Genomic DNA, 144,179 nt, shown 5'->3' with positions numbered 1-144,179 from the left:
TGCCGCGCCCCGCCCCGCCATTACTGCCAAAGAATCAGTTCAGTGGTGCCATTGTCCAGCTACCCTGGGTGCAGATGCTTGCCTGAGGAAGGGAAGAGGCTAAAAGAGGCAAGTCCTGGAAGGTGGGAAAATCCCTTTTATCATGCCAGTGTCTTCCCTTTACATGAACTCTGCGCATCTAGCCTGGGCTATACACGCCAAAGGTTGGACCTTGATGGACCATGATTGATGCTGGTACAATGGGCAGCATCAGAGATGTGGAGGCTTGTGGAGGCTCTTGACATGGCCTGTGACATTCCACTATAAAAATCCCCACCCCGGAGAGGTACAAGGGGTTCCCACCTGAGCTGGAAGTGTATAATAACTCATAATTTCTGTGAGTTGCCTGAGGGCTGCCCCCAATCCCAGCGGACCAAGACCATCACTTCAACAAAGAGACATGGAAGCTGCTGACTTCCAAATTTTTTCACTGGATCCAGTGGACGGTGACCATGTACATCTTTCCACCCTTATCCTTTCTTCCCCTTTCTCCCTTAAGCATTTCCTTAGGTGTTTATGCTCTAACAATGCTTTGATACTGCTGTATAGATGAATATGGCAAATGCTTTAATAGTACTACATTGCTATGCTTTAATATTGCCATATTGCTACACATGCTTTGATATCACTGTATAGATGATAACATATATGTAGATGTTGTATTGCTACAGTGATATCACCCAAAATGGCAACATACCTGTTTACCTTTGAAACGAAATTGTTCTAAAATAAACCTTACATACATGTTTACTAATAAATATACATGTTTACTAACACCGATTATTCAGTGTCCTTTCACTCCAATCCACCCCAAGGGATTTATTAAGAGCCTGGGGCGGGTCGCAACATTTGGGATATAGGTTACACTTCTTGCTTCTGTTTGTCACAGAATAAAAAATGTGTCTGAGTTAAATGACATGGGCCTGACTGGACTTGTGGTAGTGGGGTGGGGAAAACATGACATTCAAGCAATTTATTTATGGAGAAATTATGTTTCTCAGGTTCAGCTAAAGCTTATTGTTTCAACCTTGGAGAACAGACAAGATACAGACCCCTAATAACTTGGCCATTCAAAGTAAATCAAACTGTGAGGACAGTAAAAACAGGAAGGAAAATATCCCTGCTTTAAAATAATTTAAACTTTATTTAAATATAATTAAAATGAATCATATATAGAACTGGTTGAATTACTAATTAGAAATAAAGTGCTAGATAGTATTATTGCATGAGTAATTAGTCAGAGGTCAGTGACATGTTTTTCTAGTTTGCATTCTGATGGTACGCAAAAAAGCCATTAAGATAAGGACAGATTATCATATTTTTTTTTTTAATGTGTATTGTACTAGACACAATGAAAACACACAGGAGCAGTCCCTGCCCCAAAGACTTTACAGTCAAAAACACTGTTAGTGGGAAAATAAATGGGTGAAGTGGTACTTCATTGCTTTCATTTCCTTCATTTTTAAAATTTATTTATTGTAATTTTTATTACAGCAGCAAGGAATGAGGAAAATGGCTGAGGGAGGTGAAGAAGCAGCAGAAAATTAATTAGAAGGGAAAGAAGACACCGAAGTGGCAGTGTGGCAAGAGGACTGAAAGGCAAAAGCATAACAGGAGTGAAAGGATCTTAGCTAGCAGGCAGGGAGCCAGCAGGAGCTAAGGAAGTGTTTTAGAGCAGGTGTGAGGATAGGGTTTCTCTATGAAATTTAGAAGGGCAGAAACTCTTAGAGAGTTTTATTCGTCTTTCTTCTGAGCTACTTTGTCCTAGAGATGAACATCATTAAATTTGTAACACTAATTAGCAATCCATGAAAGAACAGCAGAAGATCCGGATAGTTTTGTTTTATTGGTTAAAAACTAGTTTGACCCTTCCAGCATATACACTTGCCCCCTAATTGCCACCTTCTACTATTTTTAATGATTGCAGAGATACTCTATTGTGGAGGTGATTCTATTTCATTAAGTGGATTTGGTCAAAAATGATGGGGGAAGAATGGAGGATGCTGGTGGGAAGGAGGTGTGCATTTAATATATTGATGTGAGGCCTGTAAGATCTGAGATAAAGCACAACCATTACCTTCTCATACCTTTGCATTACTAGCCATTACTGAATGACATGGTGCAGAAAGGCTGTTAGCGAAGGCTAATGCCTATAGAGCTGGTGTAATGAAGAAATGGGAGGTTTAGGCACAGGAAACCACAGCTCCAACAGAAGGAGCTGAAAAGATATAGATAAGATTAGTGACATATGTAAAGGCACAGATAATGTGTGACAGAGTCTGCCCAGCTGAATAGGTTGAAGCCAGCAGTAATAGGAAGCCCATGTTCTCCCTAATCCTCCCAGATAAGCTGTTCCATCCAGAATTATCAGCCAACAATCTTCAGGGTATCAAGCTGAAAATGAAGTTTCAGACTGCTTTGATTCCTCATCCATAAATGAGAAACTGCCTGAAGGATCTTTATTTATTCTCGCTCCCTCCGAAACACTCTTCAAAAAGTGCCAATATACTAGCAACAGATGCATAAAGCCTTGCTTACTTTGATTGACAGAACATGATATAAAGCAGCTCTCACTTGACATTTCAGTTTCATAAGGCTTCAAGCAAGTGTATGTGTGTGTGGAACTTAAAAACTTCACAAGGAAAAAAAAAAGGGATATATGCAAACTTCAAGAAAATGTTTTCTGAATAGAGTACAACATTTCCCTTGTTTCAAGATCTTGTATGACAAGTAATTTCAGTGTATTGTTTCAGTTCTGTGTTTATTAAATGTCTGCTATATTTGCACTGTTGGCTTTTGTAGACTTTCAAAATAATTGATATATATGTCCCCAGGAAATACATTTAATTTGAAGAGAAAAAGGATTTTAGAACAAACTTTCAAAATATGAATGAGAATGAAAAGGAATAGGGATTTATATCTTCCTTCAAATAATTAAAATTATCGAAACGATACAAGAAAAATTTTTGTTGGGTTTTGTGTTTTTATTTTATACAGGGTTGAAGGGAGAATTTTGGCACCCACCTGTGGCGTGCCTGTTTTCCTGATGTAACTATTTTAGCCTAACTCCCCTGAGGAAGTCATCTGGGCAACATTTATGAGAAGTATTTGCACTATGTTCTCATTAGCTTTTATGCTTTAATACATTTTTCTATTCTTACACATGGTTTGCCTGGAGCTTCCAATGACACTATATTCTAAATATGTGAACACTCCTGAACACTGACAGTGCTTAGAATTAAACAATCTGTACCTGGAGAGAAAGAAAAATGCTTGAAAGAATCTATAACCCTCAACCCTTTATGATAGGATGCAACTGCTCTTCCTAATGAGGAATACTTCTCGCTTCTGAAGGAGAAGAAAAAACTCTGTGTATAAGTTTTTTTTTTTTTTTTTGAAAGAACAGAACTATGATCAAAGGGAACTAGCAGATTTCTTACTTTTTATTTACAATGGACAAAGATCATTAATTAAAATGGAACAACATTAGAAAATGGAAATTGTTCCTGAATATTAACAGGAAGCTTCAAAGAAAGGGTGAAGGAATGTAGATGAAGCATTCCAACTTTTCTTTCCTCTGGTTCCATTCCCTCTACAATAAGCTGTAAATTACCTGCCTCCAAACCTGAAAAAGTGTTGTTTGCACCTAATAATCAAATGTCAAAAAGGCTACCAAATTTTGCAAAGCTACTAATATTTCAGAATACTAGTTAGAAGACAAAATAATAAATAGCTAGTGTTATCAGAAATGCTTATGGTTTTCATATTGTGTAAGATTTATAAGACACTAGCTTTTCCAATGCTACAAGCAGATTTTTCTACTTCCTCTTACTATTGCCTGACTCTACTTAATGAAACAAAGATAAACTGACTGAAATGTCCTATGCTGTTTATTCTTACAGGGGAAAGAGTAAAACTGAAGGAGATTTCTTTTTAACTAACTGTCAAAACAGCTACATTTTCACAAAGTATACGTGAATTTTGAGAACACTAAATACATTCCTGATTGGTTCTCCACAGTGTTTTGCATTTTCCACTTGTCTTTGTTCTATGGGCTCAACTGCAAAGAGTTTTTGTTTACCACTTCTGTTAGTGAACATGTGCAGAAGAGCGGTAGCAGGTCATTACCAAATGAGTTACAGAAATACATATTAAAATCAACATCCCCATCATGGAATGCAGGGAGAGTACTAATAGCAATCTCCAAACCAAGGGATCCTGAGGGAGAATCTGAGCATTGGGGAGTGAATCTCAGACAAAACAGAGTTAGAAAGGGAAAGAGGTAAAAGTTGAAAGACATATAGGCTTAGGAATGGATCATTCATCTTCAGAGGCAGATGTAATGTGCCTTTCTTGTCTTTTCTTCTTTCTTGTTCTTCACTAGTGGATCATGCACAACTTTTCTGAATTCCTAAAACTGACAAGGTAGAGAACAGGAGACCTGTGCCCAGCTTTTTATCCCAGTATATTGTAGGAAACCAGAAATGCTTTTTTTTTCCTGCACTCGTAACTATAAGAGAGTAGCAAAACTATTGTGTTACTGGATTCATGTTTGTTGAAAAACAGTAAGAAGCAAAATAAACTAATATTTACAATGTTGAATGTCCTGCTGAACACTTTAGAACAGCATCTGGTAAGTAATGTCCACATTCATGTTTGGAGTCATGAAACAAAATGGGTCCTCAACTGCAAGTCCCATCAAGGTCACTGAGATTGTCCTTACTCAGATGACATTAGAATTGAATTCTTCCTTTGTATCTTTAGCCATGTTATCAACATAATTAGTGGACTTGAACTGATGTTGACCTTTTTAATTCACAGGAGGCAGCACTTGTGAGTGGGATAAAGACAAGTCTGTAGGCATTGCTTGATAGTTTTCCTTGGCTGCAAATGATCATTGCAACTACATGTTTGTCTGTGGATATGGAAAAAGCCTTCAAGTACCATATTTATTTTTAAGTGAATAATATTCCTCAGACATGCTTTAGAATGGGTTTTGACTGCAAGGCAGAGTTGGAAGCTGGGTCTTTGGGTACAGTGAATCCCTGCTTTGTCCATACATCACTGTTGTCAAGCATGTGAGAGGGTGAAAGACAGAAAAAAAAAGAGATTGAGTGGAAAACACGCTGAAAAGGAAAAATCCTGTTGACTTTAAACAGCGGTATCACTGACAACACTTTGAGGACAAACAGGATATGTAGAGGATTAAGGAAACTATTTGATTTCTCAAAACCTTAAGGTAAGGCTGCTTCTTACACTCATATGGGTAGGTTAGACAACGAGGTGAAAGTAGTAAACCTTCACCTGTTTGAACTGCCAAAATTAAGTTAATGTAGCTGATGCCTCCAGTGCATTCTGCACAACACAAAATACTTTCTGGAAGTGCTGACATGCTGGTATAACCTGCATTCCAAACAGAAAAAAAAAAAAAAAAAAAAAAAAAAAAAAAAAAAAAGAAGAAGAAAGAAAAAGAGGAAGAAAAAACATCAAATAGGAGCTCCAGCAAAGAGCTAAAGGGTTAAAATAATTTGAAATGCCACACAAAGTGCTCCCACAGTTTTAAAATGTTAATCAGTTTTGAAAGTGTAAGTCAACCCCTGCTGATAAAGAAAATGAACACAGGAACAGAGGAAAAATTGGAGTTTCTGAATTAAGAATCTCTGTGGCTTTTCATCAACACTTAGTGGTAGGCAATCCAAAGACTCAAGCTTGTCATGCAGCAGACTGGTGTACAACTCTGCATTTTATATAATGCATGCATTTAGAGCCACAATGCCTACCGTCGAGGTTTTTTTGGTAGCCATTTTTATTATGCAGGTACTGAGGATCACAAAGGAAAGCATTGAGGCATTTAGAGGTTTCTGAAACTGTCTGAACTCACTGATTGCTTTCATTGCCAATTACCATGATTCTAACGTAGATATTCCCAAAGGAACTATCACCTGCTCTACATCCTTTGCTCTGGCTGATTTAACTAAAATGGAATAAGAGACAAGGAAAACGGGAATTTGTTTCTGCTTTGTGGGTATTTTCAGAGAGAGATCCTGCCTTCCCGTCCTGCCACAGATGCTTCAGTGCAGAAGGCAGGAGAGAGGTTGCATGATCTCTAAATTACATCGGCTTTGCTTGCAATACAGATACTTTGTCACTATTTTGTTAAGGATAGGTTTAATTTGGTTGGGGTTTTTTTGTTTGGTTGCTTTTTTGTTTGTTTGTTTGGGTTTTTTCAGGCTTACTTTGTCTTGTTATTGTTAGTTTCTAGGGTTTAATTTGATAAGGTACATCATGAGGACTGAGGATGATTAATGCTGCAGTAACCAAGATGATGAGACCCCTATTCAGGGGGAAAAGCACGACATGGTTTTTTCTGTTGATTATCTACTATAACAAATGTGGGGGGAGGGATAAGAACCAGCAAATATTCAGCATATTTTTCTTCTTTTACTGCGATCAAGAGACCTTAAAGAAGATGCCTTAAACTCCTCGCACAGAGACTAAAATACAGATTTTCTCATTTTAAAATGGCATTTACTTTCTGTATGTTTATCTTAAATATGTCGCATTTTATAAATTCAGAACTCGTAACCTCAGAGTGGGATGTTTCTCATGGCCCCAAGCATACATCTCTGATTTTAACATCCTATTATGCATGGATAAAAAGCTAAGCTAATAACTAATTTTCACCCTCCCAACATAGGCATCTTTGACAAGATTAAGAGCGATTGTTTTTAAGGGATGTTTACTAACATTAGCCAAAAGTGGACAAGTGGGCAAGTAGGGAAGCAAGGTATGATCCTGCATTAGAACATTAGAACTAGGCAATTTTGGCAATGCACATAAGAAAGTACAAAACATTCAAAAGAGAGGGAAAGACACAGGTAGAAAACATATCATATTAATTAACATAAGAGCAACAGTGGAAAAGATTATGAAGGATATGCCTTAAATGATTTAAAAATGCTGTCTGTGAATATTGCACAATCTTACTTCGTCTTTTATGTCCAAACCGGATGCGTTGTGCATTGTTATAGTATATGTGAGAGTCTGTGTAACAACAACAGTTACACAGTAGAAAATAAGTGGTACCTCTTTCTCTTCTTCCAGGGACATGTTAAGGAGCTCACATATGGAAGTTTATCTTCTTATAGTGAAATGATGTAACTAATATTTTCATCTTGATAAACACAACCATTTAAGGAGCTATCAATAGAAAATGAAATGCTGCAGGAAATGGTATATCTGGTGTTGTAAACAGTTCCTTTGTGTGGGTGCACAGCCTTTTAGCTTAAAGAACATATGTATGTGTTTGTGGTCACTAAAGACACTACAGTATTTTCCACGGAGATGGTTGGGAACATCAGTGTCAAAGTTTAATTGTAGCTTTGGTATCAAGGTCTACCTAAAACTTCCCCATGTGGTTTGTCTAATGCTATTCTCCGCTTCCTTTTCTCTCCAGAATGGCCATGCAGTGCAGTTCTGAATGGTGTAATAATTATTGCATTTTATCTTGTGCTATATGCAGCACCATTTCAGTGGAAAAATAGAAAAAAAGATTTAGAACACCCATGTTTTTCTGGTTTTGGTTTGGTTTGGTTTGGGTTTTTTTGTTTACTTGGTTTAGTGCTTGTTTGGTTTTTGTTTGTTTTTTTTTCCCCTGAAGTGCTATGCACCTTCAGAAGTCCACCAAGATTACAGGGCTGTAAAAATTCTCTTACTCGCTACCATTACTGGCAACACGAAGGTGCTGTTTACAAAGAAAGCAAGGCTAAAAAATCTGAATAAGAGAAAGGGCACCAAGAAACCCCCCTGATAATTAGTGATGACTGCAGTTGAAATTTAACTGTAAGGTTGCCACACAAATTGATATGGGCATTACCAGACACTGTGTGAGTCATGATGTATCTCTTAGTGGTAGAATAAATAACAAGATCAATTGCTCATTTCAGCTGAAGAGATAAAGAGTGGCCTAGCAAAAAAAACAAAAAACAACCAACCAATCAACCAAACAAAAATTAAAGAAAAAACCCGAAATATAGTGAATATTGCAGGACCAGTGAGTGCTGAATTTACTTCACAATACAGGAAGTAATTAGTATCACTGCTGTTAAGCTAGATTTAAACTAGCTTAGATCTCAATGGCAGTGTAACTGTCCAAATGCAAAATTCAGACGGTTAAAGGCATGAACAATAACCATTTGCCCACAGTTTGCAGCTTGCACTGAACTCCAGAGAGTCACTGAAAGCCTATGTTTCTCAAATAAGTTTATGCACAGCAGAACTGTGCATTTCTTCAAATCTTGCTGTCACACCTGAAATGAGACATTTTTTGCCTCTGTTCAAGTGGTACCAACCATCTGGAAAGCTAATCTGACTGACTTGCTGAGGATTCCCCATTTATTGAAGTACTTTCATAGAATATGGCAAATTTTACCTGACCTTCAGTTATGAATGATCCCACATAGTCTCAGGCAGTCAGCAATGACAGAACCATTTAAGGTGTCTCTAATTTATGCCAAAATCAATCCGGCCTCTGCCAAACCCAAAAATCACAGGAGTGCAAACATAGATTCAAGCCATCCTTTTCCCACCTTTCCTTGTAATTCAGGAGGACAAAGGGCTTACCCAGCAACAGGATACCTACTCGTTAACTTGGAAAAGTCTCTTAAACCATTTAGAAATTGGATTTAAAATGAAAAATGTTTTATAGTTAGGACATGGTAGTTGAAAACAGAAATCTGAAAGCCTAGGAATAGCAAAGACTTGACAGCAACCTTAAAATTTTCCCTCTGTTTATTTTTCCTGTTACTGAAGGAAGAATAATTTCTCAGAGAACAAAATACACTTATTTATAACACAGTATATAATCAGTTCAATCTATCCTCTACCAATAGCAACAACAAAACTTCTACTCAGAACACTGAACAGGAATACATTAAAAATATGACATGAGCCCTTCAGAGGTTTTCAATTATTAGTTTTCTTGCACTGCACAAAGGTACAAGCTGTCATTGTATAGTGGCTTTTTAAAATTCAGAGTATGAAATAGATGAGTTTCCTTCACATACAGCCTTTAAGCCCAACCATTGCAAAATTTAAACTCCCCCTCTTTTTAATCTCCTTGCTTCTTTAATGACTTCTGACTACTACTTAACCTAACAATCAGACAGGGGAAAAAAACCCAAAACACACAACAAAAAATAACCTACAACAACAACAACAAAACAACCCAAAACATAATTTGCTTAGATGGAAAAAATATAGCAGTGAAAGGCATCATAGTCCACAGGGCAGGATATGGATCTTCGGATGCTCTATTTCTCTTCCAGGATGTAATTAGCTACTCATGTTGCCACAGGCAGGTCATTCCATTTGGCTACTTCTAGCTCCCTACTATTCAAAGAACAACCACTTGTCCATGTTTTAAAATCTTCTGAGGAAACAAAATTGGATTTACTTATTAAAAAATTAGACTGATTTTGAAACTCAAGACTGAAATCTGTAAGAGTATTCCTATCAAAATGTAATTCATTATAATGAATATTACTTCTAGTAAGAATTTGTCATGGTTTTGCTCTGGGTCAATTTGCTTTCACACCTCCCACACAATTACTATTGGTTGAGAGAAGGTTTATGCAGACAAAAGAGACTGGATTGGGGAAAAATGTATTAGTATTTATTTTTAATAAGATAAAACTAAATAACTATATCTATAATAATTCTACTTAAGTAAAAGTGCTATGTATTTACAGAAAATACTCCTCCCTCCCCCCTTCCTTTCATATATTAGTCCAAGGAGGAGAAATAGTTTCCGTCTCCATTCTCAGAGTTCCAGCTTTCTCTCTCCAGTAACTCTGCAGCATCCTCGTCACAGCTGGAACTCTTTCTCCTTCTCTTGTGTTGGCCTCCAGGGCTGGGTCCACCCCCCTCCTGGGCTAAGACTGGAGGCTGAGGGGTTACCCAGGCTCTGAAAGTCTTCTCTTTCATGGGCTACAAAGGGACACTTGCTTACCATGAATCTTCTTCCACAGGGTTACAGGGGATAATGGTTTTTGAGTCCACCCCTGTTTCCCTGTGGAGGTCCCTGCCAAATGCCCAAAAGTCACGACAGCAGCCTCCTTTCCCCCTCCCTTCTTCCCTTAGGGCAAAGGAAAAAAAACTATATAAAAAAATTAAAGAACCCAAAGTCAAGCTGCTTATATAAAAATATATATATTTACGTAAATTACAGTTATATACAGTTAAGATGCTATATACACAGTAAAAGGGGATCCACCCCCTGAAGGGATAGGGAAAGGGGAAAAAAGGGGGCAAAAGGGAACAAAAGGGACAACAAACAGGTATACCTGATCAAACTCAAGAACTATACTAATAACTAACAAAACAGATCTCACCACTTCCCTTAGAAAAGCTGGATTGGCAGACACAGCCAGCACTCTCTGAACCCCCCAAGTGGCAGGCCAGCGGTCGCTGCAGGCCCCAGCTTTAGATAAGCGAGACCAACGCAAGGACTCACTGCTCCTGAACCTCGCCGGAAGAGAAGAGAGAGAGGTCTCTAATCTCCAACTTATTTATACTCTGGTTTGCGTAAAAATCGTATGGAATACTGGGTACTTGGTCACTTCCTTGGTTACAAACTGGTCACCAGGAAGGCCTAGATCAAAACCATCACACTCTCCACAGGAGAACAGTCTTTGATAGACTTCTCCGGCATGAGTCTAGTATGGATCCCACACGTGGATCCCAACATCCTTACCCAAGCCGTTTCTGCTCCAGCATAAGGCTTTCTCTCTCTCTCAAAGTCACAAATCTTCAGTAGTAGCATGGATCTTTCACACAGATTCCAACATCCCTACCCGAGCCGTTTTTACTCCAGCGTAGGTTCCCTCAGAGTTACAAATCCTCAGCAGGACTCTACCTCATTTCAGTCCTTCTCATGAAGTCTCGGCTTCCTTGTACATCCATAAGCTCCTTTGTGAGTCGCATGGGGGTCTCCTCGCCCCAACAATCTTTCACAAGTAACAGGGATTTTATTTTTCAGTCTTTTCCCTGCTGAAGGGAGGGAGAGCGAAAGGGGGAAGAAGCAGCCCCCTTCCTTCGAATTTTCTTCTCTCTTCTCTGTCTGCCAGTGTCGACCTTGGACACTTTGCCGGAATTCTTCTGCCGCAGTTTCTGTTCAAGTAGTTCATTTTTTAAACTTTTTTTTCTTCACTCTTTCACAAGAGAGAAGGGGGAGCTTCAGTGCCACACCTGCCCCTAGCCCAGGGTTGGGGGAGGAGGGGGCCTTGGCCCACCTCGGGGCCCGCCGCCGCTTCTCCTACATGGCTGCCACTCCTAATTTCAACTGTGCAATAAACCTTCTCTTCCGTTTTCTTAAAGATGTAATTAGCAAAGGCATCACTGAATTTTTTGATTGGCTTTTTGTCCAGAACTTCACCTGGACAAAACCATTCTCAGCCCTAGGGGCTGGTCATCTGGGCAAAACCACAACAGAATTTAAATGCAGATAATTATGTATAATTTATTTAGGCCAGCATTTCCCATTAGGTGTACTAAAGTCTTATACTACATAACTTTAAATAAAGTTTACTGTAAAGCCTAATGAACTTGTCATCTACATTTGTTCCTGTTGTTGGAAGCCACCATGTTTCTAGTGCGGTGACGCATTCTAAAAAGTGCCTGTTAACACAGTTTGTTTTTGATCTTCATCCAGCACATATTTACTAAGTTCTTTAGGCTAGGGAGAACAATATAAAAATGATAAAACCTATAGTCTTTCGAAGAGTCACAGACCAGACTACAGTTATATGCAAAGTTTGGAGATTCCTGATATGTCTTTCAACTTCAACAGGTAAAGACGTCCTTAACCACAGTGACAGGGAACAGTTCCTTTCTTCACACTTCTGTAGGAATTAGTACCTCCATCACTACATTGTGAAAAAAACCCAGTTCATCATATGGTGTTTATCACATAAACTTTCTAAGATTGCAGGAATATCACTGTGTCTGAATTTATCTTATACTTTTGTAGTCAGCCACTCCTGGAAATATGGTATAGGATATATACTTGTTTAAAACTCATATCTGATATTTTACAAATGTTGGTTTTAATTAGTACTTTCTGTAATTAGTACTTACACTGCCAAAGAAGTGTAAAAATTTTATGAAAAAGGTAGACACTTAAAAGAATTAATTCTTTCCAAAGTTACCACAATAGCAAATAGCAAAAACTTGAACAATTTAATATATTTTCTAAAATATTAGTAAATGTGCTTTAGGAAGGTTCTGTAGAGACTGGTGTAAAAAACAGAAGTACCACGCTGATATGCTTTCAACCATATGTTATGTTGTTTTATTTTTCAGCACATGTCATCAACAGTTTTCTTTTGATATGATCAAAGACCCACACACATTCATTCAAATAAGGTATAAAGAAATCTGTGCTTCTGTTTGTCTTTAGTTTTCAATCCTTCATTTTGTCTGTTCTTTAAACAAGAATCCTTGAGTGTTCTCAGCTAAAATGCATATCAATTAAAAGTGAACTATTTGTTAGAGGAACACTAAAAACTTCAGGACCTTTCAGATATGCATATCAATGGTAGGAATCTGATTGCACTCCAGGGAGATACTCTCACTTATCACAGAAATACTCAGACTTGGTGTTCTAGTGATTAGTGCAGGAAAAATACATATACGATAACTGGATTAAATAGAAGCAGCTAACTTTGGCCTAGTGAATTCTAATGGTACTCCTGTATGTACTCTGAGCTTTCATTAGTAGTACACATTATTATATAGACTTATGTTCTTCTGCTATAGGGCTGGCCTACACAATAGCACAAAAGATGAAAGGAACTTTCATTTTTTAAAGGACTTGTAGTAATGATTCAAAATATCCTGGTACCCACAAGTACCAAAAGTAGAGTTTGATGCAATAACATCCAGTCACCAGAAAAAGTCACCGACTTTTTCCTAATCCCATCAAATCTCTTAAGATAGTTTGTACTAAGATGGAAAACTTATGGATTCTTACTGGTGATGATATTCATTACAGCCAGTTTGCACTGGAATAGCTAGCTATACCTTCAGCTCAGAGAGAAGGAATAGCCTCATGAGGAATAACTATCTTCCATATTTTGCTTGTTAAGCACTAAAATACCATTATTTTGTCCAAAAAGTTATCTACTTGTGTTAAAATAATGAGGATTTTTGTGGCCTTTGTTTAAATGCACAATTCAGGTTCTTTTCAGATGCTCTGTGAGTTTCTTCCTTCAGAGAAGAAAGGTTGTGGGGAAACTTTTTTTCTGCAACTAAAGAATCAAAGTTTAATCTATAAAAAAACTGTAGACACTTTAGCAGATCCACAGCTCTGGATATGTTCCCTAGTCTCCAGCGTGTGGAGGAGGTGAAAGGAATGGAGCATGAGTCTTGAGATCCTGAGTTCACTCCAACCCTCATTTGTAACTGTACTCATCACAGTTCAACACTCTCCCAAAGCACTGCCAGAGATGAATTTGTACTATGTCCTGTCGTATCTCTTGCTCTGGCTTGGCAAGGTGGCTGCTCCTGTGCCTGTAGTGGAGATATGTCTTGGCCATGACGATGTTCACTACAGCCAGCATGATAAAGATTTAAAAAAACCCCTAGTGGCGAATGCCCAAACTGTCCTAATTATTGCTTCTCTTAGCAATTTACAGCTCCAGTTACTTTAGGAACTTTCAATTCTAGAGAGTTCTGAGTCTCTAGATCTGACACTAAAGAGGTACTGCTTATTGTATCTGGGACAAAACTATGAGCAGAGTGTGTCCACCATGGCCACAGCAAGATGGGATCAGAAGCACCTCCTGCTTTAGCTGTGCAAGCACTCAGCTAATAGATCATGGACTTGGAGAGTAACAAGGGAGCAAGATACAAGATGTGGCTGTCTGAAAACATAATGCACAAATGCATCATCATAGGGCATGAAACCTTTTCGTGGAATCTGGGCCCAACACTATTTTGCAGATTTGGTGCTAGCATGTAGTTGAGAGTTTCATGACAAACAGGACTTGGAGCTGAGCATATAATAAAAATAACAACTGCTGCAAAATTGGTGCTAAAATTACAAGCACCAGCAGCGTCATGCTGAAATCCCTTCACCAGTGTCAGCAAGAGTTTTAGTGAGGACCTGACAGGCTAAAGACTTCATGCTATGTTTTCACAGGTGATATGAAACTATGTTAGTCTTGACCATATCTGCTCATTTCAGCTGGCCTGAGAGCCCTGGAAACTTCTCAATGATAATATTTTTAAACTGGCATTATTATTTAAGTACAAGTTTCTTAACTACTGAGGACCAACCATACCTACATATTTTAAACATTTATGTCCAGCCACAAACCTGGCATTCTTTTCAAATATAAAAAGAAAAAAGAATCAGAATTTTTTAAAAAAATACAGCAAATGTACAGCAAGGGCAGTCAAGAAATGGGATCTAATATATAGCTTTTAAGACCAGAAAAGTTAGCTTAAAGATCTTTGTACTATTCCAGTTTTAATAATTTGATTTTAGCTCTCTGAATTTATTCTGTAATTTCATACAGATATAGAATTTTTCAATTCTTGTCTTAAGCTATTGTGTAGATTTGCTGTTCATTAATGAACAATGCCATTTTCCAGTCAGGCAAAATTTAAGTCATACATAAGCTATCCGTATTTTATCAAATTAGCTATTAAGAAAATGCCATAATTCCAGCTTAATCACACGTAACTTCTCAGATACTTTCAATGGTGAGAAGAATTATGGTTCTCTGTAGTTCCATTTCTTCTCTTCAGCTTAAATATCTAAGACTTTAAAATTAAAATACTCACCAGTGGTGTCTTTGAATGCTAGACTTCAAATTAAAGGTATATTATTCAGATGACCACAAAAGGAAATATGTTAACACAGTCAAAAATTTTATATCACCAACATTCAACAACATGTGTATCTACCAAAACAAAACCAGAATAGTTTTTCCTGAATTTTACTCTGTCATTAAATACATTTTTTTCTGATGCTTAGTCTTTACTGAATGCATTATGGACTTCTCCAGGGAGCAGAAAATGTGCTTTTTAAGTAAACATGAAATACTTTGGTAAATGAAAACACTCAAATGAGACTGCTATTGGGAAAAAAAAAATGTATTCTGTTTTTTAACTGTCATTCTATTGTTTAGGATAATAATAAAACCCTTTATCCCAAAAGAACGACATGAATTTTGATTAATTGTGGCCACACTGGACATTTCTAAAAAACTGTCATATGAAATGTAAATCACTTATTCCCCTAGCCTAATAAAAAAAAAGTAGAAATTATGTACGGCATACCAAATGATCACTATTTTAATGTGCTAATAAAAAAAATCCTCACATTTTCAGTAAAAATATTACTGTATCACAGATATTCAGTGGTCTACACCTTTACCCATTCAGTAGGAAACAAAGTAACCTCTAGTCAAAGCAACCATCATCTTTTTAATATTGACCTGTGACAGTGAATTTCCAGACCACTGCTTGGAATGGTGCTAAGTAAAACACCAGAGGATTGTTTTACTCAAAAAAGCCACTTCTTGCTACTTATTCTTATATAATTTTAAGTTACACCTTGAAATCTTATGGCTATGCAGAGATTTGTTTTTATGGACATAAGCCCCAAATACCTACTTTAAAGTGAAAGCCTTATTTTTCAGCTTTAAAATACCAACTACAAGCCCAACACTGCAAGGTAATATGCACTATTCAGTAGTGCTTATTATCTGCAATAGGCTCCTTGCAATTAATTTGAGGTTGCTCCATAAGTGGAAGATGCAGCATATATTTTTACATGCTTTTCTTATGTACTGTACTACAAGTGATAAAGCTGACATTGAAAGTAGTATTGAGCAGGAGCTCGATCTTCAAACAAGTAAGCTGTAGTAGCCTCATTGCAGTTGCCTGAGGTATGGTGGTTTATAGCACTATAGATTTTATCCTTGAGAAAAATAAAATGAATAAATATGAGCTACAAGAGCATGCGTCATTCAAAGTAGCACTTGGGAATTTAGATAACTGAACAGAAATTAGTCAGTGTTTAGATTTGTAAAGGTACCTCTCAATATTGAGAGATCTCTTGCCCCAAAATGACTTTCACAGAAATGTAAGTTCACCACATTCAGCTGGACTGTAAATTCTTAAATCAGGAGATCTGAATTCAGCAAATTAAAAAAAAGATACCTAAATCATAAACCTAATAATCCAGTAAAAGTCCAGCAAAGCATTTTGGCATAAATTTAATTTTAATTTAGTGGTTAGCTCCACTGAATTAATAGCACAACTCATCGGCTCAAAGTTAAGCAAATGCTTAAAGCATTTTATTGACTCAGTTTCAATTATTGAATTATAATTTCCCAGCACTGCTTCTCAAACACTCTCAGACTTGTACTTATTGTGAGACTAGAACAAGTGTTGATGTCAAGGAAATCCCTGAAATTCTGTTAAAACCAAGGGACACGCAAATTGTATGCCTTTGCAGGGGTTCCTGAATTTACATATACTAACCTTGGAGCCTCTTTCTGAAATATAATAAATAATTTATGGATACCGCAGCCCTTTACCAATACTAATTACACTGTCTTTTTACACTTCCATAGCAAAACTGAAAATAAATTGTCCAAAGCCAGACAGTGAGTAGTGAAGTTGGTATCATGCTTTTAATACCCATTTACTTTATCTTCCCTTTGATTTGATATCTGATTCAAAGACCTAAACATTCTTGTTTGACAAATCAGACTTTGGACTGAGCTTATTGCATTTAAGCTAATCAGCCCTATGTGGAGGAGCACCAAAATTCTTTTTTATTCTTTTTGGGCATTTAGTTTCCAGGAAAGGAAGTAGGTGATGAACTTTTACACTGAGAAACACAGTGTAAATTTATAGGATTCCCTAAGTGAATGAATGTGCTAGAGACAGTATGTGAGTACAAACTTCTCCCTCAAGGGCCCAAAGACAATGCATATCTCATTTGAGGGGCACTGGGAGGGTCTGTCCTTGTTCAAGTGTGCCTTTAGTTCTTCTCTGTTATCCGAATTGCATCTTCATCCTCAGCTCTTCCTGCTTAAGATGCTACTACTCCTGCATCATCACGAGTACCTACATTCTTCTCATTACACAAGTTGTGAGCTCTAATACTTTTATAATATGAAAAAGCAATCTAAACACTAAAATCCAAAGCACTTTTGTATGAATTAATTAGCACTCCAGTATTTGACCTCTTAACTAGACTGCAGTCTGTAATTTGAGGGTTATCATTAGCAGTCCCTATAAAACTGGTACAATAGATATGTGCATGTTGCCATCTAATTCACAGTAATAATCTTCCAACAATTGTGTTCCCTGTTGTCCTTTTAACTGTAGCAAAAAAGGAAATAAAACTGCATCATTTAATGCAACTGAATGATTCTAGTATTTATCTCTTTCTTGCTATCTCATATTAAGAAATTACAGAGCATTATTCATAATACCTGTTTGGTAAAGGCAATAGTAAAAGGCTATTGTAGAAAATAGGTACAGAACATTTAAAGAAAAATAACCATGAAATTTAGTAGGTATAAAGCTTTTATAAACTCTGTTTTCTGCTAGGTTGCTATATTAGGAGTCTCAAAGCTTCCTCCAGTTAAGGTTAATTTATTGTTTATATTAGCACATATGCCTTAACAACGTAAAGAGCATTTCCCACAGATCAGTTAATAAGATGCAGCACAGAGAAAGGGCCAATGAATCTGTTTGTTACAGTCTACTTAGTGAAGCTATGACTACAATACTCCACTGCTGAAGTCAGTGAAAAGACACCAGAACAACACAATCCAAGGAAAAATGCAGGCTGATACAGCACAAAATATTCTTTGTTTAATAGCAGCAGAAATTTCCAGCAAGTATCTGTCCAAAAATGCACAACAGAAGAGAATGTAATTAAATAACTAAAGAAACTCAATCTAAAAGAGAATCATTATAAACCAGGACAAGGACACTTTGTTTTTAAGTGCACGCAGCGAATTTTAAAGCTCTTTCTTTAGAAGGGGTGTGGGATGATGACCAAAGAGCCAGACAAGGGCTAGGGCTTACGATCTATGGCCTACACTGTATACTCCCTACATTATCTTTGCAGATGGTGAGCTGCATAGCTGACATCAAGAAAAGATGAATTGGCCAAAGGAGGAAGTCCTGAGGAGATAGGAGGACGGTCCTGTTTGTCTCTGAAAAATGACACAGAAGGGCACACAGTCCTATGACCAGAACTTTGAAGGACACTAAGGCCACAATAAAGGAACTTTTACCTGATTAAGGGTCATTTCAATATTAAAATGCATACCCTGCGTAAGCTTTATTAATAAATGCTACTGCATATGACTATATTGCACAACTTGCTACCTAGATCTACTATATATAACATAGGAGGAGGGGGATAAGATTTGGCTCTATGTAAGGAGGGTAGAAATTTCATTTAGTTACGAGAAAGAAACAAAAAGACCTGAGACAGTCGACTGGTTACTCTACTTTCATTTCTTCTGAGTGGGGATGCTCTAGTCCAATAATTTTTATTTGAACAGGCCACATGTTGGTATAGTTTTGATTGCAAGAAGTAACCAACTGTTGTTAAAGGGGGAACTATTAATTTGCTATCTTCAGTTTTATCCCTCCTTTGTCTGATAGGGACTCTGTTATGTCAGGTACTGTTCTAAAACTTACAGGGAAAAAAAAGTGGCAAAAAAAGTTTGTTTAGTAAACTACTCCCTGTTTTGTTTTCAGCCAGCTCATATCAAGTTCAGCTCAATGCATCTTGTAGCTAATTCTGAAAACAAGCAATTTGATTGCCCCTCAAGTTTGACCTGAATCAATTTGACGCTTCTGTCTTTTATACCTGTGTTCATTCAAAGCCATGCCATTAAACTCGATGGAGTCATTTGATCTACAGGCAAGTAGGGAGTAAATTCCCATTCACTGTTTCGTTAAGTAAGCGTCAGAGAGGTTCATGAGGCAGCCTCATCGAAAGGATTTGTTGTCAGGAACAAAATTTCACTGTTTACCTTTGAGACAGGTGTGAGTTAAAGGGCTGGCTGGTACCTGGAATACCTTGAGTGAGGATCATCTGCATGTATATCCAGTTATACAAATAGAAACAGTCCTTAAAATAATAACCACTTCCTCACTACTTTCTTTAATTGTGGTTTGTGAAGGTCCATTTGTCAGTAGCCAGTGAAGAGAATTGTTTGTGTTCAGTTTTCATGGAGACCTGACACTGACCCCAACTACAAAGAATACCTAGATGACAGGACAGAGTCTTCCACTTACAGAATCCACTCTTCTCCACTCTAAGAAACTGATGGAAGCTCTCCATCCCACAGAAGATGCTCTGGAGTCCCTACTGGTCTCCTGTTTCTTATTGAGGTCAGGAAAGAATTACGTGCCAAGGACAGGAAAGACAAGGCTGTAAGATGCTGATGCAATTTATACTGGGAAAGAATGAACTCGCAGCTCTTCAGAACTGTGTAAATGGGAATAATGGAAAGGTCACCTCATATGCTGCTTTGACATAATCTGATTTTATGGCAATATTTCTCACATCACCTCAAAATATGCAAATAATCCACAAAAGCCTAATGCTGATCATTTTCTGAAGAAAAGATTGTTGACTCCATTGACATGTCCATGTCCATGTCTAGGGTCACTGTACATTAATCCGTTAAACACAGAAATAGAAATAGAATGCATTCAGTGATTCTCAAAATCCATATACTGTTCAAAACTTCCAGTGCTAAAGAACACTAAAAGTTCTAAATTACCTGGACTTTAGACAGCAGGAAACTTGCATTGCAACTAATAAATTTACTTGAAGTACATCATCTTGACTATTTCCATTCTGAACAATAACTGGAGCGGAATTCTTCTTCCTATTCTTTAGGAAGGAAAAGCCTGTTTAGAAAATAATTCTGGTTGTTCATCAGATGAAAACACACTGCCACTGAATTAGAGTTTTCCATATAAATACAGCAGCTATTTGCTGAACTCAGTTTCCACTAAACACATTAATCTTTATCATGTAGTAATTCCATTGCTATTATAAGAGGTGTGTGCATCTTACTCATGAATGATGCTCCTAAGGAAGGTCTAATGGAAATAGAGTTGTTTCACAATGTGTATCTAAACTCCCAATACCCTGTGCTTGCAGTCTGAAGTACAATGACAACATGCAATTCAATTTCAATATATAATTAAAAATTAAAAGAGAAATGGTGTCTTCACCTTTTCAGAGCAACAAGAAAAATTGCACTATGAGAGAAAGAGAAGTTCAAAATCTTATTTACACCCTAAAAATAAGTTCAAAATATTTGTTGAGTTTTTGCCTTTTGATAATATTTTTGTGCTGCTCTGTTTACTCACTTTTGCCAAAGTACAGAAATGTTGATATGGTCAATATAAAGAACAATCAAGTTAAAGACATACTACATCCATTTTAAATTATTTTTATTTCTTTTGGCCTCTTACCCTTCAGTAAGACTTTCCTCATTCTGCTTAAAGCACTCTGAACTTGTAGAATTAAATTGGTATGCGTAATTCTCTTGCACGTCAAAATATAAATCATCCAACAGTGTTAATTTCCAAACAGCGGTACTTTCTCTTTTATCAAAATTATATGACAAAAATCTTTTCAACTTAATATGTACTTTTGAAAAGCTAAAGTTTTGAAAAATGTGGAATAGTATTTATTGCACCTAAGAAAATGTGAGTTAAAGAATTCAGGGATTGGCTTTATTTAGTAATTAGTACGTGCCAGAGACTAAATAGTGACATTTGTTAATGGTATTGCAAGGGCTGGGAGAACTTTACCTTCAGGGCCTTGAAGTAGCAAGAAGGAATGCTAAGTCCATTCTCCTTCTAATATGGTTAGGAAACTCCTAACATTGCAGTAAGCACTGAAACCTGGGTAGAGAAATTGAAAGGCAAGGTAAAATGGTAAGATATGTGTTTTTCTACAGTCATCACTCCTGTGAAGGAAATCCTTGTTTTTCTTGTACTGGGGATGAAAGCAAGGGCAGCTGTGTAGTGTGAGTGGTCAACTTCACCTTTGGACCAGCCCATACATTTTTTTGTGAAACCATCTGTTTACTGGAAGCTAAGAAAATTTTGGATCCAGTGTTGTAAAGGAAGTGGTGGATTTTAAATTACTGAGATTAAGGGGGTTCATATGAGTAACTGCACTAAAAAATATTGTAGCCTTATCGGGGGTGTAATTTGTAATCTAGCTGCAATGTGATTATAAGGTGTAAAGGTAAGAAAATGCTTTTTCCCGTCCAGTTTTGTCAGTTTGAGCCACATTGCATTTTCATGTTTATTGCAGCTAAAAGAGTGTAGCTACAGCCATTTAGCAAATTTTGCAGGTGGGCCTCAGGACTTAAGTCACTTTCTTGCAGAAAGTAAGGAGTGACTATGTAGCACTCACAGACCTAACGTGATAAAAAGGCTTAAACATAACTTAATGATGGCAGAGGACTTTATGAGACTCTCTGAGAGAGTTAAAGTTTTTGTTGCAAAGAATTTGTCATGGGTTTGCCATGGATAATAACATTCCTTACTACTAGTTCACAGATTTTGAAGCGAAAAGGACCACTGACTAGGAAAAAATAGTTTAATTTCAAATATCTGCCTAAGCCATTTTGCACCACATAAGTTTGCAAATCCAGCTTCTAGTACATGATAGGTTGTAAACTATTCTTCTTCCTGCAGAAAAAACTTCTGTAGACTTTAACAGAAGTTTTTCTGTCACATCCCAAGTGAAGTTCTTGTAAGCAGAATTCTGTCCTTGCAACAATTCTGCATGTAATGAATCAAGCAGAAATAAACAAAGACCATAAATCCCAAACACCAATGCCTATGAAATAACTAAATAAAGTGAGACTTTGGCAATGTAAAAGGAAAAAATAAAGACATCAATGAAAAATAGTTTGAAACATGCAAAACTCTAGTTTTGCATGGGAGATACATATAAATTGCCATATCAATCATTGCATTATACATAGTCATTGCACATACATAATCATTGCATATACATAAAGTAATGTGCTTACCAGCTACAACATATCCTTAAGGTCACTAATGACTAAGTGTAGTAGGGAGCATTTTAAAAACTTGCCGAGGCAGAGTCACTTGATAGCACTTGTAAAACATCAGATCATAAATTGTGTGTCATGTTGTCTACATTCTTCTACCCGTAGAACCTGGTCTAATACCATAATTATAATTTTTAAGCAGAGGGAACTTGGTTTCAATTCAACTGAAAAACCTGAGTTTATCTTTTTGAAAGCTAAGAAAAGCATTTATTATGCAGTGAACTTAAATATGTATACTGATAAAAGAGTTACTCTGAGGCATTCTGAACCAACTGAATTTTCAGTTTAACACTTTATCTTTTTGAGAGTGTGTGTGTGTGTATACAGTCGACAAAGTATGGTGAATCAACAACTTGGTGCCAAAATAAACTGTAATAAGTTGCAGTGTTAGGCAAAACTCTCTTGGTCTTCAGCTACAGTCATTCCAAACATGATATATGTCGACTTAAGTACAAACTAGCCTCAGGATTGGACCCTTTATTAAAGGTCCTCTAGCACTGGTAAATCTCTCTATTAAGGTTATGATGCGACTGTAAAAAAAAAAAATCACTAGACTATAAAAGTGGGTTAGAAAATCTTAGGTGAAAAAGAGAGCTTCTTTTTCACTTATCCTGTAACATACATATATAAGCATGCATTGCTCCATTCACTGCAGACCCTAAATTCCAAATGTAAACAAAAGCAGACTAGTTCCAAATTATTAGAACTGAAATAAGCAGTTGCCTTTCCTGACAAAAGAAGCAAAAGAATGGATGTGATATTTTGCAACCTCTGGCTCCTTAAGATATTTCGTAAGGGTTTTTCTACACCTGTCAAAACTTAGCACACTAACTGTGCATATAAAACTGCCTAAATATTTCTTGCAGTCAATTCACTTATGAGAAATCTTAAGCAAGATGTGTAAAACATTTAAAATCTAGCTTCTCCACTTACTAGATAATGGTAACAAGTTATACAACCTACCATAAAAGATTTTTCATAAAAGAAGGAAAAACCAAGGAGTTTTAAATACAAACCAGCCTATATTTAAAGATCCATCAAAGCTGTGTCAGAAGTGACAAAAGATAGGAAAATAGAATGACAATGACATTCTGATCTTAATTCACATAATTTAAAAGTGAAAAGTTATAGTGCACTTTCTCTTTTAAACTTCTGGGTTTCATGGATCTTGGCAGAATGCTGCAAAATTACAAATTTAGCTACTGATTATTACAGAAAGAGTTAAGTATATAAATATATTCGTCTTGCCAAAGTTTTGCAAGCCAACCTCTGCCCTACTTCTAGCTACACAAATTCACTGAAAACTAATGGGCAAGCAAGAACGAACAGTGGTGAAGCTTCAACAAACACTCTTGGTAAGCTGCCCTCCAAAAGACGAGGGACTGCTTTGACCAAAAAGCTGTACACTTTTGCCTTCTAAGGTGTTGAATACCTTTATGTTTGGAGCTCTTTACCTAATGCCAAACTCATGCAGGGTGACAGGGAAGAATGAATCCTGCTGTTGTTTTCAGAATTCAATTTCTTCAGATATACTGTTTATTTTATAATTAGACTCATCCTTCTCCACGTTGTGGATTTGATGGTAATGTACACTGCATGCACCCATCAGGTTTCCAGAGATGCTTGCAACTTTGCAGAATGAATTGTTCTGTTCTGTTCCTGCACATCTTTCACAGTTTTGGGTGACAGGCACTTAAGCATTTGTAGATTTGGCAGCCATACTTCTGAATGTCAAGACTTGGTCCTGGCATATGGTAAATGTCCTCTATTTCAGAGGAACTGGAAGTGCTCCTCTGTCTAGAGAAGCATGCTCATGACTGATTTTTTAAAAGTGTTTTTTAGTGTTGGAAGATTTAGACAAGTGAGAAGCAGAGTTTTCATAATTAGGCAGGTGTTTTATCACCAAATCTTTAAACAATATTTAGAGGTCTAAATCCCACTGGAACTCTTATTATGACTGGTAAATATGAAAACTCCAGTGCAAACTAAATATGCAAGTAGGCTGAAGGCTGAGTATTGTGATACATAACAGGTAGATATTTTCAGTTGTATAAAAACAGAAGATGAGAAGGATGGACATGTTTTGGCCCATTTTGCACTTGCTACCTTAGTCAAAAACTTTGTTCAAAACTATTCAGAATCTATTGTCACATATTGCTCCAGATTCTAGTGGTTATAGCACTCACCACGGGGGAAGTAGATTTTGGTTACAAACTCTACTTGAGAAAGAGGTGGAATTTCCACCCTGTGCCTTTTTCAGCTTTGAGTCCTATGCGGTGGCAGAAGATTGACATCATTACCACCTTTATCATCACCACCATGACTCTGAAACAGAGTCCAGAGCTCCTGACTATTGGACCAATCTTCGGAGGTCATTTAAGCAAGGCAAAACCTCAGTGCTAAAACCAGGAGGAACATCCCATTATTTGGGACTAAGGTTGCAGGCCTTAGCCGGAGATCTTTAAGCAATAAAGCCAATTTACAACCAAAAGCCTCAGTATATATAATTTAGCTACCATCATTAGGGTGAGTGTAGGTTTTGAGACTATAGATTTGGAATACAGGCATCAAAAATGGCATGACTAAACCACATCTATTTTGCATGTAGGTTTAAACGGCAGCTCATTAGGAATACAAACTGCTTGAAGGCAAATCTAAGCATGACAGATACAGACATAGGGAAAAAAACCACCCAGCCTGAGCCTATCCCTCATGTGTGCGTCACTGCACAGTATTGTCTGCAGTGGGGCTGGGCAGAAAAATTGCTCTGGGGTCTTTTTAGGACACAGCACCACTACGTGCAGAATGCGGCTTTCCCCGGTTATTTTTCGGGCGGTGTGTGCGTCGAATCAGGTTGTCCACGCTCCAGCTTGCCAACGACAGCCCTGCAGAAGGCACTCTCCAAAGCTGCTCCCCAGCCTGCAGAACAGCAGCCGCGGCTGTGCAGCCCTGGCTGATGGAGAGACGACGCTGTAGCCCCCTGTCCCTTCTCCTCCACAGGTCATTTCCACGTGTGAATACTGCACGTTCCCCGGCATTCAAAGGGCCCAGCCGCCCTCCGAAACTGAGACACATCGCCCCGTCGACCACGAAAGCGGCGCTACAATGGAGCATTTTAAGGCCAAGCCTTCAAGCCTTACTCCTGCAAGTGGCGAAGGTCCTGTCCCTGCAACCACTTCCTCGAGCAAAGCCTGCAGGGGAAAAAAAACCAAAACAACAAACCAAACCAAAACCCAAACCACAAAACTTAAATCACGTCGCGTTCGCCGACCGTAGCACGGCACCGGGCGCGGTGAGACCCGTGGAACTGCCGGGGCTGCCCGGCCAGCACCTTCCTCGGTTCCCCGGGCAGGGAGCCAGCGCCGCTCCGCGCAGCCCGCGGGGGCGAGGGCAGCACAGCAGGGGCCGCTGCGCCTCCCGAGCCCGCCGTGAGCCCCGCCAAGGAACGGGGAGCCCGCGGGGGCAGCGGCAGCGCCACGCCCGCCCCTTTCCCGAGGCGCTGCCCCTCACCAGCGCCCGTCGCCGGTGCCCGCGGGAGGAGCGCCAGGCGGAGCTCGCACCGCCCGCCGCTCCCGCCGCGCCACCGCCCCGCGCGGAGGAGGAGGCGGCGGGAGCGGCGGCGGCGGCGACAGCCGACACCGGCCCCACGTTACTTTGATTGACGGCTGAACAAATGTTTCCCCTGTTCGAGCGCCGGCGCCGCGGAACGGCGGCGGGCTGCGGGCCCCGCCTCGGGCGGCGGGCCAGCGGGGGCGGGGAGGCCGCGGGTGGCCACCCGATTGGCTGCGAGCCCGCTCGGCGTCACGGCCCCACGTGGGGCTGAGCCCGGCACCGCCCCGCTCCGCGGGCCCGTGCGCCCATTTGTCAGCGACGAAATGATGGGCATTAGTGCGGAGCGGCGATTAGCGCGAGCACAGCGCCCATTGGCCGCCGCCACCGCCCTTCAGGGGCGGGGCGCGGTGGGGCGGTGGGCGGAGCCGCGGTGCCTGTCGGGAGAAGTAGTACCCGGCGCGGTGGCGCCCGGGCAGAGGCACTGTCGGGAGGACTGCTACTCCCAGGGTGCCTCGCGGCGGCGGCCTTCCGGCTGCTGTGAATATGTATAAGAATGTTAATGACGAGCCGCTGCTAAATTTGGTCAAAGGAGTCACCTCGGCAGAGCGTGCGGTAGGAGCGTCGCGGAGCGGCGGCCCGGGCTGGGTCAGGCTAGGCAGGACGCGGCTGGGCAGGGCCGGACTGCGCCGACGAGCCGAGCACGGGGCTTCGCTCCGCGCGTCGCTGCCGCCTCTGCCACTTCACGGAGTTTCGAAAGCCGAGGAGCGAAAAAAGAGAGAAAAAAAAAAAAGACATAAATAAAGCTGCCCGGACCGTACCGTATTTTTCATTCTTCTCGCTCTTTTTATAATTCTATTTTATTTTTTTTTAATTTAAAAAAAAGAAAGGAAAAGAGCGGCCCAGCAGCGCTGGCGGGGGAGATGCGGTCCGGGCGGTAGCAGCGAGGACCGGCCCGCCGCACAAAAGGGCACCGCACCGCACGCACTCGAGCAGCCCCGGCGGAGCAGCCGCCCTCCCGCCTGCCCGCCGCAACCGCGGGCCCCGCCGGGGCGCCGCACCCCACTCCGCCCGGCGCCGGGAAAGCCGCCGGCAGCAGCAGTAAAAGTTTTGAGAAGGGGAGGAAAACTGCCGGCGGGGGGGATCTCCGGCGGAGCGCGCGCCGGCGCCGGCGGAGGGGCTTTCCCCGCCCTCCTCCACTTCGTCCTTCGCCGCACGGGGCTTGGAGCCCGCGGAGCGGCGGCGGCGCTCGGGAGAACCGGCCGGCGCCGCCCGCTGACCGCCCCCGGGGGATGTGGCAGCACCCCCCGAGCGTCACGGACGCTGTCGCCGCCGCGCCTCGCTGCTGCCGGCGGTGCCCCGTCAGCCCCGGGGCGGCGGGGCCGGGGCGTCCCTGCCCGCCGTCTCCGCCGCCGCGCCTGCAGCCCTGATCTCCGCCGCTCCGGCCGCCAGCGCCCCCCGAAGCGGCGTGGATGATCCGCGACCTGAGCAAGATGTACCCGCAGACCCGGCACCCGGTGAGTGGCGGCGGTGGCGGCGGGCTCGCGGGCACCGCGGAGTTGTAGCCATTTTCTTATTGTTGTCCGCCGCGCCGCCGCCCCGGGTCGGGGTTGGCTCGTTCGAATTGCCCTCGTCCGGTGCGCGGCGGTCCCGGCGCCAGCCCCGCGTCCCGCGGCAGCGGCCGGTGCGGGGATCCAAACGGGCGACGCCTCCTCCCGCGGCGGCCCCGCACCGCCGGCGGCCCCGTCGGGGCAGCATCGCGGGGCGCTCGGGGCATCGCGCCGCCACCCGCGGGGCTGCGCCTCGGCACAGCCAGGCTGCGGGGCCCTCGGTGGGGGGCGGCGGCGGTCGGGAGGTGGCGGTCGGACGAGAGCGGGCGATTAAAAGACCTGCTGTTGCTTGCTTGCAGGCTCCTCACCAGCCAGCGCAGCCCTTTAAATTCACCATTTCAGAGTCCTGCGATCGGATAAAGGAGGAGTTTCAGTTTTTGCAGGCTCAGTACCACAGGTAATGCTGCCGACTTTCTTCGAGCTCTGCGCGATCTGCCCTGTCGCCGCTCTTCCCGCCGCTGCCCAGAGGGGCGGCGGAGCGGAGGTGCGGGACACCCTGGCGGAGCCCGGGAGCGGGGCGGACCCACCCTAGCCGGGCGCTCCTCCACCGGCCCCGCCGCATCCCGCCGTCGCTCCCGGCCCTCGGGGCGAGAGGCACCCACGGGCCCCGAGCCGAGCGGTGCGAGCAGATTTTCTTGTTTTCCCCGCTTTCCGTTTTGTGGTTGTTCTCCCCCTCCCCCACTTCCCCTCCCCCTTTTTTTTTTTTTTTTTTTTAATTCACTTTTGCGTGCGGGGAGTGGGTGGGTGTTGACAGAAAAATATGTGGCTGGCTGGGCTCGTCCTCTGCTTTTCTTCGACATGCTGTTCAGGACACGCATTTTGTCTTGGCTCGGCCCCCTCGCGCCTTTCATTGACATGTCAAGTGCTGATAACCTGGAAGTGGGGCGGCGAGCTGTTTCATTATCCTTAGGTGGAACAGCGCCGTGTCCTCAAAGTGACAAGTGACTTTTGGCAGAATTGCTTAACGGTCTTCTGAAAACAAAATAAACAGTGGAGGTGTTAGTGTTTACCACGGCGTTCTTAAATTACCTCCAGTATTTTATTTGCAGTTCTATCACCAGTAATAACAAAAAGCAAAATTAAAATCCACAACTTTATGCTTCTTGAATTGGTGATACGCATTTGATTCCTCTGTGGGTCGAGTGAAAGAAAGAGGTATTTCTAAAACTCTTTCAAATAAAAACTCTGAAACCCAAACTATGTTTTCGTTAGTAGCTTCTCAAGCTTGCCTGTTACAGATGTGAACCCTTGTATGCTTCTTTTGTGAACCTGTGTCGGTGGTCAGTTTTTTAATGTCAGAAAAATACTCTCCTGTGTACGCACACATATGTATGCATTTCTTTTAGGAGATGAGGATGTTGCACAGTATCTCTTGAAAGTGGAAAAGTGCAAACCCCTACCCTGATATCCCAAGCAAGAGCAGGAATACACATTTATATTTCTGTATTGGAGAAATGTGTGAAAAGGGGAGTAGCCTGTGCTCAGGGAAGTATCATTTTAGTGTTATGAAGTATCTGTGATTTTTCCTTTTTGTGTCTTTAACAGTTTAAAGCTAGAATGTGAAAAACTGGCCAGTGAGAAGACAGAGATGCAGCGACATTATGTCATGGTAAGCAAGCTGCATAACAAATTCTAAATGTCTATTAGTTTGATATGCTGAGACTGACATACATTCGGATTGCTGGAGGCGAACAGGAAGATTGTTGTAGCACTGCTGTTGTTGTGGTTGCATCAGTGCTTGCATTATAAATCCTTAGTTTCTGGGGTCTTTTAACTTGTTTGCAGTGGTTAGTATCAGTGTGAAACCAGATTTTAAGCAATTGATGACATTCTTCCAAATGCTAGCAAATTACTTGTCAGCCCTTTTAAAGCCATGTGCAACTTCCGTAGTGTACCTGGGGATGATGTTTTCACTTTTGCTTACTTCTCCCAATGGTCATATCTCCGTAAAACAGATTGGGATAATATTTTTTTCTATGATGGGAATAAATCAAAATTGTACATGAATGTTTGCAAATCCAAAGCCTGCTTCCTAGAAGAACTGTTGCGCTTAGGCAGCTGAATCATTGTTTCACTACACTGAGAATGTCTGGGATCTCAGCTGTGAAAGGGATTTCCTCAGTGGTTGTGGTTTGCTTGGTTAAATAACGTGCATAGGAAGACATGTCTAAATACATAATTGCGTGATGGATTATGATAACTACAGAGGAGCTCTTGATATCTCTTCTCTTATACATCTATGAAAGAGTAGGCATTTTCCATGTGCACATAACAAGTAATATTCTTGTATTCAGAAAAAGAGTAAATAAGCTTCAAAAAATCTTAACCAGGAGCACAAACAAATGTTAAAGCTCGCAATTATCTTTTTAATGCCTGATATGTCTTAGTCTTGGAGATTGTTTGATATTAACATAACACACTGAACAGTTCCCCGCAGTACTCAGGCACAACAGGACGTACTTGCATTGTTTTTTTTATCCCTGCAATTTAATTGCAGGGGTTTTTTTGTGTTTCTTTTTAATTTAAAATATTGAATAATTGGTCTGTTAGACACTGCTGATTTAGATGTTTATACACTTGAAGCACTTTGTTTTTTCCTGGCATCTTTTATGCATGCTAGGGAATAAAATCTTGAGCATTTTCTGCTTCTAATGTTTGACTCTGGTTGTGATTACTTTTTGTGATATTTTTGTTGTCTGTTTTTACCTTGTTCTGTGGCTGTTCTTTGTAAATCTGACATGAAGCACTGTAGATGAAGCAAAAAAAAAAAATTTACTCTGAAATGTGCTCTTTCCAATTCCAGGAACTCTTCAAGGCAAATAAATGTTTTTTAGGTCTGTATGTCTTTGTACAGATGATGTTTCAGTCAAAGTGAATGTCAGAATAGTTTTCAGAATTGCAAAGTCTAATAGAGTAATTTTCTTTTTTCTTAGTATTACGAAATGTCCTATGGGCTGAATATAGAGATGCATAAACAGGTAGGTAGATAATTTATTCTGTTGTAAGAATACTCTGTGCAATTTCTCCTATCAGTCTTAACAGAGATGTGTATTCTGTGTGACTTGCTTCAATTGCATGCTTGAGTGCATCAGAAATTTTTTTGTTCTTTGCCCGGCCCTGAATCTTCCATCTCACGTATAGTATACAGACTCTGCATAGGTTGTGGTCTGGGCTGCCAGTTGTGCACTGTTCATTTTTTTTTCCACATGCAAGTCTTACACATGCAGGTGGTCCGGTGCTGCACAGGGAGAGTGTCTGTGAGTAGGGTTGGGTTTTTGCTTGTATTTTTGTTTTTGTCTAGCCTCAGATCTTTGGGGGCTTACGTTTTGAGAGATAGCTACATCATGAGTGTGTATTAGGAAAAGGATTGCATGTGGAAAAGCCTGTTCTTTTTGGTTAACCTAGGCTGACTTAAGCTGGAGCTTAAGTGATGCATAGGTGATGCACAGCCATGTTTACGTTTCCCTCATGCTGCTTTCTTGGACTTTTGTCCAAAACCAGTGTCTTGGCGCCTCAGACACAACAGATTAAGTGAGCTGTCCGTAAGGGTGTTAGCACAGAACTATAGATTGGTTTGTCTTGGAGGGGACCTTAAATGTATTCTGGTTCCACCCTGCCTTGGCCATGGGTAGCGACATCTTCCACTAGAGTGGGTTACTCAAAGCCCCATCCAGCCTGGCCTTGAACATTGCCAAGGGTGGAGCATCCTCAACCTTCCAGTGCCTCACAACCCTCACAGTAAAGAATTTCTTCCTAACATTTAAACTAAACCTACCCTCTTTCAGTTTGAAGCCATTCCCTTTTGGCCTATCACGACATGTGAAAGGCCCTCTACAGCTCTCTTGTAGGCTACCTTGAGGTACCGGAAGGGTGCAGTGGGCTTTGTGCCTTGAACTGTAGCACTTAGGCCAAGATTAACAAGAGATTAGTCAGCTGGAGCATGGTAGTGTAAATTGAGTGTTTCTTATTCAGAAGTGTGTTTTTTTTTAACCTTCTCTAGAGGAGAATAAATTAAACATCTGACCTCTTTCCCAGTAAGGGAACTTTTTATATTGTGGAGTTTAATACTGACAACTCATTTTAGCAAACGATTGAGCATTTTATTGGGGTTGCTGGGGAGTGTAAACTGCAGAAATAAAAGAAACGGTTGGATGGGAGAAGAAAGACTACCTTAAAATTGTTTTTGATGCATTTCTTTTCAGAGTTAGGGATTGGGAACTTCTCTGGTTTGTGAAAATAGGATTTCTTTGTCTTATTGAAAGGAGACATGGAAGTCAAAAGTTTTTTCATTTTATTTATTATATTTTGTATTCTGTTTTGATGGCATCCCAGTGTCTCAGAAATGATTAGGGTCGTTTATGCTAGTTGGCATACAAATACGAAGACTGTGGGATTTCCTTCCTTAAAGCAGTTTGCAATTTATGGGACCTTGTAGATACAACTTACTTTACAGACATTGTATTTTTTGAATTTTTTGAATTCCCCTGTGGGTCCTTCTCACAGGTAGTGTGAAAACTCAACAAATGCGTTGAACAAATGGTTGACAGGAAAAGGCTGTGATTGCGGCTGATCAGATTTTATGTATCTGGTGAGTCTCTGGACCTGATTCATGTAATGAATGCAGGTGGAAAGGCTGATTGACTCCCAGAGGTGTTGTGTCTGTTCTTAAAAGAATATCCAGATTGTTTCAAATCCCATTATAAAAAAAAAGGAACGAAAACCAAACAAACCCCCATTCAATAAAGTTGTAGATATGGAAACAATTCACAAAGACCAGAGTCTTTACAGGCCACCTAAGTAGCAAATTCTTACCGGCATTGGAAAGCAAGAATTGCAGTCAAACTTGTTTATATTTCTAGATACTCTGTTTTTACAGCAGTTAGTTGTGTGTAGACTTACACTGACGGCATAAAATTCTGTGCAACAAAATCGGCTTGCAAGGGCAATGTGTGATGAAATTATATTAAGTGAGGGAAAAAACCCACAGCAAAAGCCCTTTTAATTTCTAAATACTTTACTTCAGAAATTTTATATAGCTATGGTGATGGACTCGTCAGTGGTACTATGCTGAAATTAAATACTTAGTGAAAACTAACTGTGGGGATTACAAAGGACTGGGTTTTAATTAAACACCTTTTTCCATCACCATTCAGTCTATTCAAATTAGTAGTTTTAACTATTGTACTCTAATGCAAAACACTGAAATATTTTGTCAGATGTTGATTCAAATTAGTTTCGGCTAAGAAAATTGCTCTCATTCTTAAATCTGATACCAGTTTCCTGTCTTTCATGTCTCCCCGTCTATTGCCACAGTGTTATGTTTTTCTTTTCTCCTCTTGCCTCAGCAACTGCAAAATATTTTCCATCTTGCTTTATGATCACAGCATTAGGGTACAATTTAGTATTTGTATAGATAGCATTGATCGCTTCATTTAATGTGTGCGAAGCTTTTTTAGTCTACCACCTTAAATTCCCTTTTCCTCCTCTCCCATCTTTTGAATTTTACTCAGCTGAAATTGAGTGGTTCACCCTTTTTTTTTCCTTCTCCCCTTCCCTCCCTCCCCGCTTTCTAAATTCAATCACATAAAAAATCCTGAGGGCAGTTTATCACATTATGAAATACAGACAGCCCTGCAAACCACCTACTTATTATATTTTCTTTCTTCTTTTTTCAGTTTAGCACAGAGGCATATCTGTCTTTATTTGTTTTTCTGGGCAGACAGCCTTGGTTCCTCTCAGGTTCTTTTCCAGATGTACTTGCTTGATGCCCTTGTAATGGAAAGCAGGCAATAATGCAGTGAAGTTGCCCTTCGGCGTAATTGGGCCTAGTTCTCAAGATCAGGTTAGGCTTATTCACTTATTAGATTTGCGTCTCAAAGGGTTCAAGAGCAGGACTCCCTGGAGTCCTTGGAAGTACCGTAGTAATTGGTGGCCCTGATATTTGAAACCTTTGTGTATTTTTCTGTTAAAGCTTCTGTTCTTCTTGGCTGCTCCCAGCCACAGAGTATTTATTTTTAGAGAAATTTTTCACTGGAACAGAAAATGATGTGTGATGGAGTCATGACTCTGTGACTTAGCAAATTGATAAAAGGATAAACGTGCAGAAAGCAGTGGTAGTGAGTGTGCCTGTGTGTCTGGGGGCAGGGTGGGGGGGGGAGAAGAGCATCTCTTTTCCCACCCCTTGTATGATGCTCATCATCAGTCATCCTGTGTTGATTTTGATAGAAGACTATTAAAGTGAAACCTATGGGGAATTTGTCATTCTGAAAGGAAAGCTAATGTAATTAGTACCAATTAAAGTACATTTAGTAAATTGGATTTAATCTTAATTAAGCCTGCATAATGTTGCCAATTTTTAACAATTATGTTTGAGAACATAATTAATTTAAATTTTGGTAACTGAGTAAATAGCATTAGACTGGTAGAATTAGTATTTTTTTTTTTTTTTTAAGAAGAGTGTAGGGTAAGTTGTCACATACGGTGTTATAGCCTAAAATACCAAGCTGATTTTTGATATTCTGTATTAGGATCAATAGAGCTTCAAAATGGACACATTCCAGAAAAAAAAAGTCATTGAGTTAGGGATTTTGGGTTGCAGTATGATCAGATACATCCCTGCAATTTTAAATTTCAATCTTAGAATAATGTTTGAGTGTTGTCTAAAGATGCCCATTTCTTACTAGGTTCCTTTTTCAACATCTGTTTTTAAGAGGCTCAACCAGTAGTTTATGAATGAGTAGTTGACATATTGCTCTGTGTTTCTAATATACTGTTGGTACTTGGTGGTGGTCATTTAGTTTAATTTCTGAAATTAGACTTTTAATGTTACAGTAAACAGTTTATTTAAATTGCTGTAATCAAATATGCTTGCTGAATGTTTTAATTCAGAATTGTAATCATCGCTTAAAGGAAGTGTCCATATTTGGCTACAGACAACAGGTATTTGTGAATGGGACTGATGGAAAGCAAAAATAAGATACAGAATTCATCTTTGACTATGTTTTTTGAAGGTGTCAGTACATAAATTCTGATTCATGCTTTTTGGCTAGACCGTCATCTTTGAACTAATTCACATGCTAGAATGTTGGATTTCAGCATTTTTTTAAAGAAAATTCAAGTCTTTCAAGAAGCTGGGTATTAAAAAATAAATGAAATGACTTTTTAAGATCACAGGAAAAAAAATCAGTCCAATCCATGTAAATTTTATTACAAGACTTGGGCAGCAACCATTTGAGTGCTGCTGAAATATTAATTGGATAGAAATGAAAGGGCTCTGCTAGCTGATAGGATATCATAATCATAGCTGCAGCAGTCGATAGTAAATGATGATAAATGGCATTAGGAACCTTTTAGCAAACTGTAATAACTACGAGGAGGGAAGCAGTATGGATTTGCATTATATCTGATACCCTCTAGTACCAAGTGGATTGCCAATACTGCTTGTTTAGCATTTTCTAAGGGCAATAGGATATTGATTTCTGTCTTACAAGGAATAGCTCTATTTTCACCATTGAAAAGTATTGCAGGTTGTTAAGAAGAAATTGACTTGAAGAGGCTTGACTGCTGCCCATCATGGAGCAAATAAAGCAAAACTGCCGAAGCATGGTGGAGCAGCGAGATGGGGCCCTCAGCAATTTGTTGCTATTAATTTACCATGCTCGACAGCAAATCAATCGGCATCTACTTCATCTGCTGGAGAAAATGCTGTCCAGGGCAGATAAAAAGCCCTGCGTGGTACAGGGAATAGACTGGATTGGCCAAATGGAGGCTGCAGTTAATGTGTAAATAAGTGAAATCAAGGCCACTGTTGCCGAGAAAGCTGTTTTTAATTAGGTTGGGGCTTTATAGTGAGCTATTTAAGAAAGTAGTATGGAGAGTAAGGGGAGATTTATTGCTAACTAAGTTAATATATGGGCTGTAATGACATCCCAGCCTTTAGCCTGCTTGCTTCTTAAGCATTAGTAAATTATTTTGGTAAAGGGGTGAAGATGGGAATCAATTTGTTTAATTTAGGGCAGAGTTTTGACCGTTTCTTGTCTTCATGGTGATAAAACGCATATATCACAGCAAAATGGTTTTCTGTGTGCTACCTATGCAACACAAAAATGCACTCTTCTTTTTCCTCTTTATTTTTTGTCAATGGTCTGGGTTCAGCATGAATCTGTACACATGCACGTGTGGATATTTTCTTTAACACACTCATGTTAAGTTAAGTTAAGTAGTTGAGTATATATAGTCTTGTGTTTGAAAAATAGCTGGATAGCCAACTAAAATTATACTAGTTGAATTTGTTCTCTGTTGTAAACAGTTGGAAAGATTTAATAGAGATACAGGCAGTGGGTAGTCAGAACTGAACTGGAAAACTTCAAATGAGAGAGATTAGAAGTGAAATTTTGAAGACTGCAGCTCACACAGGACTATTACAGAGGAAGAGAAAAACAAGTGGCGTTTCGATTAAAGTTGCAAAATGTAAAAAATAGGCTGTCAAATCAGTTTGACAGCTGAGGCTTGTTTGTCCCAGTTTTAGGTTATTTAGCCTCTGAAGCCAACAGAAAAGCTCAGAAGCTTACGAAAGGTTAGAAAATGTATTACTCTGGAGTTAAACCAGAAATCTTTTACTTGGTAATAACTACGAAGTTCTGAAACAAGATGCTGTGCTTTCTTTTCCTCAGACCTGTTGAGCAACCGTTCTATGGAAAGGTCCTGGTGATTACTGAGAAGTTTGTTGTTGCCACTACTCCATGAGTTACTGTTGGAATAACCTTTACTCTTGCAACTGCAGAATAGCATACAAGATGAACTTCCATATCACCAGGTTTTGCTGTTCATCAGCAAAGGAAAGTGTCATTTTCTCACGCTTGTTTAGGCAATTCAGACAGATGCTTAAGACACAGGAAGTAGCACAAAACATGCTGAGCAAATGTTTAAATTAAGACATATGCTCTGTTTTTACTGGCAAAAGGCTGTGCTCTACAGTGCTTAAACATAAAAGCATTTTTCTGCCTTTGAAAGGTGCTAATTGCCATGATGCTGCCTGTGTTGTTTATACTGACTGTTAATACTGACTGTATTAGTTTATAGGCCGACTATAATGTGGTTTATAGTGGCAACCCTGTGGTTATGGTCACCTTATAAAAAACTCTTGCAATTTTTTTTCTTCTTTTTTTTTTAATGAAAGAAACTTTCAATAAGGAACAGTGTTCTGGTGAGAACTCTGAGCCCCTTTTGGGCAGTGGTGGGAGAGAGGGAAGGGAGAGGGAAAGGTGATGTGTACTTTTGCAGTGGGAAGCTTCCCTCCTGCCTGACACTAATAATAATGGCCAGTCTTCGCGAGCGAAGATCCGGGGAGGGTCTTTCCACCTTCCAGCCTGCGCATTGGATTTTTTTTTTTAGGTGAGACACAGTGTGCGCGGAACTGAGCCCACCCTTTAATCCTAAGGTTCATCTGCCTGACACTACTGCTACCTTTTTGGGTTGTCCAACATGGCTGAAAATAAGACTTGGGCATAAGGCTCCTGCTGAACAGTTAGAGCTTACTACCCACCAAGAGAGAGAAGCTGTGTCACCCTTTTGTATATAGCTTTTACACCATTTTATGTGGTGAGATTTGCCCTTCCTTTTAGGGGCAAAAAGAAGTGCTGATGTCATTCAACATAGGAAAAAAACATTAGCAGATAGGTTTCCAAGGAAAGTATTGCTATGCTGGGATGCCCAAGCTTTACAGCATTTGTGTAAATTTGATCCTTCCCCATTGTGTATGTGCATCATGGTGCAGGTTTTAGTTATACACTTGCTGATCTCATTACCAGTTTTCCTAGAGGACCTCTTTCACTGCACAAAATAGACATTAGAAAAGTAGAATTAAGACTACAGAGGTTTTGATTGTAAACGTGGCTTGGTTTGGGTGCTTGTCTCAGTAACAGAAATAACTTTAAACAGAAAGATTCAGTCATGTGAAATAATTGCCACTGTAATCTCCTTAAGATTCTGATTTTGACCTGTGTTACAAAAAGCAAAAGGGTGCTCACACTGGTCAATCACAGTGACTACCATAGGCTTGGTCCATTAAAGCTGGCAAACAAATTTTAACATCAGGACTGTCAAAAGAGGAGAATTCACAGTTATCAATTTTGTCTGTCTTTTTTTTCTTTCCTTTAATGAAAAATTGCAATGCACTATTTGTGGAATGAGAATTTATCACAAACATGGCCCAGTTTGTGAACAGTGCAATTATAATTGTTACAAAAGTCACTTCTGTGGTCTGCAGATTGAGTACATCTTGCCACTGACTTTCAGAAAGCCTGTTTAGCTACAAGGCGCAGTGGGAGATGATAATGTGAAACACAGGATGTATAAAATGATACTTACATTAACTAATAGTTGACAAAAGTATAGCTTGAAGCTGAACCTATCTACACTCAAGAAATGCTATTATATGCAAGAAATCAAATGTTCACATTAAGAATTAATCTTTTATTTTAAAATAGAAAAATATAAAGTGGTTTTAAGAATACCTATTTGTCTTTCTGTTTATCTGTATATTTACAGGTTTTGTCATGGTTCAAGATGATATTTTTATAGTTTTACTCGTACCTAGTGGAAGATGTTCCTGCCTGTGGCAGGGGGAATGGAATTAGATGAACTTTAAGGTCTCTTCCAATCCAAATTACTCTATGATTCTACCTTGAAATACTACTTCTCTAATTTTTTTCCCTTGATACTGTATCTTAGTGGTGGCACAAACTCGGTAGTTCAGTGTAACAGAAAGTGTACTGGCACAATGTCAAAAGCAGGTGTTCATAATTAAAAAAAAAAATAGTTTTAAATATAACTGAAATATATCACAAATAATAAACAGAACTCTAAAGAGTGGTTTCTTGCCCATATGGATAGGATTTAGACATAAGAAATCATCTTTCTTAGTCCAGGACAGGTACATAATGCTCTGGTATTGAACACTGTGATGTTATGGCTGAGACGCTTAAATGTGCAAATGTCAGGCAAGTCAAACTTATAGTCCCCACAGTAAACTTGAATTGGTCTCTTTATGGTTATGTAGTTGTATGGTATGCTGTATTGCCAACTCCAAATGTTAAATCATGCCAGTCACTGACTATCGTGAGACTGGCTGAAAATTAATCGTGAGATAAACATAATAAATTTGGGGCTCTTTTTACTTCCCTTCTAATTTTAAACTGTCAGACTGTGCTTGGCTCATGCTTCTTAGTTTTTTCTCCAGTGTTCTTCCATAATTGTTTTTTTGCAAATAAGGAGTAAAACATTCAGAATAAAGTCAATGGAGGTGAGTATGAGATACAGCTGACAGCTTTTGTCATGATTTCCTGCTCTCAGAAAATGTGTGATGTGTACTCCGCTAAGAGAAAATAATACCAAACTATAAAACTACATGTGCAGTTTTTGTGTATTATATATTCATGAGATGCCACAGATATGATAGTGGCAATTCTTCCTTTGTGTTAGAAGGAAAGGTAACACAGGGCATAGTTTTGAGTGGATATCTTCTAGCTTGGCCTCCCTCTTTTGGTCTGCTTAAATGTTTTTTGTGCAGAATCTTTTACTCCCAGAGGTTTTGGACATTTGCCGGATGAAATTCAGATTTTTCAAAGGAAAAAATCTTTTCATTATTATGTTTGGGATGTGAAACACTGGCAATGAGAATGTGTGCTTTTCTTTTTTTCTGGCTTAAAAAACCTCAGCAGAACATCTCACGGTTGAGCAGAAGTAAAAATTTGTCCCCTTCATGCTATAAGGAATCTGCATAACAATAGGTCATGGGACTAGATTTTGTTTGGCATATGTTGTGTGTTGTGTTCATGTTGTGTATGATTACTGAGAACATCTAATTTTTAAAAATTATGCTCTTTCTTCCATCTTAAAGACAGTGAACTTCTCTTGTAATACTCTGTCTGCTTGTGTGCATGGCTTCATTTAGTGTCTTGACTGTTTAAGAATTTGCAAAAGCAAAAAAACCCCTTCAACCATGTTCTGGCTTACCCCAGAGAGAAGTGATTGCCCTAGGACTGAGTTGTTGGTGCTGGAGTAGCAGGGGCATGATAGTAGTAGAGGGCATGATGAAGCTGCTAAGGCATCACCTGGTTTTCAGTTACAGGTGTAGCCAGTGATGCAGACGTACTATGGCAGAGAGCAAACTAGGTCCTATAACCTTGTCTTTTCTGAATGAATCCTAAATCAAACAAATCGAAACACAGCAAGGCCAATACATGCTTCTCTGCAAATATTTAATAAAATGTCATGGTACTTGCAGACACAGAAAATTCTCAAATTTGCAAATTCTCAATTTTTCCTGTTTATCATTTGATTCAAATTTTACTTTTTAAGACCAGGGGGAAATGGAGCAATCATTGAGCAAAGCTTTTATCTTGATCAGCTACTTTTCCCCATTTCTACATTTTTGTAGGGATGAATAAGAAGTTTTCAACCATGCCTCGTGTCTGAAACAATTCTTGACTTCTTTTGAAAACACAGTGCTGTTTGCATATTAAGCTTTCCTATTCATAAATGCAAGAGAGATGAAATAACTATGGTGCAGCCTAGCTTAGGCTTGGGGAAGGGGGCAGTCTTGTAAGTGCCAGTGCTTCTCCATGTGTTTTCATCACAGCTGCTTCAATGAGGGCTATGAAGGGCTAGGTTTCTGCCACTAGCTCTGGCAGTGTCTCTGGCCAGCTACCTATCCACTTTGGAAGATCGTGTGTTGGGTCTGAGGTGGACAAGCCACTGTTTAGCTGCTTGAAAGTAGCCAGTGGCAGCATGAACTCCATGGGCGTTTGAGAACCAGCAGCTGAGCCGAGCTGTGTCGTGGTTTTGTCTTTGAGACGGATGTGGATCTCTGATGCGTTGTTATGGTAGCTGCGGGAGGAAGCCACCTTTCTATGGTTGCTGCAGGAGACAAGAGTTCAGTACTCATACTTCATGAAGCATTGTGAATCTTTAGAGAAAAGTCAGTGTTGCTATCTATTTCCTGCTCTGGCTACCTGCAAATGGTTACCAGGAGATAGAACACCATAGATACTTGAGTTATTCTCCTGTCTGCAACTCTGTTCATTGTACTGGAGATAAAAGTTGAAAATGGGAGATTCTGGTCTTCTGGTAACATTTGGAGAAGAAAAGCAAAGAGGACAAGGCCAAAGCTGGCCAAAACATCCTGGAGTTTTGGTTTGAGGGAGAAGGCAAAGATCAAGAAATCTTTGGAGGAAGCTCTTTAATTGGTTTTCTTCTCACATCTCCTATTTCTCTGCACTACCATTCACTCTATGTGACAACCATCCACTTTCTCAGTGATGCCTTTGAAAGATGGTACTGTGCTGACAGGTAAAAGAGAGTCAGCTACAACACCACTACTGTCTGCTTGCTGTAATTTTGTAAAGCGTTTGACTAGATACAAAGTAGGTGCCCTTTTCTTAAAATATGCAGTAGGTACCTTTTCTTAAAATTGTAACACAAGAAGATTGGGAAGACTTTGGGCATAAAACATACCCTGTATGTTTGTCTCAGTGTGTTAACAAAGGATAGGTTGTCTATTCTTATACACAGTTTAATCAGTAGACATTCTGTCCTAATTGCAGAAGGCCATTGCAGTCTGAACATGTCACTTATTTACAATTTTTATTAGTACTTCCTAATTTCTGGCAGCAAACTGTATGTTTTCTTTCCGTCTTGTCCTAGAAAATAACTACAGCAACACCAAAATCAAGCATTGATCAGAGTTTCCTTCTTATTTGTTGCTCTAAAGCAATATCAGTGCTGACTTCATCCAAACATCAAAGAACTTTTTATATATCAGAGTTACTTGTTATGCATTTGCTCTTGAAAAGTGACTTGTATATAAGTTCTTGGTTCATTCAAGAGTGGTATCCTGCTTCCTAGTTCTTCTGGAGATGTCTGTTAAGGAGAATGAAGCAATAATGTGTCTTTAATGGGAAGGCCATGAGAAGAACATCTTCTATATATATCTACAAGGCATTTAGTTTTCTCCCGCCCACAATATTCCCTGGTTTATTTCTACACACCAGCGACACCAAAACATGTTTCAGTTGTTGCTGACCTACAAAAAATTCTTACAGTTATGTGCCTGTGGGGTCCTGGAAATTTCTGGGGAATAGTTTGTTTCTGACATTTTTTCTAAAACCACAATCTACTTAGGTTTGATCATGTAGATAGAGATGTAAAAGGAAACAGCACCACAAGGCTGTGCAAGAGGAAAACCCCCATGAGCATACATATAGCTGCTTTTTTTTTTTTCTGAGGTTGCAGGTTTCTATTTGAACTTGAGTTTTCAAACATGTAGACAAGGTGCTTTTAAAACTAGTATTAGCAGCCTTGCTATAACACACTCAAAACATATCCCTGTGGAAACATGAAAGACTTTTCTTTGCAGATACATCCAGCTTCTTTGAATATAGAACCTTTTTTTTACAAATATACCTTCAGTCAAATGGACATACAGGCCTTGTGAATGTAGGAAATCATGATATTTTGTCCTTTGTTTAGTTGCTGTTAGCTCTCTTTTCTGTTTGGAACTCGTGTGTATTTCTTCTAAAACATTGATTTTTAACATATCTTTATGTAGATGTGAAGTATCCTGGGATAATCTTAATTTACAGATTTTCAAAAAAAAATACAACTGTAAGTATTAAGGGTCAAGACGGTTTTTTTTAAAGCCTGTGATAGAAGATAGAGAGCCTGAAAATCTGTAGACACGGGAAATACCTCTCTGTATTACTGTGAAGCAGAAAGCTCTTAGGTGGATGAGAAGCGGCTGCCGGGATCTGGGGCTTTGGGGGGGATCCAGGTGCAAGTTTCTGGACTATACTCTCAAGGGCTTCCTGTGAGATCTTGGACAAGCCACTTTGACTGATCTCTGGAGTGAGATGGGAGCAAAGGTGTGGGCACTTTTCTATCACTGGGCAGCAGTGTTCACTGAATAAGGGCAGAGAAATGCTGGGGGTGTGGGAGGTGAGTTGAGATTCAGTACAGTGCCAGAGAAATTCAGCATGTATGAAGGGGTAGCTCGGAGAGGAATGTTGAGGTCACAGGAGTGCTCAAATATCTCACTGCTTGAAGGCTGAGCCACCAAAGTTGCTGCTGCCAGAGTGTGCTGTCTTGGTTTGGTAGTTCTCAGAATCACTTTATGAATAGGGGCACCTAAAATTTATTTAAAAGTATAAACATAGTACTGATTCTTCTTAAAAAAAAAAAACAAAACTGTTGAAGGCAGCACTCTTGGTTTATCACGGTTCAGCTATTTTTTTGTTCTGTTAGCGAGATCCACATTTCTTCTCAAGCTGCCTGGTTTGCCTGAGATCCTTAATGGTTCAGTCCAATTGAAAGAGGAGAGATACATGCTGTGCTGTCCACCTAGAAAGACTCTGGCCAGCTGGACAAGTTATACTGGGTTTCAGTGTCTGCCCCAAACTCATGGTTTAGCCTTTGGTGTTTCTTCAAGTATGATGATTCTGAGCAGGAACTGGAAAATAGACATTTCCTTCTCCAGGGGAAGAATTGGGAGTCTTTCCAGTGCTCACAGAAACATATTAGGCAGGGAAGGAGAAGTAAAGAAAGAACTGAAGTAGTGCATATAATGCTCTGATTGAACTCTTTAACCACTAAGGTGTTACATAGAAATCTATCTGTTCTCCAGTCCTTTTTTTTTTTAGTGTGCTGCTGCTGTATTTTATGTGGGAATAATTCTGGCAGAGATTCTCAGCTCTCTGGGGAACATGGCAGTAGAGGCATTGAGTTATGGAAGTTGCAGGGGCAAGGTTTTTGCAGGGCTTAGTTGTGAGCTGGATGCCAAAGAACTTTGTATTGTTGAGCCAAAGACTCAACAGGGTTAGTGGGGAGGAACTTCCATCCTGAATATGGAGACATCTGTGTATTTTTGGTGACTTCAGCATTGTGTTGTTCCTGAGTGGGGAGTCAAGGGGATGAAGATCGAAGTTTGGGATTTTAATACCTGAATTTTTGCAGTGATATGCCTTGTTTTTTTAAGATGTGAAGGTACCATTTATTTATTTGTAGATAAGGGTAGAAACCCCCACGTGCTTAGGAATTCTAGAAAATCTTCTTGAGCATTTGTCTGTTGCTAACTTTCTGCTGAATTACATGTCTAGTGTGCTTAGGTATTTTTAAAAATCCCATTATATACCTTCTGGAGACTTCACCTCTGGCTTTCACTGCTTCAGATCTTTGTCTGGGAAGTGGAAGTAATACTATTTCCTGAAGCATAGCCCTTACCACAGAGAATTGTTTGGAGAGTAGTATGTTAAGAAATGAGAAGTGCGATGCTATTACATGGGAGTCACTTAGAAGTGACTGTGTTTATCTCATACGGCTTTATGCTTGGGGCACAGTGCTCTTTCCCAAGACAGTTTTGTCCTTCTTTTGCTTGCCGTATGAATTCTACTGTCTTTCATCCAGCTGCAATTAACAGCTCCAGGGATGTACCTTTCAGTGGTAATGCAGTCAATGCTTTGTTTTGTAATAAGAACGTTTGCCTGTGGTAGTCTGTCCTGTCAGCCTCTGTTCTCCATGTGGAGAATGGGATAATACTTTTTTTACCCGTTTTTTTTGGAAAACTGTAACAGGCTTTCTTGCCTTGTGGTAGTGTGTGTCCGTGCCTACCACCTGCATGTGCAAATCTTTGCAATGCACGTATAGCTATACATGCAGGGGCTGCACTACAGTGGGATTTTGATTCTCTGGTACATACAATTATATTGTAAAGTTAGAGAAAATTCAGATAAACTTTTCTGTGCTTGATGGTTCTATGTGAAGCTGTGCAGAATTAGTCTGAGGCAGGCTCTTGATGTAGCTCTCATGTAGCTAGTTTCCCAGTCACTTCTTAGTCTCAACCCACTAGACAATGAATCTATACAAGGCTCTTTCTTGATTTATTTGTTGAAGAGGTTGAAGGAAGGAAGGTAATGACAATGTGAAATATCAAAAGATTAGGCAAACCAGCTTAGTATTCAGCAATGAGGATCGCAGCTTTGGTTGAATCTTTACTTCTCAGTATGTGGAATACCCCCCACATGTGAGAGGCTGTAAATGTAATTTTGAGCATAAATGGCAGTTGGACTTTGGAAAAGAAGTACTAGTCTGAGAGCTATCTTTAGCATAATATAGGAGAATGGTTTAACACGTGGTTCTCTCCACTGAAATACTGCTGTGCTCTTCCACTTTGGTGGAGCAGTGGAATTTAGATGGTAAAGTGGGTCACTTTCTCTTATTTGAGCATCACTTTGCTCCTACCTATTGTGGTTACCCTTCCTCAGAGGGGTGCCAGTTTTGGAGGCAGAGCAACTGTGAATTTAACAAGACTCTTAATATATCTCAGTGTACAGTCTAGCTTAGTCAGTAGAGCTGCAAAAAGCCTAATTTACAACCGTATCAAATGAGCTCTACACAGGTTCTGCAGTGGATATTGAGAGTGGTTTTGTATTGCTTTAGGCTGCGTTGGCAGAAAATGGCATCTCTTTTCAAGACTTTGTTTACGGGTACAGAGTTAAGATAAAGTGCTGTTTGGTGCATGTGGATGGTATTCAAGAGTATCACTGAAGTACTCACAGGTGTGCTTTAACCACTATTGAACAGACTTGCTCAGGTCCTGATAACTGAGGAGTTGGCAAGGTTTTACTGTGCTGATAATTTCTCCAGCTTCTTGGGCTATTCTGTAGCTAGTTGAAGGCAATTCCGGTTTTGTGTCCATGAGTGAAATTATACTTGTGATGGTGAAAGTAATTGCATCCCTTCTTAATGACTTAAAAAATAAATGTTTTCTCACTTCTCTTCCCCTTGCTTTCATCCACATATCATGGTGTGTTACATAGTAAAAACTGACTTATTTCAATAAATAAATTAGTAATTTTAAACTGCTTTCTCTTTATATTGAAAGTTAATATTTTCCAGCTTATTCTCTCGTCTTCACTGAAGCTGACACAAAGGAAACACAGTCTGAGCTATCCATTTGTCATCAAACCTATTTCCCTTTCTACTCCTCCCTGCTTTTTCTGTTGCCTTTTTGAAAAACAGATAATAATTTTACACAAACAGGTTTGCAAACAGTCAGTAGGTAATTCAGTGATTTTAAGGTTTCCTTTCTTGTATTCTGGCAAATTTCTAATGCAAACAGAATAGCACAACTAAGTCCCTAATTGTCATGGGAAGCTGCTATTACAAAAAGGAGTAATTATCATAGTTTGTGCAAAACAGATTTTCATAAACCAGAATAGATCGAACCTCTGTGTATTTTTGTGGGTAAAAATGTTAGGATTTTTCATCTAAATGCTTGCCTGAAACCTTTTTGATTAAAAAAGTAGCAATAATACAGACCTAGCAAACGAAATATGAAATTAACAAGCCCAGAGACTCCATTTGGGTAAACCATGGAATTAGTCTATGGCAAAAAGCCAGAAATGCATTTAAAAAATCCATAAAAAACTGGGCATGGAAATGTGATTTTGCTGTCTCTCACGCTATCTGCTTTAACTGATAAATATGCATTCTTTTGTTAGTGTGTTTTTTTCCTCATGGTTTTGACCATAGCATTAATTTCTTCATTTCTTCTTAATTTCTTCATTTAATTTCTTCATTCTTCATTTGACTGGTACCAAGTTGGTACTACCACCACTAGTTTACACTAGTTTTTATTTAGTTATTGTTTTGAATTCACTGTGCAGTTGGTTATTGGTGATTTGATTTACCAGATATCTAACAGGTGGCTCTGAAACTTTCAGTTAAACCAAGCATGATACTAACCTGAGAGGTGACAGGTTTAGGATATGGTTGATAACAATACAATGTGGTTGCCGGGAGGAAGTGAAACAGAGTGCCTTACAATGCTCAGAGAACTATGTCTTAACAAGATGAGCAGCTTGTTGCTGTGTAGTCTGCTCACTTAACTGTGCTCTTGTTTTCTGACTTCAAACGTTCACAAAAAATCTCACCTTGAAGATTTTGTGTGTCTAGAAACAAAGTTTTGTGTGCACTTCAAGTGCCTATTTTTATGCCAATTTAAAGGGCATATGAAGCAGCAATTAAAACCTTCTCTCTATCTCAAGAACAGACGCAGCATAACTGGTGAGAGTATAATTCATATTTCTGGCCCAGACATTTTTATAGTAGAGGAATCACGGGCGTAAAATTGGGACAACTTCATGAAGGAATGTTGTTTGACTGATACCTTTTCTGATAAGAGCATGTTTGAGGGAAAATGTGTTGATCACATATTTAATCTGCTTAGAGGTTGATTATTTGCCCCCTACATTTGCTTACATTTGATGTAATTTCCATGTTGTAGATGTTTTTATTGAAGTTTGTAGGTGTAGTATGATGAAAAACACATTTAACATATGGTGTGTCTTGAGCATTTTTCTGAAATGAGCACAGTTCATAGTAGCTTTCTGCATCAAGTATGTTCTCACAGGAGTAAAATGTTCCATAAAATTTACATTTCCTAACCAGAGAGTTCTTGCTCCATTCTTCATGTTCTGCTTTTCATGGCATTTTCTTCAAATCGTCATTTCTTTGAAATTATTTTACATTGAATCCCTCTTGGATAAAGAGTATTTGAAAATTTCAGTAATGCTGATATACTTTAAAGATAAATGCCATTTAGTTTTGCTTGATTCAGAGTCTTGTCTGTTCTGGTAGGAGTTTTACTGGGGGAATGCCATTCAAATGAATTGAACATGAAGATTTACTTAGTGTATCCAGCTGTCTTGGACAGGTGAATTTTCTGAACATATTAAGAGTGCATGTCTTACAAATGTCGTAGCATTTGCTTTGCAAATTTGTCTTCTTAGGAAGGCTAAAAAGAGAATCGTAAACTGCCTAATTATTTTAGATGTATTTCCCTAGTGAAACTACCACTTGCTAGGAATTCACATGTTGAAGGATTAAATTATCTGTTCTTTCCTTGTCCTCCATCACTTAGGAGGAAAAATAGCAAGAAACCCTACTTGCGGAAATGCTGGAATTTGAATGAGTTATTTTCAGCAAATATAGTTAAGATCCCCACTTACTTAAATTAGGAGCAATGACAATTCATATCAATATTTTCTCCTCAACAGAAGTTGGAATTACAGTCTTTTTTTGTTGTTCCTCTTTGGAAATCAGCATTCTGCTGCATCAGGAATCCCTTCCTGCTGAGCTAGCTGTTGAAACAAGTCTTCTACTTCAAAAATGTGAATCAGTATCAGCTGAGTGGGGACAGAGATGTGTGGGGTGCTGGAACTTCCAGTCTTGTTGGGTGAATGCACTTGGTTCACTAGCTGCTTTGTACTGTCCCCCTTACTCTCAGGGCCACCTGCTCCAGAAAAAGGGAATTGGAATCCTCACTGGCTGTGTCATCATATGCAGTATGGTGTAAACTGCTAGTAATATGATGGGTGGATAGTTCGTTCACCCTACCTTGCCCTTCCATAAAGGGTGCTGCAATATGGAAGTTTTCAGTTGGTGCTTCAGTAGGACTGTGGCATTGCCTTCTCAAGCACAAGCAGATCATGAATTTGAAACTTGCATTCAAATTCAAAGAAAATGTGTCCTACTTATACACCCTTAGTGTTTTAGTAAACTTCCACTTGTGGAGTGAAAGTTTGTTTAACAAACAAAAAAACTCTAGATAAGAAAGGAAAATGTACTCTGCTTCTCAGATGATCACTTTATTCCAGGAACTGGAACTCGATAAAGACCAGCAAGGAATATGAAACATTTACTTATGCTCAGAAAGAATTAATAGGTATCATACCTATGGTATCAAACCTTGGTTTAAAATGTGAGGATAGTAACATGCCTTTTTTGAATTTCTGTCTTTACAAGGATTCAAAATCGAAGCTTCATTATATAATTGCTGCAAAATTCACTGTTCTGTTGTTTCGTCTCTTTCAGGTATGTTGAAATTGTGCTCTTCTGTATTGGCTTAAACGGGGGAGTATTTTTGTCTATTATTTAAAATACTAAAATCTGTTATGTTAATCTGCAGAAATTGCATCTGAGTATTGCTCATGTTCATGGTACAACATGAGCATGGTACAGCACATCATAGTTGCAACAGAAAATGAGTTAAAATGTTGTTTCCTTTAAATAAATACCTTGATTGCTGTTCGCGATGTATTGTGAAATTGCTGGGTAGGAAGAAGAGATGAAGGATTGAAGGCGAAACATGACAAAGTTTTCAAACACTGTAAGAATTCTTGTAACCAACTTAACAAATCCATCAAATAGATCATTGTGATTATTCCTTGTATTACCTTTCTGGAAGCAAACATGATCAAGTGTGATTATCAATGAATCAGACAGGCTAAGGTCTCTTCCTTCCATAACCTTCAGGGCTGAGCCAGGTTGAGCAAAGGAAACCAGAGGTGAAGAGAAGGAGTAATCTTGTGACTATTGGAGAATGACTGGATGAATTTGGAAAAAAATAAACTTGAGTTCAGCAGTCTGTATTTCAGCAGCACTGTATTTTTGTTTTTATGGGTGACTTCTGATTGCTGCTTTTTTAAGTTTACTGATCAGCTTTATGTAGTTCATTAAAACCCATGACACCACAACACTTGCTGGAGAAACTTAATTTTCTTGTCAGAACGTTGTGTTTTGCCATTGATTGTAGTGTTTTCTGCAAGCTTCAAGACTGAAGAGTACAACTTTTTAGATGTAACTGGAAGTCTGTCGCAATCTTCACAGTTCTCAACTCTGATAGCATATCAGCTTCTTGGTGATTAACATTTGAAGCATACTGCTCCAGAGTAAACACTGTAGCCATAATGCAGGGACTGGATAGGACAGGGCATGTGGGCTGCTAGGTGCCTATAGCTCTTTCTGGGTCTTCCTATGTGTGTATTTGCAGATGAAAGTGAAGTGCAGAGAGGGGTCAGAAATGAACACTGGCATTCTATTTTGTAGTGGGAAAATGATTTCAGTGTTTATTTTGTGATAACATTTCTAAAAAGAGCATCAGGACCCCCTTCTGAAAGCACAATGTATGTAAATTTTAAAAGCATAGTTTCTTTTAGATTCAACTGCTAGATATTTTCAGCTTGTTCATGAAATATTACCTCCTAATATTTTTTCAGGGCAGTTAAGGCCACCTCAAGATAATCATAAGCATACTGAGTACAAGTTCTTACTCTCAACTTCTCTTTCTTTGGTTAATTTTTTATGATGTACATGTTGAAACTACTGATCTGTGGTATGTCTTTTTGACTAGTTCTCCTACCACCCCTGAGAAACAGAGTATGAATGAACTTGTGATGTAAATAAACAGAGAATTTTCTTCATCCAGTTAAATTAAGACTGCATACTAGAACCACTATATGGATATAGTTGCAAGGGCAGGCTTAGACTGGGTTCAGCCATTTTCAGCAGATGCAGAACTCTGGTTAGACTCTCAGGTGGGGTGTGTAAGGGTAGAAATTGAGTAGTAAGAGATTGGTGATTGTGCTGTTGTGTTTCAGCAGTTATGGGAAAGATTAAAATGGGAAATTCTGACCTAATTGAAGCTAGGAGATAGATGCATAATACTGAACTCTGGGCCACAGTGTGGTGCCACAGGTTTATAAACTTAAAACATTTTTTTTCCTGTATTTCTGACTATAAAGTCAGATCCTTCAGCTGGTCGAGAGTGGTGGAAACTTAGCTCTACGTAATGAGGACATATTTCACAGGAAAAGTGTTGCAGTGAAATGCTGAGGATTGCTTGTAAGTGAAGGCATAGTACCTTATAGAGGACTTCAAAGCTCTCTTGATGGAAACAGCATTTCCCGTGGCAGTATCCTTTTACTTGTTTCTGCCTGATTTTTCAGCATATGTTTCCTGCTGCCTTTGAGGAAGGGAAATTGAAGCCAGTCTTTGCCATTTCAAGATCCACTTGCAGCCTTTTTTTCTGGATGCTCTGCAGTTTCTGGTGTCAGAGTGGGGCAGGATGCAGCTTGGTAGCAGCCTGAGAAACTGAAGAACTATGGTAATCTCCAGGCTGTTCATTTCTGTTAACCTACTTGCTGATAGAACTTGATATTTGCAAAAAACATTGACTTCATCAGGACAGGCTTGATGCATGTTTATATGTCACCTTATTTGACTTGCTTTTTATTGTCTTAAACATGAATGATTCAATATGTATGTTTTCTTTCTGAGCTGAGCTCCATGTGATTCTTGAGACATTAAATAAAAGCCTTGTCTTATCAGTTCACTTCAGCAGCCCACCGAGTGGTATATACATTAGAAAATTGATTTTGAAAAGTCTGCCACTCCAGTTTATTGCTTATGTTGCTGTTTGCAGTATTTTTGCAAAACAGGCATGTAAATTAATTTACAAAGGCTGAGTATCATGTTTTCAGTACTTTAAGAGCTTAGCTGGGATATTTGAAATTTGGTAAGGAAGTGAGGTAGACAATGTACCCGCAATTATTTGGCACTCTGATGATCCTGCTTACATCCAGCTTGTTCGTGCGTTGCTCAGGTTGTATCTTCTGAATATCAGCAGTTGGCTTAGCAAAGAATAATTTTTTTGTTCTGTATACTTTGTATTGTAGAACTTTTCCCTTGACTTCCTTTGACTACAAAACTAGGCTCTTTGAGTCTTGGTTTCCAAACATCACTTCTTTAGGGCTGAAAAGAAGTCTGATATTCAGGGCTTACAGTATTTCCTCCAGTTCTGTAGAACTGGAGTAAGCACTTCCAGACAACAGCCTGTGATTAAAACAAAACACATTCTTCTTTATGAATGAAGAGTTAATTTTCTGTGAAATACTAAGATTAGCTTTTTTTCTTGCTTTATTCAGAATCATGATATGTTTCATACAGTGTAATAATGTTTTTTGTTCTCACTAATTTGCGAAATGCTTGTTTAGGGTGTGTGCATGTGTTCTTGGTAAGCACTTAATAAACTAGATTGATCTTTTTGGCAAAGGCTGCATTGTGTAGAACAAATTAAACCTGAAATAACAGTTGTTTCAGATTATTTTTCTGAAAGCGTAATTGCATATATTCTTCTTCCTACTGGCTGCTGAAATGGGTTTCCCAATAATGTTTTATTATTCTGTTTTATTTCAACAATACGTATATAGTAGTTTTGTTTCCATTCCACTGACAAACCTAGAGCCTCCAGTGGTAATTCTTTACCAGCAATTTTTTTATAATTGTGATAACTATGGAACTTTGTGAAATATAGTGGAAATATTTTCCTGAAGTTTATATACTATAAATAAAATCCCAATTCTCTTTTTTTTTTTACAGAATCATTTAGGTTTTTTCCAGAAAAAGGGGAATACAAATAGATATTTTTTAAGCAACAAATTTACTCTGAATGAACTCCCTTTCTGAGTATGTCAGTATCTGGAGTTAATATAACTCTTGCTTCTCTTTTTATCTCTGTCAGTGCTAAGTATTTGGACGTATGCTAAAATGCTAATTAAGGCACTTAAACACACTTCCATATTTTACCATGTACTTAGGTCCTGTTTTAACTGTTTGTGACAAGGGTAAATGGAATTAAACCACTATGTTGAAATTCTGAAAGGGATTTAGAAGTCAAATGGTCCATCACATGCTTCCCTTCAGCTACAGCTAATAGCTCTGGAGCTGTGGTTGTATCCCAAAGTCCAGTTTTGCTGAGCCCCCTTAGTGGAGCGGGTTATCTTACCTTGTGGAACCTGAGGTATAGTCTTGTCCATAGACATCTTTGAACATTTTTCAGAATCCTTTATAGGCACTTATGCACTTACGGGGTCAGATTTTTAGGACTATTTAGGAAATTAAGCACCATTTAACTTTTCAGCTTTGATCAAAAAGATTTTTGCTGTCTGAACTGGGGACCTTAGCTGTTATTCTTGTGTTGTATCTCTGAGATAATGCCGAGGCACTGTTGACTGATACGAGTCCTCATTCCTTTACTAGGATCAGATTCTGGCACAATGATTTAAGTGTCATCTCTTATTAAAAATGGTGCCACATAAGTGACTATAAAAAGAGATCAAAAGTTTTAAAATACTATCTTGTAGGTCTCTCCCAAAGGATGCAAACAATACAACCTTTCATTGCATCAGTAAAAAGACAGTTCCAGCCCAAGCCTTCCCTTTCTGTTTCCTTCATCTTTTCTGGTTCCGTGCTGGTGTGCTTTTATGCAAAACCAAACATCTTTTAGTTTAGGGAAAGTAGTAATAGAAGTGTCTTTATGTGTTAGTAGTTTTGACAAAGTGTGGCAGCAAAAGCTATCTTTTTTATATTTTGGCATGAAGAGTCACCCTTTTATTGTACCATTATTGCTATTTCAGAGCATTGTGCTGTATCCACAGGCAATAATTTAGCAGTTGTTTATCAGAAGCTTTCATAAAGCTTTGAATAGTATTATAACATTCAGTAACACTAGCAACAGCATTTCAGAATCTGTACCAGTTTACATGGGATATCCGTGAATGTAGTTGTTCAGGGATGTGTGACCCACATAACCTATAAATGTGATTGGAAGTTACACTGCTGGCATAGGCTGATGGATAGCAGAAAAGAGCCCTGATTAACCATGTAATTCAGAGGCTGGGAATATATTGTCCTAAGAAATATTCGTTAGATGCAATCAGAGTTTCAAGCAGTCGGATGAAATTAAAATGCGCTGTTTGCTTTCCTCCATCCCCATTCCCTCCTCCCCTTGTGTTTCTTCTTAGGTTGCCCTCTTATTTATTTATTTATTTATTTACTTATTTATTTTATTTCCAGAGCTGGAAAATACTACTTTGATGAATCTGTTCCTCACCCTAAAGCTGTCTGTCTGTTCTTCATCAGAAAGCAGGTCGCAGTTCAGTGAGCAGAAGAAAAGATTTTAATAGAAGCTGTGCCAAGGGCTGTAATGCATCATTTTAGGGCCCTAATTACATTACAATGACAAATATCAATGGTGACAACAGCAATAACCTACATCCTTTAATGGCTATTCTGGAAAAGGAGTTTGGGCGCTGCGCCATCAGATTAGACTTGGTTTCAAAACATAGGCCATTAGAAGTGTGTGTGTCCACAGTATTATTGGCTGATAACTGAAGCCCAGTGGAAGGGCCTGTAAATAAATGAAGCCTCTCTAAAGCCTAGTCCCATGGGAAAAAAGAGGTAAAATTAGATGATTGTGGAAGCAGCCGTGTTTCCGAGGCAACTTTGGCTTTTCATGTGAGGAACTGAATGGCTGATTTTATGAAATCATGCTTTTTCCTTCTCCTGCCAGTTAAACTGATCATGAAAAGCCCACTGACCTCATGTCTAAGAGAAAACAAGAGACCCTAAATTGGTTATGAAATGTAAGGTTTTAAATATCTGTATGAGTGTAGAAATGGGGAGTTGTTATTTACTTTGTGTCGAAGTTTGTACTTTATGCAAAGAAGAATGAGTTTCCAGGCCCCCACCAGGGGCAGTAGGAATAGACTCTACTGAGATGCTAACCTGTATGATGAGTATAAACCTTCAGGTTTTAGGGCAGCATTGCAAGAAACCCACTCAACTAGCTTCTGGAGGCTAACTGCTTTCTCTTTTACATTTTGTGGAAGACAATCAAGCCTGTTGCTGTGGCATTATCTCCCACAGTTAATTGCAGAAACAGTTGCAGTGTCAAGACAGACTGTACTTCGTATTAACTGTGTGAAAATGTCTGGTGTAAGACTTTTCTTGGTACAGAATGTGTAATGCCCTTCCTATCATTTGTGCACGTACACAGTGTTTTCCTTCATGCCTTTAGGCTGCCTATGGTCTCCAAGGGCAGGCAATCTCTGTCTTGGTCATGCTGTGCCTCTGCAGTCTGCTGCTGCTCAGTTGGGCTGTTTCCTTGCTGCCTGAGTGTTGAGGGTGATAAAATGTATGCACAACCATCCAAGTGGGGACACTCACTGGTAGGGGAAATGAAGACTGTTTTAATAAGGAAAAATTACAAACACTTTGGTATAGCAAAGGCTTCTTGGTTTTGTTATGACTGGCCTAGTAGGCCCCTTGTCTAGCTCAGAAATACTGCTGGGGAATGTTTCCACATCACTTGAAGCTGTTTTAGCAAGTTCTTTTTCTTTTCCATAGGCTGAGCTGGATGCTGTCTCCATCAGCTCACTTCCCTGCATACAGCATGAAAAGACTCCCTGTTCTGCACTCCAGTGGGATTGATATCAAGAGATTTATTGCAGTTGTGTAACTGTTCATATTCAGTCACCTGTTTTCAGTTACTTACAGATTTTTGGAAAACTCTTTTTAGTTTAACATTTCCCAGATTCAGAATCTGCCAGAGGTGAATTTTTGTATAAATACTGAGCAAATATGTTTCATCCACTTTTTGGCCAGAAGAGCAGTAGTAGAAGAGAGACGTACTTCTGTTGGGGAGGGGGAGAGAAATGATCAAAAGGAAAACATCATAGCTGAAATAACTTGAAATAGCTATGGTTGAGTACCTTAACTGAGAAGAAATGCCTCAGAGTGAATTGAATAAAATTATTTTTGTTGACTAAGCTATATTCTAGCTGAACTGTAATTTATGGGTTTGGTGGAGAAGCTAGTGAAGTTTTACAGCCTGTGTTACCCAGGAGGTCAGATAAGACAATTGTAACAGTCCCTTCTGGCCTTAAAATCTATGAATCTTCAAGCCTTTTAAAATTAGATGCTGAGCTCGTACATGGCACTTCGAGCCAGTTTTGTTCTCATTTTCTTAGCAGTGCAGTAAGGTATCCAGCTAATGTGGCTGAGGTGGAAGAGTGGTTTTCCAAAGGCTCCCCCCAGGAGCTGTGCAGAAGGTGGGTAAGGTTGTGATGGGCATTTTAAAGGTAGGTAGGAGGAGTTGTTTTTCAGCAGGAAAAAACCTGATGTACCTTTTTTTACTCTGGCAGATATGTGAGTTAAATGGTAGGTCAGAGAGGCTTCAGCTTACATCAAGACAGGGGCACTTTGGAATTTTCTGCTCATATGGAAAAGCCTTGAAGAACAGAATGTATGGATTTCTGTTTGACTTTAAAACACTTGGGAGACTCCTTTAAAAAATAGGAGTGTAACTGGAACCCAAAATTTGGAAATTACTAAATTAATGATGCTTGAACCACTACAGCTCAGTTAGTCTACAGCTGTGCCTTATATTACAGTCTAAATTCCGTAATGAAATGTTTTTTTTTCTCAAGTACTGCAGTATTGGATTGTGCAGCCTCTCTGGCTTAGGCTTAGATGCACATAACTTGTCACTTCCAGTGCTTCTCTATGTAACAAGCAGTTCATAAATTTCAGTGTCAACCAGTATAGTGAACACTGTTTATTTAAAGGAATATTTAAGTTTTACATTGTGGTGTGTCTGATATTACAGGTATATAGAGAACTTTGAAATTTGCAGGTAATTTAGATGTGTGGTGAACAGAACATATTCTGAAGTGTACCTATGCTGCTGAATAAATAGAAAAGGTGTAGTAGAAGAATGTAAAACATATATTAAAATGCATACATTTTTTAACAAGATGAGGACTTGCATAAACAGTACAGGCCAGTGAGAAGATACAAGGATAGTGTACATAAAAATTGCTGTATAAATAACCTATGGGAGTCTGGATGGATTTCAGAGAAATTAAGTAGTTGTATTTGCAAAATAACATCGATAATTTGTATGTATCACACAGTATGCACAAGGGGGCAGAGTTAGTTTCATATGTACTCTTACCTCTTGCAAACCATGTCTGTTGGTTAGGTAGCTGTGTAACTATTATATTCCTTGAACTCAGATTTATTTTATGTGACCTTCTGGCTTTTTTTACTGCTACTTCTGAGCCTTTCTGTTCTATAGATTCTTTCCTAAGTGTTTGCTGTTTAAAAGACAGCATAGCAAAAAGGCTGGAAGGTTTGCTGTTAAAAGAAGGAAGGCTAAACTGCACAGGTTTGTATGTCTTCATCATACGGTTAGTGACTTTGCAAGACGAAGAGCATTCTGTCCTACTGTATAATGAGGAACTGATCCTGGTTAGAATTTATTATTAGAAAGTTATATTGTAGGGAAGTGTGTGTTGCTTAAAATATTCTGGGTTTGGAGCTGTAATTCTTGAGTTATCTCACCAAATCTTCTCTGTGTCTATTGACATTTGCAGATTAAATACACAGAATAAGAATTGATCTCCAGTATGGAAATATAGCATTATATATTATTAATTTCTGATCACAATTGCAACATGAAAGTATCTGCTTTTAACCTCAGGTTTGATAACAACATAAGTGTGATACAAGACTGCAGTTTCTCTTTCTGAAAAACGTGGTAGAATGATTATTAGTGAAGCTGTATGTTACAATGCTAACATTCTTATGATATGCACTGTTAGCAGTAAATGGTTTATTTGTTCCCTTTGCTTACAGCAGCATTGCTGTAATTGCAAATGATCCTTCCTTTTGCATTATAGGAGAGAGTTCAGTTTGATACACAGAATTTTGTTTCTCTTTTTTTGTTGCATCTCGTAAAGGTTTTGTTCTTTAAATGCCTGTGATTGTGTAATCAAAATTAACTAGTCTTTGTGTCTGTTCTAAACAGTGTTTTTTAAGAGGAACTTTTTAGCCAGAAATTACTAGCTTCCTAAGTATTTTTTAATTAGTGTCCAAATACTTTTATTATTTTGATAACATGTCCTGGCCAGAGGATTGCCAGAGATGAAAAAAACCAAAATGTCTCTTTAGTGTTCATGGGTGACAATTGCATTTGAGAATTTATATAATAGAATTTCTTTTTTCTTGTCACTTGCAGGCAGAAATTGTCAAGAGGCTGAATGCTATATGTGCACAAGTCATTCCCTTCCTGTCCCAGGAGGTAGGTAATCATTTGTACTGCTTCTGATGTAAATTATTGCCTCATCGTATCTCTTATGAAAGTGGAACTTTGTGTTGAGATGGTTTCCTTATGAATCTCTTGGCACTTGCAGATGACTTTCCACTGTGTTGTTATCACTGTAACTTCATTATCTTCACCAAACCTATTATAGTGTCATTCAAATATATTTATGAAATTGAATGTGTTATAATGTGATAAGCAAAATTTTACTTATTTAAATATTTTTCTTTAATGTACAGTACAATTTTTCTTGTAATTATGATTTTATGGGTCTGAAATCAGAGGACATCTTGCAAAAATGCTAGAAAGGCATAATTTGTGCTATATCCTTGGCAATGAGCATTAAAGTTTGGCAGAAACTTCTATTTTGGTACATGAGTTGTGATGTTCAAAACAGTAGGCATAGAAATGCAGCTTTTTATCTGTCTTTTTTCTCTCTCCATCCCTCAGATTACTTACTAGTTTTTATAGGGTTTTTGTGTATTTGGGGAATATAAATGGAAGATTGAAACTTGCTGTGAGCTAATTCCTCTAAGCACTAATTTTTCCCAAATTATGATTTGGTGGTATTATTGTGAGTGCACTGTAGATATTGAGGGGCACCGGGCTTTTGGGGAGTTGGTGGGAACTAGTGAGGGAGCTTTGGAGCAACTGGCGTGGCTGAAGGTCTCCTCTTTAAAGGAGACCTTAGGTGGGTAATGGCTTCCCCTGTCCACTATGCTGGAGGAAAGGGACTGGAAACTGGGGTCTGCTGGTGCAGGTTGGCATGCATCTATTTAGCACATGGTTTTATTTCAGTGCAATCTGTAACTGGGAAGTCAAAGCTGGAAGATGTATTTTTGTGCATTGCATCTGTAAAACATCATGTCTGAGAACATGATGCAACTATTTCTCCTACCTTATCAGCTCTTCCATAAAATGCCATTGCTTTTGAAGAGAGCTGCTCAACCTGCTGCAAATGGGGCTGTGTGCTCGATATTGTCATTCAGCTAACACGCTGCATGTGTGCACGAGTGTGTGTATCTGTGTGTATTTCAAATGAGAATAATGCTATCAAAACTAGAACCTGACAGTGTTCAGGAGTGCCACTGTACTCTCTGCTTATTAAGATGGATTTGTGGAAATTAAATTACGTGTAATGTTCCAGCTATATTGCTGGGGGATCGGAATTCAAGTCCTACATGGATCTGAAACAAATACCTGTTTTGCTCTTTGACTGCTTCAGAATCTATGTGCATGTAATTAAACAGTTTTATTTGCTATGCAGAGGTAACACATCATACATAGATAGTAGGGAGGGATTGAAAGAGGAAGCATAAAGAAACTTTTCATGTGTCTTGACAGTGCAGTTGATAGTGACAGTTTTCATATTGGACTAAGGAAAATCTTGGTAATTGTTTGACCTATGTTAGTAGAAATACATACTTAAATCAGTCTATATTGGCATATGCTGAGTGTCAAAAGAGAATGGATCTTGAGATTCGAGTATTCTGTTAGTCTTGATTTCTGACTAATTTGTGTCTTTAGAAAGTGAGTGTCTTAATGGAAGTCTCTTTATTTCATCATCTAGATTAATTGAGGATTGAATACAGCATGCTTTTGCTGTTCATGCATTTTGCATACAGTCTAATTGTGGAATAGTGGCTGAAAAATGTGATCAGGCTCCTTTGTATTGTGCCTGAGGGAAAAATGAACAAAATACAGTGGTTGCATGCACTGATGGCAACATTATTGCCTCATAATAGCACCAGGTTAACTTGTCTTATTGCTTGTTAACTTTGTAAGGAATCAATGGCTTGTGATAACTCACTTAGAAGTAAGAAATCGTGGGCAAAATCACTTGAGATCTTGTGAAAAGGATGCAGTTATAATACATCACCCTACTTTGTACTACTGTCTGCTTTGTTTCAGGGATAAATCTAGTAAAGTATTCAGTAAAATCTTCAGGCTTCAGTCAGTTTTACTGTGCTGTACATCATATAAGCATATATTGAAAACTAAAGTTCATAACCTGTCTAAATATGCAGTCAACTGGTACCTCTAAATATGCAGTCAACTGGTACCGTGTTTTTATATTGACTCCATCTTAGACAGACTGTAAAAAACAACACCAAGAAATACAAACTTCCCATTTTGATAGGAAAGAGTGACTTTGTGGTTGAGAGATGAGATGGATCTTAGGGGTGATGTGTATTTGATTTCTGCTGGGGTTTTGGGCTTCCTGTGTTGCATCAGTCATTTTCCGTCTGTAGTGATACTGTGAGATACCAGTGTACTCAAAACAGTTCCTATTGCATAAGGTGAAAAAGGTGCCTTTAAGGATGTAGGTAAATACTTGGAGGTTGTCACTCTGCTAACTTAGTTTTGATCTACTGCAGCTGGTATAAATGGTTTACATTATTGAATGATCTAGCCAGTAAGATGCAATTAATTCTGTGTCTGAAGCCATAGACAGAGCTTCTGTTAATTTACACTTCTCAGCTGAATTTACTAGCTGCATCAGAGTGAGACACTTCACCCTGTGACTTTCAAGGTGGGGCTGGTTCATGTCTGCTCAAGGTAGTGTGTGGCTGGTTGCAACCTGTGGCAATTATTGTGAGCTGTCAAGTGCTGAACGACCTCATGTGCTGGATAGTGGTATTTGTTCAGTGTGTCTGGAGATACTCATATATCACAGTTATCTTCTTTTCAGTAAATATTGACTGTGTTTATATTCATGAGGCACACACAAGCTGATGTACAGCTAGCACTGTAGTTGTGGCAACTTGGAGCTCAGCAGAACCTGCAAGAGCTGTTAAGAAGCCCGATAAATGTTCATGGTATTGATCCCTGTCAACTTCCATGCCACAATGTAAGCATTACGTAGGCTGTAGGAGGCTCTAATAAACTGTTCTTGGAAGGTGCACTTTCCCTTCCAGGCACCAGTGAACTAGATAATAACAAGCTAGATGGTTTGTTTTTTAACAGGGGTCTTCAGTTTCCTGTGCGCATTAAGGTGATCAGATATACTTAGCAGTACAACACAGTGCCAAGAACTGGCATGCATACATGCAAACAAACATTGAAAGGAAATGCTCCATGCACTTGTCTTGTTTCAAACATTTGAATATCAGTTGATTATTTTCCTTTTATGAGATTGATGTGGTTCATAATGTCCTTGCTCTTCTTTGTACATACTTTCATTAGAGGTGCTTCTGAAGTTCAGTAAATTTCGATGAGGAGTGTGAGATCCATTATATAGAAGCAGAGCAGGAGTTCTTATATGCTATTCAAAAAGAAGTAGTTTTTGTTCCGAGATGTGAGATGCTGAGAGAACAAAATTATTTGCCTCCATCTTAGACTTGGCCCAGACTAGAATTTAAACAGTAAATACAAGGAAGTTGTCAGAGATTTGTAATCCTCCTGCCATGGAAGGCATCTCATTAGCAATTTAGGCATATATTGCTAATAATGTTCTTGTGTTTTTGTAAAGTAGTTATTATATCTTGTCTGAGTTACGGTGCTCAGATGCAGTGACCCAGCTTGTCCCTTTTAGCTTTCAAAGTGTATGCTGTACTCCATGGTAAATGTGTATTTGCTCTCTAGTTCTCACTAGCATTTTTGGCATGGCCTGGTTCCATTAAGCTGTCTCCAGATCGGGCTTTTGAGAAGGGTAGTGCTGCAGTTCTTAAGCAAGACCTGTACTTCCTCTAAAAAGATAGAACAGCAAAATAATCTGAATAAGGCATAGCAAAGCCTGTTTGCTTCTTCAGGGTGTATTGTTCAGTGAGTTTTGCTTTGGATGCTGATGACAGTGCTGAGGACAGGCTGTAATTAGGTGTTCTTAACACCAGTGTCGGTATATGCATACTTGGGGGATTTTTGGCTGCTCAATTGCTGCCAGCACAACTCACCTGTCATTTGGAGCTGGGAAAGCTCTGACATGGCATAAAAAGCTGGGGTATTTTCCCCCATGCTGCAGTGCTTGTGCATGAGCCAGGGCTAGGTGATGACTGTGGTGAGACAATGTGATGGTGAAAAAGCCTACATTCTTCTTGTGGTCTCTGTAGCTGCTGCTACCCACTGTGAGACTGAAAGGAGGTGATTTTCCAGCACAAGGCAAGTGCAGACACATGGCTCGTTACAGAAAGTAAAGAGGGGAGAAGAGATAAGAGAAGTTGGAAAGGAGAAACAGTACTAGTCTGGGTGACATGTGGGGCAGCGTATTGAGCTTATCACTCTAGCGTGTTAAATGTGGTGCAAAATACTGTTTTCTCGTAACTGAAAAAAGCCGGGTCTGTCATTTGCTTGTGTGCACAAGGGAAGGCTAGCATTAGATGTGTATGAAAGTTGCAACCCTGTGTCTATACTTGGCTGGGGAAAACGTAACCCTTTTTTGTTGTTGCTGTTTTTACTTGGCTGTAAATAGCTACATGATCGCTTGATGGGCAGGCTAATGTATACTCTTGGTTTCAACATAATGCTGCTTGCTGGCGTGGGAAGGTGTTCAGGCACACTGCTTGGTTGGCTCCTGGGCTCCCTGCCTTTCACCTTGGTTTTGGGTTGCAGTAGGTTCCTGGAGCCCTCTCGGACTCCTTTTCCATGTGGAGATAACCCCACCTGTTAATGGAGCCATGGCCGGTAACACAGAGCCCCCAGCCCGCCCCAGTTTCAGAAAGGCTGTGAGCAAACAATGCAGCTTTCCAAACCCTCCATGGACTTTCCTGTGCCTTTATCCACTGGAATGCATGGTTTGAGCTTGTAACTCAAAATAACGGGGTGGAGGGCTGGGGGGGCTGAGGTGCAGGGAAACTTCGTGATGAATTTTCAGGGAGCTGAAGAGGAGTCTGCTTGGTTGCTGCCATGAGGTGGAAGTGATGGAGGGGCTAATTACGGGCCATCTATTTCCAGTCTTTTCCATACAACGCTGCTGAAGATTAAATCAATGGTAAAGCACCTAGCAATAGGAGAGTTTTAATTGTCTCTAGCTAATTTAGGTTCAGTGTTACTAGGCCCTTGAGTTTTCTGTTCTCTGTGAAGGCTTGATCCCAAACTACTAGAATCAGCTAAAGATACCTTCTGTGGCTGCTCCAGCAGAAATCTGAACGTGAGATTATAGTAGTATAACCCTTCACCTTCTCTTCTTCTCACCTAAGAATGAAATAATGCATTCCCCAAATTCTTCTGAGAGCCATTTTCCTGTGTTTGCTGTAAGGGAACAGAAAACATTCCAACTCTTGTGGAGTTGACTTATTTTCCAAATCCTGGATGAAAATAGGAGTAATTTATACAATAATTTTGGTGATTTTAGGCCAGCTTTTTGTAGGTCCCTTGCAAGTTTTTTTTCTCCTGCCTGTTGCCCTGGGAACAGGATTTAAGTAAATGGGTGTTGGAAGAGAACACTCATGTACTAGAGCTTTCTGTACCTCAGCACAAAAATCATTGCCTAGGAAATGGTAGGAAAGAGAAGATGACTGTAAACATCCCAGTTAATAATTTCATTAAAAAAAACCCACAAAAAACAACAAACAAACAACAAACCCTAAATATTTCTAAAACTCTTTCTTGTTTTCCAGTTTTTTATTACTTGATGAAAAATTCCATGACCGCTTTTGGGCATGAATGATCTCCACCAGAAAATAATGGTTTAATTTTTATGATTACCCTGTTGACATGTATAGACCTGTGTCACCAGGATTTCAGCTATATAATCAATGAAAGCTGTACCTGTCCTTAACAAGTGATGACCTGGAAATGATAACACATTGTCGGGAACTCGAGGCTGGAGTATCATGATTTCCTTTTTTTCTGGTTATTTGTGGTAGTAATACACTGAATTATTTTGTTTTCCCCCGTTAATGCCAAGAAAATGTTTACACACTTTCAGCCTACTCTTCGGTCTTTACATTGTTTTCTTAAAAGTGGCAAATTTGGTTTACATTGGCATTGTAGTTTTACAAAACTCTAAAGGAGACTACTGTGATTCTGTTTTCAGTTTGTTAGTTTGTTTGTCCTTCATGTAACTCTTCCTTGTTTAAAAACAAACAAACCTTAAACCCATTTTTGTCTTTCTAGGAGTGTTTCTAAATTGTCTTCTTCATTATTTGTATTTTTCAATTTTTCATGGTTGAGGTCAGCATTTCTTACAGTATCATGGTTTGTGAATACTACTCCCCAATTTAGTACTCCCATTAAAAAGAAAACCATAAGGTGCTTCCCTCCTCTTCCCACCTGCCCCTGTGGGAGACAGAAGGCAGAGATTACAGATTGAGATAAGAACAATTATTTGAAACAGCAATGAGATAAGAAAATTATCAGTAACAGCAACAATACAAATAACAAAATTGTACAAAGAGAGGATGATATATAAACAAAAATGTTCGCCTAGCCCGGGACAATGGAAACAATAGTGGACAGACCCTCTGGCCACTAGGCTTCTCCCCCGACCACAAGCCACACCTACTTTTCCCCCCAGAAGTGAGTTCTTTAGTTCCACCCCCAGCAATTACATGAGGTGGTACAGAATAACAAATGATACCTGCCTACATTGGTCCAGGCTCCATGTCTCATGGCTGCTGTGAAAAATTATCTCTGTCCTGGCCCAAATCAGGACAGTTACAGGTGGAGTTATATGTTTGGTTTTACTTGCCCTGAGGGTGTTTATGGGAGAGAGTTTATAAGTGAAAATGCTGTTTTTGTTTGTATATTGCACTGAGAACTGTAAAATCTGAGTCCTCCAAGACCCTAAAGTAGCAGTGCTCTTCTTTACAGTGCCCTGTCCCAGTGGGGCTTAGGGTGCTCCCTGGGAAGTCCTTCTGATGCTCTTCACCTAACTCTTGTCTTGGAGGTGGTCTTGGGGATTTGGGTCCCCACCTTATTTTATGCAGCTTTTTGCTTCTGATAAGGATGCACAGGAGGAGTCGCTGCATGGTCTCTACCTTGGCTCCATTCTACCTGTATACATGGCCATGGGGTGGCAGACTTGAGTCTTTAAAGAGACCTTCTCAGCCCTTTCCTTCAACTTGGTGATAAAACACACCTAGATGTTGGTTTTGATACAAAGCTGAGGATTTGTTGTTATGGTTTTAGCACTCCTCCAGATAGGCAAGATCTCCCTCCTTTTTGTGTTCAACCTGCGACTGTAAATCAAAGATGTCTCACTCCCAGTGCAGATCACACAACCTACTTGCTATTCTCCCTGACCTGTCCTTGCACCTATTTGTTCTGTGTCATCCTGATTCTGCAAGGCTGCCTGTGAAGATTAATTTGCCACTGGTGGAGATCTGAACAGGCATGGATCTGCTTGGAAGATGAGGATCTTATTTTATTTGTAGTTGTTGCTTTCAAATAAATATCAGCATTCAGCAGTTTTGAATTTACTGCAGTAATGCAGTATCACTCAAACTGAGATAACCACTCAAGCTTGTAAACTGTGTTGTTAATTAGACTGTGTTTTTGGTGGACTTTTTAAAGCTATTAAAATTTACATGTTGGAGACTGAAATAATTAGTTCTCTTTCACATGTTTGACAGATTTGTGAATGGCATTTTAAATTTCTTTCTTATGGTTGAAATGGTTTGAAGTGTACCTAGGAAGAGAACCTGTATATTTTTCAGTAGTGTGGATGCCATGTGCTTGTTGAAAATATATACCTTTCTTTTTCAGAATACTTTTTGTAAAAATGCAGAAAGTTTCCATGGCTGTAAGGAAAGTGGCTTGCATTTGAAGTTGGCATATAAATTCAAGAGCACACCGTGCTGATGAGCAAAAAGAAGACAGTTTTCTATTAGCCAGGTTGTAAAATAGCTTTTTGGGAAGCAAAGGTGTAATTCCTAGATTGTAATGGCATAAAAATAAACATCCTCCCCATACCTGTACATTTTTGCAGATCAACACACAATTTCACTGTCTGTTAGAGAACAGTTATGTCAGACCTGCATGTGTTGGAAAAGCAAATAAAAACAATAAAAGGAAGAATCTATGCTTAGTAATTTAGAAAACAAATAATTTTATTCTGTTTCTGATCTTCATTTATAGCACCAGCAACAAGTGGTGCAGGCTGTGGAGCGTGCCAAACAAGTGACCATGGCAGAACTGAACGCAATCATTGGGGTATGTGGTCTTTTCATTTTAGCTCTGATAGTGTTTGTAAATAGCTTTTTTTTTTTTTTTTTCCTCCCTTGCATGAACTCATTTCCATCAGGTGGGCAAAATTTGTGGGCAGTGGTAAAGTTCAATAGTTTGATCTTCATAAAAGCTGGTTACTGTCTGAAGACTTTTCCTTGCAGTGTGCCAAGAGGACTAATGGGTTAATTAATGCCTGTATTGTATCTATTCCCCAAAGCTGGGTCAGTGTCTGGGATTTTTGTTTGTTTGTTTTTGTCCTTTTTAAATAACATTACTTCCTTTGCATACCACCTGCCAGTCTGCATCTGCAGCCACAGTAACAGAAAGACTTCATATGATATACTGTTTTTCAAAAACATCCCTGCTGCCCACATCCTCTTCTGCATGTTGGCTCAAGACTCTGAATATTCATCACACTTTTCATTTTTAAATTAAAAAATAGCTGTTACTTAAAAAAAAAAACCCACACCAAAAACCCAAGCAAAAAAACCCCACTAAAGCCAAAATACCCAAAGAAATAACCAAAATCCACAGCAGAACAACTCATCAATAGTGTGCTTATAGGTGCCCTGTAGTCATCTAAAAATACGAGTGTGTGGAGCCCCTCCTGTAAAAGCTTTACTGCCAGTGGTATTAGCCTGGTATAGAGGTTTTATGGGTGTGGGCAGCCACAGTGTTTATATTTTACAACTGGAGAGGACAGACGTAACAACAAAAGCCATGGCTGTTCACACGACATAAAATAAAGGTGAGAAGTCATAGCTTAATAGCATGTTATTCTCATGTATAATTATGCAGCTGGAGCAAGCAGTTGTTTAAGTTATTCTAATGAAGACACTTACAACTGTACTTCCTTTCTTCTGCGCCCACCCAAATACTTTTTCTTTTGTGTACAGATAATACATAAAAGTATTTTCCTTTTTTTTTACTCAGTGTATCAAACACACTTTGAAATGCTAATTATTCCATTTACTTTCATTAAAATTCAAATTGCTGAGTGAAGATGTGAATAAGGGTCGTGGAATAATCAATCTGAAGTGAAGATATTGCTTCAATTATGCCTCCATCTTTTAACAAGGGAATCAGGACTTTCTGATCATTGGTGACAGTAGCGTAGAGCAACGGTCTGATTGTAGCTTCTTTTTAATAGGCTATTTCTAACTCTACTTTGTATCTCTGACCACAAGAAAACATTGGTAGTCAATTAGAAATTATAAATGGAAAAGAGTAACCTTTATTTCCTCTGAAGTGCCCGTTAGAAAGAAGGGGGTGAATCAGAGCGCGTCGTGTAGAATCATGAATAACATTTGTTGTATGTCTTTTACACTCCAGTGGGAAGTGTGGGAAGTGAATAATTTCCCAATTAGTTTTCATTACCTAACCAAAAATATTGCCTTCTATTAACGTTCTTTGCATAGAGTAAGTAGCTAAAGGTTGACTTCTTAGTTAAAAAAGCTTTTATATGTGCGTGCTGCATGTACATATATAGCATGTGTGTATACATCTGTGTAAAATGTGTGATGTTATAGATACTGGCTATTGCACTCCTTATTTAAGTTTATCCTGCTTTCATGAACCAGTAAACCACACAGAATAAATATAAACAGACTAGACACTTGACTGGGAGCCTGGCAGTAGCTTCTGTTGGTCTTCCCTCTACCACACAGAAGTAAATTTTCTCTTATTTCCTCCTGCCTGAATTTGTCTCTTCATGTCAACTAAAATTCTATTGCTTCAAAGCTTTTTAAACTAGCAGAATTTTGGATTTGTGCATTAAAATTGGACAGCCCTCGCATCCCTCACAAGGCTGATTTTCACTTTGCTCTACTGCCTTTTTTCACTCCTAAGTTTTACATTGACTTAGGAAATGCTGTGTGGCCTTCTCTTTAGTTTTACAGACACAGGAGCAATATGGACTGCCAGATTTATGTTCATCACATTTAAGGAGAAGCAATCTTGTGCAATCGTTAAAATATTCATTTTTAAAAATGGAATAAATAGGGAAGAAAGTTATCAAGTTCATGTTGCGTGAATATCTACCATAAGAGAGATTAAAGAGATTTAAAGTCTGAAAATGTAACATGGGACTAAAAAAGGCTTGTCATACTTTGTAAAGTGAATACCTGTAAAAATAAAACAAAGAACATAATTAGAAATCATGGCTTTTATATAGATCTGATTAGGATGTCTTATGTAATTTGTTTGGTAAGTCTGACACTGTTTGTGTTCTTTTAACACTGTGGTATTTTAAAAACTTCCAAAGTATGTTTAATCCATTGAACTGTGTATCAGACAAAGACAGAAGCAGTATTTGATTTTCTGAAATACAACTGTAGCTTAGGTTTCTCTATGCTTTGAGTGGGTCCTATTCAGTTCACCTCACTCATGCTAAACCGCTTCGATTCGCACAGAGCAACCCTGGGTTTCAGTTTAAAATGGATCCTACCAAAATGGAATATGCCACAAGAAAAGAATCAAACGTGCACGGATCACGTCTCTCTTTGTGTTTCACACACACATATATTTTTGTATGAATGTGCTCTGATTTAATGGAATCTGATGAAGCACCTTTTAACTTTGCAATATTATTCTATCTTCATTGGTAAATGAACCAAATCACTGATCCGTGCAGTTTAAATGCAAAATACTGAAGTGAACCTGGAATCTGGAGAGACTGCTTGTTCTCCTGACAATAAACTAGTTATGTTTAATGGAATGAAACACAGTTATAATGACTTCTTTCACAGGTCATGTTCAGTTTAAAATTGTTGACGGGCTCAAACAAGTTAAATATCATCTATCATCTCCTGGAGAGATGCAGTGAGAAAAACTAAATCAAACCTGGGTATATCATAAGCATGCTACAGGAGGACTGTAAATCTGCAGGCATACAGATTCTGCATCTGATCTTTACCTTGGATGGTGTGGCATAGCATTCTTGCTTAGAGCATTTCGAAATGCGCATCCAGAGGTGCTTCCCATGCTGGGGTGTGCCAGGATGGGCTATGTGATGTATCCAGCTGATCTTGTCATGTGTCAAAGCTGCCGTGTTTTTACATTAGAATCGGCAAGATCTCACTGTTGGAACAACACATGAATCGTAGCCTTAAGTCAGCAATATAATCTAATTAGGAATGATGTTTTCATTTCCTCAATTAATAAATTGAGTTGTCTAACTTTCTTAAAATGTTGGGGGTTTTTTTTTTTTTATCTGTTATACAATATAATTGGAACACACTGTGTGAGAGTGGTTACATTTTAATAAAGGAACCAGGGAATTAACTTTTAACTTTTTAAGAATTTTGTCGGAGTATTGTTTTTTTTCCTGCTGTTTAAAATAGTAATTTTTCAACTGCAGTTGGGTAGTAAGGCAGAAATAAAGGCTACTGCTTGTATGCCTGTTTATCACATAAATACACCAAAAACTTAAAAACAGGTATGTGATGGTGTTGAAAGAAAATGCAGTTTAGCACAAGAAATGCTGAACCTCAATTTTTAGCAGTGACATTTTAATGATAGGAAGTCTGCAAAATTATTTGCCATCAATTGTGAAGGCAATAACAAGCCTTGGTGGTTTTTCACACCCTCTGTGTTAAGTGCTTTCAGAATGACAGCGTAAACTGTGTTGGAGAACTCCAAGGAAGTAAAACTGATTAAAATGTTCATGCTTGAATGGTGCTGATGGAATAGTTCATTTGGACTTTCTCTACCTCCTGCAGCTCAAGCTGAAATATTAAAATTCAGTGAATTTAAATCTCTCTCCCCTCAGCTCAGGAAAAAAACATTACATTTTAATAGGTTTTAAACTCATAATTCATTGGTTTGGAGCAGCACTATTAAATCTATTTAAACATTACTTGTATTACTAAGAAAATGATTGAAATTATATTTTTTCTTTACCATTCTATACATCTGAGGAAAAAAAAGGTGGGTTTGGTTTAATTTTTAAGCATTTTGTTTTATTATGCCACTTGTATTATCATCTTTAAAAAAACAGCAAATGACAGTTACTGGAAGAAAGGACTCCTTCTGTCTTGTCTTATATAATTACTGAGCTATAATGTTCCTTCTTAAATACACTACTTGTCACAATTTCTACCCTGTATTTGAGGCCAAGGTGCTTGTTTGACCCATCTCAAGAGGTTTGTAATTTTTTGTTGTTTTCGAGCGAATGAAGATTTTACAGCTCTGGAGAACACCACCTGCTTAAAAAATAGCAGTATTACATGGCAAGCATGGGAAGCTTTGAAAGCAGTGCAGTGCAGATAAATGCACACAACTTGAAATGAAAATTTAGCATCAGTGCCAGCCATCATTGCTGTGGTGCCAGTTGTCCATATGCTGAGGCACTTCTTTACATTGGTGCTTAATGTGCAGAGGCATCTCCTGCTCCTCAGAAAGAGGATACAAAGAGGATGTACTTGTGCTGTGAAGCAGATTGAGGGTTTTCTATTTGAACCAATGCAGGCAGTTTGTAGGGAAAGTCATTACTGCCCAGTGTGTGCATTCAGGAATGATAGTGGCAGGGAAGGTGGGGAAGTGCAGTAAAACAAGCATGTTGTAGCATGGGGACAACAGTCGCTTGTCTCTCCTTCTGTATTGCTTGTTTAAAGGTGTGTTAAGCAGTGGTTGAAGCCTAAATCTGTAGAACAAGTTGGTGACCTGCTGTATGTTGTACACAGGGTGTTACAATGGGAAGGTGGCAGAAGAGGTTGACTTAATAGGTATGTGCTTTGAGTTGTGTTTGTGTACCCTAACGAAATGTTGAAATTTGTTGCTCCCCATTTAATTACTCCTTTGCCGGTTCTATATTAAGGCTGTGTGGTGATGTGGTTCTGCAATTTTTTTGATCCTGCCTAGTACATGAGATTGAATTGTAGAAGGAATTGTAGGTACAGAAGCCTTCTGGGTGAGCACTTTTGGTTTTGAGTTATTCACCTGAAGTCTGGCTAGGTTAAAGACACCCTGGTTTTTTGGTGTAAAGAGCTGTTTTGTAGGGATTTGTTGTCTTGTCCCCTTCTTGTGATGTACCAGCTTCAGAGAGAGCCTTGAAGGTGAGGCCTAATTTAAATAAATCTCTCCCATATGCAGCATTATCTTGATTTAAAGAAGCTGAAATGCAGCACAGGAGCTTTTTAGGGATTTCCAAGGGAATTAATTAGAATGTAAATAATTTTCAGGTACTGTATTTACTGAAAAAAATGTTCTGAGGATGAATTTTAAATATGGTTGCTACTCTTAGAATGGGCTGCCTCTGTTTTCTGCTTTTTCTCCTACTTTCAGTAGCTATGTTAGCTACTGAATTTACATTATCTATCATTATATGAGCAGTCAGTAACATTGCGGTGTGAAGTGCTGACCACTTACTAACATCTAACTGCTGGTGCCGGAGGCCTTGCTCGTTATGCTTAAGTAAGTGCATATGACGTGAGTGTTACAGCTCACACACTGTTTCTGATCAGGCAGGGGAGCTGACTTTTGCCACCATGTTTCTCAAGGTTTTGCAAATCCTGGTACCAAAGCTATGTGACCACCATATTTTTTTTTTTTTTAAATTAGAATTAATTAGTGCAGATATTAGGACTCCCATGGGGAATTTTCTTGATGTTCTACAACATGAACATTTGTAGTATTTTGTTTACGACTTACTTTTGTATGCTTTTACTTCACATACAGTAAAAAGGAGAAAACACTATTGCTGATGTGGCCTGGACTCCTGTATATGGAAGGTGTTGCCAACCAAATACAGATGTACTGTGCTCCATATTGGTCTTTTATATGCCATATATTACCTTCAGTGATGGCCTTATACCAGTGCTTTGGAAAAAAAGAAGTGTGTCTGTTTGATTTTTAAGTGTTGTGAAGGCAGGGGTTTTGCAAAAGTGTTTCATTGCAAAATCAGCAAGGTTTATGTAGTCAATGGAGATGGAGATGCCATCCATTTAAATAGGTACGCTTACTGTGCAGTAGCCTAAAGACAGTTGTCACGGTGTCCTGGTTTCATAACACAAGAGTTCTGGTATCGCACCTTAACAATTTGTGTGTTTGCCATCTAGACTTTTTCCCAAGCACTCTTTGTAGGCTGCTGCCTACAGCTGTGAATGAGGACCAGGACTCTATACAGTGGATCACTTAAGTGTTTGCATTTCTTCAGGTATGTGGGTAATTCTTCTTGTATCTTCAGTCTTAAGTATAGAACGAAGCAAGGGCTGTAGTGCTTAACTGGGATGGACACCAAAATACTACATAAGTATTTCCACATGTTAAGTTGACCCATAAAAAAGGAATTTAGATCTTAAATATTTTAAGTTGTCTGATATTTCAGAATGTTTGATTTTCATTAGTGGGACAGTTTCTTGCTTATCATTTGGTGAACTTCTTACAGGCACTTTCTTAGTATATGAATGCGTCTGATGAACTTAGTCCAGTAATGTTTCTGGAACAAGGGAGTAGTGCTTTCCCTGTTACACCTTTGAAAGAGACTGGGGCAAAAAGATCCTTCCACAGTCTTGGGACTGTGACTTATCCAGGTGATTTGGTCCTTCATCAAAGCCACTATAAGTGGGAAAATGCAATTAAATGACTTTAAGTTTCAGTTACTTGACGAAAAGACACTACATTAAAGAGGCAGAACACTGCATCTCTCCATGAAATTGCTTGGAGAGAGATAATAATATCCACATGTTCTAACACCTGTGGGAAGAGGCTACTCACCTCCGAGAAGAGCAGGCATTACAGTGCTCTGCACAGGACCAGAGCTGCACCAGAAATGGCAGTCTTTAAAGACACAGAATAGGTTGGAAAGAATGGATCAAAGAATGCTTGGGATAAGAACCTGGGTGGTGTGGATCCAAAGACAACTTGCTGAAATCCAGCACAGTCTGTATTCATGTGTTGTATGTATAACGAAACATAGTATTAGTACTTAGAGTTATGGAGGTTGTGCTTCTCAGTAATTGCTGTCTAGAAAATTGACCGGTAAGGATTGACTTTATAAGATGCATTAGAGAAATGCACGTGAGATGCATAACATGCATCTCTTTTTCACTGATACTACATGGCACCAAAACTGCACCTGGTGAGGAAGCTTTGAAGTCAATTATAGTTGCCACATTAAAAGCTCTGGTAATAGAATTGCTCATATATTTAGTCCCTTGGATCTCTCTGTGATCAGTGGCATTGCTTAACTTCTAGCTTTTATTGTTTTGATTCGTGATACATCTCAGGTGATACTTTTTTCGCTTTTCAGCCCAGGGTTTCAGAAACTTTTAAATGTAATGACTCTAGAAGATTATTTAGAAGCCTGCTGGGAAAAGCATTGGCATTGCTCTCATTTTCTGGTTCTAAAGAAAAGGAACAAGATTCACAAGGTCACAATAGAGATGCTGGTTTTCTACTTTGAGTCCAAAGAATCTCTTCCCAATGTCTGTGGGTAGGACATGAGTGGAGCATTTGGTAAATAAGGTACTTGAACCAGTGTGCACCTTAGTCAGAGATGATTTTTGCCATCTGTTTGTCTGTAGCAGAAAACACCCATTTGCTGTCACTGTTTTTCTTTCCACTGGTCTTTGTGAAAAGGTTTGAAAGTGAAGGTTTGGTATGTCGAGGCGCACTTCACACCACTGGCCCTCCTTATGGTAAGACCTTGAGCTTACTTGCATTTGTGCTTTCTGCCCTCTCTGGCAGAAGATGTGGATTTTCCTTAGCTAGGAATTGATGGGAGAGAAGGAAGAAGAGAGTTTTAAGTGACATGATTTATGCAGGAACTTCTGCCCTTTATTAATTGATAATAGAAAATAATTCTGAAGAGCTTAATTCTTCCTCCCTCCGCCATCACTGTGAAATTGAGATGAAGTCCTGCAATCAGAGGAAACTACTGAACTCCAGTATTCTGTGGGAAGATGTACTTGGCCTTTTGTAGGGGCTAGTTTTTTCCTTTATTAAGACTCTGTCCTTTTTTTTTGCCATGAATCTTTTAATTGCTAGTAGGTTGTATTAATTTTTTATCCTCTATCTGTGCTGTTTCACTGAGTGAAAAATAGTCGTGGGAGTGAAAGGGAGGACAAATGGTGAAACATGTATCCTGACAGAACGGAAACGTGCTCTCCATATATTGCCTTTCATCCCACAATATGATTTGGGAGATGACTTTTTGTTCCTCATTCACTTAAAAGATCTTTGAAGCAACAATTTGTAGAGATATGATTCTGATGGTTTCTTTGTTATTTATGTAGGAGTTCTAAATGTTCCTCTTCTGATTAATGACAGCTATTGATTTTTTCCTTCCCCCAAAGTTTTCTCAGTAGAGCTTACTTTCTTCCTGTGGAATCAGCATCCTCAAAGACAGAAATTACTGATTCTTAGAGAGCAAGAAGCCTAGCATTTGATTCTTGTAAAAAATAAAATTACTTTTATTATTCTCCTTCTTAATCTTTCTTCTTTTTCATTGTTTTTCATTCTTTTTTCCTCCTGTATTTTTGTCTAACCTGTGCATTCATTCCTCTTTGTGAACAGAAATGTTTGAGTTTTTAGTAGATCAGCTGCATCTGAGCATTTAGAATTTCCACTAATCTCTGATACCTTAGAATCACAGACTTTTTTAGGTTGGAAAAGACCTCTGAGATCATGGAGTCCAACCATTAAACTGTGATCACCACTAAACCATGTCCTAAAGTGCCATATCCAGAAGTTTTTCTGAGCACTTTCAGATACGGTGATTATACCACCTCCCTTGGCAGCCTGTTCCAATGCCTGACCACCCTTTTAGTGCAAGGATTTTTCCTAATATCCAATCTAAGCATCCCCTGGCACAACGTGAAACCATTTCCTCTCATCCAATAGCTAGTTGCCTGGGAGAAGAGACTGACCCCCACTGCCTTACAACCTCCTCTCAGGCTGTTGTAGAGAGTGATAAGGTCTCCTGAGCCTCCTTTTCTCCAGGATGCACAACCCCAGCTCCCTCAGCTGCTCCTCATAAGACTTTGCTCCAGACCCTTCACCAGCTGTGTTTCCCTTCTCTGGACATACTCCAGTACCTCAGTGTCTTTTTTGAAGTGAGGGACCCAGAACTGGATACAGTACGCAAGATGCAGCCTCACCAGTGCCAAGTACAGTGGGGCAATCCCTTCCCCTCGTGCTGCTGGCCACACAATTGCTGATACAAGCCAGGATGCCACTGGCCTTCTTGGCTAACTGGGCACACTGCTGGTTCATGTTCAATTGGGTGTCAACTAGCACCCCCAGATCCTCTTTCCACTAGGCAGCTTTCCAACCACTCTTCCCCCAACCTGTAGCACTGCCTGGGGTTATTGTAACCCAGGAACTTGGCACTTGACTTTATTGAACCTCATGCCATTGGCCTTGGCCCATCAATCCAGTCAAAAACCCTCTGTAGAGCCTTCCTACCCTCCTGCCCAACTTGGTGTCATCTGCAGATTTACTGAGGGTGCCACTCGGTCTCCTCGTCCAGATCGTCCGTAAAGTTGTTAAACAGCACTGGCCCCAGTATTGAGCCCTGGGGAATACCCAGTTGTGACTGGCTGCCAGCTGGTACAACTGTTCATTACCCTCTGGACCTGGCCATCCAATTAGTTTTATCTAGCAAACAGTGCACTCATCCATACCATGGGAAGCCGGTTTCTGCAAGAGAATGCTATGAGAAATGGTGTCAAAAGCATTACTAAAGTCTGTGTAGACAACATCCACAGCATTTTTCTCGTCCACTAAGCGAGTTACCTTGTTGCAGGAGATCAGGTTGGTCAGGCAAGATCTACAAACCCATGCTGTCTGTGCCTGATTCCCTGTTTGTCCTGTATGGCCATTATGGAACTCAAGGTGAACTGTTCCGTAACCTTCCTTGGCAGTGAGGTCAGATTGACAGGCCTGTATTTCCCTTGTTCGTAATACTGGCCCTTCTTGTGCCCAAGACGGCCTCTGACTACCAACCTGCCACTAGTCCTTCTCTGTTCGTAAACAGCAGGTCCAGTGTGACACCAGCCCTCACCCACTATGTCAGGAATTTATCTTCCACACAGTCTGGGAACCTCATGGATTGATTTGTCTCTGTTGTGGTGTATTTCCAGCAGACATCTTGTAAGTTGAAATCCTCTGTGAGAAGAAGGACCTGCAATCGGAGAATTCTGCCGGCTGTTTATAGAATATGTCATCTGCCTCATTATCTTGGTGGTCTGTAGCAGATTCCCACCAGGATAGTTCCTTTTATGCTGGGCATTGTAATAATTTTCAAAATGATCACTCTTCCTTGAAATGTTCTGTGATTCTGTAAAAGAGTAAGGGTGATAGTTTATTCTACCCTATATCAGTGTCACTGTCTCGTTATATACCAATCATATGGTATATATGCATATAGCTCCAGAACCATTCCACTGGAGGAACCACTGCATGTCTCACTTTGTAAGCTGTTTTACTGTGTTGTATCATAACATCAAAAAACCTTTTTTTAGTAATGCTATGCCACCAGAGAGAGAACAGTATAAAGGAAGTATAAATAGTGCAGATCACATCAAGGGTGTGAACAGGCGTAATAGATAAAAATTCATATCATCTTAAGCACACTCATGACTGTGTGTGCCAGAGGACTTCCTTTGCTGTTGTTCAAACCATTGACATCAATATTGTGTACTTGTGAGCTACTATTTTTATTTCTGTGTTTCCTCTTTGTCTTGGTTTCTGTTTTATCAGTATACTGTGTTACTAATGATTTACTCTGAGCAATCAATCACATCATCTAACTCATTTCAAACAAACCGAAGCTATTTTATTCAGATATTTTGAAGTCCTGTCCCAGCAGTATTGCAGGTATGGGTAGTGAGTGCATGAGTATAAATATAAAAAAGAAAATATCTTTTTGAGATGTTCGCTTGTTAACATTAGAAAAGTCTTCAGGTTAAAGGAGGTTCAGGTTGTTTGGGTAATGGCTGTGAAGTTTCAGGGTCTGTAAGAGAAAAAGTTGTAGATTACTGTAACACAGAGCTACTTGGAAAGTATCCAGTAAAAACTTGAACCTTTTCCAGGAAAATAGGCTTTGAATGTGCTGACTATAACAAGAGAGCATTTGAAGCTAATTTGTTAGTGGGTTTGTTATCACATTTTACTTCAAATTTGATCTCTTAAGATGGGAAAAGAATTAAGCTAAGCATCAATATTTAGAATTGTGGTTGTAAAAATTAGTGATACTTGGATAAAAACCTTTTGCAAATCCTTTTTGCCCATTTGCTAAGACATGACTTTGGAGTTATTTTATTCCTTAGTGTAGACTGCCTAGAAGAATATACAGAAAATAAAATACCATTAGAAGCAACTGAATGTCATCTTTATTTGGCATGTGTTAATATGTTTTGAATGTTTTACTTCAGCTTTTACTACTCATTTAAATGATCATCTTCCTAAACTTATTACTAAAATGAATGCAGTCTACTCTTTTTGTCTTCTTTCTGATTGCTGTGTTTACCCCTTGCTTTTATATTTTTTGTGTGTTGAATGTTTCTTAAAGACATTGCATTTTGCAATACTGTAGGGCATATTTCTTGTAGCCAACTGTTGCTTTCCATATTTTCAAATAGTTTTGGAAAATTTACAGCATCATAAAGCCTAGTTTCTAAGTTTCCACATATTATGCATAGATGCTGAAGATGTATGCTTGACTTTATCCATATCGAAGTCAATTGTGATAGGATTGTCTAAAGTGACATGACTAAGGATAACAAATTAAAAAGATAATGAAGAAAGGGGAAGAGAAGACATTACAACAATATCAAAATTATGTGTTTGTTCTGTTGGCTCATTCTCAGGCTTTCTTTGTAAGTTTTTAAATTGTGTTGGATTTTGTGATCTAAATTCATGTTACGTGCAGAAACAAATGTAAGCTTTCTTCCATAGTGGAATATATCTGTGTGTAGAGAGTATCTGTCAGTTGTCTTACTGCTCCATATCCTTGGTATTTCGATGACTAGAGGAGATCAGCTTCTTTTACAGCTTTGGACCATTAACCTGATGCCCAGTGGGCTAAGGATTTGCCCCTGTTTTTATAACTTTCCCTGTAACCAAATAGCTGCGTGCAGGCCACCTGATGCTCACCAGTGACACCTAGGGACAAGGAAAAAGCAAAACCCAGCTGAGAATGTTGTGGATGTTTGAATACAGTAATAGTTTTCAGAGATCTGGAAATGACAGAGATGTGATGTCACTTTGTCTTTACCTTCTTGACTAAGCTTATTAGCAAACAGCACTAATTATGTGATTATATACTTTTATTTCCTTTTCCTCTTCTATATTCTGAGAGCAAAAGCCTGCTCGATGCTTCACTTGAATTTGTGTCATTTCTGGGTTTGGACCAGTGCCTCATTTTTGGTGTTCAGCATTGTTCGTTGTAATGGAGGAGGTCGTAGTTCTTTCTCATATCAATGCAATCCTAGTCCACAATCCTTCTCCTGTTGTTGGGCTTTTACTTCCAACACAGCCTAACAGCATGCACAACATTGTCTGTGTGGCACAGGCATATGGGGCCATATTGAAATTTCAGATGTTAGCTTAGATTTGTTTAAAAGTCTGGTTTTCATACCATTTTCTTTCTGCTGCTACAAGTGACCAAATTTCTGGTGTATCATTATCTTTCCAGATTTCAGGTTACCATCACTTCTAATTGAAGAACTTGCAGTTCTCCATGGCAGGAAGGCTCTGTGTTTGGGGGTTTTTTTTCCCCCTACTCTCTGCAGTTATTTTCAGAGCTCTCTGCAATGCAGCTTGCAGTGAAAACACATCTGTTCTTGGCCAAGAGGGACTGGGCCAGCCAAGCTGTTCAGGGTGATCACAAGCTGCTAGGCACTGAGGTGCCATTACCCTTGCTACTATTAATGACCTTACTATATCTGAGAGGCATTGTGGTGTTCAGTACATCCAAGATTCAGTCTGTGCTGTTGTCTTGCTGAGCTATGTAGAGAGGTTCCCAACGAAGAGCAGTAAAACATTTGCATTGCAGTTTTCTTCCAGCTTTTTGGAAATCATCCTGTATCCACAGAGGAGGTGAAATAATGCAAATTGCATAGGTCAGCAGGGATCTATACAGGTTGTACAGTACTGTGAAATGAGTGTCCCTTTTTGGTTGACAGTGTAATAGTTAGCAAGGGAAAAGCTCACTGTTGATACTCTTGAGCTCTTCTCAAAGTCTTTGCTTTAAGCTGCTGGCAGAATAAGACAGAGTTCTTCTTGTAGTAGATTATAGCACATTGTCAAACAGGAAAAGGAAATTCCTTGCTGAAAATCAGATGATAGAACACAGATTATTTTGGCCATCCCTTTTCTTTTGCTTGCTCTTCTTCTCCCTCCCCAGATCAGGCATGCCAGATTGTTTCCTTGCTTTAAGGCAGCCCCATTCAAACCAAGAAGCTAAACAATACACTGTTTGCTCTTGCTTAATTTCATTAGAGTTAATTTAAAATTCTGAAAAACATTCTTACTGCCATTAAGAGCATCAAGCAAGCAAAATGTGTTTGATGCTTTCTACAAGAAGGAACACCTGCTAGAATTACATGGGTTTGCAAGCAGGGAATATGTTGAGCCTTCCCTTCTTCTTCCACCTGGAAGAATATTCTTTCTGGTTTTGATTTTGTTGTTGTTGTGTGGCCCCCACTCCTTTTGTGGTTTTTTTTTCCCCTCACCATTCTTTTGGATCATTCCCCTCTTTTCCCTGGCACTGATCTGGAGTGGATGACATGTTGTGTACTACCACCAGTCTGATTCCACTGCACGGGTTTTATTTCCAAGAGGAAGAGAAGGATCTGTACTTCAAGGGTGGGGTGTTAAGGAAGGCGTGCTTAAGGAAGTGTGCTGCAGAAGTTATCTAGCATGCTATGTGTGACTTGCAGCCTTTTACTTTCAGCTCACCCTTATGTAAATATTCATGCTAGGGGAGGGAAGGGAATAGTCAAGTGAGCAATATGTCTGTTGAGTATCAAGAGATGGGTTGCAAGATGGGAAGTAAATTTAGGTTCAAATGAAAACCAAACAACAGTAGAACTCAAGCCTTAGCAATTAGAAATTTAAAGTGGAATGGTTTTATGCAAAGCAGGTTACATTTTTTTTTCTTCTAAAGTCCTGTATACAGACATGCAGCAGGGAGAGAGCAATGCCAGAGGACTTAGGGGATTTACCTGAATCCTGAGCAATGGCTGCTTGAAAACCAAAATTTCAGAGGTAATCTAGTTATTGTAGGAACAGAAATTAATTGGACTGTTAGTGTGCAAGCCTTAGATCTGAAGAGATCTTTCTTGGGATATATTTAACTAAACTTTTTCACCTTTTGATTTTTGGTTTTGGTATGATTTTTTTTCCCCTTGCCTTCTCAGTGAATAGCAACAGTCTGTCTACCCCACAGTGGTTAGTATAGCACAGAGCTTGATGCAGCCCTGGTTGAGGTCAAGCACTCCAATTCCAACCTCTCAAGGGCTTTCTCTATGTGTTGCCAGTGTACTGGTAAAAATGACTTTAAACTCTTGTCAGTGCAGTTACTGGTGCATGCATCACAGTCCCACTCAAATAAACCTGTCACAACACAGAGTCAGCAGCTAGAGAAGACTACAAGGGCAGGCCTCTAGCTTTTCATTCGAGCATCACTAAACGTGCGCAGAGTACCCAATTATTTCAGCATTATTGAGCAAGCCTACAGGAGGATCCGAGCCTTGCTACATTAGATTTTCTTTAGTAATTTGCTCAAGTACCGCTGAGGACACTTAAAGGGCTTAAAACGGTGGCTGCAACCAGTTTCCTTTTCTGGATTGTTAATTCGGGTTTTCTCTTTCAAATTAACTTTCACTACATGCTGTGCAGTGGCGCTGGGAGAACTGTTTAACACTAATTTTCTCAATTTTCAGCCTTTTTTTTCATTATATAACTGCTTTTATAGTTACATATGTTTTGATTAGACGTGTACGTGTGTGTTTCTACTAGAAAGAGAAAAATGTAATACTTCTGTCAGAAAAACAAAAATTTCTCCAAAAATGGGAACATTCCCTTCCTTTTTTTTTTTTTTTGCATTTTGTTTTGTTTTGTTTTGTTTGCATTGTTGTTCTTCTGTTGCAGCCTGAAGTTTCCTGAATGTGTTGTGTCCAAACATATGGACACTTTTAAAACACCAGGATGTTTGTGTGTGCTGATATCTGAATCGATCAGATGCATTGATTGATCCGATCAATCACAGTTGATGTACATAATCAATCAGACAACACCCAGCTCTCTGAACAAGTTCAATATCTATGTTTTGTTTTTCACAGCAGCAGCAACTCCAGGCCCAGCACTTGTCACACGGACATGGTCTTCCTGTGCCGCTCACTCCGCACCCCTCGGGCTTGCAACCTCCAGCCATCCCACCCATTGGCAGCAGTGCTGGTCTCCTGGCACTCTCCAGCGCCCTGGGTGGGCAGTCCCACCTCCCAATTAAAGACGAGAAGAAACACCATGATAATGATCACCAAAGAGGTAGGTGCTGTCAGATGAGTGTGTGGCTTTGTTCGTTTCCCTTCTTTTCTAAAAAAATTCTCCCATTTAAAAAGAAAGGGGGATGGGAGGGGGGAGAAATTTTCAGAAGAATTCCAAGCTAATTACTTTAGTGTTTATTGTCTAGCAGTAGCCAGAAATTGTGTTCAAGTGCTAGAAATCCAGTTTTATAAATCTGACTGTACAGCATTAATAATTAACTGTACAGAAAAGTTAACATCTGTGAAATTTATTATTTAACAGACATCAGGATTCTTTCTTCCCAATATGATAAATGTATAATTTTATGTAAACTAACTGGTGCTTTTCTCTTTCTCTCTTCCCCTTCATCTCTATCCCCTGCCACTGTTCTTCCCCTTCTTATGCGTGCAGACAGAGACTCCATCAAGGTAGGATTCCATTTCATAGGTGTAAAGGGTAGCTTAACAGAGCTGTAGGCACACTGCATTTTTCTGAAGTCTGGCCCAGAGTGGTGGAAAAAGTCATCAAGTGAAACTGGGTTGTGATGCTTGTGTTGATGAGCAGCACCATACATAGATTGTGTATCACATTTAGGAAGTGGCTTGTAGTGGGACAGCTAGGATTGCAAGCAACATGCCGACCAGCAAGTTTGCTGGAACAGCATCGAGGCTATTCTTGGATAGAATGAAAAGTCTGCCTGGGGTCCCTGCCCAAGGTTCTGAGATGGAAAGAATTAATGGCCAGTCTTTGCGAGCGAAGATCCGGAGGAAGGTCTTTCCACCTTCCAGCCTGCGCATTGGATTTTTTAGGTGAGACACAGTGTGCGCAGAACTGAGCCCACCCTTTAATCCTAAGGTTCATCTGCCGGGGCCAAGCGAGCTTGGACGGTGGCAGCGAGGTCCTTAGGACGTAGGTGGGTTGCCTTTAAGGGCTAACGAGCTCCACCTGCCCGGGAGTGGCCCTGACCGGGAAAGAATTAGCCTTAGGTAATTTGGAGACTGTAAACTGTAATTCTGATATTTCCTTATAATACAGTTAGGAAAGGAGAGCTCTATATCTCTCAAGGGAGAGGTAGGGTGCTGCCTGCTGTCCTGACTCAAGTAGTTGGAGAGGAGTGAGCCGTCTTTTCCTGCTCTGATGAAGGTGGTATTCACACTGAGGATTCTGCTTTCCTGTTCCAGAAGTTAATTTTCAGGTCCTGAGTGACTCTGCAATGTACCCGTATTACTCTTTACCATCCTGTGTATGGTAGATGTAATAACACACCTTGCAGCCTGTTTATTTTTGAGCATTCACTGATGCATAGAACTATTGTTATAGCTATGTGCCTGGATGCTTTTTGATACTGGATAGCTACCAGACTCTCTCAGAGCTCCTGAGGTTTTCATGCTGCAAGTAGGGAGAGTGTATCCTGACCCTGCCCTCTCCTGGATCGGTCTGCTCTCCTAGTTTGCAAAGTTTTCAGAAACATAAGGTCAACAAGCCTTTTTAAGTGCTGGTGTGTGAAACGAAAAATACACTTCTCCTACAAATGGCAAGACCTGTGCCAACCTTTTGAGCACTTACAATGAGTTTGCACAGTTTCTAGTGGTGCTTTTTTTAGGAATATTGTTGCATGTACTGTTGGCGTTCGCCAAGTGGCAGAAGAGGTGTTTGCAGCACAAGTCTAGGGTGCATTAGACAGGATTACCAGGATCTTGTCAGTCAGATGTTACCGTGTGCCCTAGATGGCATTGGGAAAAGCGTGGTTCTGGGTACAGGCTTTGCCCCCATCAGAGACATGTCCAGCCAGGGCTAAAGCATGAGGGGTCATGCCTTTGCTTTGCTTCTTTGGCAGCTACAGGTGGGGACATGTCCCGCAGCCTACCCCAGCACACCCATTCTGCCACTGGCAACCCTGACATGTCCCGGCCAAGTGTAAGTGAGCCGAGGGTTGTCAGTTTTGCGATTACCCACGTGGCTCTGCATAACAATCAGGAGCTGACAGGAACTGTCAGTTTTTATTGCGAGCAGCAAAGGCACTGAAGCTGTCTATCCGCTGACATAAGACAACAGTGCGTTGGATTCCACTTCAGCCTTCTTGTCATGAGGACAAGAAAATGCCCTTACTGCCTTTGCGATGAGGCTGGGCACAGATTAATGACAATTTTCCTAGGATGTCCTCTCTTTGCTGTGAATGGATAGGTTTAGTGCATTTTCCTTTTTCCTGCATTCAAACGAACAAATACAAGTAGGACAGATACCTAAATATAGGAATACAAACTCACCTGGTTTCTTGGGCAACTTTGCATACCTGTACAGTTGGAACCATGAGGATTTCACTCAAGAAAGTGGCTGAGAACTGGTAGTATATACCATCCGCTGTTTCTAAACAATACATGCTAGTCATGTTTCTGTAATATTTGTGTGATGTTGGGGTGTTTATGCTGGCACGGGTGTTAGGGGGAACATCTGTACTGAAAAGGCTGATTTTGTCTGGGATTGATTCAAAGCGTCTGTTACTCGTACAGCTTCCAGAGGGTAAGGAGGACATCGCTGGTTTGTGCCAGTTTACTTTGAACTGATAAGTAGGTATTTGTCTTCCACGGTGTTCAGATTGTGAATTGGTTTGTGTGTCAGCATTATGGGACTTACTGCCAGCTTTGCAAGGCAAAATAGTTTGCTAATTTCCTTAAATGTTTGCAGTGATGCCCAGAGTAGCAGTTAGTCACTTGTTCAATCGATCTGTCCTCCCTTAAGTGGTTCCCAGTTAAGAGAGGCTTTTTATGATTGTCTGCTGTGTGACTTGAGACGGTTTTTGTCAGCCAGAACGTGCCAGTTGCCAGGAGCTGGAATCTGTGTGCTTGTAGGAAATAATTTATTCATGCAGGGTAATACACCTTAACATTTAACAGGTAATGAACGTGACATAAATTTCCTTCTTCCTTTTAATTTTTTACTTTCCTCTTTCAATGTGCAAACAGACAGACTCTGGTACTCTAAATAGTAAGTAATTTTTGGCCATCTGTCAAAAGGAAATTTCAATACAAATTTAAATTAATGATGCCTGAAATTTTTTATAGCTCCTCTAAAAGCCTCTAATGTGCAGAAAATTCTGAATCTGCTGGTAGTAATTAGTGTAGCATGTAATGAGGAAATGGGCGATGTTATACAGCCCCAGTGTAACGTTTTGATATGGTAGCAAAATTTTGATTTATATAACGTTTTGCCTGGGTTTAATTGTAAGAGGCACTTTAAAGTTTTCTTGCTGATACAGATTATTAAGCAGGGCAGATTTTAAAATAGCTCATAAAGTGTGAATTTACACTGTAGTGTGCGTAATGAAGGTACACTACCCATTTCTATGAAGAAAGAAGTTTGGCTGAAGTGTCCCATTTCTTACCACCATTTCCAGCACTTTAGATTTGCAGGGCAGTTTTCTTAGTGAAACTTGTTGTCTCTAGCTGTGCTGGTCCTGACTCCTCTTAGTCCAGACCAGGGAAAAGGCACTTTGCATCATTCTTCCAAATGTGACGTTTTCTGCCTGAAAAGCCAGACTGGGCTCGCGTACTTCCCAGCACATCCCTTGAGTGAGTAGTTCACTGCTGAAGCTGAGTAGTCCAGGTAACACAAGATTGTCCAGGAGCTGTTCCTAAATAATAGATCAGCATTGGCAGAGGAAGCTCTGTGGAGAAGGGCAGCATTGGGAGCTCTTGCTTCTTGGATTCAGTCTTCGAAATCTGTTGCCAAGTTTGAAGTGTGGGAAAACTCTAAATGCAGTAAATTGGGCCATGAGAGTGCTCTTTGTACAGTGGCAAGGCTGTGGAGCACACAAAGGGAAGAGAAGGGTGGCATGTGCCAGGGCCGTGTTCAAATGGCAGTCCTGGCTCAAGGACTCAGAGGGAATATAATGTGTTTAGATAGGAAGACAAACTGCTCTGCAGTTAACCAAGCAGCTTTTCACACCGTGTGTTTCCTTTTCGAAGCTGTAAAACTTTTTTCAGAAAATAAAGGGAAAAAATGAAAAAAGGAAAAAATGATTTTTCTGGATTCTTGCTTGCTAATTGTACCACACAAATTTCTTTTCACCTTTTATGAGAACTTCTGATTCAGGAAGCATGCCCTTCTTCCCAGCTGTGGTACCCTCTCTGGGACAAATGTGACAAAAGTTTTGCTGGTCTTTGACAAAGTTCCTTCTGTAACACATGCCCTTTGAGGAAGCCGTGGAAACATTTTGTGTGCAAAAGCTCCACCTGGCAGAAAGTAAGTAGTCTAGTGCTAGCAGTCTCTTCCCAAGGCTCTCACTGTGGCAAATGGAGTGAAGGAGCGCCCAGATGCTGGCTGGGTTGTGGGCCTTCCAGAGCTAGCCAGGATGTCCCTAAACAGGTGTTCAAGAATCTCAGAGTCTTCTGAATCACTGCTTTGTGCACAGGATCCAATATGTGTAACATTTTACCACATCTTTTGGTATCTAGACCTCTTGTTCCTTATATACCTATTTTGTGCTGCCTTTCTTTTGGGGGTTGTTTGCTTGTTTGTGTTGGTCTTTTTTTTTTTTTTTCTTTTTGGTTGGTTGGTTGGTTGGTTTGGTTTGGTTTGGTTTTTTGTGGTTTTTTTGTTTGTTTGTTTGTTTGTGTTTGTTTTGGTTTTGGTTTTGGGTTTTTGTTTGGTTTTTTGTTTGTTTTCTTTTGTTTTGTATTGTTTTGTTTTGTTTTCTTCACCTGATTTTTAAATCATTTGGGGCAGAGACTATGACTATGGTAAGATTTGCCAGCACAGGGAAAACTTCGTTCATTTTGATGATGGGGGTTACAGTTTCAGGAGCAACAGGTGCCAAAAATGTAAAACCACAGTCTCGTGGCAGGAATAAAACAGCTAGTATAGATTCCTCTGGGAAAAAATTAAGACTTTTAAATGAAAATATCTGAAATAATGCATTGAATGCAGCTTTGGGGTGAATTTCTGGCCAACATGCTGGTGAATTCAGAGAAAGAAGTCTGTCAGGGCAAATTGAGGTGAATTTAAAATAAGATTACTTTTGACTTAATCTGTGTGAAAGCTAATAATTACACATGTGGGAGATACAGGGAAAGTGGATGGGTGAGATTCCCACATTCCATTTGCATTTTGTGGTAGCCTGTGCTCCAGTGCTTCACAAGTTGTTAGCCACTATTAATTGTTTAGACCTCTGTTCATTTAGTTGTAAGTAAGAGTAAGCTGCTTACTCCTGAAGCTGTAAGTAACCTAATACTTAAAAAAGAGTCAGTGAGTGTAATGCTGTTGGAAAGTACTAGATAGTTTAAAATAAAAATGTTCAACATATAGTATATAAGACCTTTGGATACTACCACATGTAATTACGCTTCTAGTTTTGTTCTTCTGCTGGTAGAGGAACACCACATAAACTGCTGTGATGTATTACTGTGAACTTTGTCCTAATTGTCATGTTTCTTTCAAATTTGACTTCCTCTAGTAGTTTGAGTGCCCGCCAAATGTCTTTGTATTCGCTATGTATTTAATGAGGCAAAGAAACATAGTCACCTGCTACAAGCTTAAAGAAATTTGCAGAATTTATTTCCTAATAATTTTGTTATTTCGCCACTTAATTACTGTTCTGCTGAAAAGCGCTTCACAGGCTTGTTAAAATCCAGACATTTCACACTCGTGCCACAGATTCTGTTTGTACCTCTCTCTGTTTGGAAACAAGGCATTGTGTGTATTTTGCTTTCTGTAATGATGAAGTAGTAGTTTTAAGCAGAGCATATTTGAACTACACTGCTTCACAAGAGCTGTGTTTTTGATCTTCATGGGTGTTTTGGGGATAGCATTACCAAATAATAATGAGTAACTTCTGTTGGCTTGTGATACAGTAATTTTTTCGGTATTAATTGATATCTGCCTCTGGGCGTGTAAGCTGTCCCGAATGTAACAGGTGCCCTAATTCCAGAAAATGTGTTGTAATTGTTTGTTTGTGGAACAGATGAATAAATATCTGTGGGGCATAGCTGGTCCTCAGGTGGTGAATGTGAGTGGATTAATGATGTGATTGGGTGAGACATGCTTGTTTGTTGCAGTCTGGTCCAGTAACTGTATACTGAAGCAGAACAAATATTAATTAGCAGGGTCCTGTTTGTTGTCTCAGTCTATCTTATGGAGTGGATTTTTTGGCACTGCTGTTTTTTTCTTAATAACCTTTTCATGGCTAGACTTGTAGTATGTCATTCAAACCCTGTGTTTTTACCAGACTTCTAGAACATGAAACTGAACCTCAGGTATATATATTCCTGCTGTGTTTTTTAATCCTTTTCTCCCCCCGCCCCAGCAGAGTTTTACATTTCTTTAATTCATACAATGTCACATCTTTAAGTCTTTTTCATGAGGACATCTGGGAATTTTAATTTAGTGTAGAGTATTCATATTCATATGAAAGTAATTGCACATACTCCAGTATCAAAGAATTAGCTGCTTCTGCCATTTTTGATGGCTTTACCTCTTTTACTCAATAGCTTTTTACCCACTTCTGTGTATTAACTGCACACTGTCCTCTTACCTTGCATCCTTTTGCCAGTTACCACAGGGTGATTCTGATTCAGTGGTGTGCCCACATTTGGTGAAATTCCTGTAGTGCTTCTCACTATCAAACTTTTATTTTGCCACTTAGTGATTTAAGGTAACTCAAATATTCTCTCTCCAGATGCTCTCTTTACCCAGAAGGCAAACACACACATGGGCTGTAATTTCTAACCTGAGCAGTCCCGTCTAATTATTTCCATGGCAACAGACTGTGATGTTGATAACACAGGATTATGACTTCACGTCATAGAGTAGGAAGTGGAAGTTTGCTGGGATGAGGAGGTGGATGGAAAGGTCTCCAGTGCAAAGGCTTTGACAGTATAATAGCTGGGGGAAAAGAAATAAAGGGAGTTAAATTGTTTATTATATCCAATTTTGAAGTTCTTCTCATTGTGTGTTAGTGAAAGCATACTTTGGATGCTGGCATTTGTGTCTTACACCAGCTTACTTATGGTGAATGAGTCCGGAATGAAGAACACATTTGCAGGTCAAGTTACATAGGTGTTAGTCATATAATGCAAGAAAATAAACATCAATTTTTGTTAAAGCAGGACACAGACTTGGTGGCTGTGTTTTGCCTTGTGGATTTCTGTTGGCACTGTAATTCGTTTTTTATTTTTATTGAGCATTTAGCATTTTGATTTTGAGTTGTCTTTAAAACCCTTAGATCCAGAGTAACGTTCTTTATTTTATGCTAATCAGTGGAGTCAGTGGGCATGCAGATTATCTGCTAAAGGGAGGGAATTACCTTCTGGATTCTACCACATGGATGGCATGCGTTGGAAATTTCTGTCATATCACTTAAGTCACTGAATGCTAGTAGTATGTTAATACTTACATTAATATTTGTATTACTCTTCCTGTCTCCTCCCTGGCAGTGGGAAAGAAGCATATTCCTAATCCAAATTTTGTCAGTCTCCTTAGGTTGATTTTATAAGAAGTTGGAGGTAAATAAGTAGTCTGATACAAGTTATTGTGCAAGATTGTTGAGTGCAACATGAATTACAAAGTTTTAGTTGTGCTTTGAGGGAAGAAGCAATAAGGCAAGACATCAGGAATTGGCCATTGAGGGGAGTTTGTAGGAAAGTTGCACTGTTTCCTATCTCTCTTTAGTACAGCTGTAATTGAGTTGAATAATTAATTAAATACCTAAAGCTCGATTAACGTATTCTGCATAACAATTTGAAAAGTTCTGTGTTTTCTTAAGCGACATTTGGCCTTTTGAAGAAAAAAAAATTGGAAATGCTAATGTTTTTCAGCCAACTAAGGGAAGAAAATAAAAATGTCTCCATAGCAACAAAGCTTCTTTCTAGATGGTTTCCTAAAATATGCCTGAACCAGAAGCAGATGTCTGGTTTGAGAATCTCGCCTCCTTCAGTGTAAACAAATAACTTCTAGGCAGGTGTTGGAAATAATATGGAAATCCTATTAAGGGGCCCTGGGTTCCTGTCTGTCAGGAAACCCCTGCCACAAAAGGGCTGGTCGTCTGAATAAAGGAGGCAGAGTAAATTCTCGTTAGGCTTTAGCTTTTCCCAGGAAATAATTGTCTCCGCATGCTCTTTCTCCTGCAAGCCTGAATGCAAGCTGTTTCTTCTACTGATCCCCTCTGCCACCCTCGCTTTCTCCCTCTCTTCTCTTGCTGGATTAGTGCTTGATATCAGTGGTGGCTGCTGCTGCTTGGGGCATTGTGTCAGTTGTGTTTTTAACCCCTGTTCCCTCCTCTCCCAGGTCTGCAGCCCTGCCTTGGCTGGTGAGAGGACAGCCAGAGGAGAAGCCTTATGCTGGCCTGGAGTGAGGAGAGGAGGGGAAGTTGTTTGTGTGAATTTATAGATGATATTGTGGTAAAGATTTTGATGTGACTGGCTTGACAGTGACACATGTTGGGGTTCAAAATAAGAGTGTATTTTTTCTTATGATGTGTCTAGGAAGTTGGTGAGATGCTTATTTTTCTTTTTAATCATCTTTTGACGTTACTGAGAAAACTTGCTGTCAGTAGTCTGTTAGTCTAGTGTGACACTTGTGTTGCCTTTGCGCTTGCTGGTGTCAGTTTTGTCCCCAGACACAGCTGTGCTGAGCCCGGCACTACCATAGCCAGGGGACCAGCTTACTTGCAGCCTGTGGGTGAAAACTTCAACACACAGCAGGTGGGAGCAGTTGCTGAGAATGTGCTTTCCAGAGTCTCTAGGCTGGAAGCAGAGACCGCGTGCATGTCTCCCGGCTTCCTGCATCTACTTTCCTTGGTGTGCCAGACGTGCATAGTGATGCTCTTAATAACACTCAGAGGGTTAAATGTGGATAAACACAAAACAAGGCTTCTGAAAAGCCTGAAGATTATCATGCAGCATTTCTCGGACTATAGCCCCCGAGACGCACTTCATAAAGCCAATAAAGCGCACGCCGGTGGTCTCCTGTTGCCCTGGCAACAGACCACAGGGCACCCTGTGTGTGAAATGCATGAACATCTGCGAATTAATCTTTTTTAGTTTGTTCTTTCTTGGTACCAGCGGGGCTGCGCTGCCTGGTAGCAGCAGGGCCAGAGCTGGAGGGATACCCCAGGGATGTCCCATGCTCCTGGCAGAGGGGGTGAAGCCAGGTCCCTCTCAGCAGTGCTTCCCACAGTGGAGGGCCTCGACCTGATGTTGGTCTCAGTGGAATGCTCTAAGCTTGCTTTTGGATGCAGGGAAGAGAAAAAATTAAAAAATATTCTCCTAAATTGAGGTGTTTGGCTTGTCAGGCTTTCATGAAAAAGATAATCTGAGAGGAAAACTGAAATAAGCACTTGTTTCCATACACTGTTTTACTGGACTCCACCACTCCTGTTGGAGTTGGTGGAGTCCAGTGAGAGTTTCATTCTCACTAGGCCGTAGTGAAAACAGAAGTTGAGGAGTAGCAGGTCTCACACAAGTCATAAAATGGAGAGGCATAACAAAAATCAGCGCAGTGAGAGCTGATCCAGCAAGAGGCCCAGGCACAACTATGCTTGTGAGATGCAAAACCTGGGGGATGGTATTTTCCACTGCCTCCTGGAGCAATTACTGAGAGCACTAGCACTGCGGTTGTTGGCTTCCTGCCAGAGTCCTGGCAGGTGCCAGGTGTTCCCTCCCCTGACCTTCTGCCAGCCACATCCCTGCTGTGGTGCATCAGGGTGCAGGTTTCATGTCTGGCTCTAGGAGCTGTGCTGACTGCTGGTTGCCAGTGCAGGGCTTGCCCCAGTTCTCTACCAAGTCTCAGGAAAGACTGTAGGGGGAACACTGTGTATGTTGTATCATCAGCGAATGCTTGGATGTAATCAGTGTTTTAATGAAGTATTGGAAGTGAAATGCCACTTTAATCTGCTAATTGTATTAAAAGGACAGCAGATTGCTCTGTATCACTTTTTTTTTTTTTGATCTGCAAGCTTATCAAAGACTGCCAAGGTGCTTTTAAGTGAGGTATAGCAGCCAGTTCAACACTACTTGTTTGCATACGAATATTAGCAGGCACAGCTGCACCTCTGTTTTTCTGCCTCTCGAGAGGCAGTGAATGCAGCTGTGGGAGTGTTCTTAATGCATACTTATGAATAAGTTGGGTGGAGGGGTGGGAGAAGGAAAAGAATTTCAACATGGTTTGTTCCATTTTTTTATTAACTGGGTGAGCTGTATATTGTAGATTCTCTATACAGAGAAGCTGGCATATTTCAAGCCACTGTATCATTTGAAAGAGGGCATACAGTACTCTCTTTGCTGTATTAATCTTGACAGATCAAAATAAATAATAGCACTGATTTTGCTGGTTGAGACCTATTCAGTCAGAGTGATGTGCTCTGCAGAGATGCAGTGCTAGAATGTGGAAGAACAACCAGGAGATGTGTCTCCCAATTGCAGCTACCCACAGAAGGATTGTCTGCAGGGCTGTGTGGTTTGTGTTTGGCACAGAACACACACAACATAAAACTCACCAGCTACAGCAACATATTTCTCACTCCTTTGCTCATTTTATTTTATTAACAAAGTGGCGAGACTGTACAGAAACCACTGGTTGCGTTGAGTGGAAAAGCCAATGCTGACCTAAATAATATAAAGCCTTCCTGGTATGTTTGCTGAAGCCATATCTGTTGATGCTGTGCTTCTGTCCCATTCCTCTAGTTCTTTTAAAAATACCAAACTGCAGTTTACTTTAGCCCTTGAAGAAATTAATGTTTTGCTTTTCCTCCCCTACTTTAAGGGTTTCATACAATGACGTGCAAATATTATTTTGTAATGAGCCTTGCTGTCCCATACTGCAAAATATGAAAAGAATTCAGTGTTTGAATAGTTTTAAAATAATTTCTTTAAATCAATTGCAATAAACCCTGTGAGTTGAGAGAAACCCTTTTTCTGCCATTTCCTTGAAGTATGGTATCTTTCTAAGTGCCCTGTCAGTATGCATAATTGGCGTTGGAGTAGCAAGGGTACCCTGCCTTAAGCATAAAGGCAGCCTGTCCAGGATCAGTTCAGTGCCTTAAGAAAAACCACTGTATGCTCACAATCTAGGTAGCCTAAAAGCCTTATATTGCACTGCAGGTGTTTAAAAGCAATTAAGTTATTTAGTCTGTGGGACTCTTGTGTACTTCTTGAAAGTTTTCTGGTAACAGCACTACTTTCAGCTGTGGCAAAGGCTGGAGGTGCCATTTTTGTACCTTTCTTCCTGCTTCAGGGGATGAAGAAGAGGAGACACCATCAAAGATTGTGATGTTGTCTCTCTTCCTTGTTCTTTTTAGAGTATCTAGCATCAGACTATGCAGGTTTTTCCCAGTTCTATGCAAATTGCAACCTTTTTGATATCAAATGTTTTCTGTGCCAGAGTACTTCTCTGTTGTACCTTTCTTCTCCACGGACCCTAAATCATTTTACAAATCCTGCTAATGACTGTAACAGTCCTGCTAATACTTGCAACTAGTGTTGCAAGTAGCGATAACCTGATTTAAAATAGTAAATGTAACTGAAGTTTCCCACCAAGTAGGGCAAAACTAGTAGTGAGTACTAACAGCTGAGGCCGTCACAGTGATGGAGCTTCTGCTGTTTAGTAGATAAGTGTTTCATAATTGTTCTGGGCACAAATAGGAAAAAAACCCTATTTGATACAAGAAGTCTCTTCATGTTGACAACACACAACACCAGAGATTCCTACAGTGTAAAGCTGCCTGTTTTGCAAACAAAATATGCCACAGATTCTAATTATAAAAATAAAAACATGTTCTTTGGTATACAGACAGAATTTCTCTTACTATTTTTCTGAGTCTTAAAACTGACAGAAGTTCTCTCTGGAATACCAGTTATTCAGTGTGCACAACTGTTACTGTAGATGTCAAAAATAAAATATTCATGAGTGTGTTTGATATTGTGTTCTGGCTCAAGATACGTATCTGTCCAACTCTGCACTGTGATATATGTGTAAACTGGTCTTAGGAAAAACATTTGTTCATAACCAGGGTTGTTCTTGCCAATAGTAAGATTATATCAAAACAAGCACCGTTTGTTACCTAATTTGCCTGTTTTCTTAACGTTTAACTGAAAGTCTAAATATGTTAATGTAATGATATGATTGTGACAAAAGCCAACAAAAATGGGGAAACAGACATCTGAAGGTGGCGGTTTCCCATACTAAGGAGGCAACTGAAGTAAAACACCTAATGCTTAGCACTTGATTCTATGCACTAAGACTAGTTTACCCTGCTTTTTGAAAGTGTAAACATGAACTCTGGGGATATCTCTGGAGAAAGGCTCATGGACATTTGCCTTGTGTTTGCAGAGAAAGAAACTCTGAAGTGGGTGATCAGGAGATCAAATGAGCGTGGGGGACAGCGGAGGAAGAGAGATATGTGGAAATAAATCCATGTTTCTTCTCTGCATCTACCTGACTACTTTGCTTAATTTTACCCACATTTTGCTTGTTCTCTGGAGAGAACTCTTTTACAATTCACATTAAAAAAAGAGCAGCAGCCTCGATTATGTGTAGAGATCAAGCAGCTAGTAAACTGATGTATGCCTAGTGCTCCTATGTTAAAAGCTGTGTGCTCTCTGTACAGTGACACCAAAAGCAAGGTGTAGGAAGGCGTTAATCCTCTAAACATTAATGCTTTTCAAGATCACAGATTATTGCCCTCTGTTGTGTCAAAATGAGTGTTTCCTTTTCTCCTGTAGGATATCTGGTGGTTCCTCAAATGTTTGAGGAGCCATCGTTTAGTAGTTTAAGGAGAAAGCCTTGAATAATTCACACAACAAATGATTAGGCTAGCACTTGTCTATCTAACTGAATTATTCTACATGTTTGCTGAAGCAGTTAAGCAGCAGAACAGCATTTCCTTCTCAGGAGGGTTTACGGTGCTAGTATTGACCCACCTAGTTATTGGGTTTCAGCTTTTTGTTGACACTGTTGTAAATGAAAGCAGCCTGGACGGGCACTGAGCAGCTGGGCTGAATAATTGTGAAGGATTCATGCTTGTTGCTGTTACCCCCAGTGTTTATAGTGGGTTGTTTGCTTTGACTTTTGTTGAACTGTTGACAAAAGCATTAGATACAAATGGGAACAAATAAAGTGGTGAGATGCCAGGAGGGCTTGGCAGAAATGGTGGTTTTCATTCCAGCTTAAATGGGGAATGTTGACACTTGTCTGGATGGGAGAAGGAAGGTGTATTCAGCATTTCTGTGTTTCTCCCTCCCCCTTCCCTTCCTTTCCTTACTACTAAATATGTTTTGGCAAACAGGTGTATAAAAACAGAGCGGAGGAATTTTCACCATTGCCTTAACTCTTTGGCACTACATTTTTGAAGCTCTTTCTGACTGTGGATGTCTTGCTGGGTAAATCCAGTTCCTGAAATGAAAGGATTAAGTATAAAAAGCGAAGGGTAGGAAAAAAAAAAAAAAGTGAGGAAAGGAAGGGGGGTATGGAAGGAGTAGAGTTGAGAAAAGAGGGGATTAAATAGAACTGTATACACTAAGTAGTATAGCCAGCAAAATTGAAGTCATTTACTGGAACGCTTTTAATTTGGTTTAAACAAAATACTCCTTTGTATATTCAAATGGGGAGTAGCTCAGCTGTTGTGAAGCCAGAAAATTAATGGTATTTTTAGTGAAATAGCAAAAGCATGTCAACAACATAGCTGTGGATGATAATGTTGGCATTTTATTCATAAGGAATTATCAGTGCAGGTTACTGGACAACATAGTGTGACTGGAATGATTGAGCACAGGGGGGAAGATGCTGTCCTTCTGTAAGATGATTTCATTTTGCATTTAGTCCTTCAGGAAAAGAAGGAGACAGAAATAAAGTATTAAAAAATACGTGTCTAAGATGCCTATCCTTGTGGTTTCTGGCTCCTGGAGACTAACCTTTTTACCTCTGTCTGACTCACAGTGTTCCAGCTGTCCTTCTTTTCAAGTCTGTCGTAAGGGATGGCAGAGAATAAAGGCAGGAGAATAGCATCACATTAGGATATCTCTGCAGAAAAGGCAGTTTTGGTCCTGGAGAAGCTTCAAGTTTGCTCTAACCATCTCTGCCTCTTGAGTTTTGTGCCTGAACATTGTTTGCTTGGGACCATTAATGCATTTAATATATAGTGAAATGTGGTTATGTTGGTTGGTTGTGGAGGAAGTTAGTGTATGATCTGGAAGGTCTTACCACTTGTCAGGAGAGATGCTTCATATTTGTTATTCTCATTATAGTTTTCTTGTAGCAATCAACTTTAGTGTTGTGCAAGTCAACTGGAAAGTGGCAAATGAAGTGTCTTCACAGGGGCGAAGACACTGCTGTGATGAAAGGAGGATACAGTTTTACCTTGCTGTCTGAAGGCATACAAAGGTATTTCTTGCCTCTGCTGTGACGTGCACCTCATGGTATGTGAGGTACCCATAGGGTTTTGGAGCACCAAAGTTGTCGTATGCAGGTATTTTTTGTTGCCTGCCACCATGGAGCTTTAACTTGTCCTAAACCCAAACACCATAGTAGCAAAGTAATCGTGGCATTTATGGACCCAATTTGAGCAATCATCCATGATTGTTTTCATTATTCCCCTTTTTTATGGTTGCCGTATTGTTCCTACTGTATTCACAGTAAGAAAAGAAGAGAAACACAAAAAGAGATAAGGAAGAAATTGCCTTTTACTGCTGCCATTGCTGTTTCTTGTAACACACAGCATGTTTGTTGTGCCAAACCACAGCTCTGTGGATGTCAGCAAGAAGTGTTTTGCCCAGATGTTAAATACTGTGGGATCAGGGCCTGAATATGTTATTAATCCTACAATATTAAAACAAAGGGTAGAAATACCAGGCTATTTCCAGCAAACATATACTGGGAGTGATGTTACTGTAAATATCAGCTTGTGCATGATGAATCCCCAATTATTTTTGTCTCCCTCTTTGGGGAATACCCTGGGCAATTCTAAAGGGGGCTGAAGAAATTATCATAGCAAATTTCAACCCTGAATGAAGGAAAAATGAGGAATCTCTGAAAAGTAGGGACTTAAAGGCCAATCAAAACAAATATATTCCATAATCCTGTTTGAAAAGCATTTGGGAAATCCAGTTTTGGATCATCTAAATTGAGTGAGAATTCGGAAAAAACTAGCTGATGGATGTTCTGTGGCACTGCCTGGGTGCTTGTTAATCAAGCTTGGATAATTTTGTGTTTTCATGTGGAATGCACTTTCCCCATGTTCTTAGAGCTACAGAGTTAGCTCTTTAGGCTAGTCTGCTTTGTTTGAAGACCTCTAAGCAGGGCCCCAAGTACCTGGACTTTCAGAAAACAGAGACCTGAAAGCAGGAAAGCTTCTGGAATGAATTTGCATTAGAGTAACAATAGTTTTCAGTGATTAAAGAAGGAAGGAGAGAGTTGGTGTACTGCCATAGGCTGAGGTTGGATTGGATTCACCCAAATCACAAAGTGATTATGCATCATGGGGCAAAATCTTTTTGCATCATCTAGTGTCACATAATAAGCAAATGGAGTGCTGAACTGGCTTATTAGGAAGAAGAGTGGATATGGTAAATAACAGTCAATAGTGGGAAACCATAAAATAGTAAGACAGAAGTAAAAGTATGACAGAGTTACAAAGCCCTAAATCAGCAGTGCACATCCTTCAGCACAGAAGGTCTTTACTGGCAACTTGCCATGAACCAGTGGGCTGCACCTGTTTTGCATATAAGTTACATTGGATTTTAATCAGATAAACACACACCCCCTTTGTTTGTCATATTTATGGAGTGCTTTAAGTGCAAGCACTGTGTAGCACAAGGCAATAAAAGACTGTGTACTTGGTGGGTTATAGTAAAAGGAATGATGATGCAAAGACTGTCTCTGCATTTCTGAAATCAGGGAGGTTTATCTGACATCTGGCTGCCTTTGAGAAAGCCTTACACATTCTGAAATACAGGTTTGAGTTCATTAGGCAGCTGCAAGTTTGGCTTTGCATACATTTTAAATACATAAGGTCAATTTGAGAAAAAATTAATTTCAAAGACAAACTTGCAGATAGGACATTTCCTGGTTAATTCTGTTACCCTGAGTAATTGAAAAGCAACAGCATTAACCACCAGCAGCATTTTCTTCATGAAACTTAGTTCAGAGTATTTAGTTACATCTCAGATGCAGTGGCTTTAGGTCCTCCTGAGTTTGGCTGCTGAAGGTGTTACATACGTTGCAGAACGGTTTCCTCTTTTACATTTTTCACGTAGATGTGATACAGATTTATGCAAACTAAGAATGACCTAAAGTTATTGTTTGTATAGTTTCTGGAGTTTAGTATAAATACTCTGTTATAGGAATTAGATTGCTCTAATGTTGTAGTTGTGTTTTTGCTGATATAAGGAATACTGATTATTCTTCCTTCATTTTCCCATTTTAGTCTATCATATGTAATAGATCCATTTTGGTGATACTGGAGTACTTCCAAATCTTCGATACATTAATCCTCACAACAACCCATAAGGGAAAGAAATGCTCTCTAGACTTGGAAATTATCTCTCTGTTATAGATATTCAACTGAGGCATGAAGAGGCTTAATTGACTTCTCGTGATCAGATGAAATAGCAGACTACTAAACCTGTATTTCCAAAATATAAACACAGTTTGCACCCTCCCCAGTTTTAGTTTTTTGCACAGGCATTAATGTTACTTTGTTACCAAAAAATAGTTAAAACCTTCTTAACACCAATGTAGCACTAAGAAGCAGGCATTCTTTATTCGGCACCAGATGGGTAAGGGGATATTTTCTCCAAAATACTGTGTATACAGAGTACATAAAAAGCTCCTGTTCATATACTGTAGTTGACATCATATTCATTGATTTTCCCAGAATATGCATACACATGATAATCATTTCCCCAATGTTATCAACATATTTCCCCTCCCATTGGTGCATGTGTTTGTCTGTCCCGAGGGTCCCTCTGGTGGTCATAGACCCTGATGTTACAGCTGATGGCTTTATGAACTGGTATTTACTTCCCAAATATGAAGCTGAGTTGACATACCTAGGCTACTTTGTTATTTTGTGCATCTTCTTCATTAAACATAGTTTTTCTATAGGTTAGCAGTTTTGCAAAATAAGCATTGTTTTAACACCAGCTGAGCAAATAATTCTTCATCTGGCAACAACTTTATGATCTCTTTTTACCAAATTCATCTTTTCGAAACCTCACAGTGGGTTTGAGTCCCATTCTTGGCAAGTACATGCATGCTTCTAGTTTGCTCCCTCAGTCCTTTTGAGCTACTCCCAGTTTCAGTTGACTATCTGATCTCTGTATGTTTTTTCAGAAGGCAAGCTTTAGTTGAATTTACATTGTTCCTTCTGGCTCGATTACATTGCTTTTGGGGTTTTGGTATGACTCCTGCAGTGCCACCCTGGATTATACAAGTAGGAGAATCAGCAGAAGCCCACTGCACTGTTGGGAGGGTCATGGCTAACCAGCCATCGCACAGCATATGCCACAGAATGCCACAAAGCAACCCACCAAAACTCTGGGGCTAATGTTAAGCTGTCTTGTGACCACACCACTCACCAGCAGTGTGACTCTAGACATCCTAGCACTGTTCCTGAGTTGTTCCCCATTGTGTTAGCTCCAGCCCAGGGCTCTGGAGCAAGAGATGTACATGGAGCAAGATGGTTCATCTGCAGATCATGATTTTCGGCACAGTGCTCCACTGCCAGCTAGCAAAGTGTGCAGCATGGGCTGCTGCACAGCTGAAGAATTCTTCCAGGCTTCCTCTGGTGCTAGTGCAGAGGGAGCAGCTCCAGAAGTGGATGTGGGAATGTGATTTTTGTCAGTAGTGAAAGTGCCCTATGGGGCAGGGAAGTGTGTTAGGCAGGGAAAAAGGATTTCCGTCTGTGGGCTGGAGCTTTGGATATAATTGTGCCTGCTGTGAAAGAGCTTGTTAAACTTTCTCACTATAAGGGCTCCATCTGGTACTCTAGGTGTCTTTAAATGGAAATTACATTTACTGTCAGAACTCAAGTCTATGCACAGTGAGAATTCTGATGGTCTTACCAGTCACAACAAATCAAAGCTTTTCCTTCACCTCCATATATCCATATCACTTCCCTATAATATAATGGGCAGGGAAGATTAGTGACATGAAGGGGAACAGACTGGACAGGTGCAGAATCTGTCCCCATCTTAGCAGGAAACAGTAGTGAAGACTCACTTTAAAATTCAAGATTTTCTGTTTTTAGGGCAGGATTTAGCTCATTACTGAGAGCAAGCAAAGTAGCATTACAAGGAAACTGAAGGAGTCCAGATGTTGGTCACTGAACAGTTGTGTGACTTACAGCTCAGCCTCTTAAGTTCTGGCTAAAGACTTGCTGGCAGTGCTTTGTGTACTCAGTGTAAAACCTTCACTCACTCTTCAAATCAGAAGATTGTGTGTGGAGATCATCACTGTAGTCAAACCTTGCATGAGGAAATGCTTTACTAGCTGTTGTGACTAGTGCCTCTAAAAGGAATGATCTTGGCAAGCTATTAAGGAGAAGAAATGCAGTCATGGACTGTCGTCATTTGAGATTTAATAACCATTCCCAACTGAGAAACCTATTATTCCATGGAACCATCCCAGCTTCTTTTTTGCCTTCTCACCTGGATCAGTCTTTACAACTAAAATAATTCTGAATTGTGCATAAGATCAAGCTACTTGCTTAGGTGTCCTTTAAAATGAGGCTGTTGTTTTTTGTTGTACTCTAAAGCAAGTTCAAAAATGCTTGTATTCACTTTTACACCCAGTGAACAGTGCCTAGAGGAAATTATCTGTATTGAAGGAGGCTGTGGGGGCTTTCTCTTAACCCTGTAACTGCTGCTTTTACAGTGCTGATTGGATCCATACTCTTGATTGGCTCACAGCAATATTATTTACAGTCAAGAAGAAAAGTACCTTGAATGTGTCATTTTGATAAACCTGTTACTTGTCAGCTTCTCTAGAGGCATCCCACATGGAAATAAACATATTTCATTTTGTTTTATAAATAAATTTTTTAAATGGTTTCCTGCAACCTTGATGAAATATCAGCTGCTTTGCACATCTGAATCCACACCATAGGTATTGTTTGGAAACAGGCTTGTTGTTCTTTAAAATGCACTTAATGCTAGATTAGAGAGCATAAGACAATTTTTTTTTGTCTCCTGTTTCCACCAGCTCATTTCTAAACTATTTAAAATAAAGAGCCTGAGCATGTATGGTATTTAAAAAACCTTTCACACGATGTTTTTAAAACAAATCTATTTCAGCATTAAATGTTTTAATTCAGCAAAAGAAAATTCAACTCAGGATTGATTGTATAGCAATAATGATAATGTATCATATCCATCTTCTTTGAAAATTATTGTAACAGTAGAGTTGAACCTAGTGAATTACATAATTTAGGAACATTTGCCAGAATCCTGTTTAAGCAGTATTACTGTAGTTTTCCCTTAAAAGCAAACGGAAAGATGTATCATATTGTGAAGTACATAAATGAGAGAGAACAGTCTTCAGAAATTATCTAAAGTGACTCATTTGAGTAGAACAGGTCATGTGTGTGCATGCCAGGTTATCACACTAAACTGCTTGGCAAAGTGCAGGAAGAGTACAAGAGGGAGATTTTTGCTTCCCTTCTTCTCTAACCTGAATTAAAAATGTATTGGCTACTCACTGCTAACATCAGAACATTTCCAAGCTAGCCTGAAGTTAGTATTTGAGTATGCTTTTAACATTTAAAACTTTAACAGCATGATCTGTCTAATATAAATAATGAAAGTCCCAGAGAAGTAAAAGCTACTGCTGCTTCTCTTGGCAAAGGTCTACAATGTTCAGGAGTTGTAATGCATCTAAAAATCTGGCAGAAAGAACCACGTGTTTTATTTTTTCAGTCTTCAAAGTAGGTGTTGTATTTATAATGTCCTATTATATACTGATGTAACTGCTTTAAGGCTGAGTGCAGGATCTGTGTTCCCACCACTCCTCCATCCATTCCACTTAACAGAGTCGTTGATTTGAAGAAAGAGACTGTGGACAATTATTTTTACAGCATGCTGAGGTCCAGATTCAGGGTAGTGCACAGTAGGCATCTAGAATTCAGCACATACGTACATTCCTCTGATTTCTTTTTCTGCCTTGTGACTTCCCTGAGATCAAAGTGTGTGCCTGAAATCTGGCATCTGCTCAAGTACTTTCCTGAATAGGAAATGGGATAATTTCCTGAACAAGGGTCTGGGGAACACAGGTAAGTGAGTGTAGATGACATGAGGCAGATATAATGGGCTAGGATGTTATTTGGGCAGAGAGAACAGTAGTGCTCAAAGATTTCTTTATGGAAGATATTTTTTATACGTAGTTGAGAGAATGTCTTGCTTCAGTAAGACTTGGAATCTGCAAATATTCAATAGCACCTAGTCATGTTTTCTTCTTCTGCCCAATTAAAAGGTTGGTTAGATAATGAATTCTGTTTTCAGTGCTTAGCGGTGTCTGTGGCTTCCTAAATCATGTAAGAGTGTTAAAAAAGCATAAAATAAATAGAGTCTTCAGAAACCACACAAAACATAATGGGGAAGAGATGACTGAATTGCTAGTCTCTTGCTTAATACCTGAGAAAATCATGTGAACATGTTTCTGCTGACAAAAGCAGTCAGGATCCAGAGTGAGTGTTTCTATTGAATTTTAGGGGGCTTTTTGTAATCATGGTAGACTTTTGAAGGCTACCTTTTTTCCCATCACTTTTCTACTGATCAGGTGAGGAACAAATAGGATTAAAAATAGAGGGGAGGGAGTTAACTACTCAGCAAATGTAGAAAGAGATCATCAACTCTGTGAAATATTCAGTTAAAAGAATAATTTGCTTTGTCTTCTTGTCATCTCCTAGGTCATCTCTGCCGCAAAACAACTAGGAAATCCTTTAGAGACAAGCAGACAGAAGGGAAGAAAATGAAAGTGTTTTTCCCCAAGGGGTTGATACATATGGATAGATTGGAAGTGAACAAAAACGTGGAAACTCAAAACTAATACCTTTGCCATGAATATAGCCTTTGTTAGATGTAACCAAAACTCAAAATGTGGGACACTGGGGCACAGTACCTGATTGAAGGCAGCTAAATTGAGTGTCTTGTGGGACTGTCTTCAAGCATGATATCTGTGGTTTTAAAGCAAGGAAAAAAGGCTCATTAGTGCTAGGTTAGATCCTTCTGGTGTAAATGAAGAATTGGAAAGGGAATGTAAATCCCAGGAGAAAGTTGTTAGGACCTGTCACATGGAAACTGAATCCACTTAAATATCCCTGGAGAAGACAATGCTTGAAGCCTGATCATTGCTGCTTTAATGTGGAAAATGTAGGGGGTGTAGGTGTGTGTATTTTTTACCTCCTAACCTCTGTCGCTGGTACTGAAGAGATTTTTATACCTCTTGTGGCTTGAGATGCTGTAGGAAAGTGTTTGTGTTCAGCTTGGCTCAGTGCCTTACAGTCCATTTTAATCACTATGCCAAGTGAAAGGACAACAGTTTTACTGTGGTGCTCGGTCTGAAAAGAGGACCCTAAGCAAAAACCAGTTATTCCTCAGGGGATTTCCTGATTCTTGCATATATTTAACAAAGTGTAAAGCATACTGACACAGGCCTTTGGTGGCTATCATAAAACATTCCCTCTTAAGTGTTTTTTTTTTAGTATTCTGAAGACTAACCAAGTATCCTTGTGTATTCTGTTTAAATGCAGTTTTTGTGAAAAAGTAATTAGTGTTAGTATTTTGGAGACGTGTAGAATGCTGGGAGTTTTCTGTGCATGTCCATCACTGGCTTTTGAAGAACACCCATGGACTGCTACTGCTTTTCCTTGCCTCGTGGCATGCCACTGAATCAAAGCCCATATTGCAAACTGGTGGTTTTCCTGCTCTCTCCCTTTCTTGGTGGTGATCCCACAATTACATTACTGCACTGAATGCTCCAGCTGGTTGAACTTTTTCTCTTACTGTCTGATTACATGCTTTCCCTGCTCTTTCTTGCTAGATAACTGCCAGTACTCTCTATTCTCTCTTTGTGTTTCTGTTTTGCTAGAACTGCTCAAACTGTTTCAGGTCTCTGCTGAAGGAAATAGCATGAAAAACCAGTAATTAGAACCCCAAATAAATATTTGAGGAGAGGAGAGCTGTAGTTTAACATTTCCTTGTCACTGCTTGTTTCTTCAGGTTTCTGATGACCCGGAATTCTTCTGAATCTCTGTAACTTCATGATCTTTGACCCCTCCATTTCAATGTGCCTGATTTTGACTAAAGTAACATTTAAGGGTTTGTACACTGTCATGACCAACATGCAGGTTTGTCCCTGATTTTCACACTTACTTTCTAAAATGCCAGCAGCATGTTTTTCTCTGGTAGAATTTCCAGGCTTGTGATGTTGGACCACTTACTTTTTCTGAGATCATTAGGGATGGTACGGTATTCCTCTGCAGCCTGCATGTACCCTGGGGCTCACACACTATATTGCCTATACTAATTTCAGTTTGTGCCTCTGATGCCTTCTTGCAAATTTTTTCACTCCATCCAAATTACCTTCTCTGATGAGTTCTGAAGCATGTGGTCTTATTTTGGAGTCTGTTCAAAGGGTAGTAGATAGAATCACAGGGTGATGAATGGAGAGAATGGATCGGGTGAATTGCTCTGTAGTTTAAAGAGGAGGATGTTTGACAATGCCCGGGTTTTGTTACCGTCAATTAAATTCAATACTTATGAGTAGGCAGATGTGGGAGAGCAGCCTTGATGGAAAATGTAATCTGTGAACTTTGAAGTTTCTGTGAACCTATCAGAAATGTTTAACTTTTTTTCTTACCCATCTGTTTCTTTTTCTTTTGTTCCTTGCTGAAACTGTGTCCTTTGTTCAAGCTGCCTTGCTTACCAATGTTTGTTACTCTTGCTACACTCGATTTCACTGTCTTCATACGCCTCTGCTAGGATATACTTTAGCCTAAACGTGGCTTTCCTTTTTGCCTCACAACTGTGTTCTTCTACTTCTACACTGCTTGTACTTAAGCTGCATTGGTTCTTCTCTCCATCCTTTGACCCTCACAGTGTCAGTTGTGATTAAACCTTATGTGTGTTATGTCCTTCAGCTATTGATTAGTGGAGAAACTGTACTTTAAAGGATTTTTTGCAAAAATCCATCTGTGAAAGGCTAGCCAGCAGCTTTGCTTTAAACACCTACCAGTCACCATTGCTTTAAACACCTACCTTTCTTGTCACCACTATGCACCTGTACACCAGGAGGGGCTGGAAAAATATCATCACATGCTGATTAGGATCAAGGGATCAAACACAGCCAGCACAGGTTTAGAAGAGGCAGGTCCTGTCTGACCAACCTGATCTCCTTTTGTGATCAGGTGACTCGCCTGGTGGATGAGGGGAAGGCTGTGGATGTGTCTATCTGGACTTCAGCAAAGCCTTTGACACTGTCTCCCATAATATACTCCTGGAAAAGCTGGCAGCCCATGGCTTGGACAGGGGCACTCTGTGCTGGGTTAAGAACTGGCGGGAGGGCCAGGCCCAGAGAGTGCTGGTGAACGGGGCTGCATCCAGCTGGGGGCCGGTCACCAGTGGTGTCCCCAGGGATCAGTGCTGGGCCCAGTCCTGTTTAACATCTTTATCGATAAATATAGATGAGGGCATGGAGTCCATCATTAGCAAATTTGCAGATGACACCAAGTTGGAGGGAGTGTTGACCTGCTGGAAGGCAGGAGGACTCTGCAGAGGGACCTTGACAGACTGGAGAGTTGGGCTGATTCCAGCAGGATGAGGTTCAACAAGGCCAAGTGCCGGGTCCTGCACTTTGGCCACAACAACCCCTGCAGCACTACAGGCTGGGACAGAGTGGCTGGAGAGCAGCCAGGTAGAAAGGGATCTGGGAGTTTGGATTGACAGGAGGCTGAACATGAGCCAGCAGTGTGCCCAGGTGGCCAAGAAGGCCAATGGCATCCCGGCCTGGATCAGGAACAGTGTGGCCAGCAGGAGCAGGGAAGTGATCCTTCCCCTGTATGCAGCACTGGTGAGGCCACCCCTGGAGTGCTGTGTCCAGTTCTGGGCCCCTCAGTTCAGGAAGGATATTGAGGTGCTGGAGCAGGTCCAGAGAAGAGCAACCAGGCTGGTGAAGGGACTTGAGCACAGGTCCTATGAGGAGAGGCTGAGGGAGCTGGGGTTGTTTAGCCTGGAGAAGAGGAGGCTCAGGGGTGACCTCATCACTCTCTACAACTCCCTGAAAGGAGGTTGTAGCCCGGTGGGGGTCGGTCTCTTCTCCCAGGCAATCAGCAGTAGGACAAGAGGGCACGGGCTTAAGCTCTGCCAGGGGAGGTTTAGGTTGGATATTAGAAAGTTCTTTACAGAGAGAGGGATCAGACATTGGAATGGCTTGCCCAGAGAGGTGGTAGATTCACCATCCCTGGAGGTTTTTAAGATGAGACTGGATGTGGCACTGAGTGCCATGATCTAGTAATCACAGTGGGGTTGGATCAAGGGTTGGACTTGATGATCTCGGAGGTGTCTTCCAACCCAGGTAAATCTATGATTCTATGATTATACTTCACAATTACTTGGTATCTTCAACTGCTACAGTGTGGCTCTCTCAACTTTTCCAGCAAATTGATAAGTGTCTGTTGAAATACAACCGGAATTAATGTGTACAACCATAGAAGTTTATTGTTTATTTTATCACCCATTTCATTACATCTAGACTTTGATGCTTTTAATTATCTTAGATTAAATACTCCGGTACTACCACCAGGGCAAGCAGATTACAAGTGTTAACAGCTGCATGAATATTTTTATAGAAATCACATACCCATATACATAATGTACATACATATCTGTACTTCTGTTCACGTAAAACTTTTAAGAACATGTGGGTTTTGAAAACTGCGGAGCCTACACATTCTCTTTGTTCCAGACTAGTTTATAGCCTTCTCATTGCTCTTGCAGGCAGCACCGCACATCTAGACTTTGATGTTTTTTATGACAGTCTTATCCTCTAATTAACTTCATTAGTTTTGCAATTAGTGAAGTTAATTAGTGGGTAAAAATGCTGTACAAAACTTCAAAGTTTCCATTTTAATCATAGTTTGTATTAAAAATAATTATCACATGCTTGATTACTAAACTCAATCCAATTAGCTCAGACTGTGTCATGTGATACTAAAACCAGCTTTGTTCTCTTATCTTTCCTAGCTAGTTAGTAGTATTTTTCACTAACAATAACCGAGGCTTTGTCTGATTTCTGAAAATGCAGCTATACAGAGAAAAAGCAGTGAATGAGACAAAAAAGCAAAAAATAAATTGATCATGGTATGACTGAGTGGAAGTTGGGTTTCAGTTTGAGTAAGTAGAGAAACAAGTTGGAAAAGGAGGAGGTGAAAATATTAAAAAAATCCACCATGACAAGTGATATGTGTGGGATCAATACTTGATTACCAACCTCCTCTCCTTTGATGAATCATTTCAGAAGATTTGTGGTCTGAGTTGTACTGCCTATGTCAGCCTGATCACTATCAACTGTGGATACCTAAAGGTATGGTAAAGAAAATCCGCTTGCCTAAGTAAGGATAGCAAAGAAGACATGTTGAAAATCTAAAGCAAAGAGCACAAAATCCGTGAGGCTAGAGTGGATACTGGGATGCAGTAATAACAAGAATAATAATAATAATTCAAAAATAATAATAACAACAAAAAGGCATAGTAGCCGTAAGTGTGGAGGACCTGAGGAGCCACAGTTGATATGCAAGCATTCCATAGTGTCTGTAGATCAGTCCACACCACATCCCTTGTTTTAATCAATGTACCTGTTCATACAGGTATGTGATGAATTAATTCTTTTGGGTAGATGGGTGTTGCCTCAGAGCCATGTAGAAGGCCTGTGGTAGCTCTTGCTTGCAGTTTTCTCCCTGAGCGCGTGATCTCTGTGGACTGTGCTGGACTACCCCTTTTTCTTATGCCATGTCTTTTCACCTGTGTGGTGAGATGTTTCCCACCTCTTGCCATTTGTAGCTGACCAGAGAAGTCTTCATGTTAACCTTAGGGTGTCAGAAGTCTCATCCCGAATTTCTCTTGTTTCTTTTTCTTCTTTGTGCTTCCAGTGTAAGCACAGGTGCTATCTCAGACAGCTTAGTGCTCCAAGCCCAAACCTAAGTGCAATGCCTGAGTCCAAGCTCTGTGCTGGTACTTCCATCTCAAACACTGGCATCAGTCAGCAAAACAACATTACTACATGGTCATTTCCCTGTGATGCATATTGTATCCATTTTTATGGTTCTTTTATACTTTCAGCAGACTTTATAACAGCAGTAAAGTCATTCACATAATTATACCGTAATTGACCTTAGCGTTGAGCATCCTTGGCTTTTACTGCAGTTTGCTTAATACTTTGGTATGGTCGATTATCTTGTAATTCCCATTTTGTTGGGAATTATTGTTTTAATTATTCCACTCCAAATACATCATTTTGGGATAGTAGTAAGGGTACACTGGGGAATGCTTTAAAGAGTTACCAGCTTTAACACATGGGAAGCCTTTTCATCTTGTCATCTCTAGTCATTACTTTTAACACTGATTTAATTTAATTATCACTTAGTCTGCTCAGGCCAGGTCTTCATCTGGGGAGTTGGGGCTTGCAGGATTTGAGAGCAGTTGTATGGCTGTGGAGTTTGACAATACTGATTTCTGCCACATTACAGTGTGAACCATCTATGTTGATGCAGTTAACTTCCAGTGGAAGCTGGGGCTAAAACAGCTGGGTTTTTTTCCCCTAGCAATTTGAACTATTAATTATCCCAAATAGACAGCATGCTGGAGAGAATTTTACGGCTGCATAAGAGGCTTGCATGGCTCTCTTGATACTCATTTCATTTGCACCTGTATGGCACCGGTACTCCACCAGGAGCAGTGTCCTGCCAGTGTTGGAGAGAAAAAACAGTGATCCTTGTGGTACGAGATTGTTTCAGTTCACACTGTGCTCAGAAGTGCCCAGAACAAAGACTGAAGCATAGCATGCCATGCTTTACAGCCTAGTGCAAAAAATACTGTGGGTCCAGTGCTAGAAACACACTGTTCCACTTCTTAAGCAAATTATTTGAACACAGCAACGTGCTCAACCTTTCCATAAATATGTATGTGCAGTTGTTTTTTGTCAGCATTTTGTGTTGTATTTAACATGAATAAAATGTTCTACCTAAGCAGAATATGAAAAAAACCTGTATGTTTTGCTCAAACACAACTAAATGTAACCTACTTTCACCAAAGAGTATTTCTCCTGTGTCTGATCTAATTATTATATGTGAGTGAACTCAGCATTATTTAGTAGGAAAATGCTACTCTTCCAGTAGATTAACACATTTTATTGAAGAAAACAGCATTGTGAATATTTCTCTATAAATTTTAATAGTTACTAAAACAAAGGCTCTGGCCCATTAAGTTACAGTCTCCCAAGTTATAGTACTGAATCACTTAATTTCTCTAAGTAGCCATCCTATTCCAGCCTCTTAAAGGCAGTTGTTAGGAGAGCACTGATGTTTTGATCAAGGAACAGGGCAGAGTCTGTCAGCTAAACAATTTGCTTTGATGGAAGTTTTCTTTCACAGTCTGCAAATGTAAGGGCCTCTCTTGGAACATGTGGGCCTGCACACTCAGGAACCAAGGTGCAGGTGTCTGTAGGGTTATGTACAGGAATCTGATGTCAGTGAAAACCACAGGGACATTGTTACCTCCCAGTATTTATCAATGAGGACAGATCCTTACACATGTTTATAGACTGAAAAGCTGTTACAAACAGAGGAGGGAACTCAGTACAGGTAACAGCATTGTCCCTTGCACAATGAAAATAAGTAAGCTTTACGTCCATAGGAAGATCTAGACGATATCTCATTTGCTATGTATATGACGTATCTTTATTACTTAGCATAAGAGGTAAACTGAGATCTGTCAACACCATTGCCAGAGATCTCATGAACTCGCTAATCTTCATGTGGCAGGTGCATTTCATGTTGAAGGAAAAAGAAGGTAGTGCTGCAGGGGTGTTGATAGGCTGGCTTCATACAAGGAAACGGGTATGACAGTTAAAACTAGGAATGTTTAGGTTTTTTCTGTCATAATTGACTCTTGAGGCAAAATAATGTTAGTCCTAGTACACTGGCTTAATTTCAGGTTGGGAAATGAAATTCTACCTGCTGCCAGTAGGTGAGTTGTCTCCATTTGTCTGCTAATGTCAGGTGACGTGCTGCAGGAGGATTTTTTCATATTGGTATCAGGTCTGATCCATCTTTAAAGCACTAAAAGCCATAAGCAGCATGTATTGCCCCAATGCCCAATGTGGTGCTCATCCTTTATGTGCTAATGATAATTAGCTACTTTATCTCTCTAGTAGGGAACTTTAATCTATTACTTTATTAAACAGCGAAATCAAAGATTGAAATGGTATCTATAGCACATAGCTAACTAGATTGTGAAAAATGAAACTATATGGTTTTAAATTTATGAAAATAAGTATTTCTGTTTAAATAAGTGCAGTAGTTTAATTCTTTAGACACCACTCTGATTTGTAGTTTATTGGTGATTATTTTTCTTCGTTTTAAAGCAAATTGCTTTCCTTAGGGTGAAGTTGAAAAATAATGAATTGAATTCACATTACAAGCTACTGTCTCCCAAATTGTAAATGAATATAAATGTAATAGGAGCATGCTATTAAAATCTTGCAAAAGGCTATGCTGTATTGTTACAGTAAACAAATATATTTTTCAAGTCATCAGTTCATTTAATGTTTCTTCTTGGCCTTTGTTTTAAGGGCTTCTGTACCTAGTGCCACTGCTGTCTCCAAATGTCTTAACATGTGTTGTCACTTCAGAGCAAAAAATAATTTTGTTAATTTGTGTCATTTACTGTAATATAAGCTAACAGTATTTTAAGAGGTATTTGCTCAGGATGGGAAATCCTTTTCAACTTATTTTATACTGTCAGGGAGAGAGAGAGGGAGGCAGGGAGATAGGAAAATGGGAAAGGCACAGGCTGTGTTCAGCACTAGCTTTGTTCTAAAATTTTGATTTCCACTTAGTGTTTTTAAAGAATAATTAACAATTGACAGTGAAAAATGTGGAAGATTTTTGCAAATTCCACCACTCATTAATCTGAGATGCTGTTTACAAGAATTGGAAATTTTAGAAAAATTGAGTGTTGCGGTAGGGAGAAATATTCTCTAATGTGACTTGATCAATAAGGACAGCTTAATTTCTGTGGTTAAGTGTTCTAAATCCTTACCAGAAACTTGTGATGTAATAAGGAAAAGAAGAAATTTTGTCATAGAGATGGAACAGAAGTTACTCAACGTAACTGCTGATTTCTTGGTTTGCATTTGTGTTAATAACTGTAAAATAAACCGAGGAAGATGTGCACCGAAAAGCTCAAAACAAAACGGCTGTGTAGTACAGTTTTATGTGGAACAACAGCTGTCTGTAATGTATGGAGGAAGAACCCCCAAACCAGTGTTTCTGGATGAATGGGAGGATCTAAAATCCATCAGTAAGGACTTCTTTAGTTGTCGTTCCTCCACACCCATTATATAAGGATGATAGTGATGGAAACAGTCAGCAGGGTTTCAACTGACAATTATTTTCATCTTCATTGCTGTCATTTCAAATTCTGGAAAAAGCCTGAACACATCTTTACTTAGGTACATTCAACCACTGACTTCAGTGTGAGATAAAGTTTAGTGCATGCTTAAATGCTCTCTTGAACTACGTCCAAAAGCTGCTACTGCTGTTAAAATCAGTCCCAGAGGGAACTTTGCATCTTTCATTGCTTCCTTTTTTGTATATCAAGATACAGGCTCTACCAACATTTAGAAATATGGTAGGAGTCAATAAATGTTGCCTGCCTTGTTTAAAGCAATACAGTAGAATTGTTGGATGACAGTGCATAAAGTACGTTGTCTTCCTTTCTCTTCTGTCTGTACGTGTGTTCTTTAGCAGTCATTACTAGGTGAGAGTGTAGAATGGCAAGAGAATTGCTGAGCCACTGCATTTTGTTTCCATCTGCTGCAGGCACAGCCTGTAATTGTAAAAGGCATCAAAATAAAATGAGTTTAGTTGTTTTCCCCTATTCTTGGCTGCTTCAAGACTGTTCAGAAGCTTACTTCTTTCTTTGGTAGACAGAAACATTAAAATGTTTGCTGAAGTGTGATTTGCCTTGAGCCTCTTTGTTCTTTTTGATGTACACAGGCTAACACACACATACATACACCTTCCTTCCCCCCCAACTCGGACTACTGATTTAACTGTACATATCTGTAGAGGAAACAAAGCTAAACAAGACCAATTCATAAAATGACCCAAATTAGCGCTACATTCATCCCATTGGCACTGCAGGTAGCCACTGTGATTGTCAGTTGATCTCCTTTTTCTGTCTCTCGCAATACAATGTGCAATTTTTAATATAAGACACTTGATGGGTAGCTGTCCCTGATTAAAACCCAAAGTGCTATCTATAAGAACAGCTCCAAATTATATTATCAGCTTAAGATGTATTGCGGGGTCGTGACAAATGAACCACTGTTTTGAATAAGTGCTTGATAATGTTTCCTTCTTCTCTTTTTGGACTGCAGAGCTCTTCTGTATCTCCCTCAGCCAGTTTCAGAACAGCAGAAAAGCACAGAAATTCGACAGATTATTCTTCAGATAGTAAAAAACAGAAAACAGAAGAAAAAGAAATAGCGGCTCGTTATGTGAGTAAATTGCATTATGCATTGTTGAATTTAAGTGTTCCTCTGTAATTTCACCCTGATTTCTTCTGCATAACTAATTTTAAAATTGTGGGTCAAATTTTTAATGGGTTTTTGCTGGTTACCTCCAACGTCTATGTTGGATTAAAGGTTTGGTGTGTATGATTGATAATGTTTTTTACAATATAAATACAGAGCACCTGGAAGCCATGTGACAGTAGTTCTGAGCTTTAGTTAGCCTGGGACTTGGTGGATCTGGACTATAGTTTGGCTCCACTTCATAGTGCAGTGCAACTTTGGATGAAGATTTTCATCACATGTCCTTTTCTACCAGTGTAAAAACTGGGAAGAATGCTATAGCTGTGGCAGCCTGCAAAGCAGAAGCCCTATAGGTGACCTAAATATTCTAACTGTATTACGACATAAAGCTTGGTAAAAATGAATGGTACATTGCATATTTTTCAGCAGCCTTGCTATTTTTTTCTTAGTGCTTAAGAGATGTTGGGATACTAAGTAAATGGGTTTTAACACATTGTGATTTGTCATTGCAGGACAGCGATGGTGAAAAGAGCGATGACAACTTGGTAGTTGATGTTTCCAATGAGGTATACACAATAGTGTTTTTTTCTACCTTGTAGTAATGGTGATGGGGTGTCTTCAGTGGTTTCAGTGTGTATTGGTTTTATGGCTAAGGTTACAGCATTTGCCTTCATAAAGAAACTTGAAATGCATGAGGGAATCCAGTCACGTCGTCTTTCTTTAGAAAACGAATCAGATCTAACGTTTATTTCTACAAAGGGCTTTTTGTTTCTCATATGAACAGAAAGTTCTCTTGAGATGTTTGAAGCCAGCACAGCACAAGATAGGATGCAGCGTCTAACAGTATCTTCTAACAGTCTTTTCATTCACTCTGGCCATGAGTTTGTCAACTTTATCAGGTCTGCTAAGTGTTTCAGACCTTTTCAGTCACCTAAAAAAAAAGGAGACTTACTTGCGTATTTCAATATTCATAATTTTTTTACATGATTTTTCATGGTTAATGGCATAAAATTTTAGGACTTCTTTAAAAAAAAGTTGTCCTTCCTTCATTATCCATCTCGATTTTACAGTTGTAGCAGCTAAAGCAGTTGAGAATGGAAGGAAGATGTCACTTCCTATGACAGATCTTCATTCCAAACCAAGGGCTGCTCAAGACAAGCACTAGTGACTAGTATGAAATTTTTATGCTAACCCATGTTGCTGATGTTTAGGATCCTTCTTCTCCCCGGGGGAGCCCAGCACACTCTCCACGGGAAAATGGCTTGGACAAGACTCGACTGCTGAAAAAAGATGCACCAATTAGTCCGGCATCTATTGCATCCTCCAGCAGTACTCCTTCCTCCAAATCCAAAGAACTTAGCCTTGTAAGTGCTTCAAAATGCTCCTGACCCATGATCATATGCTGAAATGCATGCTTACTGGATTTTTTTCTGGACACAATTTGTATTTCCACTGTAATATAGTGCAATATGAAGCATCAATTTAAAAGTAGCTTAATTTATGCCTTAATAAAATAATAATGAGAAAGTCCACAGGGTTTTTTTTTTTGGATAGGTAGAGGTTTTCATTGGTGGTGTGGGTAAATGATAGATTTGCTGTTCTAAGAGATATTCTTCTCCTCCTCCATATGAAAAACTGTCATTCTGAGAATAAATAAAAGTACACAGGGATTTCTTGAGCTGTTTTCCTGTGCTGTGGTTTATAGCAAATTCAGTTCCCTGCTTGGATGTGATTTGGTTGTTAGCTTTGTTTGAATTACCAGGCCGTATACAACAACAATAATTCTTATTTTCTATCTAAAAAGTAATCTGTCATTTACAAGAGCCTTCCTTGACTTGCATCACAAATCATAATGCAAAAGAAAGGAGCTGCCTGCAAGGGGTGTTCTTTCCTTTCATGTTTGTGACCATAGTTAATCACCTACCTGAGCTGCACAGTAATTCCCCTCTCAGTTCTTCAGAGGACAGGGTTATTTAAAGCAGCAAAATAAATAAAAAGAAAGCTTAAAGTGAATGTTGTGCTCAGGAATGGTGGTGGAACGACAGGTTCAGGCCTGGAAGTCAGTGGTTTGTCTGATGAACAAGCTTGTCATTAGAGTGGCATTACACAATCCTTGACTTTATACTCATTGCTGTCTCCATCATGTGGTTCTAGCACCATGCCTGAATACGAGTTGTCGGACAGTTTGGGGATTTTTTTTCTACACTTTTTGTCCATCCAGAGTGGCCTCTCACAGAAAATCATAATCGTAAGGGGAGCAGGTCCATGAGCAAAGTGAGACTGCTGACAGAGTTCACATATGCTGCCAGTTGTCAGGTGGCAATGATTTTCATTTACCTCATTCTGAATCATATGGACACTACTGATGAAGAAATCTGTGAAGTCTGTAGTTAATTACCAAAACCGTTCCATCTTTTTTGGTGTTTCTGCAGCTTCTCTTCGCTAGCAGGGACTGTTGAAACTCAAGCCCAAAAGCTAAATATCATTAATCATACACATTCTGGTTGTTGTTGTCTCTTTCCAACCACTAGCTATAAGACTAAAATAACTCACAAACTGTCTTCCTTTTTCCTTTTTGGTCACCAGAATGAGAAATCTACCACTCCTGTGTCTAAATCAAATACCCCAACTCCACGGACTGATGCCCCAACTCCAGGCAGCAACTCCACTCCTGGACTGAGGCCAGTGCCTGGCAAACCCCCAGGGGTGGACCCAATAGGTTAGTGTCCGTATATTTCAGTGGTGTGAAAGAGTGGCCGTTTGTCCCTTGCCAGGCTCCCTTTGAATCTGCAGTGTCAAATCAGTACCTTACAGTTACTTAAATTGGGTCCTTAGCTGTTTTTTTCAGCATTGTAATACAGTGTATGTGTTTTGTTGTTGTTGCTGCTGTTGTTTTGTTTGTTTGGAGTTTTTTGGTTTTATGTGTTGGGGTTTTTTTTGCTGTTTGCCAAACCTGTGTTTCGTCTGATGGGTCTAGAATGCCTCTGTGACTTCTTTCTTTTTTTATCCCCTCTATAGCTTCAGGTTTAAGAACACCTATGGCAGTACCGTGTCCTTATCCTACTCCATTTGGTATCGTGCCACATGCTGGTATGAACGGGGAGCTGACCAGCCCTGGAGCTGCCTATGCCAGTCTGCACAATATTTCCCCTCAAATGAGTGCAGCAGCTGCAGCAGCAGCAGCAGCAGCAGCTTACGGGCGATCTCCAGTGGTAAGTGTTTGCCGTTAGTGCATATAGTTTTGAGAGCAGTGTATATTAAATATAAGACCTGTGGGTTTAACTCTAGTTCATTCTCTTTGTAGTTTGGGGAGTATGCTATGGAGAATATGAATTAAACAGTCTTCCTTTGCCAAACTCTTACTCTAATACACCTTTTTGTTTTGCTTGGGGAAAACTCTAGGTTGGTTTTGATCCACATCATCACATGCGAGTCCCAGGCATCCCTCCCAATCTCACAGGCATCCCAGGAGGAAAACCGTGAGTATCAAACATACAGTGTTAAAAGTCAATCATCTGTTGGAAGTTGTGTTCCCTTGCTGATTGGAGTTCCCCTTAGCTACTGAAAACTGCTGTGTGAATAGAAATAAATATACCTATTCAACAAGAGCAGGAGAATTACTGTTAGCTCTTAAAGTTACATTTATAAATTTGTTTTGAAGACTAATAGCAGTCAATAGGGACTGGATGACAAAGAGTAAAGGAGACAAATGGGAAAAGGAACTGAACTTCAAATCTGACTGGTTGGTTGTCTATGGAAATGCAAACTGGAATGGGATCTCAGCTATGTCTCTCTACTGTACTCTGCTTCTCAGTTTAAAAAAATTATTGTTTTGTTCACAGAAGCCTTGCAATTACTTGCAAACTTAGCAGCTGCTATAAGCAGTGTACAGAGAAAGGAACACTGACACATTTTGTTTGATTGAGAATACTGGAAAAATTGTTGTATCGCAATATTCAGATTCATCCTTTATGGAATAGACTGTAAAAGGTGACCTACTCTACCAGGCTTTGCGTGTTGTGAGCCTCAAAAGAAGAACTACAGTGACAAAGAACTCTCTGCTCACATTCCCCTGGAGCTAGAGAGGAGAAAAACTAAAGCAGCTCCACATACCATATTGATCCAGATTTTATGTCTGGGTCATCTAATTCAGCTTCCTTCTGACACTTGTGGAACGGTGTGATCAGTTGATCCTGCAGAGTGTGAAGGTCAAGGGATGTTTGTGTCATTCTTTCTCTAGCTGTTTTGTGTAGGAATGTGTTTGTGGAGGAGTGGTTGGGTTAGTTACACACTTGAATGTGTGAGTAAATGCGTACCTACCTGCTAGTGAGCTCGCACACACACAGGATTAATGGTTAATATGGTGACCTAAGCGATCAAGCCTAGTGCCTGTAACTCTTCTAGTTACATGTGTCACATAAAGCAAGCCAGGTTCCAGATCTCTCAGGCATCACACAATGGTAACCACCTTCAGTTGACTTTTTTCTGCTAATTTTTCCACTCTGTTAGGTGGCTGTGCAAGGGAGATATCGAAATTGATGTACAGCAGCTTGCAGATGAGGTGCTTGCATTAAAAATTCTGTGGGGTACAGATCTCAGTCTGATACATGCCTTGGGCTCTTAGAAATGTCTTGGTGTAATGTTCAAGTGTTTGATGGATTTCCCTGTGGAGTCAATGGCCTGAAAAGAAGTGGGTCTGGATCTGCAAGGCTTTGTTTGCTGTGGTCTGAGATATGGCAATTGCAGGGATGCAGGGACTTCCCTGTTTACATCTCACTTATGCTAGAATGTAGGGGAATAAAACATGAGGTAAACTGAAATCATATCAGTTCAATTCTGGTACATGTCCAAGGTTTTTGAATGTTGTTGCTGTGTTGATGTCTATTTTAAACATTTAAACGTAACTATCATTTGTCTACCATAGGACTTGAAATTTTAAAATCTGTGCTTATTTTAGCATGATTGTATTGACTTTTCTTCATCTTAAGTGTGGCACCTCTCACAGCTTCCATTCAGGATTGTTACTTTCTCATTTACTGCTGCTTTTCCCTTAGAGGGAAGGTTGTGTAAATTCGCTGCACTGTTGAGTGTCTTGAAATAGAGTGGGCAGTATGTAGTACATCAGGGATCTGGCCCCTAGTAACTCTCTTTTCACTTTGGAGATACATCAACATGTTGAGTATTGTACAATATATAAATAGGAAAGGTAGCTAATGGGAAAAGAAGGAAAAGGTGCCCACCAGGTGTTTATAGTGTCAAGGTGTTTGTAAGGTATTTGCAGTACTTCAGTAAGCAACATACGGTGTTAGTTCTTAGGGGCAAAAAAAGGCAAGCACTCGATGACCGCAAAACAATCATGTGCTGGTATGGAGTAATGACTAGAGTGAGGATAATGTAAGGTCTAAGATTTATTTATGTAATTTTTAAATATACTCTCTGTGTTCATTGTAAGGATGCTAAAAAAACACTTTGGCTGATAAAGGTATCATACACTCAGCTCTGCAGAGTGTGAATGTGTACAGAAATCAGAAAGAGGATTATGAAGTTCCACTTGTTTTGATTTCAGATGACCATCAACTGCTTTTTTCAGTATCTTACTGCACAAACAGTGGAGCCCCTGGTGGTCTAGTGGTAAAGGCGCGGCGCTGTCACCGCCGAGACCCGGGTTCGATTCCCGGTCAGGGCCACTCCCGGGCAGATGGAGCTCGTTAGCCCTTAAATAGGCAATCCATCTACGTCCTAAGGACCTCGCTGCCACCGTCCAAGCTCGCTTGGCCCCAGCAGATGAACCTTAGGATTAAAGGGTGGGCTCAGTTCCGCGCACACTGTGTCTCACCTAAAAAATCCAATGCGCAGACTGGAAGGTGTAAAGACCTTCCCCGGATCTTCGCTCGCAAAGACTGGCCATTATATTATATATACTGCACAAACAGGAAGTAGGGAGATAATGCAGAAGATATTTTAGATTTCTGTGGTGATGATCAAACCCTAATTCTACTCCTTTAGGCAGTTTTCTTCTTCTGAGAACCACAGAAATCTGTCCTGCTGTTTTCCTGAATGTATTTAATGTCAAAAACCAGAGAATGGTGATATGATCTGTCACTCAGACCTGCCAGAACAAGAAACAGAGTGCAGAGTGGGAAAAGTGCGTAAAGCACTGGGAGTAGGGCAGAAAAATGAAAATGCCTTTGCATTTTGTCCCACTGACAATTATTGTTCTAGTGTTAATGCACTATGAATCTTAAATGCCAAATTCAGTAGTTGAATTTTGAATACTGTCTTCCTTCAGTGACTTTGAAGCATTAATTAAGGAAGTGAGCTTACAAAGTATTCTCATAAAATGATTTTTTTGTGAGCTCTTCTCATCCCACTATTGTGACAATGAATTTTTCATCAGTACTATGATGATTTTTTAGGTCTAAGGAAATTAAAGCCTTCCATTAAGCAATCCGTGTAGGTGAACGCTCTTACAAAGTTTATGCCCTTGTAATAGATGCAATGTGTCAGGTAGCATCTCAGAACAAGATAATTTCACAACTTAACTGTTCTTCCTGAAAAATATTTTGAGATAAAGCTGTTGATAGGTTATTTACAGATGGCATAAGTGACAGTCACACAACAGGTTCTTTCTCAGTGATAGTCCTAATTTTGGGAAGAGAAACAGGGATCTGTAGTAGTTGTGTTGGGTCCACCAAAACAAACAAAAAAACAAAACCCCCCAAAACAACAACAACAAAAAAACCCCAAACCAACCACAACGACAAAAAAAGGGCAAACCAACAACAACAACAAAACCTACCCCAAACCAACTAACCACCAACAACAACAAAACCCAACAAAATATTCCATTCCAGTCCATTTTTGCTGATCTGTCATGTCAGCTGTCAGCAGCTGTGCCTTGAGGACTTAGTTCTTTAGGATGGGTGGAGGTTTCACTGCACCCTTAGGTACAGTGCTGAGCAATTTTGCTAAAAGGGCCAGGGGCCCACCATACATTTGGGGCAGATTGGCAGCAGTCCAGCTGAAACTGCCACATTAGAGTCAGTAAATTGAGCAACTAAATGTCCGCTGGCACGCAGCTACCTGCCATGTTCTGCAGCAGCCAGCCAACTTCTGTCTTTCAGGGGGCCCTTACCCAACCTTCCTTCCCTTGTGTGCATGCAGTGATATCCACATTCCCCAAGTTTAAGAATGCCTATGCCCCAAAATAAAGAGTAGTGTCATATAGCCTCACTCATGCCATAAATCATAATTATAGGAGTTGTAAGAAATCATTTGATTGGTGCTTGATTTTTTACATTAAAAGATGAGTGATTAGCTAAGTTTATGCCTTGAGGGCCATGATATAGATAAATATTTCTTCTTTGCATGATTAAAATACTTGGTATTAGCTCAGTTCATTAGAACATGGTGCTAATAATACCAAAGTCACGTGTTTGATCCCCATATGGGCCATTCAGATCCTTGAGTGGGCCACTTAAGGATCCTTGCAGGTCCCTCTCAAACTCAGATTAGTCTGTGAAATACGTTTGAAAAAGATTGCAAAAAAATTTAACTGAGGTCACAATCTGAGTGCCTACAGTGGAAACGTGTCTTTGATTCTATTTTCTTAAACAGGCTTGAAGAAAAACTCTTTAAATCGCTCCCTATAATTTTTTTCCCCTCAGAGCATACTCATTTCATGTAAGTGCAGATGGTCAGATGCAGCCAGTTCCTTTCCCTCCTGATGCCCTCATTGGTCCAGGAATCCCTCGCCATGCCCGTCAGATCAACACTCTGAACCACGGGGAAGTTGTGTGTGCAGTTACCATCAGCAACCCCACAAGACACGTGTACACAGGTGGGAAGGGGTGCGTCAAAGTCTGGGACATCAGCCACCCTGGTAACAAGAGCCCTGTCTCTCAACTGGACTGCCTGGTAGGTGAACAGCAGCATACAAGCAATGAAAGAAGATAGGAGGTCGTGTTACCATTACAGTGCTACAGCTTAGGTGCAAAAAATAGTGGGTATTTGAGTGCTGTCATGGTATCAAAGGCTAGTATTACATTTGTAATTTTGGTGTTCCTTTAGAACTGAGGCTGAAGTATGTTCCTTCCATACTTGTGGGTCTTTTCGCCCCACAATGACTCAAAACATTTTTAATATCCTAAAATTGTATTGATAGGAGGAAAGATCAAAGACAGCACAGCAGATATTGTTTATAAACTTTGACATTTGTTGGCAGTCTTAAAGCTTGATATCCTATCATGCTTAAAATTGCTGTCTTAAAGCTGTATTCTCTGAGAATATTTGAAGATTGTGTGACATATTTTGTGTCTGTGTATGTGTATGAGTGTATTGCCCAATCTTAATGTGACAAAGATTAAAAATGTTATTAAAAATATCCCTGAGTGTTATTCACAAATTATTTCAATGTGCTAACAAGATGAACTATTGGTAGCAGCTTTTCTTTTGTCATTTACCAGTTCTTAAGATGTTACTGCTGCATGTTACAAGCATAGTAAAATGAGAACTATGAAGCACATATAGACTTATAATGAATTGCTACACAAATGAAGAAAATTGCCCAAATATTTTCCTCTGACATCTCCTAGATGGTGGCAGCAAGTCTCACTGGAGTGGGAAGGGGGGAACTGTGCAGGGAATTTGGTAATCCCCCATGTTGAGAGGTTAATGTGCTGAAATAAACAGAGTATGAAAACGTAACTTTCTATACGAGCTGTCAAATACAGCTATCTTGAATTGTTTTGGGCTGGGTTCAGGTCTTTGCATTTTGATGCTAATTAAGATTAAATATCTCTCACTACTGAATTTTGTAGATCAAGTTGAAGTACTTCCCTAATGTCATGTAATTTTCTGGCATTAATACACTTTATCATTGTCATAAGTATAAATGGCTCATTAAAACCAGGAGGGAATACAATACTTTTATGGATTTCTGCTCTCATGTTAATGCTGTTTTCTTTCCTCATGAGTAATCTCTTGATGGCTTCTGTCTCCACAGAACAGAGACAACTACATCCGTTCCTGCAGATTGCTCCCTGATGGCCGCACCCTGATTGTTGGTGGGGAAGCCAGCACGTTATCCATTTGGGACCTGGCAGCTCCAACTCCTCGCATCAAAGCAGAGCTGACATCTTCTGCTCCAGCTTGCTATGCCCTAGCTATCAGCCCCGATTCCAAGGTCTGCTTCTCTTGCTGCAGCGATGGGAACATTGCAGTGTGGGATCTGCATAATCAGACTTTAGTAAGGTAAGTCGACAGAACTGGATCGTCAGGTTTTGAAGAATTAATTAGACACAGCCTTATGTGCACTTTTGCATATATATGCTGTTTTTTCCACGCATAGATGCTTCCAGTATTTCATTGTTTGGCAGTAGCCATGGTAATACCTTGACAAAAATCTATATAATTCTTTATAGGCTTTGAGAGTTTCATAATTCCAGCCCTGTTGAGCAGCCCATAACTATAATTCCCTAATATCAGCTGATGTTGACACTGCTATAGATTCTTTGAATAGATAGTTTTCTTTGTTTCTTGCTCTCACTCTAGTCTCTTTAATCAGAGGTCCAGCAAAAATGTCTTGGGTAAAATTCTGTGTAAATTAATGCATTGCAAACTCAGCTTCTTGGGAGTGTGCGTTGCTGCTCAGCACTGATGTACAGTAAGCTAGGAGCTGGTCATACAGAGCTTCTCTGTGCACTGCACTGTGTGTATGTTTTTACGTGTAAGATATCAGTGTTGCATGTAAACTTAGTCTTTTACTTCCTGATATTCCCCTTTAGACTGCTCTTTTTTTTTTGAACTTTGGTAACCTACAGATTCTTCCTAAACTAAGGTAATTTTCCTGATCATGCTACATTCCTTTGGGGAGAATGAGTATTTGAAGTTGAATAGTGGGTATCACACAGTCAGCAGCAAAGATTTCAGGAGTACCTGGCTCTTTAAATGTGCCTTTTGAAATCAAATTAGCACTTGGCTGTCTGGCCTGATTGCTTCATCAGTTAAAAAATTTTCATGATTGTTCTGGAGTTTATATTGATTTGGGATTGCTTTTGGAATCTACATTACTGTTGTCTTCAATGGCTGCATGTTAGGGACTGAAAGAAAAAGTATTTTGTATACTTGCTCAGAACCGACTCTTTCCAGCGCAAGAATATGCTGATCTTCTCTCGATATTTTCAGGCAATTCCAGGGCCACACAGATGGAGCAAGCTGTATTGACATTTCTAATGACGGCACCAAACTATGGACAGGAGGTTTGGACAATACAGTCAGATCCTGGGATCTCAGAGAAGGGAGACAGCTACAGCAACATGATTTCACATCACAGGTTCAATCTCAGAAGCATTGGCATGTTAAGAAAAGTTTATCGTGGGTTTTTAAAACAAGCACTTTTTTGGGAGGGGGGGTTGTTTGTTCTGTTTTTTTCCGAAAAAAAAGCAGGCTCTAAGAGAACTCCAGAGAATTTTTCACTTAGCATCATACCCTTTTTTTTTATTTGTGTTTTTTTAAACTCATTTAATGGGGCAGCTAAATGTCTTTCTGGATTATGACTATGTGACACATTAGTACTTCTCCCGTGAGAGTAATGGAGAATCCTTTTATAAAACAAGTACCAAATGAAAGTGTTCCTGTGTGCAATCTGTTTCCCTTTCTATAGATTCGGGTTCAAAAATATTTTATGAAAATACTTTTAAATGCTGTCAGATAAGCTCGGACATTAACTTTTACTCGATTCAGTACTTCACTATTCCAGTTTTAGTAGCATTTAATAACATAGTTTTACAGCTGTCTTTGCATGAACTAATTTATCTTGATTACTGTAGCAATTGGATTATCATGTTTTTAAAACTGTAGTAGACCAAAAATATGGTTTTGCATAGTGTTAACAGTGTAGCAAGGATCTCAAGCTCATTCCTTTACTGACTGAAGCATGTGCTGTGCTAATTACAGATCTTCTCACTGGGCTATTGTCCAACTGGTGAGTGGTTGGCAGTAGGAATGGAGAACAGCAATGTCGAGGTGCTACATGTTACTAAGCCAGACAAGTATCAGCTGCATCTTCATGAGAGCTGTGTGTTGTCACTCAAATTTGCTCACTGTGGTAAGCAAATCTTGATATATCAGTGTTTTCCTTCCTGAGAAGTTAATTCAAAATTATCTTTAAATGAAAATATAATGTGGATACTTAACTATAGGGTATAGTTAAAAATTAGGTATTAAATTTTAGTATCAAGTTTATTTAAAAAACTACATGACTGCTTTTTGTATGTACTCTTTATTTGTGATTGAACGTCATAATGCAGCCAAATGAAAATGTTACTGTTCTTTGAATATGTGTGAATGCTCTGTTGTTATGATCAATCTGTTTCCTAAGGTGTATTTCTTGAAAACGAAATACAGCAATAACATTTAAACAATCTGTTGTAGGCAAATGGTTTGTAAGCACTGGAAAAGATAATCTTCTTAATGCCTGGAGAACACCTTATGGAGCCAGTATATTCCAGGTAATAATCTCCTAAAAGCTATTTTCCACATACATTACCATGCAGTAGAGCTGCACATCTCAGGGTCTGTCAGTAGCTTAAGGAGTTTTCTCATGGAAATGCAGCTAATTACTATATTCCTTAAAGAATTTGTCTGTAAATAGAGAAAGATATGCTTTTGTCCTTTCTAATATTTCAGAAATTCAGCTCTCTTTAATACAAAATAGGTTTTAATATCCTTCTTTTTTACCTTCTTGTACATATTGCTGTAATACAGTACCCGAGTCATGTCTCCCACAGACAGCCCTAATCATGCTAACAAGAACACATCTCCCTTAAAAATGATGTTAAAAACCCCAATACAGCATTCTTAATGAGGGGTAGGTAAGGAAACTTCCTTTGTGGTGCAGCAGAGGCATCTTCACCAAAAAATAGTATCATTGGTAAGTGTTTAGCTCTTGCAGAAAAAAACATGAACATATGTTATATATTACACTGAAACAGCAAGGTAAATGTGACAATACATACACATGTATTTTCTTGTTTGCATCCTCTGTGATAATGTGAATTCCTTTGAGCAAAGCTTTTGTCTTTTGACTTGGGAAAGTAGTGAGAGGAGATATAGTTTATTCTGTGCAGTCTCCTTGTTTTATACCTGCGGATGGGTTGGGCTTTGTACTACTTCTTCATGTGAATTTATGGTTTACAACAAAAAAAAGAGGAAGGAAGATGGTTTTTACTTAATTTTTATGCATAAAATATCAGTAAATACTCATTCATTGTAAAGGATATAGAAAAGACTGCTTCTATTTGTTGGGTTGACAGATTATCTTTAGGTCTGTAGCATTCATTGCCCTTTCCACACCTGTTTTATCTTGTAATAGATCTTTTTGTGGAACAAATTTGGAGACGTGGTCTTGTAACAAAAGTTACCACTACAGTACTGATACTTAAATGAGCTTTTGGTATATTCCTGGTCTATAAAACTCTTCCAATTAATCTTCAAGTCCTTCAGGATTGAAGGATTAGAAAGTTGTAATTTCTTTTTTTTTTTCTTTTCTTGTAGTCCAAAGAATCCTCATCCGTGCTTAGCTGTGATATCTCTGTGGATGATAAATACATTGTCACTGGCTCTGGGGACAAGAAAGCTACAGTCTATGAAGTTATTTATTAGAGACAAATCTGAATGCAGACAGAACTCCTTCTCCTAGCACTTTGCTGTATATTCCTTTTGTTTTTTTCTTTCTAAACTGAAAACTCAAATGCTCATCACAGTTGTGGAATTTATTTTTACCTTCTTAACTTGCTATTGATTTGTGAATGTTCATTAAGAACTTGTGATACCAAATTGTCAGATATCTATTTGGAAGAAGATGGAATAAGCATACTGAACAGTGAACTTGACTCTTTAATTATGTATTATAGCTGTAATGTATTTATTTTGTTTAAAGGAGGCTTTCTAACAATGAACTGACTTAATAAAGCTGTCTGGCCCGGCTTTAGTTTGAAAAATGCATTGTATACTTGTGTTTTTGCAGGTGGATAAATTGGGGATCTTGGAGAAGGATGTTCAGGAAATAGTTAAAGTTACACTAAATAGACTTGTAGTTTCTATTTAAAAAAAATAAACTTTGTTATATTTTTTAGTCCTGTTCTTGGATGAGACCTCTAAGTGTTATTACAGTATAATTATTTGGTGGGAAGATGCTGTATCTTAACTATTTTAGACAGTCTTGGAAACTTAGGAAATTGCAAACTGTAGCCAGTGATCTACATACCTGTGATGAATGGCAAATTCAGTTCACATCTAAATTAAATTTAAGTAAGAATGTGCTAATTTATATATTTGCAATGTTAATATAGCATCTTGTGTACAGATTTGTTCTCAATGCTTTTCTGTTGATAAACATAAAACATTTTGGTGTCAAGCTAGGTTTTTTAATATAAACACCTCTCTTTGTTATATTGTAGAGAGTACAATAAGTTGCCTCAGAGAATCACCTTTGTTACTTCTGGAAACTTTTGCAATGTTTCCTTGAAAATGGGGATATGTGTCTTTGGGCAATTTTTCAATTACAAGAGATTATGAAAAATATTTGATATGTTCTTTGGAAACTGCACTGAAATAAGAATGGATGCCTACCAATATACAAACTACAAAAGCAATGACCTCCAAGGTAGGATTTACAAGAGTACTCATTCCAACATTCAAAAAGGAATGGATTCTCATTGGGATAAGGACTTGCTTTGTTCGCCAGCAGTTCAGTCCAAGTCTTGATTGGATGTCCCTAAAAAGGACGCAGACTGAGCCATTGTGCCAGAGACAACGTGTTATCTTTTTATGTTGTTGTTGTTGCTGTTAAACTATGATCTGTGACTTTTTTTTTTTTTTGAATGCTTTAAAAAAAATCTTTAAGTCTGTGGATCTGCTGATGTACAGTGCCTTTGCTGCTATGGATCAAAATCAAAAGACCCGTGTAGATAAATCTTATTGTATAAGTAGAAAATTACTTAATTTCATACTAGAAATGGATTGATGCTGCAAGTTAAAATGGACTGTTCATTGAAGTTTCAAATGTGGTAGCAAAAATGGTGTCTTAAGTGCTTAGTGTTTGATGTCATTAACAGTTTCGTAATACTCTACATTGTAGAAAGATTTTGATACTAAACTGTGTCATTGTACATAGTTCTAATGCATTGTATTGACCACCAGTACTTCTATAATGGTAGATTATTGTTTGTGCATTCAGACTTTTAAGCATTAAAAATAAGTAACTTCTAAGACGCATTTTTCTTTCTTTTCCTCCCCTCGCTCATCCTTAATATGTGTGATAATTTCAGTTATGTGTGCAGAATGCACACATCAGTGAGGACCACAGTCATTCAGTCATAAAACATGCCACTGCAGATAATTTGTGTTTTTTTCGCTGAGAGACAATGCATAGTTTCATCTAAGCTAGTGAAATCAATGAATTTATAGTTTTCCAAGTTACTTGACTACAGTGATTCGGAACTCTTGGAGGCATTAGCCACAAGACTTTGGCTGGGTCACCTGGGAGTTTGCCACCTCCCATTTGTGTAGTTGTCCACCTGACATAAAGCTTTATGTTATCCCATATCTTGGAGAGAGTGAGGTTGGGGACCATTCCTGGTCACGTGCTGGAGTATGTAGAGCTCAGCAGGATTTGGGGAGTAGTGTTGCACTGCAGCATCACACCTGGATTTCCTTATCCAGACCTAAAATCTGTTCATGCCCATAGATAGGCTTCTCTCAACTACATTTGGGTTTAGATCAAGAATTTAGGCCAGCTGCTGTGAAATTAGGACTCAGGTTAAAGTGAATTGGGGTAAATTATATATATGCTACTGGAGGTGGGAGGCAGTGGGGGGAAAGAATTTATGCTGTCTGTAACAGCAAAAATGGAAATGGAAAAAATCCAAGGGAAAACTGGAATTAAATCGTTTTCCCATAACCCATTTCTGAAAACTGCTATTGTGCATGGTGGAAATTCCCAGGCATGAAGGCCTGTTGTCTTGCCAGCCCATCTTGACTGCTGGTACATGAACCCAAAAAGAGAAATATTTTGGGTTTTTTTGAAATGTGAAGACAAGGCTTAAGCTGATAGAGTCATTTACCTTTACTGTGAGTGATTGAGTAATACTTGTTGATGGAAGAGACTAGAAGCAAGTTTCCTCCAGAGCTATCAGTTTCATCAGAGTTAACAGTGAAGAATTTTCCAGTTGTCCCCCAGAATAATGTATGTTTTCACTCATATTGAGATTATATGCTACTTAATACAATAATGCTCCATAAAAGTAAACATGATACAAATACCCTCTGTTATTTACTCTTGTCTGAAGAAACATAATTTACCTGTTATAAGCATAATGGAGACACGTTATCTTTTCAAAAGCATTCAGAAATTTAAAAGGCTACAGAGTACTCCATTTACTAACAAAAGAGAAATGACCTACTTAATATTTGCAGAGGAAGTCATATTTTTATGTAGTATTTCAAGCATGAGATTACTTAAAACATCTAACATAAAGCATTCCTTTAAAAAGAATAAAACATTGCATACACCTGAATTTTTACCAGAGCTAGTTTTGACAGCAGAGTAATATATTTTTAGAGCAGCCCACCATATATCTGCTTATTAATGTGTGTATTAATGGCTTGTAAACACTCTAGGAACTAAATGCTTTAATCCAGGATTACTGCAGTTAAATGTGTAGTCATGCTAATTTTTTCCCTTCGGAGCTGAGTGCAAGTGAAAGATGGTACAGAGCTACTTTCTGGTTTTCGTTTATGTATACATAGGGTCACCTTTCTTTTTCATTCATTAGTTTCACTTGCTACTGCACAGCACAATTTTGTGTAAAATGTTTTTTACAAATGTGTGTTGTGCCACAAACATGTGGCCAATTTACCATACTCCGAGGTACAACCATTGCTTTCTTTCTATTGCTTTGCATCTCAGATTTTGTTTAGTACAATGATTTATTAGGAAAGACATTTCTTTTTTAATTTTTAGATCTTTTCTGACTGACCAGTATAGGAAAATTTAAGAAGAACACTTCCCATCAAAATGGTATTTTCCATAGATAGGCAATTTTAAATGCTATTTCTCCTGTTTGTTTTTAGGCAAAAGTGATTTCTCTCTCCTATTTCTTAAGCTACTCCATTACATAAAAAGAAAATAAGATTTTTTTAACAGCTATGGTTTTCCTGTATGAGGGATTTTTAAGTCTGTACTGGAGTAGTTCAAATTGGATTTTGTGTTTTGTTTTAACTTGGCACCTGAAGCACACAGGAAATGTCCTTCTTGCTGCAATGTTGATAGGTGTGTGGGAGAAACAGGAAAGGAGCTGTGCAGGTCTTCATATGTCTGGACTATCCTCTACAGAAACACAGGTCAGATTCTTTGCACAAATGAGCTCTTCTGTGCTACAGATAACAACGCTCCCATGGTTTACACAGATGAAAATCTAGCTCACCACAGTAAGCAAAGAGGACCAAATAGACCCATTAGGATTGGCTGAGGTGTTAGGTTTTTTCTGAGGGGGAGTGGGTTCAATTTTGTGGGGTTTTTGTTTGTTGTTTTGTTTGAAACAGTTTGATGCTTTTGAGTGTCTTCTGGTTTTCCACTGACATGTTTATTTGTGATCATCCCTACTGAGGTGATTAGCTTCTACTCAAGGATTTATGCTGTGAAATAAAATAAAATAAATAAAATAAACTCAAGTATGTGTGCAGGAGTCGGAAAAATCAAAGCAGTAGTTTGGGCCACACTGCACTGAATATACGACATCTTTGTGGCACCAGATTAACACTGAATACAGCAATACAAAACCACTTTTGAACATCGAGTATGGCTACTGAGAAAAATGTTGCTTTGAATTTTTCAGCAGCTTATCCAAAGAGCTGCTCTTACATGGGATATGTGGGAGGGTAGTTGCATGCAGTAGCAAAGAGTTTTTCTGATACTAACATTTTGCAGTGACCACAGTTGTGTTGAAGAGGGTTGGGCAGTTCGGGCTTGATGTTCAGCCAGCCAGTTCTGCCATATATTTACATGAGAGTTCCCTCCCCAAGCATAGGAGGAGATGAATCCTGGAGTAGTGTGCTGTAGAAGATCATATCTGACAAGCTCTTAAATAATGCACCTGCCACATCTGCTTTTGACCAAAGAGTTACTGAACATTGCCCTCGAGATTTCATGTTTCTTCCAGTATTTGGACTACAGCGTTTCCACTGCACAGCAAGAAATTTTTATGTCAAAACCAATAAATGTTCTTACTCTTACCAAATGATTTTCTGTCCCAGTTACAAGGAAACAGTATTATAGTGCCTTTTTTTATTATTAAAAATGGTGTAGTCTGACGTTTACAACATGTCCATAAACCTGCCATCGAGTGCAAAGAAGCTCTTCTGTGGGGTCACTTTGACTCATGTGGTTACGTTCTAAAATGTTGTTGCAGGAATACATTTTCCCTTGTTTTGGCAGGGATTAAACTATGATATTGTATGCATAGTGTACAAATAAAAGGGAGAGACTGTCTAGCAGTTATCTCCACATCTGTGGTTTGGATTTAACTGATTACCTCTGAGTACTAAAATGCATCTGAAAGGTAAAATCAGTAAGTGCAAACATTTAAGGATTTTTAAAAAAAATCTGCTGTTGTACAGTACTTCTGTGGACCCAAACTGTCTTTTAATGTCATGTCAAGGTAAGCATCTCTATTACACCTTCTTTTCAAATAAAAGAAGGGGTGGAGGAATTTAAAGTTAATCTTTACCTGTCAATCAAATCTGTTCTTTAAAAACTACCCCAATACTAGTGCTAGAAGGAGTAATTACTTCAGTTTATTTTCGTTATTCTTGAAGAATTTTGTAACAAATAGACTGTAGCACAATTGGACAGTAATACCATAAATGGAAATAGGTTTATTGGCTGCAATTAGAAACCTAGAAATTAGAAACCAGGATTCAGACAATGGCATTGAAAAGAAAACCAGTATGATTTGGTGGTCAAAGGTGTTACCTCATTTCCTTAGCAAAAGGAATATGGAATTTTGCCTGTATATTTGAATATATTTGAATGTCTGTCTAGTATGGCTTAGAGAGACTTCAAAGACTTTCAACAATTCTGTCTAGATTTTTTTTTTAACTGTGATTTAGAATGCATTTGAGACAAAAAAATGATGCTTAAGGACGACTCTGGTCCCAGGACCATGGGCTAGAGGTGCTATATAGAATGGGTTACTCTGCTTCTGATTCCAGCCTGTGCTTTGTGCTGACTAGCATCTAGTGAAATGATTTGCATGAGCCCTGTGTAAAGTGGTTTTCTGTTCTTCTGCATGGAAGGCATTATCTAAGGCTAGCTATCTGTTATTTAGAAAGATTTGTCACAGCTGTATTGAAATATAGGGAGACATTTTCTGTTGGGAAAAGAACAAGGAGGACCTCTGAGGAATCAAGCATTTCAACCTCTTATCAAGCATTGTAAATGTGCAAATGAGTCAGTCGCACTGATGTGTTATAAACTACCAGTCTTCTACTGAAGTGGGGAGAAAAAAAATCCTAAAATATATGATATCAAGATAATAGACTTCCTTGTGTTTCAGCATGGCTTTAAAGTATTAGGTGTGATGTCTACTTTGTATTCATTTTAGGATAAATACGAATCCTCTTGTGATATTAATGATGGCATGGCTGGCCACCTTACAAAAAAATAGCATTGAAATAATGAGGATAGTTACCAGGCTTTCTCCTCTCCAACACATGAGGCAATATTATCCAAAAAAATCTGGTCATTTTACAGTATAATCTTCTAAGTGTGAACAGTGATGTTAATATTTCACTGAAAATATTTTTTCCGAAGTAACATTAATGACATCCTCCCATTTCCCTATGCACATATCTTTGCCTGATTAAAAAAAAATCCCACCTCCATTGCAAATTAGCTTTTTTCATCCAGCTACTTATCAGAAGAGCTTCTCTACGTCATATCAATTTTAGGGTTTTTGCAGGTTGCGTGTGACTCTGCTGCTATTTTCTCACTCCTTCCTCGCCCACTGAGAACCTTCCTGAAACTGGTGTTCAGTACTCAGGAGATGCTCTTGCTCGTGGCTTGGTCCTAATCTTGGGGTCACTAAGTGAATGGGAATGGAAAGTGTTCGCAGGATTTGGCTGGCTGTAACAACTGCTGTGACAGCTGTTACAGACTCACGCCTCCTCCTTCCTCTGAGCAGTCTTAAACAGAGAGATGCAGTAGGAGCAGTGCTCTATGTAGCTGACCCTTCTGCTTTACCTGGTTTCACAGGTGCTCATCATCTGGAAATGACAGAGGAGGAGAAGGAGCTGGGAGTCCTAGCTAGGCTCAGTGTGCCAGTGGGAGACAGCCATGAAAAAGACAAATGTGATACAGGATGTGTCAGGAGAGGCATTTACTGCAGAGATAGGGAAGTATTGCTGCCATTGTACAAGGCACTGGCGAGACCTCACTTGAAATAGTGAGTACAAACCTGGTCACCTGTGTTCAAAAATCTTAATTGAAAATGGGAGTGATAGGGAGAAGGGCCTACCAGGCAGACGGGAAAAACAAGGGGATGGAGAACTTGTCATGTAAGAAAAGCCTGCATCCTTTTAATCTTACGAGGTGGCAGATCCAAACATCGACTGAAAATACTTCAAATATCTGTTCATCAAGGGTGAAATGGCATTACAACTGAAAGAAAAAGCTAGCACAAAAAAAAAAAAAAAAAAAAAAAAAAAAGTGAGGAAAACAGTGTAACCTGGAATTAAAGAGGCTATCGTTAAGAGTACGGAGACTCTGCAAAGGATTTCCGACACAGGGACTGCAATGAAAGAGCAAACTGCTTTTAAGACAGAGCACAATACATTTGTGAAGATGTGTGTGTGATTGCAGAGCACTGGCATCCATAGCCCATAGGTCTCTTCCAGTGCTTCCTACATGCTTGACCTACATATATAAAGAATATATAATGGCAATGGAATGAAAGGATGTTTACTTTGGAAAGAAGTTTGGTAGGTGAAGAGAGTGGGAGAAAACGGCTGTCAAACAGAAAACACTCAATCTGGAGTGTTTCTCTGCAGATGAAAAATGAACACTTTTCCTTAGGTCTGTTTATTATGACACTGCTTAACTAAAAACAATAGTTAGAAAGAAAACAGCATATTATTCAAGGTCTAATGCATTGTGCTCTGGCCTACTTAGACTCACTGGTTTGTACTCCATCAGCCCAGATAGATGATCTGGTTTCTTTTATAAGTCAAAGTGTTTGGATTTTGAGCTTGGAGAAATGACAGATGCTTCTCCACGTCTGTCGTGGGTCTTGTCTGTAGCACTTGGGTTCAGTGGAGTGTCCCAGAGTGCAGCTGTGCAGACTGATAGCTGTAAGCTGCTCAGAATAACCTCGGGGGAAAAGAGGGAAGATGATCTTGGCTGCACAGGAGGGAGGCAAGATGATTATAGGTTGGCGTAGTCAGTCATACTAACTGCTACTGTGCAGTGCTGTGAGAGATGTGGTTTGAGGACAAAGATTGCCAAGGATCCCTTCACTTACCATGCCAGAGTAGGAGAAAATGGTATTATAAAGCAAATTGTTCCATGTGAAACACAGGCAGTGTTCTCCCACCAGACTAAATTTTACTAGCCCTGGATCTAGGTCAGGCATTTCTTTTCTTAATGCAGAAGGAAAATTTCTGATCCTGAGACAAGTGTTTATATACTTCAGTCTGGGCATGCCTGCAGCTGGAAGAATGTGATCACGCATGTACAGGCTTTATGGATCACCATGGGAGTTGTAGCATATCAACTAACTTATTTTCTATTTTTTTGCCCCTTTTCAAACATAGTATTTTCTGAAGCTGAACTTCAGTCCTCCAGAGAAATCATTGTTGACCATCCTGCACAGCTTTCCAAAGAACTTGTTTAATGTATTAATGTGCAGTGGTAACAATGTAAGAAAATTGTGAACTGAGTTTTGTGTGGCCTCACACCAGTTTTAAGTGTGAAGGAAAAAAGTCTGATGCAATTGAAGTTAGGTACCTTGTGGAATGGTACACAACTGGAATGTAGTGGCTTGGTAAGGGAGCACCCAGAAGAAAGGCAACAAATTGCTGGCTGAATTTTGGCTGAAAAATGGCTACAGAAAACCGTCAAAAAGCTGACTGTACCTGTCATATTCAAAATAAGCTAACAGCAATTTTAAAGACAAAACCAATCTTATTTTCTGCATTTTGAATTCATTGCAATTGTTATCCTTTTCCCAACCCACTTGTTCACACTGTGGAAGAAGCCCTTTCTTGAGAAGAAAGGACATAGAATTATCATGGAGCATTTAGGTTTCTCTTGTTATCCCTTACTGAATGTGATGGTTTCGACTTGGCTCCCTGCCAAATGCCCAAAGACTCAGTAGCAGCTCCCCCCTTCCCCCTCCCTTCTTCCCCCAGGGCAAAGGAAAAAACAACTATGCAAATTGAAGGACCCGAAAATCAAGCTAGTTATGTAAAAAAATATATATTTGATGTATATTACAGTTAAGATGCTATGTACACAGCAAAAAGGAATTCAAACACCCCCCAAAGGGATAGGGAAAGGGGAAAGGGGCACAAAAGGGGACAAAAAGGGACACCGAGCGGATATACGCAATCAAACCCGAGAATTAGTAAAGTAACTATTAAAACAAATCTCACCACGTCCCTTAGAAAAAAACAGGATTGGCACACACAGCCAGCACTCTGCTATCCTCCACGTGGCAGGCCAGCGGTCGCTGCAGGCCTCAGCCTTAGATAAGCGAGACCAACACAAGGACCCACTGTTCCCGAACCTCGCCGGAAGAGAAGAGAGTGAAGACCTCTCTTCCCTTCTTATTTATACCCCGATTTACATAAAAATCATATGGAATACTGGGAACACTGCCCCTTCCTTGGCTACAAACTGGTAACCAAGGAAGGCCTAGATTAGAACCACCACACTGAAATATTGACCCATCAATGTGGCACTGAAATGTTTGAGACTTACGGAGCATACCGTCATTCTTTTCTACCTGACAGTTCTAGCTGTCTCCGTACAGAGGGACTCTGACTTGAGGGACATACTGTATGGTTTTCACATGATATGGTGATCTCCTCTCACTGTATTTCTCCTGCAGTTCTATGAATACCAGGCGCATTGCCATGCTTCTGGTAATGGTATGAGAAGCCAGGAAGTCTGCCTTCACCGTAAAGCATCTGGAAGAGTCCTGTCCTGAACTGGACGTAAAATGGGAGCAACTTAAGGTAACTTTGAGTCCTTAACAAGGACTTTTCTCTCAGTCACTGACACCTGATTTGATATGTGCCCTTTCTTTGAGCTATAGTACTGCCTCCGGACCTGGGGTCCCCAGCACAGGAAGGACATCTACCTGCTGGAGAAAGTGCAGAGGGGGGCCACCAAGATGATAGAGGAATGGAGCACCTCTCCTAGGAGTAAAGACCAAGAGAGTTGTGTTTGTTCAGCCTTGAAAAGAAAAGGCTTTGGGGAGATCATATAGCAACCTGAAAGGGGCATACAAGAAAGCTGGATAGGGACTTGTATTTAAAAGACCATGTTGTGATAGGACATGGGGGAATGGCTTCAAACTGAAAGAGAGTAGGTTTAGGGAAAATTCTTTACCACGGCGTGGTGAGGCATTGGAACAGGTTGCCCAGAGAAGTCGATCCTCCATCTCTGGAAGTGCTTAAGGCCATGTTATGGCCTGCCTCTGAATGCAAGGGTAACTGAGGTTCTCTTGTTAATAGATCCCTTAGGGCAGATTAAAGTGAAACAACATTGAATGATTGGTGTTTATGTGTGTGTATTTATATATATGTTGCGGTGGGTTGACCTTGGCTGGATGCCAGGTGCCCACCTAGCCGCTCTATCACTCCCCTTCCCAGCTGGACAGGGGAGAGAGTGAGATGGAAAACAACTTGTGGGTTGGGATAAGGCAGTTTATTAAAGCAGAAGCGAAGCGGAAGCTTGCACACACAAAAGTGAAGCAAAGCGAAAGATAACACGGTTTATTCTCTACTTCCCACGAGCAGCGATGGTCGGCCATTCCCGAGCAGCAGGGCTTCAGCACACCTGATGGCATCCATCAGGCAGCCGCTGGAGACAATGAATGCTCCCCTTCCTGCTCCTTGCCTGAGCTTTTATATCTGAGCTGACGTCATATGGTATGGAATATCCCCTTGGTCAGTTTGGGCCAGCTGGCCCACTGGGGTGCCCTCCCAGGATCTTGCCCTCAACTAAGTAAGGAATGTTACAGTGCTGGTGCTGTGCTCAGCAGTTCCCAAAATACCAGTGTGTTATCAACACCCTTCTAGCTGCCAATGCAAAGCACAGCACTGTGAGGGCTACTGTGGGAATTCAACTCCAGCTCAGCCAGATGCAATACATATGCATATATGTATGTATATGTATGTATGTGTATATGTGTGTATGTATGTGTATATATATATGCATATATATATTTATGGCAGGTTTATTTTAGAACAGAAGTTTTTGGACAACACTTAGATACAAGGTCTAACTTTTAGATTGCTCTGTAAGGAGTCAGGAGTTGAACTTAAAGACTTCCATGGATCCCTTCTGACCCCTGAGATTCTCTGATTCTAAACTACAGTGAAAAAGTTAAAAAAAAAAAAAAAAGGCTCCCAGACAACCCAAAAGTTTATCAAAAAATGTTTTTTCTTCATGGAAAACCTAAAATAATTGATACTAATTAACTTTTTAAATTGAAATTTAAATTTTAGACAATTTTTAATCTGGAAACTTTCTCATGACTCAGAACTCCATTTCTTCTGAAATTATGAGCTCTTTTTCTGCATGAGAACACCCTGGTGTCAGAGACTGAATTGGTTAATAGCTTAAACATTGTTAAGATCACCAAAAGAGTGCACCAAAAGTGCAAAGAAACAGCTGCTCATCCAGCAAAGCCCATCGCTCTCTGAATATGCCTACTGTGAAAGGACTTCCCAGTCATATGAAGAGATGCTATTGTCCAACTATCCCAGGTGCTCAAGGATGTGCATACCTGAAGCTACAAACTGGATTTCCAGATAGGGAAGAGGCTGATAAGAGGCAAATGCTGCCATGTGGGTTAATCCTTCTTATCAATATCCTTCAGGAAGGATATTGAGGTGCTGGAGCAGGTCCAGAGAAGAGCAACCAGGCTGGTGAAGGGACTTGAGCACAAGTCCTATGAGGAGAGGCTGAGGGAGCTGGGGTTGTTTAGTCTAGAGAAGAGAAGGCTTAGAGGTGACCTCATCACTCTCTTCAACTACCTGAAGGGAAGTTATAGCCAGGTGGGGGTTGGTCTCTTCTCCCAGGCAACCAACAACAGGACAAGGGGACATGGGCTCAAGCTCTGCCAGGGGAAGTTTAGGTTAGATGTTAGGAAGAAATTCTTTACAGAGAGGGTGATCAGGCATTGGAACGGCCTGCCCAGAGAGGTGGTGGATTCACCATCCCTGGAGTTTTTAAAAAGAGATTGGACATGGCCCTTAGTGCCATGATATAGTAATTAGAGTTGGATCAGGGGTTGGACTTGATGATCTTGGAGGTCTTTTCCAACCCAATCTATTCTATGATTCTATGATCATGACAATGTCCTCCCTTACATAATGATTTACATAATTAATGAAAGTGGTACCAGGCTAATTAAAAACTACTTCAGGGCACTGGGTTTATTAGTTAATGGGACAGGAGCACAGGTGGTGTTTGAGTCAGTAGCAGGGGTGAATGAGGGGAGGACTAGGAAAGCTCGTCAATAGGTGGCTAAACAATTGGTGCCACTGGCAGAATTTTGTGGTTTTTGACCATGGGGCAAATTCTATGGTACGTAGCCTGCTAGAGTCAGATGGGCTTCATCTATCTAGCAAGGGCAAAAGCCCGTAAGTTGTCGGAGCTGATCAGGAGAGCTCTAAACTAGGTTTGAAGGCAGAAGGGGTTGAAACCAGGCTCTCCAGAGATGAGCCTGAGGGTGGAAAGCCAGAGTTAGAAGTGAAATCAGCAGCCCAGCTGAAGTGCACGTACACCAATGCATGCAGGGTGGGTAACAAACAGGAGGAACTGGAAACCATCGTGCAGCAGGAAAGCTGTGACATAGTCACCATCATGGAAACGTGGTGGGATGAGTGGCATGACTGGAGTGCTGCCACAAGCTCTTCAGAAGGGACAGGCAAGGTAGGAGAGGCAGAGGGCTGGCTCTGTATGTTAGAGAGTCTCTTCACTCTGTAAAACTTGAAGTCAGTAACATTAAGGTTGAGTGCCTGTGGATCAGAATCAGGGCTGACATCCTGATGGGAGTCTGTTACGGACCACCCAACCAGGATGATGAGGGTGATGAATTATTCTACAAGCAGCTGGCGATGTCTCAAAATCACCAGCACTTGTCCTTGTGGGCAGCTTCAACTTGCTGAATGTCTGCTGGAAACTCCACACAGCAGAGAAGAGGCAGTCTAGGAGATTCCTAAAGTGTATAGAGGATAATTTCCTGCTCCAGCTGGTAAATGAGCCTACCAGGGGTGGGGCCCTGCTAGGCTTGCTAGACCCCCACAGAGAGGGGATGGTGGGAGGTGTGGTGGTCAGAGGCTGTCTGGGGCACAGTGACCATGAAATAATAGAGTTCTGAATACTCAGGGACACAAAGAGGGCCCTCAATAAAACTTTTGCCCTGGACTTCCGGAGGGCAGATTTCGACCTACTCCGAAGACTGGTTCAGAGGGTACCTTGAGAAACAGCCCTTGAAAACAAAGGGGTCCAGGAGGGATGGACATGCTTCAAGAAGGAAGTCTTGAATGCACAGGAGCAGGCTGTTCCAGTGTACCGAAAGGCAAACCAGCAGGGAAGATGGCCAGCCTGGCTGAACAGGGAGATTTTGAAGGAAATTAGGGAAAAAAAGAGAGCTTATCACCTGTGGAAAAAAGGGCTGGCTACTCATGAAGACTTTAGGGATACAGTCAGGTCTTGTAGAAAGAAAATTAGAGAGACAGACACAATTTGAACTCAGTCTAGCCACTTCTCTTAGGCATAACAAGAAGTGCTTCTACAAATACATGAATAGCAAAAGGAGGGGCAAGGAGAACCTCCTTGTTGGACATGGGGGTGAACACAGTCACCAAAGATGAGGAACAGGCTGAGGTTTCACCTCACCTTTTCAGGTTTCAAAGGTTTCAAACACCTTCTTTGCCTCTGTTTTCAACAGTGAGACAGGTTTTCCTCAGGACAACTGTCCTTCAGACCTGGTAGACAGAGACAGGAAGCCAAATAGCCCTCCTGTAATCCAGGAGGGAAGAGCAACTAGCTGAGCCACATGGATCCTCACAAGTCTGTGGGACCAGATGGGATCCACCCAAGGGTGATAAGGGAGATGGCAGAAGAGCTTGGAAAGCCCCTCTCCATCATTTACCAACAGTCCTGGCTCTCTCGGGAAGTTCCAGATGATTGGAAGTTGGTGAATGTCACATCCATCCACAAAAAGGGCTGCAAGGAGGACCCGGGAAACTCCAGGCCTGTCAGCCTGACCTCAGTGCCTGGCAAGGTTATGGAGCAGATCATCCTGAGTGCAATCACACAGCACCTACAGGATGGACAAGGGATCAGAGCCAGCCAGCACGGGTTTAGGAGGGGCAGATCCTGTTTGACCAACCTGATCTCCTTTTATGATCAGGTGACCTGCCTGATGGATGAGGAGAAGGCTGTGGATGTGTCTATCTGGACTTCAGCAAAGCCTTTGACACCATCTCCCATAATATACTCCTGGAAAAGCTGCAGCCCATGGCTTGGACAGGGGCACTCTGTGCTGGGTCAGGAACTGGCTGGATGGCCGGGCACAGAGAGTGATGGTGAACGGGGCTGCATCCAGCTGGCGGCCGGTCACCAGTGGTGTCCCCAGGGATCAGTGCTGGGTGTAGTCTTGTTTAATATATTGATGATCTGGATGAGGGGATTGAGTGTACCATTAGTAAATTTGCAGGTGACACCAAGCTGGGGGTCATGTTGATCATGAAGGCAGGAGGGCTCTTCAGAGGGACCTGGACAAGCTGGAGAGCTGGGCTGATTCCAACAGGATGAAGTTCAACAGGGCCAAGTGCCAGGTCCTGCACTTTGGCCACAACAACCCCTGCAGCGCTACAGGCTGGGCACAGAGTGGCTGGAGAGCAGCCAGGTGGAAAGGGATCTGGGAGTTTGGACTGACAGGAAACTGAGCATGAGCCAGCAGTGTGCCCAGGTGGCCAAGAAGGCCAATGGCATCCTGGCCCGGATCAGGAATGGTGTGTCCAGCAGGAGCAGGGAAGTGATCCTTCCCCTGTACTCAGCACTGGTAAGGCCACACCTGGAGTGCTGTGTCCAGTTCTGGGCCCCTCAGTTCAGGAAGGATATTGAGGTGCTGGAGCAGGTCCAGAGAAGAGCAACCAGGCTGGTGAAGGGACTCGAGCACAAGTCCTATGAGGAGAGGCTGAGGGAGCTGGGATTGTTTAGCCTGCAGAAGAGGAGGCTCAGGGGTGACCTCATCACTCTCTACAACTCCCTGAAAGGAGGTTGTAGCCAGGTGGGGGTTGGTCTCTTCTCCCAGGCAACCAGCAGTAGGACAAGGGGGCATGGGCTTAAGCTGTGCTAGGGGATGTTTAGGTCGGACATTAGGAAGAAATTTTTTACAGAGGGAGTAGTCAGACAATTGGAATGGCCTGCCCAGAGAGGTGGTGGATTCACCATCCCTGGAGGTTTTTAAGATGAGACTGGATGTGGCACTGAGTGCCATGGCCTAGTAACAACAGCTTTGTTGTATCAAGGGTTGGCCTTGGTGATCTCAGAGGTCCTTTCCAACCCAGTTGATTTTATGATTCTATGAGTCTCTGTGAAAACCCATCTGGGGAGCATGGAAGATATTTTGCACCTACCCTGGGCTGTTCATCTCAGTGATGGCCATAACAGGCAGCTGTAATGTCTTAGAAGGTGTCAGAGACTCATTACATGTCCATGGTGTCATCAATTGCAAAAACTCCCTGTACCAGATTCCAACCTGATCCTAGAGTGTATCATGAAATCTTTGAATTTTGTGGGGGCTTCCCCCACCCCACAATGGATCAAGACCATCACTTAAACAGGTCTGTGACCAGCATTTCAACCAACAAACATCGAAGCCACAACTACCAACTTTCATTGCTGGATCCAGTGTGTGGTGACAATATACATGTCTTAGGACCTTTATCCTTTTTTCTCTTTCTCTCCCTTATACATTTTCTTCGGTGTTATTTTTTTACTTTAACATTGGTCTATTACTGTAGATGATAACAACCAAAACAGCTACACAACTGTTTTCCTTTGGAACCAAATTGTTCTAAAATAAATCCTACATATATATATTTACAAACGCTGATCATTCAGTGTCGGTTCACTCTAATCCACACCCAGGGATTTATTAAAAAGAACCCGAGTTACCCTCCTCTTCTGAGACAGGTTGTAACACCTGGGCATGACCATAGGTGAGGTGGGTGGCTCATGTTCAGTCCCCTGCTCTGCTGATCTCAGAGAAAGTGCTCGCATACTGGCTATAGCCAACATTTCAGACTATTGACCCTAGCCATCTGATACATATCTGTGTGTCTGTGTCTTTTTCCTGTCTTGTTTCCTTGGTTGCAGCCTCTTTGGATACATGATTGCCTTCTCTTCTGTGTGTACAGTGCCTGAGCCTGTCTGAGATCTTTGTGCTTTATGGGAACACAAATGATATTTTATCCTTGTTGCTGCTTCTAGACATCAAGATTGAACTGTGGGCCTAAGGGTCCCTCTGAACAAATTGCCAATTTTTAGTCTGTTTTATACTTAACTGTTTTAATAAACTTTCACAACAATTGATTATGGTGAGTCTGGGACTCTTTGTTGTCTTGGTGGTTAGGAGGTGTAATATCAATCCTTTTCTATCCAAGATGAAAGATTTTAAAAGCTGGTTTGGTGTTGTATTCTCTTACAGTATATGTGTCTACAACTGTGACTTCATTTGGAATATAGGATATTAGACTCTGATGTAAATCATATTTCTTTTTTTCTCTCGTGAGTAGCAGATCTGTCATTCCGCAATGGCTCCTAATCAAATATTCTGATAATGTACTCCATTGAAATCTACAGAGATTATTGTATGACACTACTCTAATTTAGCTGTTATCCCTTATTAAAATATAATTGATAAATATGCTTCTCTGTGAGACGTTTTGTTATCTGTGGATTAGAAATATGAGTGTAACTATTACGGTTTACTTAGGGATTCATTTATAAACTATGTAACATCTATTCTGTGAAAGCTTACATAAAGGACAGAAACATACTTTTAACATATCTGCTTCAGGACATTTGAGATCAAAAGACAGGCTAGTGTGAAAACCTTTACACCTAAAGGTGTGACACACCTTTATGTATTCCAGAACCCAGAATGCTTGCATTTTATGTCTCATTATGTGGAATCATGTATGAGGTACCTCCCTGAGGGATATCACAATGACTGCCAGTTGGAGTTTACTGCTCATTGTGATGTTACTCTTGGAGGTACAAGTCTCTTAGGAGGACCTAATGTAACAGGGGGGGCTTGTAGCAATTTCCGAGACAGATCAGAAGTTTAAAATATTAAGCATACTGTGGCTCTCTAAACATCTTTCTAATAAGTAGATTATCACAACTGGAGTCTCATTCTCCTTTTCTGAACCCACATTCTGGATGGTTAAACTTCAACAAAAGACTGCATTGCAGTTGAAAGCCTTTTCTAGACATTGTTACATAAGTAGGGGGCATAGAGCAAGTCTGTAACTAGGTTTCTTTTTTCAGTGCGTTCTTGCTCAGCGGTACTAATAAGAGGTGGTGGTAGTTGTGGAAGTCTGGTTGCTGTATGATATTTGGAATCCTGTATATTTTCTGTCAGTTATGATAAATGTTGTATTTTCTGTGAATGGAGATGGTTGAAGGTACTTGATAAGCTCTGGTGGAAGGTGCTTCCATAACTTCACACCAGTGTCTTTGCAGTTCTATTTCAAGGCCTCCGTTATATGAAACTGGTAAAAATATATTTGCTTTTATTACAGACATTGTTTATATAAGGATTTGAGACAAAAATGGTGTCAGCAGGGTAAATATTGTGCAAAAACTGAAAGAAAACATGAAGATTTGCTAGAAACAGTATTTTTCAAGGACCCCTGCTACTCAAGACTTTTAAACAGCCTTTTAATAATCACAGGAAAATCTATGACTGTTTACATAAAAGCATTTCAAACTCTTCCTCTGTTATAAATTATGTGTGGTGAATAGGTGTGCTGATGTTTCCAGTAAATCTCTTTATCACTGTAAGATAAAAGAAATACTTGTAATTTCTTTAAAATGTATTTGGTTTTCAATAGATAAAAGATTATGAAGTTATTCCTCTAAAGAGAACTATCTTTCTTGCAGTTGTTAAACCACTATCACCTGTATAAAAGTGATTAGCCTATTTAAATGTTTCATCTCTCCAATGGTCCTTTTGGTTGCATGCAGATAAACTACAAAAGAACGATACATATAAGCCCAGTAATTTATCTTAAACAAGAAGAAAGCTATAATTTTCATTTGGAGACACCATGCATAGTGTAGTTTCCATTGTTTCTTACATTTTTCTGATGGCTTATTTGTGGCTGAATTTTATTTATTTATTTTTTTTTTTTTAATGACTGAAATGTCACTAGGTCATAAAACATTATGATTCAAGAAGTTAAGGTAAAATATTTTCCTGTATAAGCATCTGTAAATTTTGATGGGCATAGGTCTGAGCTAGTGCAAGATTGTTTATAGGTGGCTTAGGCATTAGTCTGAACATGTGTCCAGCAGCAGCAGATCTGATGCTCCTTGCTTCTGAGAAGAAATAATGGCATCCAGAAATCTTCATATCTTTTTAAATATGCAATCAATATTAACCTACCTCCCTCTTTGCTGCATGGAATCTTATTTTTGCAAGCTAATGCTGGGAAAAGTACTTCCTCGTGGAAAAGAATGTTTTGTCCCACTTTACTTTGCTGAATTTTCCACAGGATGTCAGTTTTACTGAACAGAATCCCTCAGCAGTGTAGGCAGCTATCTGTAAAACAGACTGGTGGGCATAACTGTGAAGGTCTGCCCAGGACACTGGTAAGACCTCTGTGTAGCTTGTCAGAGTCCTGACACTGCATTGTTATTTATCCCAAGCAGAGCAGTTATGCTGCTGGATAACAGAACAGGGTTGAAATTTGCTGTTGCTGCCTTTCATAGTTGTATTTTAAGATCAATGCTGCCCAAGTGACTGGTGATGTACTTACATCTGCTTGGCCTTCCTCCACCTTACAGCTTTCAAAAATCTGCTATTTGATACTGAAGTAATTGACACTATAACTACTCTCCACAAAACCCTTTTGAAATGAAAAATGAGCTAGATCTTTCAAGTTGGGTTCTTTTACATAATATATAAAAGGTGACTGTATAATAATACAGTAGATGTGTTCACTCATTATGCTATAATTCATTTCTTGTCCTATTGTGATGTGCCATTCTGTTTAATATCTGTAACTTGCTCAACTGAAGCACAAAAGCAGCAGAGCTGTAATGCAACCATTCAGAATGATACAAATGATTGTGTTTTTCTTAAAGGAACAGTCCTTTGATTTTCATCTAGTCTCACAGGGGCAAATTACTTTTTACTTCTATGTATATTTGCTTAGGGGGAAAGTCTCACATATAGAGCTTCATTTTTGCACTTCTTAATAACTTTGCTTATATGGCTTTGCAACTAATACCTGAGGTATGAAAATGCTTTTGAAAAGAGACTTCTTTGAATTCTAATGTGAACCATCAAAAAAATCAAACCAAACAAACACACAGCCCCAACATGTTTTCATCTTCACAGAACAAAATGTGGTAGAAAACGGAGTCTGAGCTTTAGTTTCTTTAGAAATAAGGCAAATGTGAAGTACAACACAGGTGAGAAAAATGATCATAAAAAGTGTTTTTTCTCTTAAAAATATGTTGCTGAAAGGAATTCTGGAAAACACAATCCATATGTTATGCAAATATGTACCTGAATATCAAAAATACAAACTTGGAGATAATACCTGTGTGCAAAAAGTTAGGTCTGCACTCTCCAGAAATAGGTGAATATTTAATTGCAATCAACACCAAGGATAGATTAATGATTTTAAAAATAATTCTTACTGTAACTGGACAAGTTGTAAGACTACCAACAGTCTTCAAGATAGTTCGATCTGTATAACTACTTGTCATGGCACCTACAACAAGACTACCAAAGGGCACTCAGTTAAAGGAGGAGGTCTTTTTTTAAGCCAAACAAGACTGGAATATGATTATTCTGTTCGTCTGCTCTTCTCTTTCTGATATCTAAAGAAAACTATCAGATGAGTATGAATTTGAAGCTGCCTTTCTTTGTTAAACATTCATTTTTTAAAATAAATGTGGCAGACAAACGTAAATGAATGTAGGCATCATTTGGTTGGTTCCTCTTGTGGTATTGTAAACAGTCATTTTTAGTAGGCTATTTTAATGTTTGGTGATTTTTGTGTTAA

The 144,179-nt window shown here is 39.8% G+C and overlaps 1 protein-coding gene across 8 annotated transcripts; it reads left to right on the top strand.

Annotated features, from left to right (window-relative positions):
• The first annotated feature begins 27,056 nt into the window (after window positions 1-27,056).
• On the top strand, window positions 27,057-125,846 carry TLE4 (TLE family member 4, transcriptional corepressor). Of its 8 annotated transcripts, none has more exons than XM_050329721.1 (21): window positions 27,057-27,265; window positions 27,658-27,755; window positions 28,904-28,967; window positions 30,292-30,336; window positions 48,218-48,286; window positions 57,114-57,176; window positions 65,214-65,288; window positions 80,594-80,795; window positions 81,186-81,202; window positions 111,414-111,533; window positions 112,082-112,135; window positions 112,781-112,933; window positions 114,156-114,288; window positions 114,588-114,781; window positions 114,972-115,048; window positions 119,237-119,486; window positions 120,574-120,821; window positions 121,755-121,902; window positions 122,526-122,676; window positions 123,003-123,079; window positions 124,125-125,846. In XM_050329721.1, exons 1-21 carry the CDS (start codon window positions 27,221-27,223, stop codon window positions 124,230-124,232), a joined length of 2,391 nt encoding a protein of 796 aa, XP_050185678.1. In that variant the 5' UTR covers window positions 27,057-27,220; the 3' UTR covers window positions 124,233-125,846. The 8 variants fall into 8 exon arrangements, with proteins under 8 accessions (XP_050185678.1, XP_050185677.1, XP_050185681.1 ...); XM_050329720.1 differs by having other exon boundaries at window positions 80,591-80,795; XM_050329724.1 differs by lacking the exon at window positions 65,214-65,288 and having other exon boundaries at window positions 27,058-27,265; window positions 80,591-80,795.
• Window positions 125,847-144,179: the final 18,333 nt, after the last annotated feature.

The sequence above is a fragment of the Myiozetetes cayanensis genome, unplaced genomic scaffold (assembly GCF_022539395.1).
Source record: "Myiozetetes cayanensis isolate MyiCay16 unplaced genomic scaffold, myiCay2020 scf4, whole genome shotgun sequence".
Classification (NCBI taxonomy): domain Eukaryota; kingdom Metazoa; phylum Chordata; class Aves; order Passeriformes; family Tyrannidae; genus Myiozetetes; species Myiozetetes cayanensis.
Note: the sequence above shows the minus strand (reverse complement) of the source record. Positions and strands in the feature narration are given on the sequence as shown.

Excerpts from the sequence above, each read along its gene's own strand:
- TLE4 (XM_050329720.1), top strand. The coding sequence starts at position 27,221 with ATGATCCGCGACCTGAGCAAGATGTACCCGCAGACCCGGCACCCG. Across the intron at positions 120,822-121,754 it reads CATAATCAGACTTTAGTAAG|GCAATTCCAGGGCCACACAG; the intron begins GTAAGTCGACAG and ends CGATATTTTCAG. Across the intron at positions 121,903-122,525 it reads AACATGATTTCACATCACAG|ATCTTCTCACTGGGCTATTG; the intron begins GTTCAATCTCAG and ends TGCTAATTACAG.